The sequence below is a fragment of the Pseudoliparis swirei genome, chromosome 13, assembly GCF_029220125.1.
Source record: "Pseudoliparis swirei isolate HS2019 ecotype Mariana Trench chromosome 13, NWPU_hadal_v1, whole genome shotgun sequence".
Lineage (NCBI taxonomy): Eukaryota > Metazoa > Chordata > Actinopteri > Perciformes > Liparidae > Pseudoliparis > Pseudoliparis swirei.
Window position 1 is genome coordinate 7,046,274 of NC_079400.1, and position 102,220 is coordinate 7,148,493.

The 102,220-nt window shown below is 42.7% G+C and overlaps 4 protein-coding genes across 5 annotated transcripts in view; 3 read left to right on the top strand and 1 right to left on the bottom strand.

The window, feature by feature from the left end:
• Positions 1–5,558, top strand: part of LOC130203940 (proteasome activator complex subunit 4B-like) — a 31,576-nt gene extending 26,018 nt beyond the window's left edge. Inside the window, exons 44-48 of the mRNA XM_056430403.1 lie at positions 1–67; positions 903–1,058; positions 2,003–2,141; positions 2,312–2,445; positions 4,371–5,558. The exon at positions 1–67 is cut by the window's left edge and continues 62 nt beyond it. Coding sequence (XP_056286378.1) covers positions 1–67; positions 903–1,058; positions 2,003–2,141; positions 2,312–2,445; positions 4,371–4,505 — 631 coding nt within the window. The 3' untranslated portion in view covers positions 4,506–5,558. The remainder of the gene's footprint in view (positions 68–902; positions 1,059–2,002; positions 2,142–2,311; positions 2,446–4,370) is intronic.
• Positions 5,559–6,257: 699 nt separating this feature from the next.
• chac2 (ChaC, cation transport regulator homolog 2 (E. coli)) lies at positions 6,258–10,040 on the bottom strand. The gene is made up of 3 exons (XM_056429547.1): positions 9,745–10,040; positions 8,984–9,019; positions 6,258–6,956 (listed from the first exon to the last, which is right to left on the bottom strand). The coding sequence occupies exons 1-3, from the start codon at positions 9,877–9,879 to the stop codon at positions 6,561–6,563; spliced, it is 567 nt and encodes a 188-aa protein (XP_056285522.1). The 5' UTR covers positions 9,880–10,040; the 3' UTR covers positions 6,258–6,560.
• An 18,957-nt stretch (positions 10,041–28,997) lies between these two features.
• nrxn1a (neurexin 1a) lies at positions 28,998–83,323 on the top strand. 2 transcript variants are annotated; one of them, XM_056430252.1, is made up of 23 exons: positions 28,998–29,730; positions 35,151–35,168; positions 36,005–36,034; positions 47,911–48,212; positions 51,828–51,989; positions 53,850–53,921; positions 54,221–54,445; positions 54,964–55,111; positions 55,975–56,105; positions 57,158–57,410; positions 60,850–61,053; positions 62,094–62,120; positions 64,963–65,085; positions 65,478–65,859; positions 66,205–66,395; positions 68,015–68,188; positions 69,391–69,510; positions 70,206–70,387; positions 71,448–71,619; positions 72,566–72,655; positions 73,703–74,013; positions 81,218–81,296; positions 81,977–83,323. In XM_056430252.1, the coding sequence occupies exons 1-23, from the start codon at positions 28,998–29,000 to the stop codon at positions 82,276–82,278; spliced, it is 4,431 nt and encodes a 1,476-aa protein (XP_056286227.1). In that variant the 3' UTR covers positions 82,279–83,323. The 2 variants fall into 2 exon arrangements, with proteins under 2 accessions (XP_056286227.1, XP_056286228.1); XM_056430253.1 differs by lacking the exon at positions 35,151–35,168.
• A 5,511-nt stretch (positions 83,324–88,834) lies between these two features.
• Positions 88,835–99,141, top strand: fshr (follicle stimulating hormone receptor). Its single transcript, XM_056429492.1, has 13 exons — positions 88,835–89,007; positions 92,576–92,647; positions 93,008–93,082; positions 93,178–93,252; positions 94,328–94,402; positions 94,769–94,849; positions 95,385–95,453; positions 95,547–95,621; positions 96,149–96,298; positions 96,998–97,212; positions 97,538–97,719; positions 97,810–98,001; positions 98,692–99,141. The coding sequence occupies exons 1-13, from the start codon at positions 88,835–88,837 to the stop codon at positions 99,139–99,141; spliced, it is 1,884 nt and encodes a 627-aa protein (XP_056285467.1).
• Positions 99,142–102,220: the final 3,079 nt, after the last annotated feature.

Consider the following 102,220-nt stretch of genomic DNA (forward strand, 5'->3'; position numbering starts at 1 on the left):
CTCTCTCATGTCCCAGGGCCTGCTGTATCCTGAGCACATCCCTCTGGTTCTGGCAGCGCTGGAAGAAGTAATATGCAAACACACACACGCACTCACACACGCACTCACACACACACACGCACACACACACGCACTGCCCCACCTGCCTACTGTCGGTATTCAGAGCATAATTCTTCCCACAGTGTTTTTAGCCGAAATACAACCTGTGCTATTTTATTCGTGCTCACTTTGTGGTGCGTACAGTTTTTCTCCTGTGAGTTTTGCGTGCGAGTGTCACCCCAGTTGAGAAAAATCTGAATATTTAACCATGGTGTCTGCGGTTTCATATTTCGTGGTAGACTGTGTGAGAACACGTTGCAACATTTCTGTGTTTTATCTTGACACCCATTTTAAAAGAAATCTTATTGCAATCGTATTTCGTGTTAAAAAATGCTTTAACCCTTGTGTTGCCTTCGGGTCATTTTGACCCGATTCAATATTATCCTCTCTTGTCGTCGTCAATTTGAATTTGACCAATGTTAATGTCGGTGTTCTTTGTTTCAACAAACAAAAACAACAACCTCACTTAAAACTTAAACAATATTAATTCTAATAATTTAATTCTTCTTTTTTTTTTAATAGCTCATAATGACCTCAAGGTAAGGGTAAATAAAAAATATAAAAAAATATAAAGGTAACAGGGTTAACATTAATTGGGTCAAATTGAGACAAAAAAGCGACAGGGAGAATGGCATTAAAGGTGTAGGTAGACATTTTGGGAAAGACTTGCTGCCTCGATGCCAACATGTTAGCGTTGTCATTTTTATCATGTGTGCATTTAGCCTCACAGAGCCGCCGGCATGGCCGTAGATATTTATAGCTGTTAAAGGTATTTCCTTCTCTCTCTCTCCTCCCGCTCTTAGATGGCAGGCAGAAGCTCGTGGCATGCACGCTACTCGGTGCTGACCTACCTCCAGATCATGGTTTTCTACAACTTGTTCACCCTGCTCAGTGTGCCTGCCGAGGTGCTGCGCATCCGGAAGCTGGTGATGCAGCTGCTGCTTGATGAACAGCTCGAGGTAATGCATTGCTTTAAAACAGCCATTATCCCTCTGCAAGGTATAATTGTCACAGGATTATAAATGGCCTCTTATTTTCCCTTAGTTTCTCCTCACTAAATCTTAATCCCTCGTTTCTATTCACAGTTATTGCTTTTAAAAAAAAACCTCTACATCTCTGCTCAGCTCTGAATTTATTTTTCCTTTCTCTGTATCTGTGGCATCAAGAATATTGATAGAGCACAACGGCCGACGTGCACTTTGGCAAAGCACATGTGTTGTGACCCTTCGCCAACTGTTAATTATACATATGTATTGAATCCAGTAAAATCTCTACTCATGCACAGAGTATCTTCTTGTATTGAGTTGCGTCATGTTTTTCATGCATTAATTGATGCATAAACACGCACAAACCGTGCTTTTAAAACCCTCTTTAACTCGTCTTCGCTCCATTGATCGGGATGTACAGGTCCAAATAAATCATTAGGCTTCACCCGGGTTATCGAACTCGCAAAAAACAGTCACTTCTCTCAATATTCCTCGGCCTGTGTAAGTGTACAGCTGGTCAATGTGTTGTCTTTGTGTCTCTGTCTGCTTCAATGCATCAACCGTCACTCAGTGCTTATTCATAATTTATGCAAAGTGATGCAGGAAGGCAGTGATGTTCAGCAAGTGAATTTCACCTCAGCTCAACCCAGCATCCATCTCTCCCCCTCCTCCCCCCCCCACCCTCCCCCTCCTCCTTCGCTATTCTCCGTCCCGTGTGCCTCGCTTTCCACCTGATCTCCTTGCGTTTGCCTCTTTTCATAAATTGTGCATGTGTTCCTCGCCCTAAAACTGCCTTGTGCTCTCCTTTTTATTTGTCCTTCCTGATCTTCACAGGTCTCTCTTTTTCTTTCTCTCTCCTTGCTGTCCCTCCCTCCGTCGCCCGACCCTCCCCGTCCCCCTCCTCCTTCTCCCTGGAGGTTCGGGACATGGCAGGCACCACCCTCAGTGGTTTACTGCAGTGCCAGTTCTTCCCTTTGGACTCCAGTCTGCAGACACAGCTTCAGACGCTGAGTCAGACTCGTCTCCCCAAGGCAAGAGAAGAACTGGCCTCCACAGGTACACACACACACACACACACACACACACACACATTTACCTGCATGTCACAATCATGCAGTGAGGCAATCACAGTAATACTTGCCCTGTTACCCTTTCTTATCCAATGGGAATTGTGAACCTTGAAATTCAAAGGCTCATTTTGGTGTGGGTGTGTGTGTGTTCCACAGACTTAGTGCGGCGCCATGCCGGCATGCTCGGCCTCAGCGCGTGCATCCTGTCGAGCCCCTACGATGTCCCAGACTGGATGCCTCAGATACTGATGGCCCTGAGCAACCATCTCAATGACCCACAGCCTATAGAGGTCCAAAAACGACACACACACACCAGTGTACACACACTTGCATACAAACATGAAGCTCAACGCAGTGTGAGCTGAGAGAATACAATTTCATTGTCCAATTGAGGAGAAAATTGCGTCTTTGGCCGTACTTCAGGCATGAACAAGACATGCAATGTAATCCGTAATGCCGAGTTTGAATAATACATAAGAGCCAGTGATGATGATAATTTACTGCTTCTCCTGTTGCGAAATGAAAGAGATAAGAAAGAAAATACAATGGAATACAGCTAAAGATTATACTTGCGAGTAGATGAATTACCCGGTCTGTTCGGAAAGCTTCTGAGAAGAAGAATCGTCCTGTGGACGGATGGTAGAAGTCCATTTTGTGCAGAATGATTAGCATGTGATATCTTGGTTTCTTCAGGCAGACTCGCTATAGTCTAAACCAGTTGTGCTTGTCATGCCACAGGCATCCCCTTCCTTTCTTCTTTCCTTCCTTAAAATCTACTCATTTTATTTGAAGGCCATGATGTAAAATGAATGTACTCAAAGTCCAGATTACATCCTCAGTTCTCATCCGTTTACTTCCTGTTTCTATGTCCTCGTTTTCCCTCCAAACTTCATTCCCTTTAAATCATTTCTAGGCCTTGTATTCAAATTGTTATTTGTGCCATTTTACCATCAATAAATTATTCTTACCTCATTAGTTTTTAATACATGTGAACAAATGCTGGAAACATTGTCAGCTGCTGTTAGTCTCCATCCTGCGCGCTACATCGTGTCCCCAGATCAGCGAGTGGCAGCGTCGTTGTTCGACACAGGAACTATTTAATACTAGTTAAGTCATAACTCTGCCTTGTTCTCGCTCCTCTGTTAAGCGTGAGGGTGGCTCTCGGTGTCGGAACTGAAAGTGGCTGTTACGAAAGGCCTTTTTCTAGTTGTGAACATGTTTATCCCCTGAATAACAAATGACAGAGAGAACTATCAACCCCCTCTTTACTGCAGCGGTGTCATGGAAACGTCCTCATTTTGAGAGACAAACTTTCAAATGTGCGTTTTTACTCCAGTGATGGAATATTAGATTTTAGAGCTCCACTCAATCTTTGAGGAGGCCAAATTTGGTTTATATTGTGAATGCCCTTTAATGAATTACGATTCAAAAATAATTTTAAATCACTTGTCAAAACCTAAATGATGTTTGTACTGTATGTATATGTTATATATGTTACCCAACAACAGTGTTACATCTCACTTATCTAGTGAACAATGATCATTGAAGAATTTAATGGTGTTAAAAAAAATCTAAAATTGGTTTGGCTATTGAATTTGATGTGAGTCTGGAAAAAAAGTCAGAGTGGGAATTCTGTACCTGTATTTACTCTGATTTCTCCAGTACCATAATGTATTGGTCATGTTATGCAAGAAATAATCCGTAGAAATATCACAATTTAAAAATACTCTGTCAGGAGTAAAGGTCCCGCATTCAAAACAATAATCCAGTAAAAGTATTTTAAGCAAGTATCACAAGTAAAATGACCAATACAGTAAATTGCCCCCCCCCCCCCCCCTTGTATTATCATATATTACATTATTGGACCTTTGCTGCTGTTTGCAGCTGATTTCAACTACTCGACTTTCAAATCAATTAAAATAACAATGCAACAAAAATGGTTTAAATAATCTACACAGTGAGTACAGTTGTCAAATAAATATTGTGGAGTAAAAATTGCAATATTTCCCGCTGAAATATAACCAAATATACAGTTTATGCAGTATATATATGTATCACCTCGTGGTGTCTTGTAAGCCTGTGTGAGATGGGCGTAGATGTACAACAGTCACAACAACGTTTATTTTCCAATGGTGTCGGTAACGATGATGATGATAAGGATGAGTATGATGAGGAGGAGGATAAGTATAATGATGATGATGTTTGTTGTTCCAAGATGACGGTGAAGAAGACCCTGTCGGAGTTCAGGCGCACGCACCACGGTAACTGGCAGGAGCATCGGCAGTGCTTCACTGACGACCAGCTGCTCGTGCTCACAGACCTGCTGGTGTCTCCGTGTTACTACGCCTAGACGGGTCCTCAAAGACTACACCCTCTCATGTCGATGCCGTTGCAGCGGCTGGCTGAGAGCCCTGCCTCTGGAACTCCGCCCGCCAATGTTGGCCTTCAGTAAGCTCGGCAGAAAAGCTCCCTGGACGAAGAGGTTTCAAATTTCAAATATCGAATTTACTTGGCGAGTTTATTTTGTCTCGCCAACAGCTCAACAGCCCCAAAGGTGGCCACTGGACTTTCAAGAGAATCCCGCTTTAGGGATATCTTTTGTTGCTGTTGTAAAATATCAATGTCGCTCATTTGCCAGAAATCTGTATCTTTCCACATCACCATTCTCATTTAAGTATTAAAACTTGCTCAAATACAAGGAAAACTTCAATGATACAAATGTTTACAAATAATATTCAAAAAAATATTTGATCTATCAAATACTTTAAAAGTATTTCTACAGTTATAATGTAACCCAACACTTGCAAAGCATACTATAATGTTTCTAATACTGTATAATATATGGATTAATATCGCGAAACATTATGTAACTAATAAAAAGTAATAAGATGTATAACTTGACATATTATACAGTAGCTCAACACTGAGGATGATTTTCTGTTGTGTTGGAAAAATTACTATTTCAACAGGTCTGTGACCTTACAAATCACAAGATGTTTAACCGTTATGGTCTGAAGGTCTTTCTGGGGGGGGGGGGGGGGTGATGGAGCATTCTTCCTCCATCACTGATAAGAAGTTGAGCAAAGGTACTTTTAAGAGAGGAGCACTCATCTGCTTATCTGGAGCCCCTTCACAAAAACAATGGAGGCCTTTTTCTGGAGAAGATAAGAAACGGCTTTGGGCCGGTTCGGACCGCCTCCCCTCCTGGTACCGTCTGTCACAATGTAAAAATCCATCTCTGACAGAGGCTCAGATGGATTTTTGAGCAGCAACTTGAAAATATGACTTGTGCGTCATTTCAACTATGCTTCTTCTTGCAAGAATAAATTGCCTGAATGATTTTACACTTGGTGTTGAGTAGAATTGTGCTTACAAATAAATTCACTGCACCATTTGGATAAAGGATTGTATTGAGTGTGACATCCTGTGCATACATTCATATCACAATGTCTACAATGCTACAAACCACGGCCAAAGCACTGCTAACTGGTTGTGTGTGTGTGTGTGTGTGTGTGTGTGTGTTAAAGAAAGACAGGGTCACATGCCCATGCATGCGGTGCTGTGTTCTTTGACCTGTTCACTGTGCTGAGATGTACGATGGCAGGATGAGAAGAGGCTTAGCTGTTAACTACCATCTTTAATAAACGGTGTACTTGTGTGACTACACAGTGAGAGGGATTACAGAAGGATGATGATGATGTCTGCTTTGAAAGTTGGTTATCACACTAAAAAGAGAGATCAATGATATTTACAAAAACAGGATCATCTGGTTTGAAAAGTAAGGAAACTTTGGAAAGAATTCTGATGTTTTCTTTAATAAGTTTATTTGGCATTTTCCTAAACTAATATTTAAGCTTTTTTTTCATAGGTTGACTGATCTTGTTCTCCTTCTTAATATTATTTAAAAGAACCAAATGAGTCTCATAAAATCAGGATGGCAGGGTAATCAAACGGTCATTGTTATTTACATCTCATGAGAGATTTCTAATAGAGTTGTTTTTCTCTTCTCACAAGTGTTCAGGCCAAATAGTTCACCCAGCTGTGCACACAAACATCACGAGATGTTATATTTAAAAGTTCATAAAGACACACCACATGGATATTCACTTAGAATATATTTATTAATTCAAAACATTCATTTGCTCTGTTCTCTATTGTACAAAGAGAAAATGTAGTTCATCCAAAGCATGTTTTGTGATCATTCAACATGTAGTTTTAAATTAGTCTTAAGTAGTTTTAAATAGACATTATTTCTCTTGTGTTTCTGCACGAGACAAAATGTGGAAATGTACTTGAAGTGTGACACTTGTAACAGATGTGTACTAACAAAAATACCCTTAAGATTGTTTGACAATCCAGAGCATGATATATCATTAATCACGTTTTATTATTTATCTAATTGCAATCAACCCATCTGAGTGTGTGAGTGTTTTTGACCGCTGTGTATTCTTTCTCTCACTAAACTTTCCAGAGAAAACAGGTGTGCGTCTGAGTCCTCGGGCAGAATTGTCCTCACAGCATCAGCCAGCTGAAATAGGTACTCTGTGTTTTGCCCACTTGGACCGGTAGAGTCGACGATCTGGTTGGCTATCTCCTCCAGAGGGGCGGGGCCGAGGTAGTCCGGATTGTCCTGAGATCCGATGTAGAGCAGCATTTGGCTGGGAGGGGGAGAAAGTGTTGGATGGGGGTGAAAGGTCACCGAGATGACCTGATAACCATTCTTTTCTCTGTAATCAAGGTAACTCTTCACTTCCTGCTCCCGGCCCGTCGGCAGCTTGTAAGCAACGCCCCAAACGCACCCCTTAAAAAGAGGGAAAGAAGAGAACAGTTAGCTTGTCATCGGGATCGAAGAATGTATAATTACCTCAGTTCTGACTCGTGAGGATGCGGAAGAGTTCTCTAATTAGCCATAACCAGCCAGAAGGAGGAGACTCTTCTTTTGATTTATTACCTCAGTAAACAATGGAAACATGAGTTTATGGTCTCAATCACTAGTTTTAAGTCTTCTTGAATACAGCATGACAATCTTCCAGTCAAATTATGCTCCTATTAAGAGTAAAATAGACCATAAAGGGAATGCTTTGGGACCCTCAATCTTAAAAAGTGACAGTTCACCGCAAAATCCAAAATACATATTTTGCTTCTTCCCTGTAGGCCAGGCTTTTTATCAGACTATGTATTTTATTATTTTGTTGTGAATTGTCCCTTAAAGGTAAACTAGATAACTGATTTGTCGATCGAATGATATTCAGTAACAATTTTGATAATTAAGTCACAACTGTTGTTTGAAAGCAAAAATGTCAAAAGCTCATCGACTACAGCTTCTCAAATGTGCATATATGCTGATTTCCGATGATGGTAAACTGAATATCTTTTCATATTTGACTGTTGTTAGTTTGGACTGTTGTCTGTAGAAAACTGAGAAGAATTGTTCAGTATTTTCCTGGCAATTCAATGTTATTATTGAATAATAAAAGAATCTTCAGAATAATACATAATGAAAACCAACTATAGTCACAGGCCTCTTTGTATTGACACAATGTTTATCATCACAAGCTGACTTCCTATGTTGACCTCTTCAGTAACAGTTGTATGATACTCAACAGTCCCCTCTGAATGCATGTTTTCTAGATGCTTCCCATGTTCTCCAACATAACACACTCTGTGTCTATCGCTTTCCCATCCACTGCAACAAAGTATTTGTCATCCAAGGTCAGAATACAATACACTATCCGTTCCTTTGTTGCTACTATATAAGATGCAACTCCTTTCCTGAGCCGGAGTACAGCCCTCTTGTTCCTTGTTCAGCATGTGCCTTTGTCTCACATCAGGCATATATGCTAATAAATAAAATATCCATAACACTGTGGCAGTCCCCTGTTCTATAAAGAACAATCCGATATAAGTGATTGCAACTTCACAGCTGTGTTCTCTTAAGTGCAATTTCCTTAACAACATCTTGTTGTTCGTGTAGTTGCAATGCTAGTTTGTTGGCCTTTTTAATTATTCTCAATAATACAGTAATAAATAACAAAGTGGGTGAATTATGATCCTCAGGTGGGGATAATCTATTATATATATAACATGATATATTGTTTGCTTTTCCCCTTAACATTTGTCTTCGAATGCATAGATCACATTCATATGTGACAATTAATAATCAACATTCATATGTAAAATGTAAATAATAGTATAAAGATGTATCCCTCATTTAACAGGAAAGCTACTGATTAAAAATGACAAATCTTTGCTGTTTGCTTAAATGTGCCTTTTGTTCTATTTGCATAGAGGATGCACATATTGTAGATATTGTCCACATATGTGATATTTCAAAGGAGAGCCGCAACATGTTGTGGATTAAGCAACTAAATTAATCCAAACTTTTTTTTTTTAATCACTTAATCTTTTGTTTAATGACAAAAATATAATAAACTTTAAAAAAACATTCAGCCGTATACAGAATTTGATTGATATAAAATTGATGGATAACAATGTTGATAGTCAAATAATGTTTTAAGTTATTTGACAATACTAAAGACCAAACATTAGCTGGTTTCAGCTTCTCCAATGGGAGCATTTTCTGCAGTATTCTGCTTCATGTTTTTGTAAACTGACTAAATTGGTTGTCGGAGTGTTGTTTGGCCCAGACAAGACATCTGAAGACGTCTCTTACAAAGTGGGATGGACATTTTTCACATTTTCCTCGACAAAACACTTAATCGAGAAAGTAATTGGCAAAGTAATAGACAGTGAAATTAATGGTTAGTTGAAGCTCTATTACAAAGTAATGTGCGGCACCATTAAGTTTAGGGGGGGGGTATGTCTCACCTCAGGATCCTCCACCAGTGTCACCACCCGGCCAGGCTGCAAAGGACACACATAAAACATCAGCGAAAACACACACAGTAAAGCAACCAGGTAGGAGTATATTCCTATTTAAATGACTCACACTAAACTAAACGGAGTGTCTTAAAATGGAAAGGTTATATTACAAGCTGCAAAAGCATGTATACGCAAATGAATAACCTGTCATGTTTAGTATCACGTTCCTTTCCCTTTACAGTAGAATAAACAATAACACGTTTTTAAAAAACGAACTAAATGGCTACTTTCTAAACCTCTACTTTGCGTTAGTTAATACTGAAAGACAGAAGCAGTGTTACTATAGTGTATATATTTTGTTTTCTCTGTATATTTAGTCTTTTAGTATTTAGTATTTAGAATTGTTATTGTGTTTTTATTTTCATTTTTTATTAATGCTCTAATGTGCACCCGCTGCTGTGATCCGGAAATGTCCCCACTGTGGGACTAATAAAGGAATATCTAATCTATCCAATCTAACTATCCTTCTTTATAGTCAGCCAAGGTTACAGTTACAGTTAAACCACTAATTAATGAATATGTACCAAGAGATGTTCAGTAACTTGTCCCATTAAAATAGTTAGATAGTTATGCAAGAGGAGCTAGTTCATACCCGGGGGGGGGGTTGCCCCATTTGCCAACAGACATGGCAACCTCGCGTCAGTAGCTAATGGCTGTCGTCACAATAAAACGACTGGCAGGCCCCGAAGACATTAAAGTCCACTCACCTTCCCCGGTACACCCCGGTGGTCGGTACTGCCTTGCCAAAACCGGCGGCTGAAGCCTTTTATGTAGCCAATCATTTTGTCCTCATATGGAAAATCCACTTTCCATATGAGAGAACCGTAGCCGAAAACCCACATGATAGGGCGCTAGCTGACGGCAGGAAGGACGGATAAAACACGAATTAACTGCCGACGTTAGAGTCTGACCGCTGTCTCACAACGAGAGCATGTCATGATCAATTTGAGACGTACACCTGGAACAGAGTTAACTGTATTTTATCGGTTATTTGTCCCAGTACTAAATACTGTCAAGTCCTCTTGGTTACGTAACGGAAGATACTTCTGCTGAACCGCTTTCAGTATAAAACATGTTCCTATCACTTTGTACAACGTTAACACGTTAAAGAAGAGGTCTCAGCAGATAATCACAATACTATGTTGCTTTGTGATAGTATTTTGTGGTGTTAAACCTACGTTGTAACACTATAGGCACAACTTCAAGGAGTCTTCCACTTTTATTTTGAAGGTCATCTGCTATTCCGGATGTTTCTATCAATTTCAGTACAAAGTCTAATAGACCGGACAATGCGATACAAGTTATTGACCCCTTTGTGAAATAGTTTGTGTGCCTTTTTTAAATTAGAAAATCGCCATGAAATCCCAGATTTGAATATCGAACGAAAAACTTTGATATTGTCAAATTTTAAGATTTTAAAATTGGATTCCCATCCAATGACATTAATAATGATTAATGTGTTTCTGCGACCTTGTTCTCTCTTGTGGACAAATAGGAAACAATGTTATACTTTCATTCTAAACCATTCATTCATGTGTTCGGGGAGTTTTATTCGGCTACCTTTCACATACACCAATAAATATATTTTTTTAATGAACGTCCACTTGTGCTTTTTGCGTTTTGTTAAAACATGAAGGTGGAGGCGGGGGAAGGGGGGCAAAGTAAAAGCAAAATGGGCTTTAGTCCTGACACCAGGGGGTGCTAAATTTCTATTTCCCTCAGTGTTTCATTGTGTGTTCTCCCAAATAACACGCTCATCTCGTATGCGTGTGAGCACTGATTCAGAACCAAACAAATTGGACAGCCACAGTCTGGCCTGGGATGTGTGCGCCATGTACAGCAGCCTCGCTCATTCCTCTGCCTCTGAGAGAAGCTAGTCCGCAACCATCGTATGTAACTCACCAGCCTTGCGTTTGAAGGGGCAGATCTGTGGTTGGAATCCACAACTGGGCTGCAAAATGCCAGCTGCTCACTAAAGGTCATCTCTCAGGTGGGAATGTGTGTAAATCTGTGTGAAGCATACATCAGAAATAATGTCATAGCAATTACCGTAATGTAAAGCAGGTAAATGCAGCTGTATCAAATGGGTAATGTTGCCTGCTGTGAAAATGATCCGCCTTATATATTAATTGTAAACCTCGACAGAGCGACACAGATGTGTACTAGCAGGCGAAATCCTTCTCCAAATATCTTAAACCGCATGCACACATCATTGTTGTCTCATTTGTTTGTGGATCAACACCACAAACAGCTTACACACTTTCCAGTGGGCTCATCTTTTAAGCACTATTTGTCTTTAGTAGGAATACTATTTTATTTAGTCTGTTTCTCACATACATTTTTATTTTGGAAAATATAAACATTCACCTTTACAGACTGTTGTTTAACCCTCCTGTTACCTTTATATTTACTGACATATTTTACCCTTGGGGTCAATTTGACCCCAGCAATTAAAACCTCCAGAAAATTATTAGAATTAATATTGTTTTCCAAGTTTAAGTGTGAGGTACTTTATGTTTGTTTGTTGACTACCTAAATAGCCCTTTAAATATATAAAAAAAGTTGATATTTCTTATATGTTTGACACAGTGAAAAACAGCCTGGGGTCAAATTGACCCCAAAGAACACCGACGTTAAACATTGAATGGGGTCAAATTGACCCTAAGGTAACAGGAGGGTTAAGAAAAAGAGTTTTCATGATGCAAAATATGTTTTGTTTCCTCTGTTGAAGAAAGACGCAGAATGTGCACCAGGTGATTTTGGCAAATGTGGTATCTCCTGCTTGGAAGATAGAAAACCAAGATGTTGCAGCAAATATGAAGATAAGTCAAGAGGAATGAATGTGAATACAATGTACTGGAAAAAGTAGTGTGAGCAAGAAAATCTTTTCATTGTAAACACTGACGCTTCTAAATTCCAATATTGACCATAATCAATTATATGACTTTAGAAATCCATATCAAATCTATTGTAATTCACTCTTTATTTCTGATGTTATTAAACGAGTCACTTTATCAATGGTTCAATCCAACTAAATCAGATATTTAATTATTCCAAAACAATTCATCATTGCTGGTATGTGGCTTTTCACTTGTGTCTTCCATAACCAGCATTTGTCTCCCAATGTTCATACATGTTACAATGACTTAAAATATAAACATACATTTTTCCTGTGCTGCACATGTTTGTGTTCCTTCTCCAACTGCAGAGCCTTTGTTAAACCTTGTTGGTGTCTTCAGTTTGATGTTCATTCACTGAGGACTAAGAAAGAGATGCACTCCACCAGTTTCTCCTTTATTTAAGTAATTTTTGGTGGCTTCCAATCGTTAAAGAAAATCTGCATTTAGGGATACCACACCAATTTGACGCATTAAAGCCAGTTTATTTAACGTGATATAAAAAGTACAAAACACAGACTTTTAAAAAAGCCGCATACTGTGGTTTCCAGCTCTACGAACCACTGCTCATTTCCTGTTTTCTACAGACAGTCAACGTTGGTTTCTTTTATTCATGACTGCAGTCGTTCCCTAATGTAATCCAGTTACTACTGTAATCATGATAACAAACCTCCCCTTACCTTAACCAAATGGTTATTTTAACCCAAACTCTGATCTCTCCATGATGCACACCCAGTTGTTTTTGTGCCAAACCAAAAGGGTGTTACATCAGGGAACGTTTTAATTTGTGTCGGCCAAGGACCAACAGGGTATTTTGTTGAAGTTTGAGTCCAAAAAAGTTTGTTTGTTATGCAAAATAACGGTGTTTGTTACGTAATTAACGGAAGTGGCATTAGTTAAGTACTTGCGTGACAAAAGTAAAGCAAAATATGTCAACATTAACTTTTGGTTTTACACAAAACATGTACAGCAGTCTTCTCATCCGTCTACAACGTCCTCCTCCTTTGGTGGACTTTGTCGCTCTTAACAAAACATCCCCTGAGTTCCTTAGCAGCAGCCCTGCATGTCCTGGGTCCAGATTACCTGTGTTAAATCTAAATTACAGCACATTACTTTTTATAGTTATAAGTACGTACACTGAATGAGAACAGCGTGACAATAAAAATCAGGATATCTCAGTCGCTGCTGCACCAATTCAATTGCTCAATCTGTTGCTTTCATGTCCCTCATCATTATGGGAGAGCAATACTTTATTTAAAGAGTCCGCAGCCTCTTTAATCTCGTTACATTGTAAATTGTGAATGGAGCTACAAACATCCAGGACACCGTGTTCTGTTGATGCTTGTTTGTTGCAGCCAAGGTTGAAGGTTATTTAAGAGGTTGTTATTGCTCATCGTGATATTACCCCTGTTGCTTTCTGCCAGCATTGTAAAATGTCTACATGGTAGCTAACTCCTTAACCTGCTCTTTGAAACAACATTTCTTCAGTTAGTGGAACTTCTTTTTTCCACCAGCAACCTGCATGATCGTCAAACTAACCTCAGATTTTTAGTTGTGCTTCTGAAGCGATCGATTTCAACAAAACCCCTCCAGAGGTCTCCTCCACAATGACTCACTCCAGCAGCAGTGGTTGCACACACACACAAAAAGCTGTTGAACTTCTGACTCCATCCAAGCAGCCATAGTGAGGAATTAGGCGAGTCATAAAAGTCCACTATATGTAGAGAGCAGAGTCGAGTGGGCCGTTGTCGGCTCTGTGGCCTCAGACTGTTTGATCCTGAACTGCTCACACGACTCCTGAGGCTTAGCTCACATGCAGGCTCAGTGAACGCAGCACTGTTGTACTTGCCCCAGAATGTGATTCAATTTGGGGTATATAGTTAATAATAATTATAATTATTAGCAAGTGAATATATCTATTTTGACTCTGTTTTTACACGGAGACTGCAAAAACCTCATCTGTAAATGTCTTGCACAAGCAGAGACTAATTAGAATAACAGAATGACAATCACGTTCGCTTTGGCATGACTGATATTCATCTTCAAAAAAGATGTAATAATGGAAATGATGATAAAATTGAAGGTTTCATTGATGATGAACGCTGTTTTCTCCTTCTTATTAGCAGCAACAAAGGCCGAACATTTGGAGTACATGTGATGATAGAGGGCTTATGTTAATACATCTTTTCAGAATTAGATTATAAAGTTGAAGTTTCTGTCAAAAACAGACAGAAAGCAAGCACATATCTTGAAAAAGGTCTTTTGACTTAGATGGGGTTATGAAAGCAAACAAGTAAAGGCAATGTGAATACTTTTATATTGTTTTCTTGTTTTTTACACCTAAATTGGATCACTGCTGACCTTAATTTGTTTGAATAATGAACCACAGGCTTCTTTTCCTCATTGACTGATAACAAAATAGAAGCTTAAAACCTCTGTCAGCAATGCACTTAAACATTAGGTTTTTTTCCACTTATAATTTTTTACAATTAAATTGGGGTCATTATAACCTTTTGAAAATGGTGTCCAATCATTCAACACATCTTTTTTATTACTGCATGTAGTGAGTAACTACAAAGTTATATTCCTCACTTGGAAATTACATCGCTGAAGGGATTTGAGATACCACCCCCCCAAAAAAGAATTGGTATAAATAAGGCTCACGTCCAGTTGCTGCAATGTCAACTAATACTCTAAAGCTTCCTCAAGCTTAACCAAAGTCTATAACAAAGTGTATAACTTTATCAGCATGTTTGATTGAGAACCGTGAAGTGTTATAGGAGCGTGATCAGAAGGACTTCCTCTGGTATTTATTGGCTGCAGGATTTCCCAGTTTAAAATGATCCATTTAGAGAAAAGCAGAATAGGAGACAGACTGTGACCGACAGGATGTGTGGGATGTAAAAGTGGAAATATTTAATCTTGTATAGGAAAAAAGTTACAATAAAAACATCAGAGAAAAAGCAAATGTCCATTTAAAAGGATGAATTGTTCAGATGGTATTTTTCAAATGGAATATTATGTAACCATTCAAAATGAGTTTTTGCCTTTTTTCTTTAGATGCCTGAAATAAGGTATTTGGTTAAGACTTCAATGTTTTGTTCTAGGATAATAAAAAAATGTCAGCAGAGACCCCTCTCAATCTTCAATATGTGTCTTAAAAAAGGCGGTTGACGAGTCCTTCAACGCCTCATTGTGCTGACTCACCCTCATGCGACCATGGTGTAGTTGGTTTATAGCCAGACGTTTGCTTTTTACTTCTGGTGTTTGCTTTAACTCTTCAAAAATAATAAAAGTGGTGTTTATTGAAGAATATCAGGCTGAAGAAAACGTACACTACCGTTCAAAAGTTTGGGGTCACTTAGAAATGTCTTTATTTTTCAAAGGAAAGCACTGTTTTTTCAATAAAGATAACATTAATCAAAAATACACTCTATACATTGTTAATGTGGTAAATGACTATTCTAGGTGGAAACGTCTGGTTTCTAATGAAATATCTCCAGAGGTGTATAGAGGCCCATTTCCATCAACGATCACTCCAGTGTTCTAATGGTACATTGTGTTTGCTAATCGCCTTAGAAGACTAATATCTGATTAGAAAACCCTTGTGCAATTATGTTAGCACAGCTGAAAACAGTTATGCTGGTGATATAAGCTATACAACTGGCCTTCCTTTGAGCTTGAAGTTTGAAGAACAAAATTAATACTTCAAATATTAATCATTATTTCTAACCTTGTCAATGTCTTGACTATATTTTCTATTCAATTTTCAATTCATTTGATAAATAAAAGTGAGTTTTCGTGGAAGACACGAAATTGTCTGGATGACCCCAAACTTTTGAACGGTAGTGTATATGTATCATGCCATGGAGCTTATTCTCAGAAATAATCCCAAATCCAATTGGCTTTTTGTCACTGATGCTGACTTCAGGGGTACAAAAGTATATCATCCCTGCAGCATTTGATCATGAACAAACGTATTGAACACATTTAATTCATCCAATAGGGAATATTAATGTCTGCACCAAGTTTCATGGCAATCCATTCAACTGTGGGATGAGACATTTCACTCTTAACAACAAATGTGAACTATGGTGGTGTTAGAGGAGAAGTCAAGGCATTTCCAATCACACCAGTCACGTCTTTAGGATTCATCCTATGGGCAGCACGGGTATTTCAATAGGAAGAGAACAGTCAGATAAAGAAATGGTAATGCTTAGTGTTAACCGATGATATGTGATGATAACGTCTCAGAGACTTTGGCGCTTGGACTCTGTGGGGAGATTTGTAATTGAGGGTCGTTTGCCCCGATCAGCAACAAGATAAATCCCCTCGTGGAGTTCAGAACTGGCGGGGGTGATTAAGATGGTGGTGATGATGTTGCCGATGAGGCTGATAAAAGGATGAGTGTATGAAGCTGATAGATCAGCGAAGACTGGGAGGAGATGGGGAGGTGGAGGGGTGTGTAACAGCAACATGAATGAACTGAAGGTGGAGAAACATTTAAAAGAGACATCAGCCATTAACCATTTGATTGTGGTTATTGGATAGAGGAGACCAGCTGATCTGAACAGCTGATGTCATGATTGACAGCCATAAACAATGACAGCAAGGGAATAATGAGTGATTGGCAGATGTATGAGAAATACACTACCGTTCAAAAGTTTTGGGTCACTGAGAAATGTCTTTATTTTTCAAAGAAAAGCACTGTTTTTTCAATAAAGATAACATTAATCAAAAATACACACTATACATTGTTAATGTGGTAAATGACTATTCTAGGTGGAAACGTCTGGTTTCTAATGAAATATCTCCAGAGGTGTATAGAGGCCCATTTCCATCAACTATCACTCCAGTGTTCTAATGGTACATTGTGTTTGCTAATCGCCTTAGAAGACTAATGTCTGATTAGAAAATCCTTGTGCAATTATGCTAGCACAGCTGAAAACAGTTATGCTGCTGATATAAGCTATACAACTGGCCTTCCTTTGAGCTTGAAGTTTGTAGAACAAAATTAATACTTCAAATATTAATCATTATTTCTAACCTTGTCAATGTCTTGACTATATGCTCTATGAAATGTTCAATTCATTTGATAAATAAAAGTGTGAGTTTTCATGGAAGACACGAAATAGTCTGGATGACCCCAAACTTTTGAACGGTAGTGTAAGTGACAGGCTTGCAAGAGTATGGTCTTCTGACTGAACCTAGGCTACAGCTTCATTTGTACCAAATGGCTTGCCAATCCATACAATAGTAGTCCAGGAAGGCCCAAAATGTCTAGCTCAATGTCTTTCTACCAGGAAAGTTCACGGGGGCGCCAAAGTTATTAGGATACATTTTCTGGAACCAATGTACAATGTGTTAGGACAATGCATTTGATAGTTCTTGAGGTACTTCAGTCTGTAATAGAGTCAAATGACATTGCCATATATAGAGTAGAGCCATGCTGAGGTCTAGTATCGACTATTCAGGCACAACTTTGGGTAGATAATAAAGTATTACCAATGTGCTGAGATGAGTCAAAGCCAGAGCTGGTGGACAGCTGGCTCGGATTCAAAAGGGAGTCAGGGCCAAAGTGGAGTCATGACCATATCAGAGTAGAGCCGGTGTTGGCGCCAATCTGTCCAAAGAGCCACTGAGGAGATGGAGGGGAAACATTGAGCAAGAAACATTTTGAGCAAAGCCGGAGCTGATTCCCATCCTGGAGATGAGTAGGAGTTGTTGTCAGAGAGGGAGTCTCGCTTTCACTGAGGAAGCAGGAGCTGATGACGAAGAAGATGATGAGTGGTGTCTGAGTTGCGTCAGAGTGGAACCAACCAGATAATTGCTGGAGAGGAGCCATTGTCAAGCTGCTGGAGTTTGTACTGGAGTCAGGGATAGCACTGGAGTGAGGAAGAAGAGATGAGATGAAGAGGTGTAAAAGACTGGAGATTCATCAAAGCTCTCTTTCTTTCTTTCTCCATTTTATTCATTTTCTGATTTTAAAGATGTGTTGAATTTAGAGGCAGAGAACAGTGTGAAGCCAACGAAAAAGAACGGTGCTGTCAGTGAATATGTTGAGCTTGGCAGGTGAGGAGGACTGATTTGTGATAATGAAAGGGAGTCTGTCACTCTGGCTTGAGACAGAACATTTTGCTCTGGTCACTTGACAGACTCACTGCTCGTAGCCACAGAAAAGAAAATGTTCTTACTCTTTGCTGTAAATATTGTCATCAGCCGTTATTATTCTGACCTTAAATCTCTCTACTACTATTTCAGAGCTTAAAAGCGAACCAGTCATTCCTATAAGTTTCAAATGAATTAAGTAATTTCCTGTCGTTGAAAGCCTTGAGGCATCATGAATGACATTTCTGTCCTTTTGTCCTCCTGCATCAAAGTATATCCTCTTTTTTACCTCCCATTCTTCAGCCATTTTTCAAAAAGAACATACGTTGATATTTTTCTCAGCTATTCACCTTCCCAGCTAAGAACGTGAGCATAATATTCCCTTGAAGTTCTTTCATACCTCCAAATGACCATCCATGTTAGCCTGTTTAATGAATAGATTGCCATGATATTTTTTTTAATCCAAGAGAAGAGACATCTGAAAAAGAAGTCCAGAAAATGGTGCATGTAGTCAGTGTACCACTATACACGATAACGCACAGCGTTAAATGAGCACAATGACCACATTGACAAAGGTCTCTGAAAGGAAAGATAGAAAGCAGCTTAGAGTTCACAGAAAGTCTCAGGAATGGGTATAGTTATAATGTATTAAATGGATCAAGCTAAATAAGAGCTAATCAAAAAAAGAAAGTGGTTTAGCAGACTGAGGAAATTAAATCGCGTTGAATTATGAAGGCTTTTTAGTTATTTATAGCAATCGGTGACTATAATGAAGAAAAACAGATGTTCACTGATTTAACTACTGATACTCATCCAATGTGGCTTGAAGTGTTGATCATGTGTTCCACAATCAGCTGATTATAACAAATATATCACATACACAGGGCTGCTGATTGAATGTTCTGAGAATCTGGGAGACAATATCAGTCAGAGAAATGTTTGAATGGTTACGCTTATTTGCTTTCTTGGTGAGCGTCAGCCTTGAAGTTGATATTAAGATAGAAATGCAAATGAAAAATAGTGGCACACTCGTAGGTAAGATGGAAAATATATTAAGTCATCAATACATTTAACAGACATTCATTGGTGTGCGTTCCCTTTCTCTCCCGGCATCCGAATTGGCCGAGTTTAGCATAAAGAGTAAAAGTGAGGGGAAACAGCTGTAGCTTGGCGCTGTATTAAACCATAAACCAATGTGTAAATACGACAAGAAAAAAGAATAAGACATTGTGTCACTTGATTACTATACATGTAAAACTAATGATATGTATTTGTATGAATCAGTGAGCTTTTTATGTGCTGTAAAAAACCTTTTTAATACTCAGGTTACTTTCCCTTATTTTCAGTCTTTATGCTATGCTAATTTAACCATACCATATCTGCTAAATTACCCGATGCCTTCGTTTATTGGATTGGTTAGGTTTAGGCATGAGGACTAAGATTAGTTCAGGTTGTGGTAAGAATGTTAGGGTAAGCTAGTGGCTCTTGGCTGTAGCGAGCTTTGTGTTTCGTGTATGACAATGTGGTTCATCTTATCCGCTCAGAGCATTGAGGCAAGCCTTACATAATGCACAAAACGCATCACTCAACCTGACAACCTATGGCATTTTTTACTAGTATTTTGACACATATTGACATTTCCATTATCTGTAACTGAAAATACAAATATATTTTACACCCTCACCTTGCATCTATTACTATTTATAGACTCTCTTTCTTTCACCCCACCATCTCATCTTTTGTTTCATTTTATTTTGACAGCGTGCGTTATAAGCGCCAAAGTGGAGACACAGATGGAAGGAAACCAGTTTTTAGCTTGCGGAGATGAGGTGGACATGATTGGAAATTTAACCAGGCCACTAGGGGAGGTAATTGTTTTCCAGGGATGGCAAGGGTTACATGGAAATGGAATAAAGAGGGAAGGAGGCTGGAGACTGGAGAGGGAGGGTATGAGTAAGTAGGCGACATAAAGAGCCATCTCCTCCTCCTCCTCCTCCTCCTCCTCCTCCTCTTATTCTGTCATTTGTATCTCTCTGTCCCTCCTCCTTTTCTCCTCCCGTTAGTTGTTCTTATCAGATAAGCGAGGACGCCTTCTTTCTAAAGGTGTTACTAGACATCTGCAATAACTATATGTGTGTTCATGTGTGTGCCTGTGTGTGTGTTTTCATGACAGTTATGGGAGCTTGTCATCGTGCTCCTCTAAATCAATGGAGTGCAGTTGCCTAGCAACCTGCTGATAGGGAGGAAGGAGGCGGGGGAGAGAAAGGGAGAGAGGCATAAGATTAGAGAAGAGAGGTCTAGAGAGGAAGGGAAAAAGGAAGCGAAGTGGGTGAGATCAACAGTAAAGAACGCCGTGGTTGGATGACAGGAAATAAGACAGCAGGGCTGAGTGTGTCGGATCTGTCCTTGTGTGCAGGGAGGAGGGAGGTGGGAGGTTGAATGTGGTGTGTGAATGCATGAATTCTGCATATGTGTGTGAGTGTGTGTGAGTGTGTGCAACAGTAGTTTTGGACTGGTGAGTTGGTGTTGATACGATCACGCTGGAATAGAACATCAAAGCGCTACCATGGTGACGCCAGCAGCAGCACACTCGCTCTCATTTAGCTGCTGATTTAATTATCTTTATCTTTAAGGGGAACAAAGTGGTGAAACGCACTGCATCGGGAGAGAGCCGCGGTAGAGATAAACAGCGGGCAATGAGCGGGAGGAGGAGGGGGGCGGGGCGGGGGGTAGCGAAAATGGAGAGGGAACTTAGAGGGGGATGAATTTGGACGGGAGGAAATGAGGAGAGGGCGTGAAGAAAGAGAAGGGAGGAAAGCAAGGACGAGGCGAATGAAACAAGAGCGAAAGAGAGATGGATGGAAAGAGAGTCTGATGCTCAGGTGTTGGTTGGCCTCGTGAGAGATGCACACATATGCTCCAAATCGCCTCTGATATTTACATAGTCTCCCTCCCCCTCCCTGTGCCAGCAGGAAGGAGGAGGAGACGGAGGGAGGTGAAGGGAGGATGGGGTGTCATTATAAATTAAAGAGAAGAGGGAGGGAAGGATGGAATAGCTGTACATCCCAGAGGTATACTCTGTGACTGCGTTAGAATAACATGTGGAGGCAGAGAGGCTGTTAAACTTTATGGAGGATTGAAAATGGACAATTAGCATCTCAACGATCCCACTGTCACCTGGAACATTCTCCCCCGTTGTCATAGTAACCCTCCTCTCAGAATCAGAATCAGAATCAGAAACAGGTTTATTGCCAAAGAATGAATGTTTTCACAAACAAACGAGGAATTTTTTTTGGTGGAAGGTGCAACATTTGGACATGACAAACAACAATCAATCAATCAATCAATCCCTGCTCACACTAATCCTAATTCATGCTACCCATCACTGCATTGGCCTGAGACAACAAACCTTTACACACTTGCACACACACACACACACACACACACACACACAGGCTGCATACGGGCCACTTTGTGTGTGTAATAAATACAAACTACATTTTGTGTGCTCCTGGTCGGGGGCTGTTTTTCATTAATTAAACAACATGCAATGATGATACAAACAATAGAGCGCATCCGACTTTGTGGACAGTTTGGGAAAGAAAAGTTCCTGTTTTATTAAGAAAAATAGCCATTGTGCATGAAGCAAGTTCCACGAAGAAATGTTTTTCCAAGTGTGGCAGTACTTAAATCGCCTGCACAGACCCACATCCACATGCACATGAGACAAGCCTCATCCTCCACTTCATCCACCACATTCCCAATCTCAATCCGCCGTTTTCATTAAGCCGCCAAAAGAATTCCCATCTCTCTTGTCGATGCCGCTGCTCATGCCCATGGTTTTAGAATGAGGTGTTCAACAACAGGCCTTTTCCCCAGCAGACGTGTTGTATTTGCAGAGATATTGTGTGTTATTAATAACATTAATGATGGCTGAAATTGAAGGGTACCAGTGAGCAGAGACAGTGTGCCAGTGAGCCAGCACCCTGAACAGAGTTCAGCCATCATTCAGTTTTTCTAACCTGTTTAAATCCCTGATTAAAGCCAATCATGAAGTCCCTTTTCCAACCTGCCTGAATGTGCATGTTGGAAGTAGAGGAGGCGATAGCCTTCTGGATGAGTTAGCACGCTTTAAACGTTGAATTAAAACTATTAACTGCATCGCAATATCATGGTGTTTAATGTTTTGTTGTCAGAATCGATATTCCAACAGTTGACTGAAGTTGGACAGGATTCCTATAGAATCACGACCGTTTCAGAGAAGCAGGCATTTTAGTTTCCTGGTGACTTTCAACCGAAGCTGGTGCACGGTTGATCGTAGAAACAGATTAACGGTTGGCGTAGATAAACACAGACGAGTGTGTATTCCAACTTGATAGAAGGCTTTTACAAGGACTTCGGCTGAGAGTCGCCAGTCTAAACGACCACTCTTTCCACCGAAACACCGGCGGTGCCTGTGGCTCAAAGCTATTATCAATCCTACCTACTCCCTACTAGTCCACACATATGGACCGTCAAATTGTTTGGGTTGCATTCATAATATTTTGTAGTTATTGCCCTTGCGTAGATATTGCACTCGGGTGTTGCCAAACTGCATGAGCACACTTACATTTATCATCACCGTGTACAAACCGTAAAAGGGTCTGTATCAGTATAATGTTTAAGTGTTTGCATAATTTTGGCCAGAAAAAAAATGAAATCCCAATGTGGTTGACTCGTGATGTTTGTGTGTGTGTGTGTGTGTGTGTGTGTGCGTGACACAGTAAATATGATCAGGTATGCAGATGTATGAGTTTCATTTCATCTCTCTTCCTTCGCTCTGTGAGGTCCATGTGAGATCCATGTAGGCATCGTGGTGCTTGAGTGTTCACGGCGTGTGCTGTTCAGTTATCGTGACACAAGATCAAAGGTTGAAGGTGAAAGCGACAATGTGTTCCGTGTTACTGGTTTCCTTGTTTATTAGCCGCTCTAAAAGTCTGTTCCACTGCACAAAACTGCTCTGACCCTTGACCCTTTACTGTAGGGCATGTGAAGCCGCGGGCTGAGAGTGGCCGTATCGCCATGACTACCAGTTGCCGCTCGTAGGTCAAGATTTATAGTCACTCTGATGTGCACAGACACACTCGAAGCTCCGCACGCGCTGTGACACACACACACATACACACACACGCACATAGACGTAAATCAGTGGTGCGATGGCTAATGAACTATAGATCTTGAGTTTTCTTTCCCCATTTGGCCACATTGAGCTAGCTCACCCCTCACAAACACACACGCACACACACACACACATACACACGTTCCCTCCTCTCATTCAACCTCTTCACCCACACTCACACACACACAGTCTGAGCAGCTTTGTTTGGCTCTTGTCAGTCACTCTCCATCTGCTGGTCAGATGATCAATGCTAATGCCAGTTGAGAGTTCTAATGACACAGAGATCTAATCACAGATGGACTGCGCGTTGGCTCTTGCACCCGTGCACGTGTGTGAGCGTCCATGCATGTTTGTGCACATGAGCTAATGTTATTTTTGTTTAGAAATTGAAATTCTTTGATGAGGACAGCTCAGTGCTATTGTTATAAATGATAGTAAGATTGCAGGGAGGTGACCTCTCCTACCTCACACACACAGACACACACACATACACACACGTATACATATATGCACACGTGGCAGTTTGCACTATTGGCAAGTGGAATTAGTAAATGTATGAGCTACACAGAAACTCATTACAACACGATTAGAGACAAACCTCCTATTTAATCTCATTTAGAAAAGGGTGGTTGCCTGTCAAACACACTCTCTCACACACACACACACACACAAACTCACTTATGCACATGCATGGATACACACCCGCTTTACTTACACAAAGACCAACATCTCTTTATGAATGAAAGCAGGGGTGTCTCTCTGACTCATAAAATAATAGCCTAAGCCCGCTCGCACCGACACAATAGATCTTCTTCATGCTTCATGCATAAAACCCAAATGTTTATATCACGGTAGCATACAAAAAACGAGATTCCTCCACATGTGGCACTTCCACTCCTCCCTTCCTCAACCCCCTCTGCGCCATTTGCCACCATTCACAACACAAACAAGGTAAATCTCGCCGTCTTCAGCTCAGCTCCAAACACTGTGGCCCAAATATGGATGCCCAACACACACACACACACACATACCCGCTGGATGCTGACTGATGTTTTTAATTTATTTTTGGCTGTATATTTTCTCTGCTGGCAGTTCAGACAAATACACACACACATATATATATACACACACACATATACAGTGACCTTCTCTCTGCTGAGTAGGCAAAGAGTCAGGGGTCACTGCCTGCTGTCAGCCTGTCAGAGGAGGGAGGAGAAGGGAGAGGGGAAGTGAGAAGAGGCAGAGGAAGAGCAAACGCAGTTGGAGGAATGTACAGAATGGAGATCCTCCGCCTCATCATTCAATCAAGACTAATGCAATCAGAGGCGGCCCATATCTGTCACGGTTAATGTTGGCTGATAGAGTCGCAGCAATTTAAAATGCTCATGGTATAATGCATTTCCCTGTGCCTCTTACAGACTGATGATGCATCACATCACGCCCTGATGGCTCTTGCAGAAGCAGATAACCTGCTTCTCAGCATGCTGAATGAGGCCTCCATTATGCCTCGACACTCTTGCTTAATTTGTATCTTAATCGACTACAAAGACGTCTCATTCCGAAATCCATTTAAAACACAAAAGTTACCTGAAGTTCACAGATCAGTCTTTCAGAATTATTGCACGTAATTATATTCTCTGTTCTGATTGTGTCAAGCAACAGCAAAGCTCCTACAAAGGGAGCATTCCGTCACTTTAACACTCACTTTCTCAAAATGGATTTCACGGTGTCAAACGTGTTTATATTCTCAGAATAGTTTTGCTGCAAATAATGACACAATTAAGTCTTCTCATAAAGAAGTCATGAAAGTGTTATGTTATTAATTTTTCATATTATTTGATAATGACATTTGGTCCAAAAGGTCAGCCTGGCCCAGGGATTGGAGGAGGTGGGGGAGGGGGTTAAGTTGAAGGGGGTGTGAGGAGTGGTGGTGGTCTGTCCAATTGAAAAACAGGTGCTGATGTTGAGATAGTTTCCATAGTAACTCCTCCTCCTCCCAGTCTCATTCTCCCCACTTCCCTCTCAAACACTCCCCTCACACATAAAAGTGAACACGCAACAAGGTGCACAACTGCATTTATACCAGCTGCATGCTTATACTAACTACATGCTCATACCAGCTGCATTTACACCAGCTGCATTTACACCAACTGTATGTATATCCACTGCATGTATACCCACTGCATGCTTATACTAACTACATACTTATACCAACTGCATCTATACCAACTGCATGCTTATACCAGCTGCATTTACACCAGCTGCATGCTTATACCAGCGCAGGTCTTTGCGGTCAATTCATTTTCACTCAAATATCTGTTATATATATATATATATATATTTACATATTTACAACATTTAGTGCAGATTATGTGTGTGTAGTTCATTCATTGTTTCTTTGTGTATCTTGAATCAGCATCTCCAATCAGGTCCGGGCTGTTCGTTCTGCAGGAGGCCCCATCCTTTCGTTGCCAGTTTCTAGCTCCATCCCACTCCACCTATACAGCTACAGCACTCGGTGAAGGTGAGGGTTAAAGCACTAAATGAGTAAAAGGAGTAAAAAGAGTAGATGTTCTGGCTAGTCAGACACGGACATGTACGGATTGAGGGAGAGAGAGAGAGAGATAGAGAGGGAGAACAAAAATACAGAGCTGCAGCAGCTGGCCCAGGAAGCCCATGGAGAGCAGGAGAGCACCTCTGAGCTGGGCTCGACACAGCTGGAGTCCCTCCCTTGGAAAGGCAATAAGCCCTGTGTGGTGTGTGTGCGTGGGTGTGTTTGGGTGTGTGTGTGTTTGCTGATGATTTTTGCTTTGGATGTTATGTATATTGTGTGAATATTCGTGTATGAATATAAAAACTCGATATACTGCATATTGGACCACGCGTACAGCGAGTGAGATCTCATACACAGTGTGCGTAACGTTATCTGCACAAGATGTTGGAATTTGGCTGCTGGGATTTCTTCACAGAGAGGTCAAAGTTCACCCTGGAGGTGTTAAGTATAGGTTTGAGGCACTCAGTGTAGCTCTTGCGAAACTAACACTCAAATATTTTCGTTATGGATTAGATTTTTTCCACGTGGGCAGTTTCATCACGATGAAAAAGGAAATGGAGTTGCCCAACCATTTTCTACAATCCCATTGTTGTGAAGATGTCCCTTTTGTTCTTGCCAAACCATTACACGAGTACAGTATCCACATATTTTTTTCCAATACGGTGGACTTGTCTATCCAAACCCATATTTATGTCTGGTCCGATCGACTTAAGTGTGCGCGTGTATATGTGGGTGCAATTGTGTGAGTAACAGAAATAGAGTGAGCGAGATTTGTAAATTGAGAAGGTCCCGTTTCCTTTTGTCCTTTCCCCCCACGCTTCACTGAATCGCTGACTTCCTTACATTCGCTCCTGTAGCCCGAGAGAGGTAAAGGCCATCGTCACTGTCACTCACGGATTTAATCATTCGGATCTACTCCGGTTCTCGCCATATTTTCTGCCTCCGGTAATTGCGTTTCTGTTTCGTGCGGGCGGCGAGTGCGCGCTGTCCAAGGTGCTGCAGCAGCGAGCGGCCCCGCCCATCTCCTCTACCTCACTCTCTATTACCCACACACACGCATAATCTCTCACTCTCTCTCGCGTGCGCGACCACGTGACGTTCCCCCTGCCGAGTCTCGCGGAGAGCATCAGACTGCACCTTTTCCTCCTCAAGAGGACGGAGAGAGAAAATGAGAGAGAGACATTGAGTCTGGCAGAGAGAGAGAGCGCGCACGAGAGAAGGAAGGAAAGCGCGCGCGCGTGCGAGAGAGAGAGAGAGCGAGCGAGCGAGAGAGAGAGAGCGAGAGAGAGAGAGAGCACCTTGTCGCCTGGAGGCGAGCCTGTGATAATTTTGTCCCTGTCCGGTAGACCGGCTCTATCTACCACCGGGCGCTCGGGTGCTTTCCCCTCTTTCGCGGCTTTGAGATTCTCCTCAAATGGGGAGGGAAATCGATGAGTCGCGCGCCGCACTGTTGCCACGAACCCACAGGATGTGCGCGAGGTAAGTCGGTTTTCTTGCCTATATTTATGCCCGCATAGAAGGAAACCCGCTGCCGGGATTTTTTATTAATTTTTTATTCACGAGGCGAGGCTGTCACATTGCCGTTACAGGTTGTGGTGTCAATTAAAACAGCGATTATGTAAAACAATTAACGTGAATCGCGTGGTCCCGGTTAGCTAAGCTGTAGTGAAGTGCTGAGGCGCAGGTGACGAGACCCCCGCTGTGGTGAAGTAACGGGCGGGTTGGAGAAAAAATGGAGAGGAGGTATTGCCGCAAATTGAGAATCGATATCTCAACCGCATTCATTCACCCCGTTTATCAATAACCGTGATGTCGCCGCTTTTCACCTTTCAAAGATTCGCGGAGAAGAAACTGTGTGTGTATAGCCGACATTTTTTTCGCGACGTTGTCGACGTGGAGGTGTGAATGTGTTCAGTTGTTGGAAACGAGCTCCGGAGCCGTTAATTCGATAACGCCAGGCGGCTTGAGTCATCCGCCGCAGCGCGCGCTGCTGCTCCCGCTCTCTAACGGAGGTGAGGACCGTCAACCGTTATCAATTAATTTACCATTTAAATAAAAAAAATAATCGTGTTTCAGGCAACTCGTTCAGACTACTGTTGAGTGTCCGGTGTGATTACAACAATATGTGCTTTATGACGTCAAGGCGGTCGCAAGTATGCCACCTTTAAAATCTCCTGCGGCATGATGGGAGATCTACTAAGGAGGTGCTGTTTGTGTACGTGTGTGCCAATTTGTAGCCTAACGTGCACGCGCCTGCTGACACTGTAGGCCTGTATACTGTATGTTTAGCTTAATGTGTGGGCTTTGTAGGAATAAAAACTAAATAAATATAGGTTTTTATTATTTTACTTGATTTGGATCTGTTGTATATGTGACAATGTGATATATCTCTCTGTGTGTGTGTGTGTGTGTGAGTGTGTGAGAGAGCAATGCACAAGAAAGAGAGTAATATGAGAATAATAGCGGGCTCGGGCTGGTGTATGCTGCATGTGTGTGAGAGAGTCAGAGAGTTTGTGCATGAGTGTTTACGCGCATGTGTGTGTGACCCTGGTTGATTGTGCCGTCTCTGTTCTCTCTGTAGGTCGCTGGAGAGAGTGATGACGTGGCAGTGAAAGAAACGTATACACTCGTATGTTGCCCACAGACACTTGAAGTTTTGCCCTACTAAGACAGAGAGGAGGGGAGAACACTCTGCTATGACGGTGTCGTTTTTCCCCATCACCAATGTGTGAGCCACACACCCACACACACACTCATACTCCGTGGGGAGTTGCCTTCATGGGGGATAAGGCCCTATCTAGGGCACAGAGATGGAGTTCACATCCTATTCGTCCCTTATCTAACACTCACACAGACGTTCACGCTGAGACACACACCTGGGATCTCACATGTCAAAAGTGAAGGATGAAAGACTGAAAGATTGAATGGAGAGCAGCCGTTGAGCATATCAGAGGAAACACAAGCGAGAGGCCACGACAAAAGAAGAGTCCTTTCATGCAGAAAGGACGGAGCGAGCTGCTGCCTGACCCCCTCCCTCCCTCTGGAGCTGCGTCGCATAGGAGCCTCGACTAAAGAGCCCCCCCTAGAAAGCAGGGCGCACCCGAGACACACAGGAAGGGTTCTTCCAAGTGGCCCAACGGTCGTCACCATGAGCTCTAGGCTGGAGGGAACACCGCAGCTCTAGCCTCTGTCTCCTCCCGCGTGTGTGCGTGTGTGTGTGTGAGTGTGAGAGCGAGAGTGTGTATGACTGTGATGGCGGTGTGTGTTTGGGTGGCAGCCCCCCTGCTCTTCCTGGGGCTGTGCCTGTGCAGCGTGGGGAGCCACGCCCAAGGGGAGGTCCTGGAGTACGGCGGCGTGTCCAGCCAGTGGGGGCGGTTCCCAGTGTGGAACGCCTGCTGCGAGAGCGTGCTGAGCTTCAGCCTGCGGACTCACAGCCAAGAGGGCCTACTGCTCTACCTGGATGACGAGGGCTTCTGCGACTTCCTGGAGCTGCTGCTTCTCCACGGCCACCTCCGCCTGCGCTTCTCCATCTTCTGCGCCGAGCCGGCAGAGCTACAATCAGGCGTGGCGGTTGGTGACGGGCACTGGCACGCGGTGCGTGTCAAGCGGGACTGGAGGAACACCTCGTTGGAGGTCGACGGGCGACTGGAGGGATGGGCGGAGGTGAAGAGCAAGAGAAGAGACATGACAGTATTCAGCCACACCTACATGGGCGGGGTGACGCCAGAGCTCCACTCCTCGCCCCTGCGCCTCACATCCCCTTCGGTGAGGGAACAGCCTGCCTTCCGTGGCTGGATCACGGCGGTGAGCGTCAACGGCTCGCTGATGACGTTGGAGAGCTCAGAGGGCGTCACAGTAACAGCCGGCTGCGGGCCGGATCACCAATGCCAGAACGGAGGGGTGTGCAGCGTGGTCAACGACCAGGCCGTCTGCGACTGCTCCGACACCGGTTTCCAAGGCAACGACTGCAGTGACGGTAAGGCCCAGAACCATGCTAACCCATCATATACATCTCATCCTTTACATACACATACATATATCAAATGGACAGTTACTTTTGGGGAACCGTATCTCCAAATTGGCATACACACCAAACACCTGCAGTGTAGACATCTATTTTTCATTCACACCTTCACAGCCGCCTTGAATTGGTGTGTGTGAACCAGCAGCATTCACAAACATGCATACTGAAAGTGATTATCTTTGATATTGATTTTTTTTTATGGCTGCCAATGACTCCCAATTTAGTATGGGCTTCCAGAACTCAGGAAGCTAAGGCCCGTTCACAGGAAGTGCAGTCAGCTTAGTGAAGCTGTGGAGATGAAAACCTGAGAGATTTACGACAAACTCCTGGAACTCACTGGAAACCGTTACCTGGCTGGCAGCTTCAGAGCCGTGATGGGCTCAGTTGGCGTGTTTGGCAAAACACGATAACCATATACACTACCGTTCAAAAGTTTGGGGTCACTTAGAAATGTCTTTCTTTTTCAAAGAAAAGCACTGTTTTTTCAAGAAAGATAACATTAATCAAAAATACCCACTATACATTGTTAATGTGGTAAATGACTATTCTAGGTGGAAACGTCTGGTTTCTAATGAAATATCTCCATAGGTGTATAGAGGCCCATTTCCATCAACTATCACTCCAGTGTTCTAATGGTACATTGTGTTTGCTAATCGCCTTAGAAGACTAATGTCTGATTAGAAAACCCTTGTGCAATTATGCTAGCACAGCTGAAAACAGTTATGCTGATGATATAAGCTAAACAACTGGCCTTCCTTTGAGCTTGAAGTTTGAAGAACAAAATTAATACTTCAAATATTAATCATTATTTCTAACCTTGTCAATGTCTTGACTATATTTTCTGTTCAATTTTCAATTCATTTGATAAATATAAGTGAGTTTTCATGGAAGACACGAAATTGTCTGGATGACCCCAAACTTTTGAACGGTAGTGTAGATCCAGTATGGATGTGGTTGATGGCTCGTGTCGTGAGACATTCATTTGAATTAGGGGGGTCTCTTGAAGTGGTGGTTACATATGGCAGACACACACACCTGTGTGTGTTAATTTGCATTTTTTTCTAAATGGCCTTCACAGGGACAATACAGAGAGTGGTGAAATGCAGTGTTTACAGTCGATCTCCTGCCATTATTTTTGAACAGTTTGCAGCCCGTTGAGATGCGGAGTTTGTGTACGAGTGAGCGCGCGTGTGTGTAAAATACAAAGAATGTGGTCTCATGCAATCCAAAAGCGGAAAGAGTTTTCCTGTCGGTAGCACTATATAAATCTGAAGAACCGTCACAATAAACAGCGTGATATAAGAAAACAACCTTTATGTGGTGGAGGCAAAAGAAGAAAACAAAAGCTTCCACAAATGATTTGATATCTAAAACCCTTCAAGAGCACCCTCCCCTTAACATTTAAAAACAAGCCTTTGGTCAATATAAGTGCCGATTTGCAGGACGGCGTAATGACGGCCATTACAAAAGCGAAGCAGCTGCTTCATGAACTCAGTTACCTTGTTGCGGCCAGTACTGTAAATGCATTTATTTCCCACTGCTTAGTTGTGTCGGTGTCATCACATTTGCTTCAGCTCATTCAGAAAAAAAGCTGCATTCTTAATTAATCTCACTTTCAACTCCTGTAGGTCTTTTTCTTTTCTTTTTAAAACGACAAACACACCTTTCAGCGTTGCCTCGGTGATTGATGTTTCAATGACACGAACGGCAGAGCGGCCTTGACATTCGTCACCGACCTGACCTCACAACACAGCCAGCACCGCTGTCAGCATCACACCTCCCTCTAACCCCCCAACCATATCACACGATAGCATTTAGTGGCCAGTGGGATTGCCTAGGTTGCCATGGAGACAGGACTAATAGGGAGACCTCATGCTCGGAGTGTTTTCTCCATCCTTGCTCTTCCAACCTGACCTTCCGCCATTTCAGGCTTTATGTCTGCCACGCAAATCTTCTGTATTTACATGTTTGTGGCGGCGAGTGTTTGTTTGTATGTTTAGGAGTCCTGAAGGTGATAATCAGCACTTTGACCACACCGGTCTTAACTTTCCAAGCAGTTGGGAACGGTAACTGGTGCATTATGCTCCGAAGTGCTGAAGGGAGTTGTCAATTTGACAGAGAAATTATTATTGCTTTAAGTTGAGCTTCAATGATTTTTATTAATCAATAAGTTCCTTGGGTGAGTCAAGCAGAAATAACAAATAGTTGTTGTTACAGCTTCTCAAATGTGAGAATTGTATTCCTTTCCACATCATCATGTTGAGAGTAAAGTAGAGTTGTGGACTGATGGTTGAGTAAAACAAGGTTTCGAGTTATCGAGTTATTATTGGGCAGATCATAATGCTAATAATGATCTGAACCCTTTAATTAAGTTATTTGGAAAAGGAAAATGCCAGAAATTCCAGCTTCTAAAACGTGAGGATCTGCGTCTTTTCATTGTTTTGTATCAATGTTTATGAAGCAACTTTGTTTTTTTACTGTTGGTCAGACAAAACGGCAATTGGAAGACCTCACCTTGTGCTCCGGGAAATAGCTAGTGACCTGTTTACTATTTCTAGGCATTTTTTAGATCAATTTAATTGATTAGCCTCAGTCATTGACAGTTGCTTCTGCACGTGGTGTGTGCTGCTCTACATCGAGGAGGTGACAGTTGAAGCTCTATGATCGGCTCTCTGCACAAACTCAGTGCTGTGCTGGGAATTGCGTGTGAGCCGAGCCGGTCTAATCCAGTCTGCTGTTTTTCGCTGCTGGTTAGGGCACATTGGGAGCCACTGGCGGCACTCACACACACACACACACACATACATACACACATACATACAATACCTGCACAAACACTTGTAGAAACGCAGTGCTCAGGCTCCAGCACCACCAATAGCCACATCACCACTGAGGTGCAGCTCTAAAGGCTGAATGGGAGGTGCAGACATTTTACATAAAGGCTCTCACTAGACACAATACGGTAACTGCTTTGGGCTGGCAATTTGTCGCTCAACCAGAGGCTACTTATACCTGTTAAGGGTCTGTTTTATATTCCTAGACCAACTCACATTTTAAATGTGAGTGATTTCCAAGTGCTGAAATATATATTTTTATGTTGGCATTAGTGGCCGGTGTCATAGTAGTCTCGTAAAAGTGTTCTGCTCGAATGGAATGGAGGTGAGCAGGACTATATTTAGTTGTAGTAATTTGAAATCATGACGCATTACGAGAACAGATTATGCTATGTTCTCCATTGACTTCTCAGATTCACATTTCAGACTTCAGGTATAGAAATCTCAGCAGGGTTTAGAGTGTGAGATTGAGAGTAGCTTAATCACCGTTTCAAAAGGTTACCTTTGTGTCTTTCCTTCGGTACTCACTGGTCATGGTAATTCCTGGACATTGGCCCAGGAAAGGGATTCAAGGGACGGAGCTATTCCAGTAAACCAGAAGCGTTACTGACAGAAATAAACAGCAGCCAATTGGGCCAGTTAACAACAACTTTGATGGCTGGTTCTTATCTTATTCCTCTCTAAATCATGGACCTTGTTCTCTGAAAATAGTTCAGAGATACAGAGAGGTCTGAGAGGAGAATCGAGCAGATGATGCCTTCTTTGTAGACTGTTTAATAAATTATTTGGAGTGCTGTGTTCTTTTTGACAAATTACCGGCTCAGTGGGATATTTCTGACCATATATCTGCACGCTGAGCTAATATCCATGCATCAATATCACTACCAGTGAGTAAGTAACTCATAGCAACTTCAAGTATGTTGTAATAAATCTCTCCTCGTGCGCTCTGGAGAAGAGGATTCAAAGGTTGGATCTGAGAGAAATTAAGTGGCGGGCAAAGTGAGTAGGAAATAAAAGCTCGGTAGAAAAGCCCACTTTAATTGAAGAAGAAAATACTACGTCCACGCTAAAAGCAATTAATTGTAAACAGTAGAACCATAGCCGCCTGTTTAGAAACGAGGACCATTCATGACCACGGGAGTCATGCGGAATTGTTTTCCGAGTGTCAGGCTGAGCTGATATTAAGGTTTACCTCTGATATGGTACCTTGAAATTATTGTTTGATTTTGAACCCAGCAAGCTGCACAATAGCACCTTTAAAATGAAATGTTAACCCTCAGAATGTAAAAAATAAAAAAGAGTGTGTTATGAATCTTGTATCCAGAATGAGGACGCTCTGCTGGAGGAGAAATAAATCCTCAGGACTGTGTGGGAAGCCAGAAAGAAGTATTTTCGATTGAGGCAGTCTTAGTTTCCTTCCACATTTACAATCACACATTATCTTCAAGGCTCCCTTATGTTCCACTTTTTATTGCAGATTTGTGACCATCTTATAATACCGTTATATACTGCACGCATTTCCTTTCTCCTCTCAAAGACTGCGATATTACACGCTTCATACCAGTGTAAGGGAAGGGTTTGGTTCCAAAGCACAACAATATCAGTCCGTTTTGGAGACGAGTCATTGAGATGTAGTGAGGAGAGTTTGGGCGATGCATAAATGTAATGACTGTCTCAGCCGTTCTGCCCTCCAGGCCGAGTGAACCGGGCTTGTTAGGCCTGGCCTGCCTCGCATTGTCCTTGAGGGCAAATTGCTGTTAGCATGCTAATGGCGCCACCTGTTTCTGCCATGCTAGTGGCACAAGGGCAGAGGCAAGGAAACACTCAGATGAGCACACAGCTGAGAATACCCACACACACACACACACACACACACACACTCTGTCTCAGTATTGAAACACGCACGTCCCTCATCATCCTGCACTGATTATTCATCCAGACATATTTTATATTTTCCTGCTATTTCACGTCATGTTGACTGCCCTATTCGATGTTAGCGTCTGTGTGTCTGACTCTGTATGTGTGAGAGACAGAGTGAGGGAGAGGTTGTGCGACTGAGTGTGTGTGTGTGTGTGTGTGTGTGTGTGTTGCATGCTGTCTGTCGGGGGGGCTCTGGGCAGAGGAAGCGGCTGCAAGGTAAGTTTTGGGTGAAACGGCTCTTGAATCCAAACATACAGGTAGGAAAGTATATTTTTGCCCACACCTCCTCCACCCTCTGTATCTACACGTGTGTGTGTGTGCGTGTGTGTGCCCTTACGTAAACGTACATGTCGACATGCAGAGTCATACAGAGAGATTGTGCATTTATTTAAATGCGGCTGTGTGCGTAAACACATATATTTATAGACAAACCTCACTTTTGGCTACCAGTGCAGCATGGTATCCATTGTGACGTTTGCGTGGACTTTGCATGTATGTTACCACGGTAACCCTGGACGGGTGTGCATGTACAGTAAGTAGCCATGGTAACCCAAGGGCTTAGCATGCATGTTAATGTCTGTCTCTCTCTCTCCTCGCCCGGCCGCAACACCTTTCCAGAGCACAGCTACACTCCAGGTAGGTTGCACTTCTCTCTGTCTTTCTCTCTGTCTTTCTCTCTGTCTTTCTATCTGTCTTTCTCTCTGTCTTTCTCTCTGTCTTTCTATCTGTCTTTCTATCTGTCTTTCTCTCTGTCTTTCTATCTGTCTTTCTCTCTGTCTTTCTCTCTGTCTTTCTATCTGTCTTTCTCTCTGTCTTTCTATCTGTCTTTCTCTCTGTCTTTCTATCTGTCTTTCTCTGTCTTTCTCTCACTTCCTTCTGTCCGTCTATATTTAAGTTTCCTTCCCTGCTTTTTATTCAAACATCTCTTTCTTCGCTTCTCTGTTTGATTCATGCTTTTTCCGAGTTCTTAAACATATTCTTAAACACACATTCCTTTAGTTCATTCATCATCTTAATATCACAATTTATTTCCACTCTCTCTCGATTCCTATCTTTTTCACGTCTCGTCCTTTACATTCTTCTTTCTGGCCTCCGTGTTCTCGTTACGTCGTCTGTTTTGGAAAACGGCTCAAGGTAGACAGTGTAAATGTGCGTCGGTCTGTGTGGGTGTGTAGGGTTGGTTGCTGACATCTGGTAAGTTCCACATCCCATGTGCAATCATCTGAAATGGCTCTTGCCTCAAGGTTACAAAGAAATACTGTAGGCCCACACAAACATTTAGACATTTGGAATAATTTAGGAGTCGTACACACACATGCACACACACTTTTACGCAGAAGACTCGACCCTTCACCAGCATGGCATTGACTAACTCCTGTTTTACAAAACACATATATACTCACACACACACACACACACTTCACACCCCATGATCCTCTGCTGTGCTGACTGTGCTCTTGTCTTCCTTTAAGGTCTGGCACACCTGATGATTGGCGACCAAGGTATGGCCTCCTCTTACCTCACTTGCTGTTGTCTTCTGCTAAACCATCACCCCCTACCTCCTCACCCCCACACTCACTACTCCCTGTATCCCCTCCCCCACTTCATCACCACCTGGCGCGGGAGGAAGTTGGCTCTCTAGGCACTGAACGAAGGTCAGTTTTTTTTTATTTCGGTAATTGAGATTTCTTGAAAACGGTCCCATTTGGTCACATTAAGAACTTCAGTTTTCATTCAAGCTGAAATGGATGACTTATGAATTTGCAGTGGAGAAATCACATAATGATGAATGAAATATGGCCTTAAGATCATTTTTTATGAGCGATGATGAGCCTGAGAGCAACTTCTGCTGGGACATATACTACAATCATGGCTGCTGATGTGGGACGGTGTAAAGGGAGGGCTTAGATGGCTGCGGCTTGTCGGTGCTTGGCTGGTTTACACTTGGCAGGTCTCCAGGTCGTGGAAACGGAGCAAAGGGCCGACTGACTATGGATGGTTTGAATTGGTCTTTACTCTTCCACCTCATTTCATTTTCTCTCATCTGTGTGTAAGAGTTTGATTGAGAGGATGGGAGCGTTTAGTGGAGTGTGCATGCAAGATGCAGACATGTGCGCTTTTACATCATGGTTTAAATCGATGACTGTGGCAGTTTTCACTCGAACACGCCCACATTCATCCATGGCTTTTTATCGGCTTCCAGCATGTCTTGCTCTGCTGTCGCTGGTCCTCACATGGGCTCCTGTTCATACATCGGTGAGCATGTGTGACTCTGAACTAAAGTTCCTGTGTATGAAGACAATGCTGGTATATCAACCCCCAAGTTGTCCAGTGTTTTATTTTACAGCCCCAAAACAAGTGCCCTTGGTCTGCCTTTTGAAAATTGTTCCAATAGTCAAAAACACTCACAAATGCCACCTCTCTCTTCTTGCTCTCTTTCTCCCTTTTTCCTTCTTTGTTACTGCCCTCTTTCTCACTGTTTGGGACACCAACCTCTGTGAATTTAGGAAAACTCAGAGGTACTCCCTCCCCTCCCTGATTATTTATTTTTGTAAATGTGTGTTCTGGGTCTTTTTTAAGTTGAATGTATCGACGGGCTCTGGTATCGTATGGTAACGCAGGCCTTTAGAGCCCATCGGCTTCAAGTTCTCGTTTTCAGTTGCCATTATGTGTCATGTGCTCATACCGAAGCGTGCGTGCATTTGTACGAATGAACTGGCACTCCGGCCTACGGTGCTTTTCAAAATCTGAAGGTAGGTGTTGCTGGATCGGTCGGCTCTGCATGACGCTGATGAATACACTGATTGACCCACATAAAGACAGGCCTGACCGTGACAGGCTGACCGGCGTCTATTGTGCTCTTTGATTGGATGAGAGAGGACACGATGGCGCCTGTCTCCCATTGTGACAGGGGCGCCATGTATTTGCTGAAATGTGTTTAAATAAAACGTTCATACAAGCTGGAGGATAGGAATATACTGAATAGACCACAAATTGTGTCTGCATCCACCTATCATATCTACAATTCTATGTGAGCATTTTGGTTATGTTTTGATTGCAAAATAAGCTCCTAGTGTTGGAGTTTCTGCCTGAAATGTCTGGCATGAATCATCCAGGTGGCAGTGAAAATGTAATTGCTTCATCTGGATTATGCTCAGCATTTTAAATCAGCTCCTGAAGGACCGACATGTATTAACATATGTTTCCTGCATTATCACACAATGTATTGAGCGTAGTTGTGTGTCGCGGACGCACTCACGATCACGGATGTTTGGAGATAGACTGAATCGAGGACCGCGGCGGATTTTTTCCTTTTTTTCTTTTCGTTTAAACCTTTGAAGTCTCTTCGGAACTGTATGTGGCCGTGTGTTTTCGCTCTGCGTACTGAGGAGTAAAGGCTGTCAGATGGTGCAGACGAAGCCTAGCTTAGGTTAGCTCAGCGTCAAGCGGCTTTTTGAGGAGACTGCAAAGCTGAAATGAGTTTCTTTGAGGGGGAGGATTGGGTGTGGGAGGGTTGCCATAGAAAGATATATAGCGTGTGTGTGTGTGTTCCTGTGTGTGTGTGTGTGTGTGTGTGTGTGTGTGTGCGTGCTGAAGAAACTGAGAAAAAGAGACTGTGAGAGAAGAGCTAAAGGAATGAATGATAGAGCGAGTAGAGAGGGAAAGAGGAAGCGAGGGAGAGATAAAGTGAGTCGTCTTCTCCTCTGTGATGGAGAGCGACTGCTTGTATCTGCAAAGGGACAGCGGTGCTCCCGTCTGCCCTCCCAGCCCAGTCATTCTGTACGGGACCCCAGTCCTGATGGGAAGCCCTGGACCTTTCCCCTCCTTCATAAAACACAGCCGTCGTTCTCCTTGGAAACGATACCCACGGATCACAAATCACTTTGAGTGGGTGAAAATGCACGAATTGCGGAGGGAAGAAAGAAAAGAAGGAGCCAAATTGGATTTTCATAAGTATCGAGCATCCAAAGGAAGAGGAGGGAAATGGATTTTTGTTCTTTTTTTGAAAGGTATCGAGCAGCAATAATCTGGATAGAAATCGGCTTAAAGCCAAGCAGCAGATGTTGCCCTTTCTCTTCTCTCTGTCTGGGCCAAGACGAGGCCGTGAAGGGTTGTGGGTGAATAAGTAATTGTAGGTTCTGAATAGGATTGAGGAACGGCCCTTGGGCGTAATTGGCAGCAATACTCGTTTATGATATCAGGGTTCGTACGGTCATGGAAAACCTGGAAAAGTCATGGAATTTTCAAAACGGTCATTTCCAGGCCTGGAATAGTCATGGAAAAAACTTAAATCATAAAAGTTTTTGAAAAGTCATGGAAATGTGTTATAATCAAGTGTTCATTAATGCCGAGTTTGAAATAATTAATATTAAAAATATAAGCCGGCGTACGCTCTCAATACGCCACATTTTCTACATTTTTCATGTTTATACCGAGATTTCAGTTTGGTCATGGACATTTGGTTTAAAGTCAAAATGTGTAAGAACCCTGTGATATTCACAGCATTATTTTAAGCTATGAAGCGGGTTGTTCGGTTAATAACGACTGTTTGCATGAATGTCCGAGCGTTCTCGGTATCTATCCATCAATATGTGTACGGCATGGACGAGTGGTCAGCCTCGCTTTAAGTGACCTTTACACACGCACTTACGTGAACAGGCGGACAAACAGGCACTCACACACACACACACACACACACACACATAATAACCTTTAGAGAGCGCCCGTTGAGTAGGTGAGTGAGTGTGTTCAGTGTAAATATGCATGAGTAAGGCTGCCTGCACATATTGTTCACGGTCAGTGGATGAAGGCAGGACGGAGAACGAGGTGTGTGTGTGTGTGTGCGTGTGTCTTGTGTGAGAGCATGAGTGTATGTTCAGGGGAGGTGGATTGTGAGTCATCAATTGTGACTCACAAAGCGTCGGCAATCAAAGCGCCTCATTTTAACACAATGTCTTACGGCAAAGAAACACATGCACACTTCGCTACACACACACACTCACGCACACGATCAGAATCAAACGTCTTTTTTTATTGTCCCTCCACCTCACTCTGACACAAGAGTGTGCTTATCTCACAATAACACACACACACACACGCACTTACACACTTCGTAGAGGACAGGCGTCGTGCTGACTCCACCATATGTGGGGTTGGGAGTGGTAGCAGACGCCAAGGCAAGAGGAACCAGTCAGTACCAGCAAAGTACAGCATGTCTCCTACCTCTTACTCATCATGATCTCACAGTCCTAAGAATAAATCACACCAGGAGTGATTCTTCTTTCATAAAGGACAGGCTCTGAAAATTATTTTTTATTATGATTTAATAGAATTTGTCAATTTATCTGAGAAGCTACTTCTCTATAAGTTGTAAAAAAAGCAATTATTTTAAAAAAATTGCAAACTCATACACTGATGCCATATTATCAGTTGGGAAGTTGTCTTGCTTTTTTAATTTGTGTATAATTCATTATGATTATTTGCATAATTTTTAACAGATTAATCAAGTACTTTACTGCTAGTAGTTACCTGCAGACCAAGTGATGGCGACGAAGTAAGTGTCCTTATGTGAATCAACTGTGAATCACATTTCAAATCCATTTGATCAAAGCTTTTTTAAGTTGATCTTTTGCGTTGTATCATATAATTTTTTACCCTTGTAAAATCACCGAAAATATTTTGTTCGCACTTGCCAGTTGCCTACAAGTTCAATTATATTTAGTTAAATACTGTCATGCACGGTGTTTTTGTCAATAAAAGATATTTGACAGACACAGAAGCCCGTCTCGTTGTGATGCTTACATCATTTGGCAAATCGTGCAAGTGAGCAGCACTCGACTCGAGGTGAGAGAGAGCCGCTTGGTGTTAAGAGGCAAGTGTCTGGTGATCGGCTGCATGCCCGACGGACTGGCATGAATGTGGCTCCCGATGGCCTTATCTTGAGCTGTGAATAAATAAAACAAAATGTGAAAACTAAGTTGTGCCCCCTCTACCATTAGCAGTCATAAAGCAATTGCAACTAAGTTTTTACTGCGAAATGCACGACCTTTCTGGATATACTCTTTGCACTAATAGTATTAATTCTGCATCGACTCTCCGCGAGTAACACCCATTACAGTTCTGAACTACAACACTCGTTAATGCGTAACACCATGTAGCTATTGTAATGAAGCCACGGCCCCACATACAGAGCTCTACCCGCACATTGCCGGGGATATGCACGGCTACAGAACTCACCATGGGAAATGGGAAGCAATCCCAGTAGTAAATGTATACATTTACTGGTAATTGTATGCACTTACCATCCTGTTAGTAAGTAAGCATTAACATATTCACATATTCACACATTTACCGTAACGCTAATAGGAAACACACAAAGCCGATGCACGCTGTAATCGCCCTAAAAATAAAGTCATCAAACGGACTCCCTGTTCACGGAGGATGAAGGGGGAAAAGAGAGAGCGCAGGCTGGCTGCAAGTGTGTGAGGGGGTGCGGGAGGAGGGATGGGAAGGATAGTGTAAAGGAGTGTTGAAAAGCGATGGTGAGGAAAGATAGGAGCGCGTTTCGCAAAGTGGGTAAGGAAAGGTGGAAAGAGAAGGTCGGAGACGCAGAGGGAGACAGGAAGGGAGATAAGACTGCAGCGCGTCTCTGCAGGGGTGCTGCGGCTCTCCTCGGGCTCCCCGACTTGACACAGTCTCGCATCAGCCAGGATGCATTCATGAGTGATGCAGGTACCTCACGCTCACACACTTATACACACACAAACACACACACAAACACACACACACACACACACACATTCTCCATTTATAGAAAGAAAGGGATATAAAAGCCAAGTCGGTGCTCCAATTGTCTCCGACCTGTTCTCTCGCTTTCCTTTGTGTTCAGAGTAGTTACCCAATTGGCGTTTAACTCCAGTACCCCATCTGGCATTTGAAGTTCTTTTCTTTGCTGTTTTTGCCAAAACAAGAACAAACAGGTGAACAAGAACGCACACACTTGCACTGACGGGCGTTGCACACGCACGAGCACTCGTTTCCTTGTGGCGCTTGTCTGGAATAACTAGACGACAACGGAAATGACCGCAGCATTCATTAAAAACTCGAAAAAATACCGTAATGAAAAGAGGTCTTTTTGCACATTCATTAACAACATGGTGGAAGGGTTTCATTAGGTGTGTGTGTGTGTGTGTGTGTGTGTGTGTGTGTGTGTGTGTGTGTGTGTGTGTGTGTGTGTGTGTGTGTGTGTGTGTGTGTGTGTGTGTGTGTGTGTGTGTGTGTGTGTGTGTGTGTGTGTGTGTGTGTGTGTGTGTGTGTGTGTGTGTAGATTTACATGCATGTAGATCTGGGCACCGTTATTTGTTTAGGTTTTATTTAACTGCTTGTAAGCACTAAAGCTTATTTCCTTTAGTGCGTGTTTGTCAGCGCTCTGCAGTCGTCTCTGTGCATATGTGCCGTGATGTATGTACATGTGCTTGTGTGCAGGCCTGTGGGTGTGGGTGTGTTTTTGTGTGTGTCTAACACGGATAAAACTGACTGATCTTATCCAGCTTAAGACAAATCCACTGTTCTGCCTGCAGACATTGTCATGGTAACAAGACGGTTCCCTCGGTACCAGAGCGAAGGCCGAATTCAAGCTGCAGACACAGAGGGAGATGAGCGCAGATAAAAGAAAGACAAAAGGAAAATATTTTTTTTTAATTTAAAGGGATTGACAATGTAAGGCATTATTCAGTTATGTTCTCTTTGTGTCTAAAATAAATTCACTTAGAAAAGACCATATCTGTATTTTACTATTTACAAAGCAAAAATGCCCTTTTCTTCTTTTTTTTATCACTAAATGTAGTAAAGATTTGGGTTTTGAAGATGTCACAGTGGACTCTTGGAGCCGGAGAGAGGCTTTCTTCACAATTTTTTGTCGATTTATATTTCCGTTGAATCAGAAAATAAACTATCCCAATGAAAATGGCCGACATTTGATCACACAATCAATCAATTAACCAAGAAAAACGTTTGTGGAGGCTGTGTTTTTCAACTATGTCTTGTGTTCAATTTAATAACAACAACCAAACACGGAATGAGAGCTCAACGCTGCAGACGGGCGATCCGTCACTGTGTGCTGACAGTAATATCCTCCTCTACACGATTGCTCCCTCGCCTGAGATGTGATCGCCCAATCGGTTTCAACTCCAGATGCTGTATCCCACCGAATAGAGATGGAAGCGGCAGTCGTAGCCTTCAGAGAACTTGGCCGTGTGGATTTTCACACTTAAACTTAATGCAGAGACTATGCATATGTTAGCATGCATTTGCATTTATTTCTCACACTGGTCATCTATCTGTACACCGTATGAGTGCATAGTTAATCCACCTGTCTGTTATTAAGGAGAGATGCCTTCATGCAGGATGTACGAGTGTATGCCGTGTGTGTGTGTGTGTGGACTGAGAGGAGCTGATAGCAGAACTGCATGGTGGGCTAAAAAAGGTGCAGGGGAATTGCAGTGTGCTATCTCCAGAATGACAGGGCTGCCATGATTGAGGCTTGCTACACTAGGATTTAGATACACCAGCATTTTTCTCTCTTTCATTCTCTCTCGTTATCCATCCCTCGCTCTCTGCCACTCCCTTTCCTTGGCTCTCTTTCTACCCCTCTACCTCTCTCTCTTCCATTTTGTGCCAGCCATCCCAATGAGTCTCCCCGTCTCCCTTTTTTTCTCCATCCCTTCCTCTCTTTTAAAGTCTCCCTGATGCATCTTTCCCTTTTTCCTCGACCCTGCATCTTTCCACCCTGCTCCCTCGATCAGGTGCTGTATAATGTAGGCTCCCCTGATGTGCTCCCTGCCTCCATCCGCCATTTTGATTCAGTACAGCTGTCCATGATAATGTACTGTTCACTCAATCACTCTTTCTCTTTCTCTCTCCTTCTCCATCTCTTTTTCTCTTTCTCCCTGAATCACATGCACAATCACATCCACATTTGCTGAGCCCCTGTAACACAGAGTTGCCATGGAAATGACAAATTAGTCTGAAATGTTGAGGAGGAAAACCCATGAGAAGAGACAAAGCCATATAACACACACACACACACACACACACACTTGCCCTATGCACACAAGCACACGGAGCATCCAAGTGATGTTGTGTGTTTGATAGTCGGAGGGGTGGTTCAGTTCCAGCTGGTCCCAGTAGCAGCAACCATCAGATCAGTTACTCTCTCCCTCCTGCCTCTCCACATGCTGCTTTATTCATTCAAATAGTATTTTAATGATAACGTTGAAAGTCTAATATGAATCCTCCTCAATCTTTAAATTCACTGTAGCCTCCACACAGTTAGTCATTTATGTATTCTTTCCTTTTCCTCCCGCTTTCCTCTCCTTCTTTCCTTTTCTTTCGTAACTTAATTTAGAATCAGATTGGCTCAGTGAGCTGAGGATCTGTTTTTCAAGCCAGAGCTGAGAAAAAGAAAAACTTGTTTCAGCCAGATGAGGCTGCAACTAGAAAAATAGTGAAATCAAATTAGAATTTCCCAGAACCCCAAAAGACATCTTCAGCAGGGTTTTTTTTTGTCGCACTAACGGTCCAAAATCTTTACAGAAAAAAGCTTTACCTGGTATTTTTGCTTTAGAAATGACCGTCAATTAATTTTCACGGGTGTCAATCAATCTTCTGTCAATTTCCCCAACGAACAAGAACAAGTCAGACTTCAAATACAACCAGCAATATTTTCGACGCTGTTACTACAAAGTCTGAGGACCAAGAAATCAGACAACAACGCATAAAACACAGAAGATAATATAGCTTTAAAATATCTATATAATATATATATATATAAAGGAGAAGAAAGTAGCTAACTTGAGCTTAAGATCATTCAGATCAAGGTGTTGTTTGAATTTAGAACAATTAAAACACTTACAACCACGCAGTCAGCCCACGCAAAACCATTACTCTAACAACCAGGAGAAATAAAGTGACAACGGCCAGATGAAACATATAATAGTGTTTAAAAGCTTCCAAAGAAAATGTAATATAGCTTGAGAGATTTCCAGTCTCTCCCATTCCCTTTCTGTGTATTCCTTCATCGCCCTGCTCGCCTGCTTTGATCGACAGTGCTCTCCACAGGATGAAGTGTGACATGTGGTGTGTATGTCAGTGTCTGTCTCACTGTTTACTCTGAGCTAATACTGACTCACTCCATTAATCTGAGCTACAACAGATCCGCTCCGACCTGCCCACCTGAGAGCGTGCGTGTGCGTGTGTGTGTGCGTGTGCGTCCGCACACTGAACACACGCAACGCCCCGACACATGTTCTCCGTCGTGTTTGCGACACCCAATGAGCATTCCGGTGCCTGGTGTGTGTGTCTGTGTGTGTTTCTGTGTGTGTACGTTGTTGTTGTTGTTGTTGCGGGCCAGAGCATCCAGATCGATGCAGATGCTTTATGTGCCCCTGTCTGGTCTAATGACACGTCTGTAAATTAGCAACAGAATGGCGGCGCGGCACACTGCAACCTAATGGCACCTCTGTAAATTACCGCTAGAATGCCGCTGGACGGCTGCGTGTGTTCTCACTGTGAACAACTTGGCTCACCCCGCCGCCTCATCTACATTTGTCTACGTGTCTGCTGGTGTTCACATTTGTGGCTGTTTTTTTCTGTGTGTGTGTGTGTGTGTGTGTGTCCCTCTTTCTCCTCGCTCTCATTCCTCTCAGTAAAGACTCGCCCGAGGCCCTGAATTGGTAATAGCTTTTCTGACAGCAATACACCAATATTTACAGAGACCAGCACCCACCCACACCCCTGCCGCACATTTCACGCACACATAAAAAGCCGATATTGTTTTCGCACGCATTCACGTGCTTGAACACAAGTCGCACACACTTCTTTTTCTTTGTGCACGCGCACACACACCCCCACACACAGACACACTCTTAATTAACATGCTGGGAGGGAAGGCATTGCACACTAGGGGGAACTCACACACATGCTGGCATACAACTTGTTGTTTTTCACTCTTATACTGGCATTCACACAATATTTTTTCATGCAACAGAAGCAAAAAAAGACAATTTTCCAAGATTGCTCTTTGAATTGTAATATATATTCCCACTTATTTCTTCTCATTATTCTCCCTGTTTTCTATTCACTCAAGTGCGGCCAATTCCATGTCAGCGCTCTTCTCTGCCTCTCACTACCTTAATAACCTATTACACTTCATTCTATTCATTATGTGGCTACCCCCCCCCCACACACACACACACACACACTCCACTCCACTCCACTGGTTCCTCACCAAGTGTCTGTCATCTCCAGCCTGACCTAGTGCGCTCGTGTTAAATTCCCCTCTGTTCTCCTCATTATCGTGAACTCCAAGTGGATGCCAGAGGCTCCACAGAGCAGCAGAGGAAAGGAGGCCAACTAGAGGCGCGGCATGAATGGCGGCGTGAAGTTTAACGGGCGGTGTGAGAGCTGCAGGGATGGTGGCGATGAGAGCGCTAGAGCGGAAGCGGAGGAAGGGTGATGCTTGGGAGGGGGCGAAGGAGACAGATAATGTCGCCACTGCCTGCGATGCCAACACAATAGTACGATCATTTATTTGGCAGATGTGTGTGTAGGTGTGCGTATTTGTTCCTCTGCTGGCTTGCGAGCAAGGCTGTGTATTTCTATGAGAGTAGGTGTGAGAGAGGAGATAAGAGAGTGTGAGCTTAAGGATGATGGATTGCAAAACCTTGGTCTCGTGTCCTTGGGGGTCACTCAGTGTGTGTAAGGTAAGTAGCCATTGGCTGTTTGCTTCTTATTCTGAATTGTAATTGGCCGTTCCGGCCCGCTTCGGCTGCCACGACGCTTACAGACTGCCGCTCGCCATCTTCATCCTTCTCCACAACTCCTGCGCATACATACATACATACATACATAAATACATACAAACATACATACATACATACATACACTACCGTTCAAAAGTTTGGGGTCAACCAGACAATCTTCCATGTCTTCTCACAAAAACTCAATTATTTATTTCATTTGAATGAAACATCATAGAACTTTGTTCTACAAACTTCAAGCTCAAAGGAAGGCCAGTTGTCGCTTATATCACCCAGCATATAAGCTTTTTCAGCTGTGCTAGCATAACAAGGGTTTCTAATCAGACATTATTCTTCTAAGGCGATTAGCAAACACAGTTGATGGAAATGGGCTCTATACACCTATGGAGATTATTTTTAGAGACCAGACGTTTCCCCTAGAAATAGAATTTTACACATTAACAATGTATAGAGGGTATTTCAGTGCTTTTCTTTGAAAAAATAACATTTCTTCTAGACCCCCAACTTTGAACGATACATACATACATACATACATACACACATACACAGTGTTTCCCCTAGGTTTACTGCTTCAGGGGGGCGGGACTAGTGCCGCTGCTCGCCATGTTGGTGCCCTAAGCTTAACTCCTTCACGATGCCCCCCCTGAGATGGGAAACGGCACCCGCGGCGTCGAAGGGAGGAGGGGGGGGGGGGGGGCTGCTAGTGGGAGTGTGCTCACCTGTGTGCGCTCGGCCCCGATGCGCGCCTACACGCCGGCATCGGAGCTCTGCGGCGCGTGAGACGGAGAGCTGAGAAGTGTTAACGCGACACGTAGAGACAGAATGACATGCCGTTGTGTAGATACAATCAATAACAGACGTTTAGTTTAATAAAAGAACAAAGACGTCTTTAAGAAAAGGGACCCTAAATTACTTCTGCTGTAATCTGGCGCTATAGTCAAAATTACAGGGTGGCGGGCGGAGATTTCAGGGGGGCGGGCCGCCACCCTGTTAGAATGGTGGGGGAAACACTGATACATACATACATACGCAGACACACACATTGTGGCTTTTGACGAACATGAGCCATGTTGTCAATCAAGACCACATCACTTCCGACTGCCAGAGCAGCTGTTCTCTTCCAAAGGGAGGATGGCAGGTTTCATAACGAGTTTGGAACGCCACATCCACAATGTTTAATCTCCAACCCACACGAGTGATCAAAGCTTGTTCACACACCACTCCGTGTACGATGAGCGGTATGGAAGGCAGTGTGTCTTCCAAGTGCTGGCATCAGCGCAGCTTTGCTTGACAATAACAACATTTTCAGCATTTTGAACAATATGTTTTGTACTGCACATCCTAATCAAATTTAACCAGGCCCAGCAGAGCTTTGTTTTACTCGGCTGGCTCTGATGAACACCCACCGTTTCATCATCTTTGAGCAGTGTGGGAAGAAGCAATGTAGCTCGGATGTTGTAGTCATCATTATGATAATGTTCAACAAGAGTTTTAATGGCTCCACACGTCTTTGTTCTTCCTCCCTGTTTCCCTCTCGCACCTCTCCCTTTCTGTCTCAGCTCGCGAGGAGTATGTTGCCACCTTCAAGGGCTCTGAGTACTTCTGCTACGACTTGTCGCCCAACCCCATCCAGTCGAGCAGCGATGAAATCACGCTCTCCTTCAAGACGCTGCAACGCAACGGCCTGATGCTTCACACCGGCAAGTCGGCCGACTACGTCAACCTAGCACTGAAGAACGGGGCCGTGTCGCTTGTCATCAACCTCGGCTCCGGGGCCTTCGAGGCCTTGGTGGAGCCCGTCAACGGCAAGTTCAACGACAACGCCTGGCACGACGTCAAGGTCACCCGCAACCTGAGACAGGTAACCAGACAGACAGGAGGTGGAGGAGTGAGCGGCCGAGCGAACGGGAGAGGAGAGGAGATTGAAATGGATAAGCCTTGAAGAAGACAGACTTGGAGGGTCGTAGGGAGGGATACACATACAGGACTGTCTCAGAAAATTAGAATATTGTGATAAAGTTCTTTATTTTCTGTAATGCAATTTAAAAAACAAAAATGTCATGCATTCTGGATTCATTACAAATCAACTGAAATATTGCAAGCCTTTTATTCTTTTAATATTGCTGATTATGGCTTACAGCTTAAGAAAACTCTAAAATCCTATCTCATAAAATTTTAATATTTCCTCAGACCAAGTTAAAAAAAAGATTTATAACAGCTGAGTGTTTGTCAAGGCTCAGGAAACCCTTGCAGGTGTTTCGAGTTAATTAGACAATTCAAGTGATTTGTTTAATACCCTACTAGTATACTTTTTCATGATATTCTAATATTTAGAGATAGGATATTTGAGTTTTCTTAAGCTGTAAGCCATAATCAGCAATATTAAAAGAATAAAAGGCTTGCAATATTTCAGTTGATTTGTAATGAATCCAGAATGCATGACATTTTTGTTTTTTTAATTGCATTACAGAAAATAAAGAACTTCATAACAATATTCTAATTTTCTGAGACAGTCCTGTATATGGTGAAGTGGTAGAATAAGGAATGGATGGAAGCATGCTTGGATTTCAGTTAGTGAGGAAATTATTTTAAATCAGTGGAAGATTAACAATAATTTTGATATTTTATATGAACTTTTTATCAAGAGAAATTGGCAAACATTCTGTCATCTATTATGAGGAGTTTTATTTTTCCTTTTTATTTTTATTGAATATCTTTTTTTTTGTGGACTTTTTGTTGGACTCAACAATAATTTGGAAAACTTGAGCTCTAGTCAACCGAGGGGCATTTTTGTCTATTTTCCATTGTTATTGACTAAATTATTCTTATTCTTATATGAATTAGTCAGAATTTAAAATGGTTCTTAGCGGAAACGTTATTTCCAGTTCCTTGTTGAATAGTTTCAGTATCTGGCCTTGGTGAACCACAGTGACTGCTGCAGATGTTTCAGGGGCAGTGGGCAGCAGAAAAGACTTTAGTCCGCAGCAAGAAACTAATCAATGTAGAAGCTTCGGTCAGAGGTCTGTTGTCCATCTGCAGTGATGCTGTGGTAGGAAGAAAATACCTGAGGTTTTGGTCTTAGTTTACAGTGGGTTAACCACCAGACCAGCACTGCTTTCAGCTCTAGGTGAGTGATTTTTCAATTGTGTGTGTGAGAGTGTGAGTGAGTGAATGTGTGAGTGAGTGAATGAGAGTGAGAGAGTGAACTAGAGAACATTGAGGGTCACTAGCACTCAGGTGCTTGTCACCCACCTGTACCCTGCCTCTACCGTTTGCTTGTTTGTACTACTAACTTTACTAACCTGCTAGTGAAACTAACTAACCACCATCCATGGAATGATTCATTCTACTAACCTAACCTGTGCCCTTCTCCTAGCGAAACCACTCCAACCAACCTACTAACCACACCAGAGGCCTTCTAGCTTTCCTTTTTTTGTTCCCGAAGTTGTTCTGTTCACAGTTTTTTGCTTTCCTTTCTCCCCCTCTCCTTCAAAGCACTCAGGCATTGGACACGCTATGGTAAACAAACTCCATTGTTCGGTAGATATCATTCTAATTGTTTCTTAGTTTGGGTTTGCCCCGTGTCGATTTCCTTTTGAACCATAGACTTCAAAACTAAACCACTAAAAGGATAAATGCGGTTGGTAATCTTTTACGCTTAAAAAGCCCCCGCCCCCCCTTCCTTGCCAACCAATCTTTTTTCTTTAAATCCCCCCTTTCCCCTTCTCTACCGTTTTTTTCACCCCATCTCTCTGTGACTGACATGTTGGCGTGTACTGATCCCTCACCTGCACGCAAATGGAGAGCCCCCCCCCCCCCTTTCTGCATGGCGTGACTCAGAAACCCTTACCCGCTCTGATTGGTCCATACAATTGATAGAGTTCCCTCCTTCCCTCTCTTTTTTTTCTTCGTTGTACTTTCAGTCCTCCACTCTGCCACAGCATGTTCTTCATGGTGCCACTGATTCATCCTGTCCTCAGTTTTTGTATCAACTGTGTCCTCTTTGCCAGTGGTTGCATGCAGAGAGAAACTGGCTGCATGTTTTATATATATATATATATATATAACTTTTTTAATATTTATATATATAGTTATATATATTTATGTGCGTATGTGTACGTGTGGAATGAGCCCTAACACATGTGCGTGTGTGTACATCAATATGTGTGTGTTTGTAATGTGTCATATCATTCGGACTCACTGATCTAACAAACCTCCCCCAGACCATAAACTAACCAACTCACACCATCATCACAACTCACTCTAACAACACAGCAAACATAACGTCATCACAACTACTAACAGCATTGACACCATTAACCCTAACCTCAGAAACCCCACACAGCTTGGCCTGACACGAGTAGCGCTACTGTGGCTGTCAGCAGTGCAACAACTAACATCTACTAACAAGTAAATAGGACTAACACCTCCTGAAAAGCACGATGAAGCCTGCGGAAACTTTACTAACACCTGCCTGGCTGGGCGAGTTTGCCTGGCAATGATAAGCACTTCAGTGAGAGGAGACTTCCTGTAGATGGAAAGTAAAGAGCTCACAACTTTTATGGGCAGTTGAACATGGTCAGTAATGTACTGTAGAACGCCAGGGTGATAACGTACCACTAACTTTGACTTATGCTTGACAGGAACAGGAACCAGTGCAAGCTAAAAGCCCCATACAGGCTATTATACAGCATAATGGGCTGGTTAGATTTTAAGAGTACCAGCATCAAGTTCACTTTCGGTGGAGCATTAAGGAAAGTTGTTAGTATATTAGGAAGTAATTATGCATCTTCTACTTCAAAGATAAAATAGCTTAGAGTCTGTAGCAGACACACAAGGAGGTAAACGTTTAACGTCACGGTTGAATTAGCAGACATAGAAGATATATATATAGCCTTTTAATGCAACGCTGCACAAATCCTGTTGGTTTAGTCTGTTTCGGGAAGTCGGTGCAAAGCAGGGACAGAGTGGCAGATTGTTTTGAAGTTTGGGTGTGAAGAGTCACAGCCCACCAGTGGTGGCGCTGACGCTTTGGGGATCAGTGAATCTTTGTTAATCACTTACAGGATCTAGTTTGTTATTCTAAGCAATAGACTGAGACAGATCAACGCCGGCGGACCACGTGGCCTGATTCCTGTTAGAGTGCACGCGAGGTAGAAGGAGCAACTGAGTGTTTTACTGACTGTGAGCAGAGGGAGCGAGTGGCAGTAAATAGCAACATATTTCTAATGTCAGTAATACCAGCAAAGGCGAGAGGCAGCACTACTCCATGACGCCACACTGATCCACACCAAAAGTCCCAACAGCACAACTATCTTATCCCCCAAACCAATCAGGCCTTCTTCCCACCACAATGCATACACATTGGTTACCAGAGTAACGGGGGCTAATTTGGCTGGTCAGCACCTAGCTAGCGCTTAGCGCTGCCTTTGGTGTGAGTATATAGCGTGTCCTTTCCCTGTGCTTTGTTGTGTAGGTGACCATCTCCGTGGACGGCATCCTGACCACCACGGGCTACACCCAGGAGGACTACACCATGCTGGGCTCTGACGACTTCTTCTACGTGGGAGGGAGCCCCAGCACCGCCGACCTGCCCGGGTCTCCAGTCAGCAACAACTTCATGGGCTGTCTCAAAGAGGTAGGGTCATGTGAGCATGATGCACGCATGTGTGTGCATAACACGTTGGACATGCTAGTATTTCATTTGTTTTCCCAGTGAACTGCAATAAGGAAAATGTTTGCAAAATCACAGAGATTAGTCTAACTGCTTTATATCTGACGATTAACGAGAATTATTTAATTGGAGAGAATTTAGACTGAATGAGCTACTGATATAATCTGCACGTGATCATTTGGACAGAATGTAATTCTATTGAAAGACATTGAATATAAATATGCTGCATAGACTTTCTATACTTTATATCTTATATCTTCTTTTTCGTACTTTCTTACTTTATTTCTTCCTTCCCTTTCTGTCACACATCGAGCCAACATGTTACACACATTGTCTTATAAAGTACACACACACACATACAGAAATGCGTCCACTTGGCACCCGGACACACAGCATCAGAGAGAATCAGGGAGAATCAGTGATGAGTGTCGTTGAGGGACTAGATACAGCACTAAGCACTAACATGCTAATTAGCTCCACCACAGAGATGCTCCATCCATGCGCTGTGCTTGAAATGGGCCACAACACTGCAACAGCAAAAAACTCACATGACACTGTGAGGAAAACACACTAACACACTTACACATACGGATACACACGGTTTTAGCGTACACAGATGTGTGCATGTGCTGGAATGCACACTAATCCCCACCAAAGCACACGCAAACAAAAACATTCAAGCCCAAATACACACACATATGCACACACAGCACCTGATACAACAGCAACACTCACAAATACATCGTCACACCCATTATATACACACACAGCCTGAGTCTTCCTTTCAGTCCCACAGACTCACGCAGAGGCATAAACAAACAACCAAACAAGCCGACAGATGATGTGCCAAACAGAGAGCTGTCTGTATCAGTTGTGAATGCGCTCTGTGTTGCTTCATTAAGACTGATGGCGTTTAAACGAGGCTGCCGCTGTCACAGTGAACCCTCCACTGGCACATTTACATATTTAATGCGATGATATGATAATCCGCGTGATCAAATTAAGATGTATACAGTGAATCACGCACATGAGCGATCGCGACTGGAACGATTTTGTGCGTTTTGTGTGGCGCAGGCACACACACAGATACACACACACACACACACACACACACATTAGTTAACCCCATTTTGCACATTTGCACTTTTATTGAAGAATCGCATTCATTGCCCGACACACAGGAAGAAAAGTACCTGATATGCGAATTCAAAAAAGAGGTGAAAAGCCAATACAGAGAGGAAATGTTGTGATGTTGCTCACAGGTCATAGAAAGAGGTCTGGATTAATAAAGCCGAGCCTGTGTGCGCCCGTCTCTCTCAACATCAAAATGCTCAGCACAAGCACACTCTTTACACTCTATGCTGCTCAGTCAGAGAGCGTACTGTGTCAGGGAAAGGAAAGAGAGAGAAACAAAAAAGGGCAGAGGAGAGAGGGAGTAAAAGCAATTCTGCAAGTGGCAGACACGAATAGCAGTTCAAATGAGGCGGGAGTGGCTCGCTGCTTTTAAGGTTGCCACTTTCATATAATAACACTTTTTAAAAAAAAGATGTTATCTGAATTGAAAGATTAATGGATGTCTGGTCATATTTTAGGTGCTTTGTTCCCTCTTTATCTTTTCAGCTTTCTCTTCTTTTATTACTTCTGAAGGTTGATCAAAAGTGTATCTTGTTATTTTTGCTTGCCTCAAAGGTTAAATGAAGAAAAATGACAATATTCCAATTCTCTGACACAATATTTATATACAATACGGTCCGTAAAGGCTCCTTTTTTTTAAAGTCGAAAAGTGAATTAATGTGTCATTCTTTTCCCTTTAATCCCCTCAAGGTGGTGTACAAGAACAATGATGTACGGTTGGAGCTGTCAAGACTGGCTAAACAGGGAGACCCAAAGATGAAGGTAAGTACTTTCAACATCATGTACAACATTATCCTCTTTTAAACTGAAGGCAGAGAGCCTCTTGTCAGGTCCTGTGATATTTGTACTGTAGGGATTTTAAGTGAATGGGATTATATTTTTGAGAGGAATCCCCCAAGCTTTTGTCTTTTAGTCCGTTTACACCTGGAAACCAACTGGCTTCATTTCAATCTCAGGCTACACAGGAACCATTTTGGTCTTTATGTAAACTGGGCATCAATTTAACGTGCCATTTTTTAAAGGCTTGAACCCCAACAAATGTTTTCTTCTTCCTGCCCTAGGTAAGTGGGGTGGTGTCCTTTAAGTGCGAGAGTGTGGCCACTCTGGACCCCGTGACCTTTGACACCCCCGAGTCCTTTGTGGCACTGAGCAAGTGGTCAGCGAAGAAGGCCGGATCGATCTCGTTTGACTTCAGGACCACCGAGCCAAATGGGCTGATGCTTTTCAGCCATGGCAAACCTCGACAGCAGCAACACAAGGATCCACGCACACCTCCGACAATCAAGGTGAAAAATAAATATTTATACGTATTCTTTTCTTTTTCTTTTTTGCATCCCGATGTCATAATGTTAATCATGTTCATCCTCCTAGTTTGATGTTTTAGTTTGCCAGCATTTGCTAATTAGCACTACACCCAATGTCCAGCTTTGGCTGATGGGAAGGTCATTAGTGAGCAGGTATTTGACCATGAATATCTATACAATATTTTATATCATTTTCCATTATTGTTGGCAAATATGGCTATTGAAAGCAAAACCTTTATCCACACGAATCCAAAATGGTTGATAGTGGAATTCCTGATTGTCCCTTGATTTTAAATAGGGTTGGATCTCCAGAATTAAGAGAATCTAGGAATTCCCAATCCTCACTAATCTTTGCTCAAATTGAATGGAGTGGCACAAAGAACCTGATTCTAAACGATTAGACTCCAGCCCCAATCACCTTATTGTAAACTGCTGCTATAATTTGCATTTGCATGTCCTTTTTATTCAGAATATTAAAAATGTGTCTGTTTGACTTGCAGGTGGATTTTTTTGCTATTGAGATGCTGGATGGGCACCTGTACCTGCTGCTGGACATGGGCTCGGGAACCACCAAGACCAAGGCTATCGACAGAAAGGTCAACGACGGAGAATGGTATCATGTGGACTTCCAGAGGGACGGACGCTCAGGTACACGCTCAGCTCTCTCAGCTCCGACGCTAACCCTGACCACAGAGGGCGATGTGTAGGAGGTGGAGGATGAAGAGTAGGCGAGTTTATACTTCAGCCTTTTATAGTAAGCTTCAGGTTAGCGATGCCAGGGGGCTCTTGCCACCGGTCTGCTGTCTGAATTTGATTCAAAGTGGGTTGTAAGGGTTCTATGCAGACCAGTTTTAACACAATTGATATGTAGCACTATCAAATGTATTAAAATGTGGTATTATGATAACACTGACACTATGATGAAAGCCATTGGTTGCCTCTTTTTCATGCTGCTAGCCATGCTTCCTGTGGGTGGATGGATAAAACATACTAACGCAATGCCTCCTGTTGTTTCTTCTCATATGTATTCTCTCAAGGTCCATTAAACATGAGTCAAATGTAACGCAACAGGATTTTAAACGGTTTACATCCTATTACCTATATAATTACAGTTTTCATGCCGGTATTTATTACTGTCAAGAAAACCCGCAGTAGCAGCAGCTGACAATCTTCTCAGCGGGGATCTTGTTCGTTTACTGTAACTGTTCCAACGTCTAAAAAGAGATGATTAATTATTTATTGGAGACAAAATGTTAGACGTCGCACTATTAACCCTGTATGGACTGAAAGGAGCTAACGATGAGTATGGCAAGCAAAGTTTCATAACATTGCTTCTGATTAGAGAAGTAATGAGTGGTGGTGATGACGATGATGACGATGAAGGAGGAGGAGAAAGACGGGGGAAAGGATGATGATGATGATGATAAAGAGGATGGTAGTCATAATGGTGGTGGTGACGATGTTCACTTTGAAGGTCATCCTGATTGCTGAAGTTGTTTTGCCGTGTCCAGGAACCATCTCGGTGAACAGTGTGAGAACAGCGTACACGGCGCCGGGTGACAGCGAGATCCTGGACCTGGATGAGACTTTGTACCTCGGAGGACTCCCTGAAGAACGCGCTGGACTCATTTTCCCTACAGAGGTGTGTGTGTGTGTGTGTGTGTGTATATGTGTACATGTGCATGTGTGTGAGTTTATTCAAAACTAACCATTTAAGCTCTTTTCCAAACCTTTGGTTCGAGCTCCTAAAATGGTGGAATTTGTCGCATGGTAAATTGAATATTTGAGTATTATTTACTTTTATAGAGCAAATGCAGATCAATTAATTGGAAAAATATTTGACGGATTAATGAAAATAATCTTTTGTTGGAGTTTAATATACTTTCTGTCGGAAGTAACTCTAACCCTCCATATTCAATTTGTTTTAACTTTGTTATCATCATATCTGATTCTTTTAGATTAAATTATATTAGGTTTGAATATGTATATTTGAAATTTTTATTTTTATGATAGTGTTTTAAAAGCCTTTTTGTTATTATTGACATCAACTAGAGACAATCATTAATTAATTGATCAGTCGATCAACAGAAAATAAATCTGCAGTTAATTGAATACATTTCTTCATAAAAGATATTTTGTTCTCTTTTTTAGATATAGACAAAACAATTAATTGATTAATCGTGAAAATAGTTGTTCGACTAATTGTTAATTGCGGCCCCATCCGAGAGCATTTCTTTTTCTTTTTTGAAAAATGGTGTTACTAACGATAGTTACACTGAAGTAGAACAATTGCTAAAAATGGATGAAATGTACATTTTAAATAAATTACGCTCCGCCTTTCATCCTCGGTTTTCATAGTTTGAGAAAGACCATGATATATAAATGAATTGCTGATTCTAGATACATTCTAGACTACTGTCAGGATCTGAATGCGGGTGAAAAGATAAAAACGTATTGCTAAACAAATTTTAAAAATGTAAAAAAACATTACAAATTAAATTGAGCACCTGAATAAATAAATACAAATATATCAAGGTGAAAGTGTGACTAAAATATTTTAAAGTCAATAAATAGCTGGTAGTTCTGCCATTTAGCCACTTGATTTGATATGACTTAATTTTCCCACCAAATGCTGCAAAATGTGGTCAAATCCCTTTGTGTGAAACTACTCAACACCAGTGGCATCTTCCTCAGGTGTGGACGGCTCTGTTGAATTACGGTTACGTTGGCTGCATCAGAGACCTGTTTGTGGACGGGCAGAGCAAAGACATCCGGCGGCTGGCCGAGGCCCAGAGAGCGGTGGGGGTGAAGCCCTCGTGCTCGAGAGACCCGCCCAAACAGTGCCTGTCCAACCCCTGTCAGCACAACGGCGTCTGCAGGGAGGGCTGGAATCGCTACGTTTGCGACTGCTCGGGGACGGGCTACCTGGGACGCTCCTGTGAGAGAGGTGAGAATGACGTGGCGGCGGGAAGGCGCAGAGGAACAGGACATTTTACGCCGCTGATTCAGTAATCTGGAAATGAATGCTCAACTCACAACAGAGATGAGTAAACTGGCTTATTACAGTCACCATCCTGCAACCTTTTGTAAACAATTTATAATATGTCATGATGCAGAATACTCATAATGACAGTTTTGTCATTCGCTTTTTGGCTTGAGAACATTGAGTGACGCCAAAGAGATGAGCGACAGAAGGTGTGAAAAGTCAGAAATAACTTCCAAATTGATCATTTATTATGATCATCAGTTATAGTGGGCGATAACACTTTCCTTAATTTCCCTCTAAGTGATGTGTTTTTTCCCTTTTAAGGGTCAACCCTCATCCAGATTACATCACTTAGTCCTAATTCTAATTTGTGCTAAAAAGGTACCCTCATACAGATTCATGGCAGATAGAAATGTGGCTAAACTATTCAAATGAAAGGTGAAGGGAAGAGGTGGGAGGAAGCAGAGCTGCAGACAGGTCGATTGGACCGCTATGGATGTGGAGACTGGGAATCGATGGGAGAGGAAATGTGCAGAAAGCAGGGAGCAAGAGCTGTGACCGGGGAGGGTGGAACCACCGGGCCAGAACCGCCATATGACAGCAGGTGAGGCGATGAGGAGGAATGGGAGTTGAGAGGCTGGCAGAAAGCGAGCGAGAGAGAGAAAGAGAGTTATGAGAAAAGGTATGAATTCGGGCCGAGGGAGAGAAATTCAACGCAGGAAAGATTAGCAGGGGGACTGATACAGGCCTGTTGAAAGAAGAGAGATGGAGTCAGACAAGGAGAAGAGAAGAAATGTTGTTTATGCCACAACTGCTGATGCGTCTCAAGTGATGATTGTACTATCATCTAACAGGAGATATAGGCACACACACTTTCTGTAAGGCGTTGATATGAAAACGTTTTATATCGGAGGACAAACATCCGCAGTGTATGTTTATCATAACAATGCACCCTCTCCTTCTCTCTCTCACTCTCACTCTCCCTCTCTCTCTTTCTCTTAGCTCTGTCTCCCCCCCCACCTCTGTCTTTTTTCATCCCTCTGTCTCTGTGTGCATTGAGGGGTCACTAACTGGTGGTTCAGTGGATTAAAGGAAGCACAGATGGAGAAGCAGATGGAAAGAGTGATTGGTCGTGTTTCCGCCTTCTACCTGCGGTTTTCTCCCTCCCTTTTTTTCTCCTCCCTCATTCTTTCGCTCTCTCTCTCTTTTGTACCCCCCCCCCCCCCCTCTCTTCTTTGATGAACAAAAATGGTTGCCACGCTCTGGCTCCAATATGATTTTTATTTTGTAAACAGATTCCTAGCGACACATTTGCACAACACATCTCGACACAACGTCAGCTCTTTCCTCCTGATCACCTGCTCTTCACACTCGTGGGTTATTCTATTTTGTATTGATGTACTGCTTTCCCTATGGAGGCCCGCTTTTGCCAAGAAAAGAAAACAATGGACGAATGTCATCTGAACCCTTCAATGAGTAAAAGTGTGAGTCTCCTTTTTTCAATAAAAGAATAAAAGATACCTTTTTTTTGGTAAATTAATTTATCCATCTCAAATTGTAATGGATGAGACAATATCAATATCAGTCATTATACAGTTGAACTTTACACAATCCCTTTTTTAATTAAAGTTCATATTGCTCTCAAACAATTCAGGTTTTCTAAAGATTGGCAAAAAAGAAATAAAAAATACGAGCCAATAACAAGTCAGTCCAAGTGATGGTTTTATATTTAAATCATTGATAAGATCTGAAATATCTTTCTTTTCTTTTTTATAAAAGATGATGGAGCTAAATTAGAAAGGTTTGTGGGTTTTGGTCTCCTCGTGGAATTATTAAAGGAATACTTTAACACCCCCACATCCTTTATATATCATTACTCACCCTGTGTTACTTTGAATTCTTGAAGTGACGCTTTTCTTACGCCTCCCTGGTAAACGCAGAATCTAAAAAAGGAGAAAATAAACTTTTGAAATAAAGGTGGCTCCTTTAAAAAAAAAAAAAGCTAAACATCCAAGTTCCCTTAAAGAATCGCAGGTTATATGTGGTGATTTTGTGCGTGCAGTATTCCTTTCACAAAAATGTAGAATATCAGCAGTCTTATCCTTTAACGACTCATTCTGTTTATGGCACATCTGGAGTGTGCTCCAGGTGTTAAATGAAGCGACGGTATGCAACGCGGCATCTGTGCGTTGCACTTTGTCTTCTTTTTTTGGCGTTAATGGGCTTCTGTACTTTCCTCCTCACCAACCCTCCCTGCTCTATTTGCCTCGTAGTTGGTCAGGTGGTGGAGAGGAAAATGTCGTCAGCTGTCTCCCAGGTCGGGTATTTGTGCGTGTGTGTGTGTGTGTGTGTTTAGTGTGCTTGGACGTGTGTATGTGTGGCTGTTAGTTATGTTATCTGTGCTATATCAGGCCAACCTCTTTTTTTTCCTCCTCAAGTTAATGAGGGTTCATTTACATTTTAGCCACAAGCTCTTCTCCCTCCTCCCCCGCCTTTCTCTCTGTCTTGCTCTGTCCCTATTTTCTCTCCCCCTGCTCTCACTTTACTAAACCCTCCTCTGTTCACACTTAAATTCACTCACTTATTCTGACATGCACGCACAAACACATACGCACACTATCTCTCTCTTTCCCTCCTTCTCAGCTCATCAGTATTCATGAGGCCTCCCTCTCTTCCTGTTCTCTTGTTTTTGCTTTTGGCCACGGAAACAGGGAGAGCGAAAGGGAGCGAAAGCGAGGGAGGACTGGAATAGAGAGATATAAGAAGGAAGGGTAGAAGGAAGAGAGATAAAGACGCAGAGACATGGAGAGAGTGTGTTTCGCTGTGTATGTAATTGGCCAAAAAAAACGGGGTTCTCGGAGGTAAACAGTTTAGCGGTTGGGGATTGGCCCCAGCAGGTAGCAGGGAGAGAAGATTATGAATATGTAAATGAGTATGCAAAAGACATTAAAGTGAGATCACCTGAGCTTGTTACATTATGACTCCAGGGTCTGGGATGTCAGCGACGGTGGCTAACACACTCACCGCCACGCATTCTAATTATAGGGCCGGCCAACCAGCTGCGGCTATTTTTACATCTCATTTTGGGATGGAGTGAGGATGAATTCAGGCTGGAAAGTGATGGCGTGGTGTTTGTAGGAAGCAGCTTCTGAGTTCCAACGTGACGTGGCGGAGGAACAAGGACCACGCCGCTACCTACTCTGTCAGATCTGATTCACTCAACGTCAAATGTTCTTTTGTCTCCTCCCACTTTGTGTGTTTTCTCCCTGTTAATCTGTCCCCTCTCCTTGTCCACCCACCTCGCTCCCCTCCACCGTCATCACTGTCTTCCTCCGCTTTTATTTCACTTTTTCTCATCCATTCGCTCCTTTTCTGTTCTCCCTCTGTGCGTCTTTTGCAGACGCCACTATCATGTCCTACGACGGCAGCAAGTTTATGAAGGTGCAGTTGCCTTTGGCGATGCACACCGAGGCGGAGGACGTCTCGCTGCGCTTTCGCTCCCAGCGGGCCTATGGCGTTCTCATGGCAACCACGTCCCGGAACTCCGCAGACACCCTTCGTCTGGAGCTGGACGGGGGCCGGGTCCGACTCACTGTCAACCTAGGTACACACACGCACACAATGATGAGGATTTTCCAACGTAGTTTGATTACCTGCCAGGGGAATGCAGCTGACACTGGCCTCTTGGATATTTCTTGCATAAGAATGTCATTAAATGTTGATAAATAATATATTATCCCTGGAAAGTAAATACACACAGCTTATCTTTTGAGGACACACACAAACACACGCAATCGAAGGTTAGTGGCATTGTTTTTGCGTTGAACAGAGGGTCAAGCCTCAAGCTGCATTCTCTGCTCACTCCCAGTGGACCTGTGCATCCCTAACACTTTCAACAATCAATGTGAACACTCACAAACTGTACAAACACACTCAAATAGTAAAACTCCACACGTAAATGCAACCTGCTGAACACGTTTCCAGCCTCACTCGGTCACAGTCGCACACTCTCACATGAATTCAACACACGCTAACACACATAGACGAACAGAGGGGTGCATGTGTTGGTCTCTGGTTGTCTGCAGCCGCGTCTTTTCTGTGGTTGACGCTACACGACACACCAAGGCATCATGGGTTAAAAAAAGAACAAAGCAAAGTATAATAATGGAGCTAAATCTTCCGGACATTTTCGGAGATTTGTGCTCTGGATGGGCGACAACAATTATGGGATGTGTTCGATGTCATCAGACAAATTGACACACATGACCCATCGCAGTCTCCTGACGCTTATTGATTGGTGACTGAACCTGTCGCTCAGGCCAGAGCAGCCAATGAGCACACAGCTCACGCTGGGACACACCGCTCTCCCGAACACGTCACTGCTCCATGGAAAGATCCACCGGCGCTTTATTGGCCAAGCGTCGAAGTCTCAAAAAACTGCATTTTGCAACACACTGTTGTCAGAAAATACGCCTTCCAGCTTGCGGTCCTGTGACGAAGGACAGTGTGTGTTTTCTCAGCAGTGTGTGTGTGTGTGCGGGGTTGTATACATGCGTGCAGGGTGTGTCGATGTGCGTGTCCCCAGGGGCGTGGAGAGTAAGTGTTTGTGTGCAGCATTAACCCTCTGCTCTGCTCTCCCTCCAGACTGTATCAGGATAAACTGTACAGCCAGTAAGTGATCCTCCATCTCACCTAACCCCTCCCCTCTTCCTCCTCAGTGTGTGTGTGTGTGTGTGTGTATGACTATTTCCTACTCGCTCTGTCTTGTCAGTCCATCCGATCATAATCCCTTATTCAACATATCTTTGTACCATGTGTGTGTGTGCGTGTGTGCGTGTGCGTGTGTGTGTTGGACAGGAGTGGTGTGATTTTTTGCTGAGGGCCAGGGTTTTCCAGGTCGGCCATTTTAGCAAAGAAGGACAGACGGATGAGAAGAGGGTGGGGGTAAAAGGGAGGAGGGGGAAAAAAGAAAGAAGTAGAGGGAAACAAAAGGAGGGTGAGGTGTTTAGGTACATTAGGTGTGTTGGGTAGTGTGACTGGTGGATGAATGCGACTAAGAGCTGTAATGACTTCTCCTTCATGCCAGAGACAAAAGACGTGTTATCCATCTGCACTTCATCCCGACGTCTGGTTGCTTTCTTTCTTTCCTCGTTGTTCCTCTCTAAACTGAACATGAGGGGGTTTTTGGGTCGTGTTTCCTCGAGCGTGTGCCTTCTGTCTGTTCTGTGGCCATCTATATGTGTGTGTGTGTGTGTGTTTTCTGCGTGTGTTATCCTGTGTGAGTGTGTGTGATTGTGTTAATGCTGCTGTGAGTGAAGCTGAATCCCTGATGAAGTTTAATTCCCTCACGTGGAGTTTCTCTCTGTCACGACCACAGAGAAAGAGAGGGGGGGGAGAGAGAGAGAGAGAGAGAGAGAGGGAAGAATGCTCTGTGACGGCAAAGAGGCGGTGAAATGGACGACTGCAGTTGCCATAGAAACCCTATTAGCTGTTGCTATCCTGCATGTCTATCGGGCAATTTTAGACCGGTTGTCTCAATGAACATTTAAGTAGGCAGCCACTTTTCTGGCACACAGTGTGCATACAATAAATTATACATCTGATATTCGAGGGGGAAGAAAAAAATGATTTAACAGCCAGGCGCCACTGAAATAGTCCACACAGCAGTCAAATAACAGCCTTGGCATGGCAGAGGTTTGAGGCTTATCCAGCAGAAAAGCCATTTGTTATTTGGAGCTAATGGAATATGAAACGCTTTTTGTCGTTTTGTTTTCATCACCCCGCTCTTATATTATCCCATCGCTCGTGTCGTCATTTGATTTTGATTATATTTCCATTGTCGCAAACAGTCCGTTCTGTTTGACTCGTCTCGCCTCGTTGTCTTTTGGTCTGAACAGCAGAGCAGACTAGTAGCGCTACTTTAAACCAAGCTCCTTCGCACTGACCAAAAATAGGTGCGTGTGTGTGTGGGTGTGTGTGTGTTTGTTGCCTTGTATATTTGCGCCTTCCCAGGTTGACACAGATCACTGCCTCACTCTCACCGCGGTCTGCTCGCTCTTTGAGTATTTGGTAACATATGCTAAAACACACGCGTTAACTCACACATCCATGCACATATTCTCTCCTTCGCTCAGTGTGAGGCAGTGATCCATGGTCACAGGATGAGATGCTCATGCCCAGAGCACAGCTGAGTCTCCTCAGGGGAACCCTGTGTCCTCTCGTAACGCACAGCACACACTCTTTTAGCTTTAAAACCACACACACACACACACATTTCACTGCTATGTCCATTTTGATTGACTTTTTGTATTATATATATACGGTTTAGCATACCTCCCTCTCTTTTTCTAACTCTCTACCTGTGTGTGTGTGTGTGAGTGTGTGCCTCCATGAGCGATGTCGGCATGCTTGACATTTTCAGCAGCAGAATCCATTCGTGTCAGTTTACTTCTCACCTCCCCCATCGTTACCACCTATAGGTCACTGTAAGCAGACTCACTCAAACCAACTGGGCTTGGAGGAGGATTGTGTGTGTGTGTGTGTGTGTGTGTGTGTGTGTGTGTGTGTGTGTGTGTGTGTGTGTGTGTGTGTGTGTGTGTGTGTGTGTGTGTGTGTGTGTGTGTGTGTGTGTGTGTGTGTGTGTGTGTGTGTGTGTGTGTGTGTGTGTGTGTGTGTGTGTGTGTGTGTGTGTGTGTGTGTGTGTGTGTGTGTGTGGTGGGGGATGGTGGGTGTTATGTTCAAGGTTGGTGGGGTGCTTGTAGTGAGTAGGATCAAGGGGACGCTGAGGTTTTGGGAACAGTCAGTCTGTCAAATGTGTGCAGTCAAGTATGTGAAGATATGAGCTGGGATACGGGCAGAGAGAGAGAGACATCATAAGAGGACAGCTCAGCTTCTTTTATTTTGCTGCACGTCAGCACCTTGGAGAGCTCCCCGAGACGTGTGTGTGTCTAGTGCCACCATGAGGCTCGTTGCAGGATTGCACTCTAGTGGAAAATAAAGAAAAGCTCCTGCATGTGCACACAGGCTGATATACCGTGTACGTTAGCTGTGCGGGGGCGGCTGAGGAATCAAGGGGGTGCGAATGTTCTGTCTGTGCATGTGTGGGTAGTCGGTGGCCATCATGGCAGTGTGATCTGTCCACAGATGGATTGTCTCTGCGTGGGCCTGTTGTGACTCACAGTCTCCATCTTAGGAACCCATGGCATCCATTGATGTTAATCTCTCTGTCTGTTTTTGTCACTTCATCCGTCTCGCTGGCGTAACTGCAAAGTGGCTTGTCTGTCGATCTGAAGAGAGAATGAGTTGACCCGGAGGTGTTTGAACGGTTCCCCCTCCCCTCTGCTTTTTACCTCCCTTCCCTCACTCTCTGTTCTTCAATTTGAATTCAACCTGCCTGGCTTCTTCTTCTCTTTTTCTGTCTCTGTCTCTGGATTTCTATCTCTTCTGTCTCTTTCTATCTGTCTTTCTCCGCCTCTGTGTGCATTGTGTTAATGGCGCTCTGGGCTATGTGTAGGTAAAGGCCCAGAGACCATCTTTGCGGGGTCGGGCCTCAATGATAATGAGTGGCACACGGTGAGGGTAGTCCGGCGTGGCAAGGGCCTCAAACTAACCGTGGACGACCTGCAGCCTGTGGAAGGTAATCACAGCAGCATGACCTTTTACCCCTTTAAGCTGTTTGACAAACACTCTTGAGTCTGTGTGTAGACATCTTGGTGAAAATATTTGTGAATGATAAATGGCTGGCTGATTGTCTGTTTTGATTTACTGCTATAAGACCAACATTAAGGGTTTTATTTCTTTTTTTAGACAACATCTGTACCTGTGTAAGTGACAATAATCATTCTGAATTATGACTAAACATTATAAAGCACTGCGATAGTATTTATTAGTCTTAATTGTAGTATAAGTGTCTGCTTCATCCGTTTCTGTCAGTGCTAGTTTATGTGTTGGAATAAGCAATAGGATTAGTTTTACTTCGAATGAGTTCCACTTGAAGCCCTCACCTCTGAAGTTTACCCCCGCCACCAGGTCAGATGGCGGGCGACCACACCCAGTTGGAGTTCCACAATGTGGAGACGGGTATTGTGACTGAGAAGCGCTTCATGCCTGCCGTGCCCTCGAATTTCATCGGCCACCTTCAGGGCCTGACGCTCAACGGCATGCCCTACATTGACCTCTGCAAAAACGGCGACATCGACTACTGCGAGCTGAACGCCGTAATCGGCTACAAGAGCATCGTGGCTGACCCCGTCACGTTCCGCTCGCGCTCCAGTTTCATCACGCTGCCCACGCTGCAGGCCTACTACTCCATGCATCTCTTCATGCAGTTCAAGACCACGTCACCCGACGGTCTGGTTCTCTTCAACAGGGGAGACGGCAACGACTTCATCGTGATAGAGCTGGTTAAAGGGTGAGCTGCACGCGTACTGCGTGGTATTTACATGACATGTCTTCAAAGGGAAATTCATGGGTATGCAGTTTAAATATGTGTTTATGGATATATTTGTCTTGCATAACGACATGAGCATGTTCAATGTAGTCTGAGATTTAGTTAACGTTGTCCTTGATGAATAAACAGAGAGGATTCTTGAGGCTGAGATATCAAATATCAAGCTGCTTTTTTTCTACTCTTGTATTTACTTTTCTAGAGGACAGATTATAATGCCCTGAAGTATTTGTCCCTGTGTTGTTCTTCAACATGAATACGATTTATATGCCTTTTCTCTCATCTTCCCTTTCCTTGTTCCTTTTCTAGCTACCTACACTACATCTCGGACCTGGGCAATGGAGCACACCTGATCAAGGGCAACTCTAACAGTCCCCTAAATGACAACCACTGGCACAACGTGCACATATCCAGAGACACTAACAATCTCCACACGGTCAAGATTGACACCAAAGTCACCACGCAGACCACCATGGGCGCCAAGAACCTCGACCTAAAGGGTATGCACAAGAATACAAGCAGTGATACTTCAGTTACAGTAGCTATTCATTTTAAGTAGTGCTGTGAAAAATAACGCGTTAACTCAGTTAATCCAATTACAGGTTTAACTAGTTTTTGTTTTTTTACGCATTTAACTCATAGAATGAGCTTCAATCAAATGTGTTGTTGGTCGTTGGTTGGGGCGAAAAAAGTCACTTGCAAAATGAGCTTCCAATACACTAATTCAATCTGAACTCTCATCATCTCGGTCAGGGTCTGTTCTCGGATCCTCCCGCCTTCATGCCCACTCCACGGAAACCTTGTTTTTACTTTTTACTGATCAGGGTCTCAACACGTCGATCGCGACCTGCAGTCGAGATCGGCGCGCGTGTCGTCGATAGATCGACATTAAATTGAAAGGCCCCCCCCCCCTGACATGTTCTCTCTCGTTTGTTCATTTCTGTCTCTACGCTGCGTTAAACAATCGATCCGATCTCCCTGGCACATACAGAGCTCCGATGCGGCGACACCGCAAAAAAAAAAAAAAAAAGTTGTCACATCTTTAGATTATATCATGGGGTGTTAATTGTTGACAAACAGAAAAAAAAAAAAAAAACCCTTGTTTAACCTTACCTTTTTACTAACATGTTTACCTTTGGGGTCAATTTATCCCCAAAAATTTAAACCTTCAAACTCGAAAATTATTAGAATTAATATTGTTTCCCAAGTTTAAGTGTGAGGTACTTTATGTTTGTTGACTACCTAAATACGGCTTCAAATTAATAAAAAAGTTGATTTTTCTGATATGTTTGACACAGTGAAAAACAGCCTGGGGTCAAATTGACCCCAAAGAACACCGACATTAAACATTGAATGGTTAAACATTCTGTTTAGGATGAAGATGACCATTGTATAGAAGAATGTATAAATGTGATTAATCATGATTAATCCACCTAATTTTAAGTATGTATACTGATTACTGCTGAAACAATTCAAAGAGAAATTCAAAGAGTTAGATTAGAAGATTGATACTACCCTCATGTCTGTATAATAAATGAAAATGAAGCCATCAGCACCTCCAAACCTCACAAATTAGCAGGTTATATATTGTTTGTTAAATCCATACAACATCTGTTTTACAAAGAGTTATGTATGTGCTTAATTTCTTAACCAGTGAACTCCAGGTTAGCTGTTTCCCTCTATTTCCAGTCGTTGTGCGAAGCTAAGCTAACCGTCCGATGGCGGCACAGACATGAGTGATATTAATTTTCTAATCAACATTCAGTAAGAAAGTAAATAAGTGTATTTCACAAAAGTCTGATTATTCCATGGGCAACAATTTACATTATCTCAAATTCTTATATTTATTTATTGAAAAACACATATTATTGGGCTTTGAATTGTTGCAGCTTTTCTATGTTATTTATGTGTGAAATGAATATATTTGGGTTTGTGGCTGTTGGTCCAACAAAAAAATCAATTGAAAGACTCAATAAACTTTTTAGCTGTTCTGTTTACATTTATTTATTCATTTATAACTATCAAGGAGGAAAATCATTATTTGCAGCATTGGCATTTACACAGTCTGGCTTTGCGATTGCTTCACGAAGCTGCCGTCCATTGTGTTGCTCCCCACCAGGTGACCTGTACATCGGGGGCGTCTCCAAAGAGATGTACCGAGAACTGCCGAAGCTGGTCCACTCCCGCGAGGGATTCCAGGGTTGCCTAGCAACAGTTGATCTAAATGGTCGGCTCCCCGACCTTTTGGCTGATGCACTGGCAACAATTGGACAAGTAGAGAGAGGCTGTGAAGGTGAGACGCAAAAGAAAAATAGAAAACAGACCAGTAGATCTCTCCGGCCCCTTGTCCCGACTGCTTTTTCTTTCAGTTTTCATTTAACTCATGCTCACTGTTATTAGGATAACCCACTAACCCAGCATTCGGTCTATTGGATGTACATTTGACTCTCTTTCTTCTCATCTCCTCCACATTGTGTTCTCTCTCTGTTCCACTCTTCCAGCAGTTCACAGGCATCTGTATGCATCGACTAACCATCTAACTTAATTTGCTTGTTTGCTTTTTTGTTTGGCTGACAAAAGTTACATTGATGAAAGCTGACTTGCAAGGTATATCGCTTTGTGTGAGCATGTGAGACACGTGTATGAGGGCGCGAACGCGTGTGTGTGTGTGTATGTAGGTATGCGTGTGTTGAAACTACCCAGTGGTGTCAAGTGTTGTGCGGATCCCAGTGATCCAGAGTCAAAGGTCAGAAGTGACCTGTCCTCTCCTAGCCACCATAGTGACTTCATCACAGTAGTGACATCACCACCGCTTGACTTGAGTTGAGCACAGCTCCGCCACCCGGGTTGCCTAGCAGCATGCTCTCTAACCCCTCCTACTGACTTCCAACCTAAACTTCAATACTCCATTTGTGAATCATTTCACACCCTTTCCTCCACGCCGCGTGTTAGAAGTGCAACGAAGGAGATTTGAGTTTGGAGCTTTGACTTTCTCCTCCGGTGCGGTTTTAGCACGAGGCGTGGAGCGAGCGGTGAGCGACTGCTGAAGAAAGAGGATTGAGATGAAGGCCTGCAAACATAACTCTGCCCTATTATGTTTAACCTCCTCCTCCCGTCCTTGCCCCATTCATCTAGCCCCACCACCTGCATGCTCGCCACAGTTTGGTCTTTTAACCTCATAACACAGATCCCAGTTCAGTTTCAGCTCAGTTTATATTCCTAATTCAGCATCTCCTGTTAGTGTAAAGAATGGGAGCCTATCCACAATATCTTATACTCACATGGATTCCTTTTTTATTTTATTAATACTACTAATCATAACATCATTGCAGTCTACTCGGCCATTTCAAAATGCAAAATGTTTCAAGGAAATGCGGTATAAAGACACAGTACTGACATACTGCTGTGAAGACACTGGGCACCACACAAAGTCCATAAAGTGTGTCTGCTTATCTTCTCCTAACTTCCGCCACCCCGCCACTTCTCTCACTGCAGGTCCCAGCACTACATGTCAGGAAGACTCTTGCTCGAATCAGGGAGTTTGTTTGCAGCAGTGGGAGGGCTTCACATGTGACTGCAGCATGACTTCGTATGCCGGTCCACTCTGCAATGATGGTGAGTCTTTGCTTTTCAGTTTCTCTCACAGAGAAAAGTTTAGAGAGCACCAGGTTTACAAGTGCATTTGTATGTGCAAAATATCCTGTCCTGCACTCTGTCAACCCTCCAGTGTAGAAAACACTCCCTGGTGTATAACTGCAGGTCTAAAACTTTTGCACTTGATTGATTTTGTTTCAAACACTGAATCAAAGCATATCTGTGCTGCATTTTATCCGAGCTGCCAGGTGAGGGCACTGTCAGCTGTCGATTCTGAAGTGGGACAAAAATACCACAAGTTATCTCCAGTTAAAATGATTAAAATTCTCTTAAATAATGTCCTTTTTACATTTTCAACAAATTATCCTCAGCAGCCTTGCAAGTCAGATACTTGACGATTATTTAGTCATCCTGCAGCGACTCCAATTGTATGGTGCAGTCTTTATGAGTCAGCTATTGCAGTCGGCCTCTTTGTAATGTGGAGAAGTAGTTTGGGAAATACAGATTGTTGTTTCTCTTCAGCTAAATGTGACATTCTACTGGGACATTTATGAGTTGTCAACATTATTTTCCAGAATGCCACTTGTGTCCTAAACATTTAACAGAAAAACAGGTGTATAGGTGCAATCTGCAGTCGGTCACCTCTGATGATAGATATCACTGTTTATGGCATAAAGACTGCTTACCATTTAAAAAAATGTGTATGTGTGGGCCAGCTGGGACCACTTATATCTTTGGCCGTGATGGAGGCGTGGTGATTTACACGTGGCCTCCTAATGAACGTCCAAGCACCAGAGCAGACCGGCTTGCCCTCGGGTTCAGCACCCAACAGAAACACGCCATCCTTCTCCGGGTGGACAGCGCGTCGGGCCTGGGAGACTACCTCCAGCTGCAGATAGTAAGTGAACACCTGTGCATTCAACAACTAGAACAAAGATAATGTGATTTTCCATTATTGTGAATCATTTAAGTTGTTCTTTACATATTGCTCTTTTTGAGGAATGAATGTCTTCGATACATACACTGACCTATTATCGTCTTTAAAAGGGAAACCTGTCCAAAATAGCAACAAGTTAAAAGAGCATACACTGACAGACACCACTCTAATAGTGATATGGCTTTCAAATGATTCATTGCGAGATGGAACGAGAGGGTTAGCTTTAGGAAGCGGAAAGGGAGGAAGGGATGGGGGTCGTGGGGTGACGGGATGGAGGGATGTAGGGTGAGGGATGGAAGGGTGTAGGGGAGAAGGAACGAGGAGGGTTGAGGGAGTCATGGAAAGAAAGTTGGAGGGGTGCGATGAGAGACCGCTGGCATCCGGTGGCTGGTGGGAACGGGGGAGTGGAGACTTGAGAGTGGGGGCCGAGAGACAGAGAGAGAGAGAGAGAGAGAAAATAGGAGGACAAGAACGGGGTTGGGGTAGGGATATGGAAACTGAGTCAAAGAGGAAGTGAACGGGTTCCTTGTGCTCAAGTACTTAGTGCACGGGAAATTAGCTGTGTTTAGGACGTTTACATTTATATGTAACGCTATATACTACTTTTATGTAATGCCACATGCTACATTTAGACAATGCAACACAACAGCAGACAGGATATCCAGTTGTGTTATGCTATCAGCGGTTATTGCAGCCTTTTGCCACTTGCCTCAAGCCGAGATGAAGGACAGGTTAGATTTGAGACTTTTAGACTTTAAACCAATTGTTGACATTTGCCATCCCTTGAGGCAATCGTTCAGGTTTCATGCGGCTCCCTCTGGAGCCACACAAGGCTTTGTACAACACATGCACTAGTACTCTCAAACATGTGTGAACAGGTTTTCATTTGGTGGAGAACAGAAGAAAGGTCTCATGGGAGCGCAAATAATTTGTCATTAAACACAATAAACCAGGACCAAAAAACGATATCTTTGCATTTCTATAATATGTCTCTACTCCTCCTCCTCCTCCTCCTCCTCAGGATAAAGGCAACATTAGAGTAGTATTTAACGTTGGCACTGATGACATCAACATCGAGGAGAGCTCCAAGTTTGTCAACGACGGAAAGTACCACATAATTCGGTTCACCCGCAGCGGAGGCAATGCAACCCTCCAACTGGACGACCTGCCAGTCATAGAGCGCTATCCCTCAGGTAGGCCCCTCCCACCCCACATAAGCCCAACCCTCTACAGCACTGTCTGTCCTGGGACAGAGTTAACTACGCTTTAGTCCAAATCAACTCCGTTCCTGATTGGTGAACCACATTAGTGTTCCTCTTAATGTTTATATTTAAACACTGAATTTGAGTAATTTAATTGCATCTTTGTTTTATGTGTTTGAAATGAAATATGTGTGATCTGATATGAAACATGACTTTTTAAACCATAAAAATATATATTTATTTCAATCGCTTGTATATTAGCCATCTATGTCATGTTAGGCCTGTTAAATAGTGTTAAAGGTAATCTATGAAAATATTCAATTCAGGTGTCAGTTGTTTTTCTCACCGTAAAAAGGAAATAATAACAGTTGGTGCATTTTTGGTCAAACAATAATTTAAAAAACATGTCATATTTTGAGTTAAATGTTTAACTAGAGAGAAAAAAAATAAGAAAAAGAAAAAAGTGTATTTTGTTGAACATAGTTGTTTTTTTATATTTGTTTTTTTTAGATTTAAAGTGGTAATCTTAGCAGTCTTTAACATAATGAGGTCCAGGCTTGAGGTAGCTGATAGTAAAAATGCTAAATGCTAGTTGTTGTGAGGTGTGTGTGAGGCTTCTTCCTGTATGTAACTCTAAACTCAGTCAGTTATATCGACAGTATGTGGCAGCTGTAACATTATTTCTCTGTGCTCTTGCAGATGTTAACCCCTGAAATGTCTCTTTAAATTAAACCCAATGAACAGAGAGTAAAAGTCCGCTCACTGGAAACATAGTGAATTCAGCTCCTCTTCTCTGAGCACATCAAGCGTAACGCAGTGACATGCTAACAATGAGCAGACCATTACTTTCTTTTCATTGCTGTTCTTTTTGTATCCAGCTCCTGTACCACGTTTGGATGTGCGTAATTACTACTGTGTTTTCATCTCTAAATTAAAGGCAACATTGATAACGAGCGCCTGGCCATCGCCAGACAGCGAATCCCCTATCGGCTCGGTCGAGTAGTTGACGATTGGCTACTCGACAAAGGTAAAAACCCTGATTAAAATTCCTTAAAACTTTGAGCTTAAACAATATAATTTGAAGACAGTTGAATATACGATATTGTGCACCATCAACTAACATCTAAAAATAAATCCATAACTAAGTAGTTAAAAGTTGAGCAGCTGTAGTGTGTAAAACTGTGTAAAGTGTAGTGCCTGTGAACGTATCTTGTTAGTGTGTATCTGATAATATCAGGTTAAAGGGACGATGGAGAGATTAAAATGTGAATAAATCAGAAAATAGTACTGATAAAAAGATGCTTTATTAAGACATGGTAAATAATTCTGTTTATTATCAAATTGTAAACAATAAAGCATTTATTAAATTAAAGTACATGCAAAGTATTGTGACATGGAATAATTATGTAAATTTGAAATGACTAATAGAGCAATGCTTTTTGAAAAAGAATGTAAACGTTTTTCCTCCTAAACTTCAGCAGAGCTCCTTAAATTAGCCTCTAGTCCCTTTAACAGTGAGCCGTGCTAGAGCTTATAACCTGTGCATGCTTCATGGGGCTGCTGCAGTTCCCTGGATCTCTGTCACTCTGCCGTCTGTCTGTCGCTCCTTCAAATACAATATCGTGCCGCACAGCCATCACCATAGCAACCATCTGTCAGCCCCGTCTTCTCAGGACCCTCTGACTCCTCTCATCTGCTGCCTCTTCCTCTTCCTTCTGTTCTTTTCCTCTTCATCCTCCTCCTCCTCGACATTTCAGTCTCTTCACCCTCCCGCCTTTTCCTCCTCTTCCTCGTCTTCTCCTCATCCTCTGTTTTCCATTCCCACCCTCACAGTCTCAGCTCTTCTCCACGGCTTCGATTTGCTCTGCCGCGCTTAATCGATCCCATACTCTGACCATGGCTTGGGGGTGGTGGATTGTGTAACACTCAAACACTCTTGTGTGTGCATGTATGCGTGTATGTGAACGGCGGCGTGTGTGTGACTGTATTCGCGTGTGTCTGTCCACCTTCCTTCCCGGTGTGCCTCTGTGTGCCTGGTGCGTGTGTGCGTGTGTGTGCGCCTGTGTCCGTGTAGGTCGCCAGCTGACCATCTTCAACAGCCAGACGACGGTGCGTGTCGGGGGAGGCGAGCAAAGTGCGGGCATGTTCCAGGGCCAGCTGTCCGGAATCTACTACAACGGCCTCCGCATCCTCAACATGGCCGCTGAGGGGCATCCGCACATCCGAGTGGACGGCAGCACGCGACTGGTGGGCGACATGCCGTCCTCCTCCATCACCCCGCAGTCCAGTGCCGCGGCTGGAGGCAACCGCTCTGACTCCGCCCCCTCCATAAGTGACATCACAACCACCACGGCCACCAGCAGGAAACAGGGCGCCACACAGCAGGTCAGAGCGCAATCACATCTATAACTTGTGGATGGGAAGTTCACTTCATGCCTGCTGTGTGTGGTCCTCCTGTGTAATTCCTCCGCATGAGGAGCATATATGTCATCCTACCCCACGTGCTTCATCTTTGGTGTGACGATGGGCAATTACAAAGTGGTCATTTGCTTTGATAAGTTCCTTTTCGAACTCAGTAAGAGGATTAGCAAACACATCGCCCACTGATCGAGGACGAGAGGAGAGTGAGATGTGTCAGAAGGAGTGGGAAGTTTATTTATATTGTACTTCAAGTTTTACATGAAATCCTAAAGTGTAGAAGACAACAAAAAGACATCAAAATTATGGAAAAAAAATATTTAAAGAAATCAAAAACATGTTAATAGTTCAGGATCTAAGCATAATGATGAATGCTCAAGATTCAGCCAAAGAAAGAGGACTTAAAGGGTGTTTTATTCAGGCATGGTAGCCTTTATGAGATATTACACTATTAGATGAGGAGGTAGCCAAGAGGTGTGATGACATGCATCAAAGGTCCACAGCCAGGCTCCATTGTTGTCTTTAACCTGGTCTTATATCATCTCAAAGTTGGCTCCAGCTCTTTGGGGCTTTTGGAACTGAATTATGTTTTTACTCACTGATTCACAAATCTATAACATTAAACAACATGTTTGAAAAGTCGACATATTACTAGAATTTCTCCGTCGCAGTTGCCTTTTTCAGGATGTGCAACATGTTTGTTTTGTCTTTCTGATTAATGATTAATAGTATTGTATTTGCTCGCCATCATCCTCTCCATCAAAAGCTACACGCAAAATAAAAGGGAGTCGGAACCATTTCACGAATAAAAGGCTCACACACACGTTTCATTTTCCTGCTACAGCACAATCTCATCAGTGGATTAGATGGGACATTTTAAAGTAAATGGTCCCCACCCACTAAATTACAGGAAGAGAAAGCATTGTGTTAATGGCGGCTGTAATAGCTCTTCCATAATATGCATCTAGTAAACTCGATCATAGGAACACACGCCTGCTGAGACGTGTGTATCGTGGCTGCGACTGCAGCGTTGATGCTAATGTCGGAGGAAGCGTCATCAGCAGGTCCACCGAAGACTCTTTAACTCTTCTGTTCAGATCACTCGTGAGACGTCGCCAGGCTCTTTGTGGGCGTCTGTGTGTACTGCAGTTCTTCTTCTGTGTTATAAAACTGTGCCGCACTGAAAAATAGTTTTTTTCTTTCCCAACGATACAAGTTGCCATGGAGATACTGAGCCCCACTACCCACTGCTCGCTTTCTCTCTCATTTAGGCTCCCATCCAGAATAGCTCCTCTGTGTATAAACCGCCAGCTGTTTCAGACATGAATAATAGACTGCAGAGAGCTGAGAGCTAAGCCTCAGGCATCAATAATGGACATGAGAGCTGGATGGATAGCGTGGCAGAGTGACAGCGTTGTCGCAGGTGCTTGTCTTCACGCCTCTCAGTCTCTCCCTGTTTATGTTGTTTTGTTATTTTAAACAAACTATTCCTGCTCTTGTGATGTCAGTGCTAAATATGGGATGCAGAGTTGTGACCCGAGTCAATATCACTCTGAGAACTAGGTCAGGCCCAGTATGCGCTCAAATCACTCCTGCTGGTCCACAAACTGTGTGTGTGTGTGTGTGTGTGTGTGTGTGTGTGTGTGTGTGTGTGTGTGTGTGTGTGTGTGTGTGTGTGTGTGTGTGTGTGTGTGTGCGTGTGCGCGTGTGTGTGTGTGCGCTGGCCTTGTTTAAGAATAATCTACAGCTTCTTCATTGAGGCTGGCTAGTGTTGCCTGGCAACCAACCTGGCCTTAACAAGCACACGTACAGACACACACACACACAAACTGAACACAGCATGCACACGCGCACACAAACTCTCAGGTGGATTGAGAACAACCGGCTCGAATTGCTTCACATTGCATCAGTGGAGGGGCAGTGAGGTGTTTCAGAGCGGATCCCCGTGGGTTTCACTCTGACCGTCAGCACTTTTTGCAGCGCTACTCGTCCACCACTTCTTCTCTTTTTTTGTATGTTGAAAAATAAAAAGGATTAATAATGCATGACAGCTGAGCACCAGCGAGGAGAGCGAGAGAGAGAATGTGTGTGTGTGTGTGTGTGTATGTATGTATGTGTGTGTGTGTGTGTGTGTGAGTGTTTATGCTACAGGCTGCTCTGAGTCACAGAGTTGAGTTTTGTTTTTTGATGTTCGGTGTCTGTCTCTGGATGTGTGTGTGTGTGTGTGTGTGTGTGTGTGTGTGTGTGTGTGTGTGTGTGTGTGTGTGTGTGTGTGTGTGTGTGTGTGTGTGTGTGTGTGTGTGTGTGTGTGTGTGTGTGTGTGTGTGTGTGTGTGTGTGTGTGTGTGTGTGTGTGTGTGTGTGTGTGTGTGTGTGTGTGTGTGTGTGTGTGTGTGTGTGTGTACCTGTGCTCGATGGGAAGACTCACAGAAGAAACCCGAGGCTCAGAGCGGTGTCCGATTGGCTATCAGGAGTCAGCTGACCCAGACACCGAACACTTATCTCTCATTCGCTCCCATCCTCCCTGTTATTTGTATTTCTCGCGATCTTATTCGCATCTTTTTCTCCCTCTTGCTTCTCTTGCTCGTTATCTATCTTCTTTCGATTCTTCCTCTCTCCTCCCTCCTCCCTCGCTCACTTTCTCTTCTCCTCTCTTCCGAATCTCCTTTGCTCTCTCTCCCTCCACAGCGTTCCATATTTACCCATCACTCCCCCGCCCCTTCTCTCTCCCTCCCTTTCTCTCTCTGAGCTCCGGCGATAGGCTGTTGATGCAGGCGGTGTACGAGTCTATCTCTCCATCTGCAGTCGTGGAGCTAGCTCCTCTCCTCTCTCGCCAGGATCTCTTCATCAACTTCAGCCGGATTCGGTGGACGCTCGTGTGCCTGCGTAGATGCGTCTCAACAGCAAAAGAGCAATGGAGCGTGTTTGGCTATTCTAGAGCTTGTGTGTGGGTTTGATTTCCAGTTGTGAAAGTGACTGACAAGCTGTTGAATCTTCTGGAAGCGTGTGTGAGGACCCAGAGCAGCTACCATGTGTGAACTAGGCAGTCAGGGAGGCTTGGACGGTCGCTGGCACTGTTCGGCTGCTCAGGTAGAGGCTTTGCTCTTTCAGCATGCGGACGTCCTTCCCTTCATGCTCTCTCTCCCCTGCCTCTTGCCGTTTGTGTCTCATCCCCTCCCGTTGTTGTGCGTCCGTGTCCATCATTTTGTCAACAGGCTCTATCGATGGACTGTGAAACGTCGGGGGCAAAGAAAGGGAGGGTGAGAGGGAGGGGCGGGGCTCTCTTGGACATATCTCTTTCGCCCATCTTCTATAAACTCCCGCGGTTTATTGATGTGATTTAAGTTGTGTCTGGCATGTCTCGAGTTTTCCTCGTGTTCATTGTGTGCCGTGTGATCGGTGGATCAATAGTCCAATTCGCACCTTGCTGGTTGAATCCAATGCATTGTATTTTGTATCGCCCGAACGGGGTGGTCAGCGGGCGAGGGGGATGTCTCAGACCAGTGGAGGGGTCTTGTTAAATGTACCTGTGAGCTTTGGTTTGAGCTGACGTCAGCATTCAGAACAGGCTCACAGCGGTATCTTTTGGATCAGTCATCGAGCATGGTGGCACCACATCGATCGGTGACAGACAGGGTGATATGTTTCCCACTGGCTGATTTGTTCTCGTGCTATTTGGATCCTGGCAAAGGCACAGAGGTTTATCGACTGGCTGGATTCCACCGGCTAAGCTCAGCTTGACAGCTCGGTGGGCAGAACTGATTGGAAAGGCAGCGGAGGGCGGAGACGAGCATCAATAACTTCATATATGTTTCAAGTCAAACTAAACCACCGCAGGCTTGGCCACGCCGCACAAAGCCAGTGCAGGCTTTTTCAGATGAATGAACGGTGTGCTTGCTCCTCTTATGTAATATGTTCTTACAAAGACGAGGAGCACGGAAATAAAGAAACCAAGGACAAAGAAAAAGCTGAATTAATTGTAGGTTTCAGCCGAGACATCGTCGAGCACTCGGTGCTGGCATTCTGGTTCCGGTTCTGTTCTGGGCTCCTTGAAATCTGCATCGAGAGCTCATCTCTTTTATTGCTCTGCTCTCTCTTCCTTTATTCTGTGGGTTACTAACATTTACTGCAGTGCATCACAATCTAATTTTAATTTAGCGCTGGCTCGGAGCGCTCAGTGTGGTTAAAGCACACACACATTCACATCGCTCATGTCGAAGCGTCAGGGCGGGCGAAGGAGTGCATAAATATGCGGGACACATTAGCACGGTGTTAAGTAAAGACCGCAGCACTTTGAAGTCCTCCTCCTATCCTGTCTTCTTTTCTCCCTCTTTCTCAAATATTCCCCTGAAATTCCTTTTATCCATCCACCTATCTTTCCCCCCTCTTCCTCCTCCTCCTCTTCATACCCCGACTAGAATGGCAAATCAATGCACAGGTCCCCACTGAGGGTGCACACTCCTTTTTTTTTTATTCCCCATCATTTTTAACAGCCTGAACTTAGAGTTGCCATGGCAACAGGAGGAGCAAGGATGGATAGAAAAAAAGGGCGTCTTTCCCAGAGCGAGGAATGCAGAATAAGCAATTGATGATATATTACTTGGTTGATGTGGGTGAGAGGGTGAACCTAAGTGGGTTATTGACATGGTGCTTATGGAGAGGTGTTAAATAAAGGAGATTTAAATTATATATATACATACCTGCAAACTTGTCACCTTTCGGTGAAATTCACCGTTTTGAACTCAAAATAGGTCATCCACGTGAATCGTGGAGATCCGAAGAGTTTTTTTTGGGGGGGGGGGTCACCTGGCCCGCTGCCGTTGAGATTGCAGTGAGACGCGGAGAAAAGTGTGAAGTGGTGCTCTTCGCAATAAAACATCTTTGATGGGACGTGTCGCGTCTCGGCCAATCAGCGTTCAGATGTCCACAGCGTTTGGGGGTTCAGGTTAGCTTGAATGTTAGCCCGCTACATCTGCTGCTGTCACGCTGCACGGTGTAGCGATGCTAACAAAGTACCCGTACGTTAAACACGATGTGATTTACCATATTTTTAGTATCGATACTTCATTAAGAGAGCGATCAGAGCGCCGCTGCTCCGTGTCGAGCTGTCTGCGCACACTGCGCTGCGCAGCTCACAGCGAGAGAAGTGGAGCAGCTTTAGAGACCGACTTCGGCTTAAAAAATAAAAAGATGCCAGAAGTGAAATGTTTCAGTCTGTAAAGTTCTGTAACTACAGCTGCTCATCCTGATGAACTCTGTATCATCTGGTCAGAGACTAACGGCCTCATAGTGTATAATCAATGCTATGATGGAACCATGTAGTTTCATTCATATCTGGCTGTATTAATACTAATATTACTGACATTTGTTAAGTGTTGAAAAAGTTGGTAAAAAGTGAACCATACAGATGTTTTATTTATTACTATTATAGATAAATATACCAGTCTCGTATTTATGGTACTATATTGTTTTTATTGTATTGAATTCTGGTATCGGGTATTATGATATTTATGGCAGGTATGTAATATGTATAGAAGTTATAATATGATTATCGTGACAAACAGGTAAAGACAGAACAGATTCAGGGAAAAGTCCATGAGGACTGTTCAGGCAACAAAAAGGAAGTTGGTTCATGAATGACTTTAACCATATTATATATAATGACAATGTATATTTGTTATTACTATCATTACAGGGCTGAGTCAGAGCGGAGAACCTTTTGTTCTTAAACTGTTTATTATCATTATTTAGATTTGTGGTCAGAACAATAAAATGACTGTAGTTGTGGTTCTAAAAGCTTTGAGGCTTCAAACAACGTGGATGTGGTGTGAAAAAAGAAAAAGAAAATCACCTGCACCCCCCCCCCCCCCCCTGTTGTCACCTTTTTCACCCCTCATGAGTTTGCAGGTATGTATATATATATATATATAGGTGTTAAATAAAGGAGATTTAAATTATGTGCATGACAGGAATATATTTATTTATATATATACATATATGTATATATATATATATACATATATGTATATATATATTTATATATATATATACATATATATAAAGGAGTTTATATATATATATATGTGTTAAATAAAGGAGATTTAAATTATGTGCATGACAGGAATAGATATTTATTTATATATATATTCCTGTCATGCACATCATTTAAATGTCCTTTATTTAACACCTATATATATATATATATATATATATATATATATATACAGGACTGTCTCAGAAAATTAGAATATTGTGATAAAGTTCTTTATTTTCTGTAATGCAATTAAAAAACAAAATGTCATGCATTCTGGATTCATTACAAATCAACTGAAATATTGCAAGCCTTTTATTCTTTTAATATTGCTGATTATGGCTTACAGCTTAAGAAAACTCTAAAATCCTATCTCATAAAATTTTAATATTTCCTCAGACCAAGTAAAAAAGATTTATAACAGCTGAGTGTTTGTCAAGGCTCAGGAAACCCTTGCAGGTGTTTCGAGTTAATTAGACAATTCAAGTGATTTGTTTAATACCCTACTAGTATACTTTTTCATGATATTCTAATATTTAGAGATAGGATATTTGAGTTTTCTTAAGCTGTAAGCCATAATCAGCAATATTAAAAGAATAAAAGGCTTGCAATATTTCAGTTGATTTGTAATGAATCCAGAATGCATGACATTTTTGTTTTTTTAATTGCATTACAGAAAATAAAGAACTTTATCACAATATTCTAATTTTCTGAGACAGTCCTGTATATGTATATATATTTGGCTTCACATTCTGCGTATTCTCCAACTCATGAACAGCCAATATCAAATGGAGAGAGCAGAACAGAGGGAAGCTGGGAGGTGTGGGAGATGGAAAGGCCACAACAGCAAAAGGAAGGGGAGGGTCAAGAGAGCAGGAGATGATCACTGACTGTCCCCTTGTGACTTTAAACAGAATGTAATGATTCTCTCCTCCCTCCACCTTCCTTCATCTCTCTCTGGTGCTCTAGTTTTGGCCGCAACACCCAAAGTGTTGGTGGCAAACTGGGAAGCGGGTGGGCGGTGGATTGGTGCTGTGTGCTCACACATGTAGAAAATAAACAGAAGGCGTGTGGGACACAGGCTGAGGAGGTCGTGTCTGTATCCGTGTGTTCATGTTCCCACTGTCTTCTGGATCCGTAGTCGGCAGACGACCTGCTGGTGGCGTCGGCTGAGTGTCCCAGCGATGATGAAGACATCGACCCTTGTGACCCCAGTTCAGGTGAGACTCCCGCCGCCCGCACAACCACTCACATCACACCGCCTCTTCGGAGGGAGTGTTTTTTCTTCATGTGTTCACCACAATCCCGAACCCTTAGCTTGTCCCTGCCGCTCGGTCGCCCGCGACAATTCATTTATAATTTCTGCTTTGGTTTTTGCCTCAAGGCATCTTCTAACACTCTCCACCCACTCGCCAATCTCCACCTCCATCTCTTCCCCTCACCTCCCCTCACCTTATCCATTATTTAATCTTATTTCTCTAGCAGTTTCTTTCCTTTTTTTCATTTTTCTTCTCTTCCCCTCACTCTAACCCCGTGAATAGAATTCCCAAGCAAATTATTTCACAACAGTCATTTGGCAAGGTGTCACACTCTGCAGCCCTCGCTGCATGTGTCTGTCCTACAGCATCACATGTATGTCATAGAAGTGATATAATGTGCACCTGGCCCTCCTCGACACGTTATGTGAACATTATGTGATAATATGTGATAATATGTAAATAGTTGCAGCCTTCCCTGACCACCAAGTACCCCGATGAAAGAAGCTCGGCAAATAATTCATCCTATTGTATCTTCTTGCTCCAGTCCTCCAACCATCGACCTGGCGTGTCGTACAAAATGAATAATGCGTGCCGTAAACTGCGATGTAACATCGCTTGCCTCCCCTCCCCCCCCCTCACAGCCCGCCCTCCCCTGCCGGAGGTGAAGGTGTTCCCAGTTCCCTCCGAGGTGGTTCGGGAAAGCAGCAGCACCACGGGCATGGTGGTGGGCATCGTGGCCGCCGCGGCCCTCTGCATCCTCATCCTCCTCTACGCCATGTACAAGTACCGCAACCGCGACGAGGGCTCCTACCACGTGGACGAGAGCCGCAACTACATCAGCAACTCGGCCACGCAGCCCAACGGCAGCGCCAAGGACAAGCCGCTGGGCATCACCAAGATCTCCAAGAACAAGAAGAACAAAGACAAGGAGTACTACGTCTGAGGCGGAGGACGTCCAACACGCAGACATATACGCATACACCTTTATATATAACGGTATATGTACATAAATAGATATATTCTCCAAAAAAAATACACACTGACAGAGACATGATGATGTTAATGTTTACTCTCCAATAATCACATCTGCACACATGCTGGCGAGCACAAACACACACACATTCAGGCACACATACATTTAAGCACAAACACGTAGGGACTGGCCCGAGGGCGCGGACCCTCATTGTACAGTATTTACCGACGAGCAGAGCCTCTGCGAGAGGCTTATTTTATGAACATAAACACCATTCCAAATGATAACAAAGCACCAGTTCAGCTACCAGTTAAGAACCAATTTGGGGGGGCCAGCCAGATAATGAAAAAAAGACAGTGGAACCTCTCGCGTTGGACTCGGAGAGGTGACGGAAGACTTTGAAGTGAAGCACATGGCGGGCTGGGTGTGCCGAGCGAGAGGACGAGCAGAACAAAGACGATGTAAAAGCACCGGGACGAACGGGAACCGTCTCCTCCGAGCTCCTCGGCCTTCCTCCCCGTCGGCAGACGGGACTCGCCGAAGCACAGAGGATGCTGAAGAAACACACACACACACACACACTCACGGTCCACGTCTTGCGACGGGGCAGGAAATCAGGGTGTCGCCATAGAGACGGGTGCCGGTCGTACGACGGATGGGCTGCGGTGCTGATGTTTTACGGCACCCTCGATATCACAAATGTGAAATCGGTGGAAAACTGAGAGATATTTTCCTGGACAGGATACTTGAGACTTCAGATGCTACCTACAGGCACCAGTCGTGCATGACTGCGGTGTCACACACACACACACACACACAGAAAAAGAAACAAAAACAATCTAAACCTGCAGACATACTGCGACGCTAAAGACCCGCCGCATCTTCATCACTGACACTGAAGACGACGGCGAACAGGACTCTGATCATTATGAGAAATGTTGTTGCAATGATAATGACGAATACGAAGAACATTTGGGCAGAATAGACTCTTTGGGGAAGGGAGGGGGGGGGGGTCTTATTGCACGTGAATTATCTTACTCCGTGTGATTTATACCGCGTTGAAACTCCAGAGGTTACACCGTGAAGCACAACCATCACAAACTCACCGACTTGGCTTTTCGAAGCGGTTTTCAGTCGGTGGGGTTCCACCGCGATTTAATCTCTGAATCGACTCTCAGTTCGAATCCCCGGTGACAAAGTGGGACCATCTCGAGTGTGCTGCATGCCTGAGTCTCTGAGCTGTGCTGTGAAGTGGTGGAGTGTCCCACTAATAAGTCCGGAGGTGGGAGGTTTGTGGGGGAGGAGGTTGAGGAGGTTGAGGAGGAGGAGGAGGAGGAGGAGGAAGATGAGGAGGAAGAGGAAGAGGTCGGGGTTGATGCGGGTTGCCGTGTAACTCCGGTGCAACGCCTGGACGCGTGCGCCCACCACAGGCCACGTCCTGTTTCACAGCCTGATGTCCTCATAGGCCACGCCCACTCTACCTGCTCTAACCAACCACCTTTTTTTGTTGTTGCAAAAACCAGCCGAGGAAAAGAATCAAAACGGGACAAAGTAAACGTCCCCATGTGTCGCTAATAGATAGAAAAGTCCAGTTCATGATGTCATTGATTATATGACAACCTGAGTGGCTTTGATTTTTATTGGCTCTCCCTTTCTCTCTCTCTCTCTCTTTCTCCTTGCGTCCTTTTGTTTTCATGCTGATTTCTCAATGTTCGCGACGTGACCCACGCGGGGCAGACGGGTGGGTTTTTCCGGGCTCCGGTGGTATTATCGGTCTGAGCCCTCGACCGCTGAAGAAACGAAATCTCAAATCAAACCGCGGCGTGAACGAGCCCCTCCAGATCTTCCAAGCGAGGTAGCCGACCAGACGGATGCATGCAAGACGCTCGAGAGCGAGAAAGGACGCGAAGGGGACTTTGTGTGAGATGTCAAAGTATAAAAATGAACTTAACATATGCCCTTATTCTCTCATCCTCAACTGGCCTTGACCTCCTTGTTTTCCCTTGTTTCGTACGTTTCCCTCTTTGCCCTCCCGGTGCCTCCGTGTCTCTCGCTTTCTTTCCCCTCTATCTCTGTTGTGTTGCCATCTGGAACAAGAGGACGCGTCTCAATCGATGGGATCCGACATCTAGGTGTTCATTAACCATGTTTATTTTCTATATGTACAATTTTTCTACAGTATTTTTCTTTTCTTTTTATTGTTACGGTTCTTTGATGAACATAAAAGTGGAAATTTATTATGAAAAATAGTTTTGAAGATTAATGAGTAAATAAAATATTACCCAAGTGAGCCTGGAGTGTGTTTGTTTGTTGTGTTTTGGTCTCGTTCTGTAACACCCGGTTCTGTTTCTCCTGTGTTTCGTGTCTCCTCTGTGTCTTAATTGTTTAATTCCCTGCACCTGCCCTCAGCCACTCTTGTCTCGTTACTGTCTGATGTCGTACACCTGTTTCAGAGAAGACTCAGATCACTCGTCTTGTGTTGGAAGCAGAGCTCAAAGGAATAGTTCATCCTTCTGGACATGATACTTATTAGCTTTCTGGTTAAACGAGAATATTAATACCATTGTCATGTCTGTGAGATACACGGCTCACAAAAAGAACCCCGATTAACATGTTATATAGTTATAGAGTTGAAAATGACAATGTGTTTTATGGAGGGATTACCAGACCGTTGTGTCTATACACACTTTTATTTTCATTACTTATCTTAATGCACTTAACAAACACAATACCACTTATTAAGTAGTTTGATTAAGAGATGCAGGTAAAAACATATATTTGGGAAAGAATTAGTGGGATAATCGTCAAATTGTTCCACTAGTCATAATTTTCTATTCATCGGTCTTTCTGAAGAACATATTCTAGAAATGTAGTTTTCTTATTCTAAGACAAAGCCGTATCCAAGACAACAGCTTCTATTAAAAAGATAAACCTTTTTGATTTTCACAAATGTTCACAACAATTACACAGAACAGCGTCCACTCCCCGGTGCCGATACTTGCGTCACTGTAACTTGGTCTTTGCTCGCTTTTCTAATCAAAGACAAACATAAATAATCACCAATTACATTGCTGCATGTTTGAAGAACGAATAAGAAGTTTCTAGCAGAAATATAATTCCAAATTTCCATTAAGAAAATAATTGGTAGATTAATCGTCGCACCCTTTATTGGCAGAAACAAACCAAGCTGATCTTCATCAGGAAGCGGATCAGCATATTTCCCAAAATGTGTAAATAGTCCTTAAACTGTCTGCTCCCGACCAACTATCTCCACATTGAGGTTTCCCAAACGTGTCTCCTGTCCCCTGACACCACTTACTCTGTCCATCAAGGAAAGTTGCACCTTATCCTCCAAGTCCCACTGTGTCTAACTGGGACCCGAGACGCACATAAAGACCCCCTCGCGCACACCACTCAGGGCTCTGAAGTGGGGCTGTGAGAGGTAAACGAGGCTCTGCGGGGCTGAGCATCCTCAGGTGAGCGAAGCTATTTCGACGAACACCTCGCTCGCCTCGCCGTCTCCTTCTCTCGCTGCTTGTTTTCCACGTCTCTGTTTGCTTTGAAGCGCCCGCTCAACAAAAGGAGGCCTGTGTTCGGCTGTAGCCATCTGCCGCTGGGCTGTCCTTGACCGCAGCCGGCTCAGATAAAGACGGCCCGCTATATTCAGAAGGTGAATAAGAAACATCTCCAGGACTCACTGGTGGCCAGTAGCCCCTTTCACAGCAGCCATGTTGACATGGCAGGGAAACACGGGTGTGATCAATAACACGAATGGGTCACGGCACTGGCGTTGTGCACGGTGGCACCCTCAATATATTGATCTATTACACCTGAGTGACACCTGCTATATGACATGTCACGACGGCTGCTTTGAAGAGGGCTTTTTGTTACATTGTGTCAACAACAACATTTACGTTTACAAACCCACAGTCCAATAAGGCGAAGAGGCTCATTGCGCAACCGAAAACCAAACGTGGATGGATGAAAACTGCCGAAAACTTCTTTCCCCTTCACTGTAGGACATATATATATATTCAAAATTGTTTTAAAGTGCAGATGACACAAGCATTGGGTCATTAGTTTTAGAAATACGCCCCCCCCGCCCACCCCCACCCTTAGGTGGGTCTAATAACATGACTGATGTCTGAGCTCTGTGAAAGGGCCCCACTGTGAATGGCGATGTGCACTCGAGGGCCTCTTGAACGGGGGACCGCCTTCATGGGGCGCCTGAGTCGTTGAATTCTGCAGCATACAGGACTGTCTCAGAAAATTAGAATATTGTGATAAAGTTCTTTATTTTCTGTAATGCAATTAAAAAAACAAAAATGTCATGCATTCTGGATTCATTACAAATCAACTGAAATATTGCAAGCCTTTTATTCTTTTAATATTGCTGATTATGGCTTACAGCTTAAGAAAACTCTAAAATCCTATCTCATAAAATTTTAATATTTCCTCAGACCAAGTAAAAAAAAAGATTTATAACAGCTGAGTGTTTGTCAAGGCTCAGGAAACCCTTGCAGGTGTTTCGAGTTAATTAGACAATTCAAGTGATTTGTTTAATACCCTACTAGTATACTTTTTCATGATATTCTAATATTTAGAGATAGGATATTTGAGTTTTCTTAAGCTGTAAACCATAATCAGCAATAAATCAGAATAAAAGGCTTGCAATATTTCAGTTGATTTGTAATGAATCCAGAATGCATGACATTTTTGTTTTTTTAATTGCATTACAGAAAATAAAGAACTTCATCACAATATTCTAATTTTCTGAGACAGTCCTGTATAGTTAAAAAATACTTCATATTTTCATCCACACCTCCCTCGAACAGGTGCAGAACAATCAGCAAACCACTCATCAACAAATGTATCAGCACGTAAACCTGCACACAGATGGATCTTCCTCTTCATCAGTCCTTCCTTTTCACTCCTTTGTGTAGCTGCATCGGTCAGCCTCGATCCTCCCTTCTTTCTTTCTCTCCTTCTGTTTCTTCCATGCAAAACTGTGTGTGTGTGTGTGTGTGTGTGTGTGTGTGTGTGTGTGTGTGCGTGTGTGTGTGTGTGTGTGTGTGGTGTCAAGAGCTCAAGGCTGCGTTTTTCTTCCTGCTTTGGAATAAATCATAAAGAGCTGTTCATCCACATTAAGTTCCCACAGCACAAACATGTGTGTATCAACACGAGAGGATGTGTGTGGAGAGGAGAAGCTGAAGATGTTTAAACGAGTAAATGTCAAATTAGAGATTTGTTTGTGTCATAAGTGTGTGTGTGTGTGTGTGTGTGTGTGTGTGTGTGTGTGTGTGTGTGTGTGTGTGTGAATGCAGTGTCCTTGCAAGCTGGCTGTCCTGCTGACATGTAGGGAGTAGAAAAGAATATTATGTCCATCGCTATCAAAGTGTGCTCATCTTTCAACACAAATATGAAGCAGGAGACAAAACAGGTTCACGCCTGTTCCCCATAATTCTTCTCCTTTTTTTTCGTTTGTTGACTTGAAAAGAAATCAATCAACCCGAAAAATAACATACTCCCCGATGTCTGTATTATTTACTCCTAAACTGTAATTAATCCAGGTGTATTTATCAAAAAACAACAACACACTATAACAAAATGAAAAGTAATTTAAAAAACTAAAAATATAACTGAATTCAGCAATAAATAATATTGCTAGTAATTCAATTCAAACAGATTCTAAAAATAAATATCAGGATTGATCCTTTTTCTTGAACAAACAAAGTGAGCTCACGCCACTCGGCCTTTCAGAGACACCACAAGCGCCACGACGGAAGAAAGAGTTGGACTTTGATGTGTCCTCCTTATTATTACAAATTTAAATGTGAAAAAAACCAACTTTTGGGCTAACTAGTAATCTAGCGTTACATGATGAATAAAGAAAAATAATACAAACTCGTTTTCACTAAAAGCTTCTTGCTCATCAGAAGAAGTGATTTCACGTTTGTACTATTTAGAGTGTATGATTGTGTAATGTGTTTTGAATAAAAATATTTTTTACACATAAAGAAAACCTTGAGTCCTGTGAAAATGTCCATCCTATTGGATCCAGCTTGTGTGTTATATATATATATATATATATATATATATATATAAAGTGTAACGAATAAACAGTGGAAACAATGATATTTGGGCAGACTAGAGTATTGGGTCATTCGTGAGAGTTGAAAATAATTGTCTCTATCGCAACATTCTATTAGGATCTGTGCAAGGATGTGGTGCATTTTACTGACACACACACACACACACACACACACAACCCAGCAGAGACCTCCTACATCCTCATACACCCATAGAGCTGTTTACCCGCCGCTGTTGTTCAACACTGCATGGCACGAGGCACCAGAGCGTCTCACGTCACTTCTTCTCTCTTCCACTCCAGAATGCAAAGACGGGCAAAAGACATTCTGATAGATAGAGAGACGTAAACAAACTAAATCAGAGTGGGAAGACAAACAAGGAGAGTTGAAAAGCCTAGAAATACAACCCCTTGGACTTTGGTGAACGGACTGCGGCGATGATGGCGATGGTTCTGATCGCGTTACTGTCGGTGGGGATGAAGACAGCGGCGGCGGCGGCGGGCGACACTGAGATGGATATCAATCCTGGAGTTGAGAACGACTTGTGCTACAAGATGCGCTTCGAGGACACGGAGATTCCCTCCAACATCTCCAACGACACGCAATGCCTGTAAGTACTAAAGAGTAGTTCATGGACACTCGTATATCTGCAGTTGGGAAGCAGATGCTGCAGCAATGTTGAAAGTCAGAGGATTAGTTTAGACATTCCGACAAGAGTTAATGTGACATCGAAGATCCTCTTGAGTTCCTCTTCTTGTTGGAAACGGGACAGAAACCCACAGGATGTGCTTTTATGGAGGGAGCCTCATGTCAAAATCTTATTCTGTGGACTCATTCCCGTATGTTGGATGTTTTTCGGAAAAGCATAATTGTGTGTTGTGTTTTATTGTCTTCATTGTTGTGGGACTATTGAAAAAGAAGGGCTACAGTGTAACCAGTAAAAGCCAAGATACCTCTTGACTGTTAGTCTCTGGTACAGGTCGTGCTCTAAAAACACTGGATACTAAATTTCCCATGATGCAACTCAATGGCTTCTTTTGTAAGTGCCTGTGCTTTTCAAACTCCATCCTTACATTTTTTTCAGGCATTAGAAGGTCAGAGTCATACTCATTATGATGTGCTTGTGTTATATCAATGCAGTGTCCCTCTACAAGTATGGGCCACTACAAGTGACGTGTGCCAATATTTCAGAGAATTCCTCCCAAAATAGTATTGTCCAGTCACCATCCTACACTGATAAAGATTCAGGGAGCATTGCATCCACACAGTTCAAGATCACATCCCATTAGTGTGCATAAAAATGCTCTGTAGAGATTTCTTGTAAACAAACAAAAGTTACATTTACATTCAGTGTTTTTCACGAATGGAGCCTAAAAAAGACGTTGAATGCATTTTCCTCTGCGTTAAAAAAACATTTGCGAAGCTGATTTCTTTGACTTTTTAACATTTTGCTTGGTTTACATTCATGGTGGAACAGGATGCAGCGTTGGAGGCGGGGCCTCATTCATTCCCATAGAAGTTGCTCAGTGGCACATGAAGCAAAAAAGTATAATAGTGCATTTTATAACTTTTAGGACCTAATGGTGAGGGCTATCCTGTCTTCATACTGGGAAGCTCATTCATAAAAATAAAAATAAATTACGCTGATTACCTTCGCATTGAAAATGCCAGAAGGTTATGTTTTGATCGCCGTGTATTTATTTATTAATTTATTTGTATGCGTGTTATTCGCAAAACTCAAAAAGTATTGAACCGAATCGCATGAAATTTGGTGGGATGATTGTTTATTATCCGGGGACCAGTTGATTAGATTTTGGGATCGATTGGGTCAAAGGTCAAGGTCAAAGGTCATGAACAGGTCAAAATCTTTCGCAGAATTCAAAAAGTATTGAACCGAATCGCATGAAATTTGGTGGGATGATTGTTTATTATCCGGGGACCAGTTGATTAGATTTTGGGATCGATCGGGCCAAAGGTCAAGGTCAAAGGTCATGAACAGGTAAAAATCTTTCGCAGAACTCAAAAAGTATTGAACCGAATCGCATGAAATTTGGTGGGATGATTGTTTATTATCCGGGGACCAGTTGATTAGATTTTGGGATCGATCGGGTCAAAGGTCAAGGTCAAAGGTCATGAACAGGTCAAATCTTCTTGAATCACATGGAATTTGGTGGGATGATTGGTTATTATCCGGGGACCATTTGATTAGATTTTGGGATCAATCGGGTCAAAGGTCAAGGTCAAGGAAAGGTCAAAATCTTTTTTTTACCATAACACTGTCATGATCTGGAGTTTGTGTCTAGTTTTGTGTCTTGTTTTGAAGTCCTTGTGTCGTCTGTCTCCCTGTGATTGTCTGCCCTGGTCCTGATTGTTTCCTTCTGTGTGATTGCTGTTCCCGCCCTCATTGTGTCCACCTGTGTCTCGTTCCCCGTTGTCCAATCCTCTCACCTTGCCTGTGTATGTAAACCCTGTTCGTCTCATTCCCAGGGTGGCGTCGTACTGTTTGGTCCGCGTTTTTGTCGTTTCTGTCTGGTCTGGTCTGTGATTTTTGTAATTAAATAGTTTGTGCAGTAATGTCGGCGTTTGGGTCCTCTCTTGCTGCGACAACCCGGACTCATCATGACAAACACGATACATTTTTGTCCAATTGGCATGCAACTAATGCCAACATGTTCATAATTCAATGCCCAATCTTGTGATATGCGAAGGTATGCGCTCTACCGAGTGCCCGTTCTAGTTTACAAATGTAAAAGTCTCTTTGCCAATGTAAATGTGTGGGGAAAGCATGTTTGGGCACCATGGCATCATGGGACAGACGTGGAAACTGGTGGCAGGACTGTGTGTTGTTTTGTCCTCACGTGACGCACAACTGCTCACGGACAGCAATTACAGGAAGAGTGCTAAACGTCAGAATAAAAGTATTACAAATAGATGAACATGAGCGAACATTAGTCACCTTGAGTTACTGGCCATATTAACCCAGGTGAGGCGCGAAAATCTTGTTTCCTAAAATATCAAACTTTCAAAGGAGATTGTATTTATTCTTTTTAAAGTTATGTCGTGGATGAAGGTCGGTTGAGGTGTTTTTGACAAAGTGGCACAGAGCCGCGTTTAAACACGGACCTGTTGTTTTGGCCCTTGAAAGATTTTGAAGGAGTCTCAAGGCCAGAAAAAGGAGGGGATGGTACCGTATGAAGATTGCAATATAAAAGTGAATTTATGAAGTACAGATGCATATAATCAAACTCACAAATCTAGCCGACACACACACACACACACACACACACACAGACGAGGACCTACTTTGTGGCAGAAGCAGCGTCCGATCCCGACAGCCTGCGATGTGTGTGTTCTCATCTGTTCTGCTGGAAGGTCAAGGCTCAGGAACAGTGGGGATATTTTGACCTTCACATTGAAAATGCGGAAGGTTATGTTTTGATCGCCGTGTATTTATTTATTTATTTATTTATTTGTATGCGTGTTATTCGCATAACAAAAAAAGTTTTTAACCGAATCACATGAAATTTGGTGGGATGATTGGTTATTATCCGGGGACCATTTGATTCGATTTTGGGATCGATCGGGTCAAAGGTCAAGGTCAAGGTCATGAAAAGGTAAAAATCTTCTTGAATCGCATGAAATTTGGTGGGATGATTGGTTATTATCCGGGGACCATTTGATTAGATTTTGGGATCGATCGGGTCAAAGGTCAAGGTCACGGTCATGGAAAGGTCAAAATCTTCTTTTTACCATAGCGGGACAATTTTTATCCAATTGGCATGCAACTAATGCCAAAATGTTCATAATTCAATGCCCAATCTTGTGATATGCGAAGGTATGCGCTCTACCGAGTGCCCATTCTAGTTTAAGTATGCAGCACTGCAGGGCCATTTCAGATGTGATCTACAAGTTACACCAGGTGCACAATAAGCTTGAGATCTTTGTCTTATAGACTTTCGGTCCACAAACATTTGTGCATGAAAAATAAAATCCCCAATACGAGTGAGAACATACTGGTCGTGGATTCGCCAATCTGTTATTCAGGCCACATGGAAAGGATCCCACCTACGTCACCGCCACCCCACAACTGAAATGGCCATGAATGACTGTGTTAAGATTTCTCCTCAGTGATTACATCCTGGTGTATCTGATGTGAGGGGTCGCTTCTTCATCAACAGGGAAGTCGTGCAGACGCAGATCACCAGGATTTCCCACGGCGCCTTCAGCAGCCTGCAGCACCTCAGGGATCTGTAAGTGTCTGTTGTTCATGTTTAATCTTTGATGAGGAACATAATGAACGGAGGTCAGAACACTCGAGATGAGGATCATCCAAACACAGCGGAAGTGATCGAGTCTCACTGGTAAACTTCTCTCTGCCTGTTGTTTTGTTCCTTCAAATTAAAGAAAAGGAGTTTAGTAGTAATACAGATTTGTGTTTAGCACAATTTTATATGCGTTGCATAACTCTGCAGTATTAAAAGTATCCCATGTGTATAGAGTAACTATGTGAGATCATAGTTACACTAATGTAAAACAAGCGTGTGACAACAGCTGATATGAATGACCTTTGAATGACCTTTGCTTCTATAACACATTTGGGTTTCCCTTAGCTTCATCTCTGAGAATTTTGCGTTGACGAGTATCGGGGCTTTCGCGTTCTCTGATCTCCCTGAACTTGAGAATATGTGAGTATAAGTGGCCGGATGTCGGCAGTGGTGAAACCCTGTAACTGTGCAGTGAAACCGTCATTTATATTTATGAATACTTGACTTCTTTTCAGAGAGATAGCAAAGTCAAAACACCTGAGACACATCCACCAAGATGCGTTCAAGAACCTCGTGAAACTACAGCGTCTGTAAGTACCCAGTGAGGGTAAAGCTTCTTCTTCCGTTTGTTGTGTGTGTTTTTCCACTAAATTCATGATCTATCATTTCTGCCATGTTAAAGATATCCATAACAACCCAATAAAATATTACATTGGATTTTTTTATATCTTTTGAAAACAGTCTCAAGCTAACCGTAATAAAATAAGTTATTGACATTCTCAGAACTGTTTGTGAAAACTGGAACAGATACACTGATCAGTTTATGGAGAAGAATAACCATTATTTATATTATTATTAATAACTATTTCACTTTTAAACTAGGACACCTTAGCACAAATTATATTTTTAGTTTGAACTCAAATATTTCAGATTTTATACTAATAAATAAATATCCAAAACCAAACCCCTTAAAAAACTTTCTGGAATCTGGTTTAAATATTTGTTCTTTTTTTTTTTTTTTAAGATTGAAATGAAGGTTTTAATATAAAGAGGATTCAAATGAAAATGAAGCCATTCAATACTTCCTAAAAAAATAAGAAAACAGTCTATCTGATTACTTTGGAGACGTGAATGAATTATGTAGAGAGGGTACAGACAGAAGAACTGAAATGTAACAGTTGTGAGAAAGATATTCTTTCGGATAGTCTTTCAGGTATTCTAATGGTAGCAGGCGAGTAAACTAAACTAAGATGCAGAACATGGATATCATGAATATCATGGATATCATGGATATCATGAATATCATGGATATCATGGATATCATGCGAACTGAACATCATTATATGTTCGCTTCATATTGAGCATGTCAACATGTTAGTATACCACGGTGGCGATAAGCATAACCTTAAAAAACAACTAGCGGCTTATTTTAAAGCAATCCCGTTAATTATTTGTGTTTTTTTTCCCGGCTCTGAATAATCAGTCACATATTTCAAACGTATTGAATATGGAACATTCATTTCAAACAAGGAGCTCTTTGAATTGTGAATGAGTTTGATTTGTGATGGGATGTCTTCACTTGTTCATTTGGTATCTCTGTTAACACAACCTCTGAGCTCGCAGTGCGGCTGTAGTAACATCTGGTGGTTGATCTGCACATCACAGGACCATCTCCAACACTGGACTGACAGCGTTTCCAAACTTGTCCAAGATCCACTCCACATCCGGCACATTTATATTGTAGGTATAAACACAAAAAACAAATGAACCACGAATACACAATTGTTCCCACGTGTACTTGAAGGCCATTGGATCGCACGCGTACCTACATATGCTCTGAAGACGTCACACTGCAGTTAAAACCTGTGCACTGAGTCGTCCTTACAGAACAGAAGATAACACAAACCACCTGTCCATCATCTCCAGCCTCTAAAGACCAACCTTCAGACTGTCTCCCATCTGACACACCAGCTTTAATATGAAGTTCATTTCAAGGGCATTGTAGCATGCATTCCTGATATTTTAACATTCATATATCTGTTGTTTTTCTATTTCCCGGTGTGTGTTGTTAGGCATGTGTTTTTGTATTATCTATGTGCTGCTTAGTCTTTTGAAGGAGAACAACCACATAAAGGAAGTCCCAGCCAATGCCTTCAGAGGCCTCTGCACTCAAACTATCTCCCAGATGTAAGACATCCATCATTTCTTTTGGAGCGCATGCACCACCCTCACACAGCTCCGACGGGCGTCACATGCCCGATGACGAATGCTCCCCGAGAAGCTCTTTCACTTGCATGTTTAATTAAACTTGTGGTAGACAATGATTTATTTCTCCTATTACAAGCAGACACTCTGGGGAATATATGATCAAGTATATTTCCTAAAATGTTGAACTATTTTTTTGGTAAAGAATGTTCATGCAGGACTCTTAGTTATAATGGAGTACTTTTAAATTGTGACATTACTACTTTTAGAAACTTTTAAAAATCTGAATATACTGCCAAATGTTTGCCGACAGATTTCCAGGTCTCTAAGGAAACCTTCCATAATAATAATAAACCATTAATTTGGTGTTTTGCTGTGTACTCATTCAGTTTGAGTCAGTGAGAACAAAAGCACTGCACACACTCAAATGAGCTTTGATAGTTCAGAGAATTAATTGTTGTGAATTGTTTGTACTGGAGCCACATGACTGTACTTTGACTTCTCTTTCTGACGACAGAGAGCTCACCAGGAATGGCATCGAGGAGGTGGCAAGTGACGCCTTCAACGGCATAAAGATGAAAAAACTGTGAGTCACGGGATGAGACACGATAACAAACAGAAGATTTACCCAAAAAGAAGAAAGAAAAGTCAAATCGTGTATTTAATTTGTCTCTCTTAGATTCCTAAAAGGAAACAAACAGCTTTCTCGCATCAATGCCAACGCCTTTGTGGGTTCCAGTCAGTTGGTGGTGCTGTAAGAATGACATCCAACAGTAACTCATGCCTACATGATTCACCTTCCTCATCATCACTTGTTAAAGCAGTAGGGAACGAGAAAAAACATGCAGCATTTGTGGGGAAGGCTCAGAAACATTTAGCATGCCCGATTCAAGAAAAAAATAGATTGACAGCCGGTGAAGTGGTGGAGAGAGGTATTTTGTATCCTCACTCAAAGATGCAACCGTTTCTATTGAAGTAGCAATCGGAAACAGACCGTATTTATTTTTCTCTTGGGCTGTCACCGCTGCAGTGTCTTATGACGCCACATCCCAACACTCCCTTTGCAGTCACGGTGGCACTTCCCATGAATTATTTTGCTCAGGAAATTTTAGATTCAGTGTTTTATTCTTAGCAAGAAGAAAGAAAGAAAAATAAACAACTGCTTTTATCGACTGACCGTCGGTCAAATGCCTGTGACATTAACATATGTTAAACATGGATTCTGAAGTCATAATGACTGCTACTCCTCTATTAGATACCAACGTGTAGTTGTTTGTGCAGGGACATTTCCGAGACGGCCCTCAGCTCACTGCCGGAGGAGGACATCCTCAGTGGACTCAAGAGGCTGATCGCTCAGTCCGCCTTCAATCTGAAAAAACTTCCTCCTCCACAGCGCTTCACCAAACTCCTCCAGGCTGAGCTGACCTACTCGTCACACTGCTGCGCCTTCCAGAGCATGAGAGTAAACGGGTACGTATGCCGTATTGCCAAAAACTGTCCACAAGTAACTTAAATCACCTATCAGCACTCAGCACTCACATTGTTGGTGAACAAGTGACTTCAGAGCGCTTTTAACTTATTTGTGTGTGAATTGGACAAACTTTCAAATGTTAGGATATTTACAATTAATTGACAATTACAAGGTATAATATTACATCATAAGTGACTGACAGGAGTATATATTAAAAATATTGTAGCTGTTTTTTAAATGTTATTGATTTCTCAATGCGACTCTCATGCGGGCTGATTGCCATTAATTAATATTGCAGTATTACTCAGAGCCTTAATCTTGAGGTTTTGTTGTCATAAAGAGGAAAACATGTCAAAACTAAAAGAAAGTGAATGCAGTAAAGGCCACGAGAGGCATGTGAGGGAGAAATACAGGTGATCCATTTTCAAAAGTCTGATCTAAAGTTGATGTTGTTTTGTAAAAATGAAAATGAAAACATGAATACTTTTAGACCCATTTAGAAAATGGGTTTGTGGTGCCGTTTCGTCTTTTGTGGCTTACGTGGGTATTACAACAACAAAAGCAACAACAAAAAGAAGAACAAATTATCCTGGCAAATCTTTTTGGTGAAATCCCCTCATAGATTTATAAGCACTTTGTGTCTGTTGCGCTAGAACGAGGTGGAACCGCATGTGCTCCAGGCCCGGGGCTGGGGAAGACCTTCACTTCCAAAAGGACTACTGCGACAACTCTTCCACCATCACCTGCAGCCCCACCCCAGATGACTTTAACCCCTGTGAGGACATCATGTCTGCTGTCCCCCTGCGGGTCCTCATCTGGATCATCTCTGTCCTCGCATTGCTGGGGAACACTGCGGTACTTCTGGTCTTGTTAGGTATAAAATGGGACAATCCACGACGAACTCAACTTCCTCTCTTTCTTTCTTCTATTATACCTTCTTTCCTAATTTCCTTTCTTCATACAGATCCTTGCTTTTGTCTTGGTTTACAAACAAATGTCTTTTCTGATTTACTTCCATTTCTTCTTCTCAAAACAGAAATTATACGATTTTCACACATCTGCAAAACTAAGGTTTATTCTCTTTCGCGATAGAATACCAACTTGAGGAGTTTTACTGTAAATACTTATTAACAAAGTATCTTTTGACCACCAACAATTTATTTTGTCCTTTTTCTTCCCACCGGTGTTGGCGTCGTCAGGCAGCCGCTCCAAACTGACTGTCCCTCGTTTCCTCATGTGCCACTTGGCCTTTTCTGACCTCTGCATGGGCATCTACCTGGTAGTCATAGCAACTGTGGACATGCTCACACGTGGGCAGTACTACAACAACGCCTTAGACTGGCAGACGGGTGTGGGCTGCAGTATCGCGGGCTTCTTTACGGTGTGTGTGCATGCTTGGAGTCATTTGCATACGTTAGACAGCTCGATCATAAATAACAACATCATAAATACCTGTTTGTTTGCATCGCAGGTGTTTTCCAGCGAGCTGTCGGTGTTCACGTTAACGGCCATCACACTGGAGCGCTGGTACACCATCAGACACGCTCTGCGGCTCGACCGCAAACTTTGCCTGAGACACGCGTGTATAGCGATGACAGTGGGCTGGATCATCTCCTCCATCGCCGCTTTGCTGCCCACAGTCGGGGTCAGCAGCTACAGCAAGGTGAGGCCTTTGACTGGACCACTCTGCATTCAACAGTTCACTGGATGGTCTGTTTTTCTGATCAAATTGATGAATCGTTTTGTCCATAAAACGGCAGAAAATATGACCTGGATCATTTCCGCAGCCCCACGGTAATGTCATTAAATGTCTTGTTTTGTCTGACCAGCAGATATTTAATTTACTCTCATGCAGGACATGGGGAAGCAGTTCATTCTCACATTCGAGAACCTGCAGCAAGTTTTTACTTCTTGCTTGAAAATGTATTGATTACAAATAGCGACATCAAAATATTTGCAGATTAATTCTGTCGATCAACTAATCAATCAATGGACTGATCTGATTTAAATTGTACTTTGACATATAGAAAAAGGATAGTGATGCATTTCCAAAGCAATGCCTTTCATTGCACACAGTTTGGGAGTGTCTAATATAATATATATGTGTTTAAAAAAAGGGAATAAGCAGTACAGATACACTTTAGTTTATTACTGGAAAATATAAGTGAAATGTTTTGATGTCTATTTGTAGGCATTAGTAGGTTTCTATTTATATAGTCCAATGGCCCACTCACCCTTTGAGAGTTGGGATTTAACTGGTCCGTAACTCTGCACAGAAGCTTTTTTTAAAGTACATTCAAGGTCCTTGAATCCCTGTGTGATATTTAAATGTGTGTATTTGTTTGTGTTGAAGGTGAGTATCTGTCTGCCGATGGACGTGGAGTCTCTGAAGTCTCAGGTCTACGTGGTGTTTTTCCTCCTCCTCAACATCCTGGCCTTCATCTGTGTGTGCGGCTGTTACCTCAGCATCTACCTGACCGTCCGCAACCCTTCGTCTGCACCGGCCCACGCCGACACCCGCGTAGCCCAACGCATGGCCATCCTCATCTTCACTGACTTTGTCTGCATGGCTCCCATCTCCTTCTTTGCCATCTCAGCCGCCATCAAGCTCCCTCTCATCAGCGTGTCAGACTCCAAACTCCTGCTGGTCCTCTTCTACCCGATCAACTCGTGCTCCAACCCCTTCCTGTACGCCTTCTTTACGCGCACCTTTAGGCGGGATTTCTTTCTCCTCGCGGCTCGCTTCGGCCTGTTTAAAACTCGGGCGCAGATTTACCGGACAGAGAGTTCCTCCTGTCAGTAGCCGGCATGAACACTTTCGGCCGATACGTTAAGTCGAGATGGGACAAGAATGCTGACTGTCATTCAAAAATCCACAGATACAGTATTTGTGCTTGATTGTCATCAAGGTATTTCTCTCCCCACTGAAGTCTTTGTTTTCGAAAGCAAAAAAGATAATTCTTCGTAGGTCTGATGGAGATATTGACAGAATGCAATGCGCCTTTAAAGTTACAAGAAAAACATGTATGAAAAGTTTTGGAGACACTGAACAAACTGCTAAACCCCATTAATGACACTGAATTGTGTGTGTTTTCACGTATCTCCGATATGTTGCCAGTATCTTTAGCCAGCACATCAGCCAATGGCTCTTCGGGCCTGGCCTCTGACCTGTAACAACACAGAGCACAAGAGTTCTTCTTCACCCATGTGACCCATGAGAAAACTCTCCTGAATGTACAGTGTGTACAGAAATCCAAATAAAGATAGCTACAGAACAACTGCAGATACTTTCACCCAATCTAGGTCAAATAGTTGTCTTAGATATTTCCTTGCGTTTGTTTTACCTTGATTAGAAGGCCAGATGGGTTGGAGTCTACTGCATCATAACAATCACAACAAGTCAAAGTAGAAGGAGTCGAGGAGGGCGAGGAAAGTCATTTTACTTTCACCGTCTTGCCATCCATCTAGTGCCTCAAGATAATTGAATAAACTGGAGTATTTGACACACTTTTGCAAAGGTTTTGACACTCCAGATATCAGCACATGCACTTTAAAAGATCACTATTAATTTGGCGTAATACTTTATGATTGAATGATATTCATTAAGAAGCACACTGCCAGAACATACTCATTAATAATCTCCTCATACACTCTGCTGTAGCTCTGCATGCCTCCACATCCCTCCTACCATTCAGTGTGTCTTGCAATGAAGAATGTGTAATTATCTTTGTAGCGTAATTATGTGTATCCTTTGTAAATGGAATTATTATTAAATGACACTTTTTCTCTCTCTCTCTCTCTCTCTTTCTATTTATATATATATATATATCGTTATAATGGTCCAATGTCATTTATAAATGTGTTTATTATATCCTCTCTGCTTGAATAGTTTTATTTTATAGTGAATGTGAGCGCATGAGGAATCGTAACAAAGGAAACCACGTACACATTACAGTGAGCTGTCTTTATCTAGAAATGTTGTCCTTCAGAGCATCCATAGCTTTCAAGGACAAAGTGACCCTACCAACCTCAGGTCTGTGTGCCAGGGTGGCTGTTGGGTTGTGGGAGGGGAGACTTCACAGCTGCTCTTTCTGCTTATTACAGACAGATGGATATGGCAGCAAGATATAGCACAAACACACACACACACACACACACACACACACACACACACACACACAGAAGCAAGCAGCCCAGGGTTTCAAGGCTGCAGCTGCAGGAAGGAATCCGAGTCCATCTCATTGATATGGATACACTCCCTCCTACATGCCAACGTAGAATGTGAGGGTGCATTTATACTTTTTGACCACCAGGTGGTGATACTGACACAGGATTTATTGTGACCTCTGCGCTAGTCGTACATAAAACATTTAAATTCCCCCTCTCAACAGTGAAATACAAATATAGTAAACAATATTAATAAAACAATTGATAGTGACAGCAAAGAAAAGCTTCACAACAGTTCAACGTGAGGTAAACAACTAAACAGAGGTATTAAACCATCACTATTTTGAAAAAGAAAAACAGGACAAGGTAACATCACTGTTGCTGTCTGCTACAATTAATAATGTTATTTCTAGGGCTGATAAGATGTTGCCTTCCAGCTCACGACTTGAACCTGTCTGAAACTGTCTCCTTTCTCCTTAACTGCTCTTGCAGACCATGTGAACATGTTGACAATCTCCAGACAGAGTACTGGGAAATAATATGAAACTTTTAAATGTTTCCCAAGTTGGGGTCTACTTTTTGATCCATACAGGATACTTCAGTGGAACTGCTTCGAGCAATATCATTTAGGTCACTATTTTGATTTGAATTGGCATTTTATCTCCTTCTCTTTTCTTCTTTTTTGTGTGCATCTCTCGAAAAAATATGTCAAAAAAAGTGATAACATTCAACAAGCAAAACTGTAATTTCGTCTGTTTACTTCATAGAATGATTGGGAGTGTGTGCATATGTGTTTACCTTAATTATTTCTTTAAAAGGACGCTAGAAATTAAAATTTAAATGAATTTCCTTCTGCATTGTAATTTAATAATGCTCAAACCTATATGCATTTATCATTAGATATGATGAACGGTTGTGTAGTCAGAATTCCTAAATGAAGATATGTTCCAGCGACAATAAGGTGACAAAAGAAGAAAAAGAAAAAAAGTAACTCCAGATACAATTTTACAACATTGTCACATAATCGACTCAGCGAAGCTGTGAGATCATAGCCTAATCGTTTGTAGCCAAACAATGCCATCTGGTGGTCCAATTACGTGAAATGATACTAATTGACAAAACGTGTTCCTTCACTCAAAATCGATTGAGACTCCCGCAGGCCTGACAGGAAAAGCTGTTAAAAGTAATAGTTTAGTCTGCAATCATGCGAGTGAACATGGATTCTAAATGTATTGCCTCTAAAAAATAGTCTTTTTCAATGTGTATTCCGATAATAAATGTATAGAATGATTCGTTTTAAACTGTAATCAAACATTGATTAATTAAGTTTGTATTTACATCAAATTACCCAATATCTTGTTTTTAAATAAAGACAAGATAAGTGAATTTCCTGGTCGATTATTTTATTTAAAACATTAATTACGATTTTATATAGAATCCTAAAATGTGTATAGGGCTTTTCCATTTAACTTTAGAATCTGCACTTTACTCCGCCAATCATCAGCTCACAATTCATGTATATTGTCTTACAAACATTCACATTTCCGGATCATTTTAAGATGTAAACAATTTTTTTTAAACAATTGTGTAAACTTTTAAACATAAACATTTGTTGCAACCTAACTTCAGTCGCACCGGAAGTATATATGGCAAATACATAGATTAGATAGGAAAGATAAATTCAAGACTATGCTCTTTGTTCAGAATTAACGAAG

Coding starts and splice junctions, on each gene's coding strand:
- chac2 (XM_056429547.1), bottom strand. CDS start 9,879: ATGTGGGTTTTCGGCTACGGTTCTCTCATATGGAAAGTGGATTTTCCA. Junction 9,020..9,744: donor ACCGGGGTGTACCGGGGAAG/GTGAGTGGACTT, acceptor TGTCCTTTGCAG/CCTGGCCGGGTGGTGACACT. Junction 6,957..8,983: donor CACTGGTGGAGGATCCTGAG/GTGAGACATACC, acceptor CCTCTTTTTAAG/GGGTGCGTTTGGGGCGTTGC.
- nrxn1a (XM_056430252.1), top strand. CDS start 28,998: ATGACTGTGATGGCGGTGTGTGTTTGGGTGGCAGCCCCCCTGCTCTTC. Junction 54,446..54,963: donor GCACACCTCCGACAATCAAG/GTGAAAAATAAA, acceptor TTTGACTTGCAG/GTGGATTTTTTTGCTATTGA. Junction 69,511..70,205: donor CGGTCCACTCTGCAATGATG/GTGAGTCTTTGC, acceptor TGTGTGGGCCAG/CTGGGACCACTTATATCTTT.
- fshr (XM_056429492.1), top strand. CDS start 88,835: ATGATGGCGATGGTTCTGATCGCGTTACTGTCGGTGGGGATGAAGACA. Junction 94,403..94,768: donor ACATCCGGCACATTTATATT/GTAGGTATAAAC, acceptor TGTGCTGCTTAG/TCTTTTGAAGGAGAACAACC. Junction 95,454..95,546: donor GGCATAAAGATGAAAAAACT/GTGAGTCACGGG, acceptor TGTCTCTCTTAG/ATTCCTAAAAGGAAACAAAC.